At 38.9% G+C, this 144,179-nt stretch overlaps 3 protein-coding genes across 5 annotated transcripts in view; 2 read left to right on the top strand and 1 right to left on the bottom strand.

Moving 5' to 3' along the window:
* Positions 1 to 8,484, top strand: part of CIR1 (corepressor interacting with RBPJ, CIR1) — a 21,313-nt gene extending 12,829 nt beyond the window's left edge. For both annotated transcript variants that reach the window (XM_041403771.1, XM_041403770.1), the window contains 3 exons: positions 3,632 to 3,738; positions 5,175 to 5,260; positions 6,936 to 8,484. In XM_041403771.1, coding sequence (XP_041259705.1) covers positions 3,632 to 3,738; positions 5,175 to 5,260; positions 6,936 to 7,662 — 920 coding nt within the window. In that variant the 3' untranslated portion in view covers positions 7,663 to 8,484. The remainder of the gene's footprint in view (positions 1 to 3,631; positions 3,739 to 5,174; positions 5,261 to 6,935) is intronic.
* Positions 8,485 to 14,314: 5,830 nt separating this feature from the next.
* Positions 14,315 to 16,159, bottom strand: SP9 (Sp9 transcription factor). The gene is given in 3 exon segments (XM_041403596.1): positions 14,315 to 14,557; positions 14,560 to 15,402; positions 16,139 to 16,159. Coding segments are annotated over 3 exon segments (1,107 nt in total).
* A 27,475-nt stretch (positions 16,160 to 43,634) lies between these two features.
* OLA1 (Obg like ATPase 1) lies at positions 43,635 to 135,731 on the top strand. Of its 2 annotated transcripts, XM_041403627.1 has the most exons (11): positions 43,635 to 43,743; positions 43,965 to 44,065; positions 45,742 to 45,885; positions 54,816 to 54,943; positions 85,565 to 85,740; positions 97,956 to 98,036; positions 98,324 to 98,421; positions 128,193 to 128,333; positions 129,024 to 129,120; positions 131,197 to 131,319; positions 135,209 to 135,731. In XM_041403627.1, the coding sequence occupies exons 2-11, from the start codon at positions 43,965 to 43,967 to the stop codon at positions 135,308 to 135,310; spliced, it is 1,191 nt and encodes a 396-aa protein (XP_041259561.1). In that variant the 5' UTR covers positions 43,635 to 43,743; the 3' UTR covers positions 135,311 to 135,731. The 2 variants fall into 2 exon arrangements, with proteins under 2 accessions (XP_041259561.1, XP_041259562.1); XM_041403628.1 differs by lacking the exons at positions 43,635 to 43,743; positions 43,965 to 44,065; positions 45,742 to 45,885 and adding an exon at positions 48,477 to 48,495.
* Positions 135,732 to 144,179: the final 8,448 nt, after the last annotated feature.

Here is a 144,179-nt window from a genome sequence, read left to right as displayed (position 1 = left end):
TGAGTCTTTGCAAGTGATGGGTGCTGTTCAAGAATAATAAGCTATCATCATAGCCAAAGATTTTAGCCAACTGAGAGCCTCTCAGCTCAGCCTTACCATCTGTTTTCCTGTTAATGACTCAGCTGGAGCACAGGGCTGCCAGGTATACCTAGTACTGCTTTCTCTGACAGTCTTGGGGGGTGAAGACACAACTGTGGTCATAAGCCAAAGGCAGGCTGAAAAGATTTACCACTTTGGGTTACCAGGCAACCTGCTGGCCTCAAGGTATAAGCTTTAACTGCTTAATAGGGAAGCCAAGGGCACTTCTGAGAAGTTGCTTTTTTCCAATTCTCTGTTAAGTGAGGTTCAGTTTTTAGGGTTTCTTTTACAGGCTTTGTCTCTCCCATTTACATTAGCCAGGAGAAATCCTCTATTACATTTTATAATGTATAAATGAGAATGTAATTGTTTACTCAAAGATTTAAGCATCTTCTAGAACTCTGTGAAAAAGCATCTCAAAAGAAAGCATGTTACACACCTCACTGCTGTCACATAAAATATCTGTGCCCAGGGATCCTGAGAGATCTTAACCTGTCACTGGTATTTCAAAGAAAATCAAGTCTGCTTATCAACATCATTAAAATATAACTCAAAAGCAGTCTGTTGAGGTGTGGATGGGAGAAGAAAGTCACCAAGCATTTGATTCCTTCAATTCCAAGCAAAGGAGTTTAATTATGAGAATTACCATTTTCTTGATTCTTGATCTGTTGCAGAAAGTAGGTAGTAGTAGAGGTGTGCAGTTAAGCTGTGCAGCCATTGTCAAATATTATGTCTTAATTGAACTTATCAGCCTGAACTTGTAACCTTGAAGAAAACAGTCTCTTTACACTTTCCAGATCAGATATATCCTGTTTTCTCCCTAGTATGTCTCTACAGCTGTCTTGCTGTCATTGGGCAGCAGAACTTCTGAGAAACTCAGTGACATCATTGTTTAAAAAAAAAAGTATAAGCAGTTCATCTGTTTCATCCTCTCAAAAATGTTAATGTTTTTTAAACTGCAAAGATGTGTCTTCCATAATCAACCACTCTGGACAGCTGCCCATGTCATGTCTGGCTGGAGCCTCCACACACAAGAGTTGTCAAATAAGATTGTGTTTTGACTCTACTTCCACTTATTGGGTTGGTTTATGTTCTGAATCTCATTTCTTAATGTTTTCTAAAACCTTTAGTTATAGTAAAAATAGCATACTTAATAAAATTTCTTGGAGATTCTTGCATCTCCTCACAAACTTGGCTGAACCTAAGTGACTGTTACCCTCACAATTGTAGGGGGACCAAAACAGGAATAATTTATTTCATGAACAGCTTTAGTCTCAAGTTTGTGTGGGTGCATTTGATGCAGCTTGTATATGTCCACAAAACAGGAATAACAGTAGTTTGGTAACTGTCCTTATCATGGTAATACTGAGTTGCAACTAAAATACTGTAGGTGGAGCTCTGAAATTCTCTTTGATGTCATAAATATACAAGGAAACAGATGCACAAAAATCAGTAGTGTTGGGCATTCATTACAAGCTTTTTCTTTAAAAATAACAAATTATTTTGCTTGCCTCTTGCCAGTGTTATGCGTAAAGAATGCCAAAAAGGTTTGTTTCTGGAAAATAATTTTGAATTGTGCTTCATGTGTCTCTGGTCTCAATTCTGACCATAGTCCTCATAGGGACCCACAATGTTTAGGCTTTTGTCTTGGTTCTTTAGCAAGTCTGCTGTGTAGATTTGGACAAGTTGCATTTTTCTATTGATCTAATCACACTAATGAGAACAAATAGGTATTGGATACACACCAAAATGAGTACAATGCTGAAACACTGAAGAGGAATACCTAAGAAGTTAGCTAAGTTAGTTCTGTAGGCAGTGGCTCTTTGAATAATAGGGAGGAACTACCTTTGAATAATAGAGGTATTCTAGAATTCTGTTGAATTGGTCAAGTGTTTTGGTTTCTTTGGTGTGGAGAAATCTTCCATGACTCTATGCTTTGTCTCCATTTGGCTTCCTTATACAGGGCTTTTGACTGAACTGTATGGCTGTTTTATATGGATTTTTTCAATTCAAAGCCTCTTCTGGTGCCAAATTCTGTCAGTAGGTGTCTGTCTAATGTTAGTTTCTGTTCCAGCCAGAGTAGGTTTCGGCGAGCACACCAAGGTGTGAAATTTGAAATAGGCCAAAATGTAGACACTGGGGCCTATACACATTCATTAATTGTGAGTTTACAATTACACTATAACACACAAAAAGGAAAAGCACTTGAGGTAGAGTACAGGGGGGATGGGAAATAACCCCCTACTTTAAAAAAAACATAAACTCAAAGGAAGGCTAAAAGGTATCTCATTTGAAATTTCTTTAACGCAGGGCTCCTTAAACCATTTCCAGAGTTTTGTTTTATTTCTTCCTGTTTTACATGTAGACCTGTTTGTTTCTGAACATAATATATTATACAGGAAAACTAAGAAAAAGGTTACTTCTTTTGAGAAAGTGCTATATTACTTTCCATATATTTTCTATAGCAAAAAATCTCACTTTATTTTTCCATATTTGTCTGTGTTAAAAGTCTATGAGTTTTGTCAGTCTTCACAACTAAGAAGGTCTTAAACCACAGAGCACGATCAGTATATTTCATGAGGCTAATTAATCTTATCATTTGCAGTAGTTTACTGAAGTAATAGTGAATGTGTGCTCCATGTCCTGTTTTACATTCCTTTTAATTTATATTTACCTTACACAGTTCATTGACAGTAAGGTTAGTGAAAGAACTGGGAAGGAAATTTACTGAAAGTGACCTCACAAGAGAGTGAATATTTAGGCTGAAAAAAAAAGTACCTAATCAGACAAGTACATGACATTATGGTGGTCACAGGGATTCAATTAAAGCGTAAGAGTGAGTTACAAGGTTTGAAAAATATGCAGTCAAGTCTGAATGATCCATAATACATCCCATATTTTACTCCTTGTTAGATTTTTGCAAAGAAAAAAATCGTGTGCCTAATGCCAGCACCTACTCTAATGAAAAATACAGAATGGTTTTTAAGCTAATAAAACCAGAAATCTCTGAGGAGATAACAGTCTAGAGGCTACATATATTTGGCAATCCCTAGAATAAATAAGGACATAGATACTTTTCATGTGTTTTTATATTCCATATGTATTCTTCTAATGTTACTTTTTACATTGAAGTTCAAAAATTTGTGTCATTATGAAAAATGAGTTATTAGTGACATATTAGAGGCACATTTTCTCATTGTTTTAAAGGAGAGGAGGTACCTGAGTCTTATTTAATATGCTTTATTTAGATCTCCTCTGCTTTTTTACTATAATAAAAATATATTACTAGACTTATCTAATATATTGTTTTCAACATGACAAAGTTACATAAGAGAATCCCCTTGTACTTAAAGAAAAATGCAATTATTTTCCATTCTGAATCTTCAGACTGCTGTTTTAGAAAATCATATCTGATTATTTGCTCAGCAGAAGATTATTGAGTTGATTTAGCTGTGATTTTACTTAACAAAGCTTCAACTGAATTCCTACTGTGGAGTCCAAAAAAGGTAGAGAGATATAAATGATACATTCAAACTGTGATTTTTGTGAACAGGGCCATCAATGCACCCCTCGGAGCTAATAGCGGAGATGAGAAACAGTGGGTTTGCACTGAAACAAAATGTACTGGGGAGAAACTTGACCGCAAATGATCCATCACAGGTAATATCTTTTTACCAGTAAGCTGAAAATGTCTGTAAATCTAAATGTGATTGCTTGTGAATTGTTACTTAATGTTTTCAAATATGCATATCCATAGGAAAGCTGAAGAGCTATACTAGTAGAAAAATGTCAGAAAACTTAGTTTTCCAGCTTTGTTTCATACAGAATGGTGAATCATAAATTACTTCTTTTAAAACCACATGTAATAACTTAAATCCCTCTTTTGGGTGACTAGAAATTGAATTCTTCATAGTGGGGTGGTGAGGGCTTCTGCTGCATCCTTGTAATACAGTGCTACCCTTTGGATGAAGTTTGAGGCAGTATGCACAGATAATTACTGCTAGGAATGCTGAAGGGGTTTTTTTACTTGATTCACTGTTGTTCCGGTTATTTTTTTCTGGGAGTGAAAATGGTTCAATTGCCTTTACTTAGAATGCCCAAAATATATTGCTAATTGAGGTGCTTGAATCAATGTGTAGAATGAAAGATTAATATACACTCCTTGAAGTAACCTTTGTTCATATGGCAGGATAGTCAAACCGCTACTAAAGAGGGGATGACCACAAGCTGGTCTTGAAATCTTCAGTAAATCAGCAGTTCATTGTGTCTCCACAGACAGATGTACCTTTGCCTTTGCAAAAAGCTATCTACCCCCAAAAATGTAGCATATGGGCACTGTTAAATTCATCATATTGATATCAGTATTTTTGCTTTATGTTAGGTGCGCTGGGGTTTGTTTGTAAGAGCTTTTTAATCTTTATTTCTTCTTTCGTCTTCTGAGTATGGCTGAAATTAAAAACATCACTGTGGAGAACTGTGGTGTACCAGATGCACATAATTTGAGGAATTCAGGGCCTTGAAAGTAGTTTTGCTTTGCTGATTGTGTTACTGTATGTAGATTATATGATTACAGTATTTTGCATTGCTAGAAGTCTTTGTGCACATTTAAAAACTAATAACACAACAGTGAAGTGGATGTGTTACCCATTTTCCTAATGACTAAACCGAGACAGAAAAGTAATTTGCTTAAATTACTCTGAGTTTGAGCAGGACTAGTGTCTTACCTATTCATCCAAGCATGATAACAATGGAGTGACTTATCCTGGGAATCGTGGGCTTCAAAATCGGCTCATTTTTATTAACTATTTGAGAAATGTTTCTTTCCCTAGCAGTGATTTTTTCATGTGTTAGTAATAACTTCTGTTGTATAGCCCCCACATTATAACACCTACTCAGCTCGGAGAAAGAATGTTCGGGTTTTTCACTTGGTAGTGGGTATTCTGTTCTAACCAGTGTCTTAGGCTGACTTAGTAATACAAATATATTTGTGTCTGTGCAAAAGTAAGGTATATAGAGGCACCACTTTTAAAACATAAATCTGAATTAATATATTATTTTTATCTATAAGAACCTAATGTCTTACTACATTTTTCTAGGAGTTTGTTACAAGTGAAGGAGATGATGATCCAGAAGTTGAATTTTTAAAATCACTATCAACCAAACAAAAACAGAAACTTCTAAGGTAGGTCTGGTACTTAGTGGAGGGGATATGTATCACCAGTAATTCTGACTACATCCATGATTGCCGCTGTAACTCTTTGCTGTCATTTAGCACCGTCAGTACAGAAGAAAATCAGCTTAATTTAACATACACTTGACCACAAATGGCATTATGTAACATGATTTTTAGTCTACTTGTTTTATTATAATCTAATTTTATGCCTTTGGCTGGGGCTCATTCCCAGTTTAAGTGGGATACTGAAATACTAATTGGCTCACAATAGGTGCTGTGCTGCTATTTTAAAATACTATTCTGCACTCTGTTGTTTACAGTATCTTCTTTGTGATAAAAAAAATTCTGTGCTCTTGTTCACTGGTTTACAACTTGACAAAGTTTATCTTCTCCCTGTGGCTGAACTGAACCCGAGCCTGTACCCCAAGGCCAAGGTTGGCCCAGCTGCACCCTGTGCTCGTGTCAGGGTTTGCAGCTTACTGCTCCCTGTGGATCTGAGTTACTGAGGTTCCTGTGCTTTGCTTTTATCCAACTGATGTTGTGTGCCAGCTGACCAATGGGTTTTTTCTTTCTTAATTTGCAATGTTTTCCTGAAATAATCTCAAAATATTTCAAATCAAAAATACTAACTACTGGCAGGTAGATCCCATAGAGGCATGCAGATAAAACAAGCTTTTAGGATAAAAGATGTCACATATGTGGGCAGTGGAAGGGGAGGGGGGAAGAGGTGAATGGCTAAGCAGGTAGTAGGTAAGTACGTATGGTATTCACATATGTAATAATTCTCTGAAAATAGTTGACATGTTTTATGTTCCTTTTAAGTAAGGAATGTGTATGTAGATGGAGTAATTTAAAATGTTATTTTTGTTTGAACTTCTGCTGGCCCAAGACACTGAAACTTTTATAATCCTTTATATTTTAGAAGTTGAAGTTTAGTAAATACTTGGGTCCTTTAGGCTTTATTAGTCTGAAGGGATTTTTTAATACATTGGAACCAGTTTCACTATTCACTCACTGATTTTCTGAGCATAAATACAGAAAGAAAAATAAAAACTACATGAAAGTAGTTCAATAGTAGTGAATGCATGTGCATGATGGAGTATTGTATATTTACAGGTAGAAAATGTAAGTTTCTAGTTGTGAAAAAAGAGGTTACTGGAAATATCTGTATTATTGCCTAAATATTTGCTGTATTATTTGCCTAAAGAACTCAAAGATGTATGTTTTAGTCTCAGTTTTCATCATTAGTAGAAAGTGAATACTAATTGCATTTTTTTCATTTTCAAAATACCTTTTTAAAATGCACAAACAAAAGCAGCAATGATTTTCTAAAGTCACAAGAGCAGCCTGACATGGGGAAAAAAAGCATACTGAATGTATTTATTCCTAGTTACAAGGCCCAAATTGACATCTCTTACTTATCTTTTTGAAAATTAAAGAATTAAAAAATCATATTCCTGTTTTGAGGGAGCAGCTGTGGGTTATATACTGCTGGTAAAGCAGGTTAGAAGTTTTAAAATGAAACTTTGTTGAAAAAGGAAAAGAATTCAATGTGTTTTTATGAAAATGAATGTATTTACTGTGTAGGTCATCAGAAGTAGTGAACTTTGAAAGACAATGACTTTGCAATCTAGTATATCTTAACACGTCTCAATGTGCCACTCTTTTATTTTGAAAACAAAAGGAAGTTGGATCGTCTAGAGAAGAAAAAGAAGAAGAAAGACAGAAAGAAGAAAAAGCAGCAAAAGAAAAAAAGCAAAAGTAAACACAAGAAACATAAGATGAGATCCTCTTCCTCATCCTCCAGTGAGACTTCAGTAAGCAGCAGTGACAGCGAGACTGACAGCAGAGATAAAGCAGCACAAAAGAAGATGGATTCTAAGAAAAGAAAAAAAGACAAGTTTTCAGAGGCTAGCAGCAGCAGCGATTCAGAAGGAGAGGCAAAAACGAGGAAGGAAAAACTTTATGAAGATCTCTCCAGTAGTCACGGTAACAAGGACAAAGACAGGGAGAAGTACAAGCTTTTAAAGCGAGATAGTTCTGCAGAGAACAACAAATGGAGCTCCTGTGAGGGGGAAAGAAAGTCCACAAGCAGATACCATAGCACGAGCACAAGAGACGCTGAAAGAAAGGAGAGGGATAGTAGAAGCCAAAACATGAATGAAGGGAGCAGGAGAAGCCCGTGCTCAAATCACAGCACTTCCAGGCAAAGGCACATAAGAAGAAGTCCAAGTCAAAGCCCTGGTGAAGAGCGGCACAGAAAAAAGGACACCAGAAGCCCCAGCACAGATGTACACAGAGAGAGGGGAAAATGTAGAGAAGGCTATGGGGACAAGTGCAGTAAAGTGGAACACAGGGAAAGGAGCAGACGCAGTAGAAGCAGAAGCAGAGAGAGGAAAAAAAATAGATAGTATAGGGGACAGGTGCAAACAAGAATTTCTCTGGGTTTTGCTGAATACCTTTTAACAAGGGCTCAGTTACACACTGCTGTTCATTTCCAGCCTCCGGAGCTAGCATTTCCTACGTAAAGCAAGCAGCTTTATGTATGGTTCAGTTATATCGTGTTGGAATATTTGTAAATTAGGTATAAACGTTAAGGTATTTTTTTACTGTCTAAATATGCTTATTGGCAAATACCTCTTCTATACATGCAGTAATTCACAAACTGATTTTAGGATTTTAAAATATTTAAAAGCAGTATGTGATACTCTTGGTTTCATCCATGATTTTTGTTTAGATGCAACTGCGAGGGGGAGCAGAGAAAGCATTTGAGATAGTTCTGGATGAGATTCTGCTTTAGACATCAAAGCATTGTCTTGTAGAGGGTTTTGTTATTTCATACCAAAACATTTTTCCTAAAGTTCCCTGTAAGAGATCAATTTCATGAGTTAAAACAACAGAGACATAGTTCACATAAGTGTATAGCCAACATTTTTTTGGCCTCCTGCAGTGTACAGCTTGGTCAGGGCTATCTAAACATCTTGAACCCCTGTTGGTATGTGTCAGTACAATGTCAAGTTATTGTTCAATAATCTCTCAAGACATGAAAGGAATATTTACTGCCTCAACTGTTTCAGGTATTTCATTGTTTGTGGTAGTAAGTTAGTGTAAATAGTCATCCTTCTGTTTTCGTGAACCTTTTTGTGTTTTTAGTGATTGTCAGTCATTTTCTGCATACGTTGTTATGAAGATGAACTTCCATAATAAAATACCTTATTCTTTAAAACCAGTAATAATTGCCATCTTCTTCAGAGTTCTGAGTCAGTACAAATGCACAAGGCAACACTTCACAAGGTTTTTATTGCAAAGAAAAGGCTTCTCTGCTCTTTCAGCATGGCAGATGGAAGCACATTCATTAGTGGACACGTGAAACAGTCACTGTGCCCAGTATTCCAGCAACTTTCTTACCCTCCTCACTCACAGGACAAATGGGACTATCTTTTATTACCAGCCCACTTCCACTTCACTCAGAAAATTTTCAGCACTGCACAGAGTATAATAATACATGGTGAAAGTGACCTGGCTTATCGTTTAAGTGCATGTGAAGAGTTTGAAAGGGTGAACCATTAAGAGATGTCACCTTTTCAATGTGTCTGCGTTAGGTTGCTCTGGGCATTCTTGCTGAAGTAGCTGGGAGTTAAAGAGCCCCTGCAGTAGAGTCAGCCCCCCTGTATTGATGTGTGGAAGCTCTGATTTAGAAAGAACAGGAGGAGACTGCAAAAATGCTTGTTTTAGCAATCTAAACAAAATCTCTGTGAAAGAGAGGACAGAGTAATGTGATAGGGGAAAAGGCATATTCTGGTATCAACATTTTGTGTTAAGTGCAGCAGGAAAGAGGAATAACTGGAAGGTGCCTCTGTTTCAAAGAAGGGTCTCTCCAGTTTTGTGTTTGGCTCAGGAATCCTGCCAGCTACAATGCAATTGACTCCCACCTGAAAAAGAGCGGACAGCTCGACATCCACAGCTGTATGCTCTTTTGTGGACTCTGCACTTTACTCCTTTCCATGTAGTTAAACAGTGTATCCTGCCTTTTCGCATAGGAAGAGACTGGCAGAAAAGTCACATTTTGGATGTATCTGTCTTAGACTACCAGGGGAAGCTTGATGTGGCTGTGCAGGAGTGTCTCACTCCCGGTACCTTCCCTAGGCCACTTTGTGTCCCCGCACCGGTACGGAAGGGACCCTCGGGGGCCCAGAGGCCGGCTGCGGCAGGGTGGGGCCGCCCTCGCCGCAGGGGTCCCGTCCGGAGCGCTCCGGGAGCGGGCCTGCACGGGGGCCGGGCCCCGCCCCGGCCCGCCGGGCTATGGGGCGCCACCGCCCCGGGCCGCGCGAGGCGCTCGGCAGAGCCGGCGGGGCCCGGCAGGAGGTGCTGTCGCTCCGCGGATGGAGGTAAGAGCAGCTCCAGCGATATCGTTATTCCCTTATTTATTTATTTATTTATTTTCGTAAGAACCGCGGAATAGGGTTAACGTTCTGCGGGGCAGGGCGGCGGGGGCCGCGGCGCCGTGAGGTGGTTCCCTCAGCCTGGCCGGGAGGGCAGGACCCGTGGCAGGGACTCCCCGGCGTCGGAGCGGGGCCCGGCGGCTCTCCTGGGGCTGGTGGGCGGCTCTGCTGGGAGCTCTTCTGCGGCTTGGCCCGAGCGCTTGGGGCTGCGTCGGGACGGGGCGAGCTGGCTCCAGGCCCGCCGGGGCCGTCGGGCGGCTCTGGGCTCCGGCCTGGCGGCGGGGAGCTTCGGGCGAGGGGTCCCGGGCCGCTTTTCGTGTGTGCCGCCTCGCCGGACCCTTGGCTTAGAATTAACGCCGAGCAATAAATTATTGCTACTCTGAAAGTAAATAGACGGGTTACTCCCAGATGGGGCTCCTGCTCGGATCGGTACAATAAATACCCCTGAAGGAAGCTCTCTATTTATGTTGTCATTGATTAATTCTCGCTACCTCATTTGATTTCGATTTAGAACGATTTGATTCTAATTTAATTAGCATGTAATTTGGATGTACATAATTACTGTAATTATGACATTCAGGTGAGGCAGCTTTAGGCTGAAAGGCAATTTCAAATTTTCTAGCAGCCTACTTTGTGCCGGGGAGCGGACAGGGACCCCGCGCCCTGCCAGCCAGGTACCAATTAGCCCATCTCGGGAGCAGCGCTGCCGCTCGTTTGTGGAACAACAGCGGCGCCGAGGCGGCGGCGGCGGCAGAGCCGCGCCCGGGGCCCGCCCGCGGGAGCGCCTCTAGGTGGCGCCCGGCCGCCGCCGTGCGGCCCCGCGCGGGGCAGCGCCGCGGGCGTCCCGGTGTGCGCGCTCGGTCTTGTTCCTGCTCTCCTTTTTGTAATGTGCGAAGGATGTTATTCCTTGAGGAAATTTGTAGCTAAATTATTCTCACTTAAAATAAACACTTAGCACAGCAATTACTCAAAGGGGCGGGCTGTCTGTTAGCTTCCCTTCATCTGCGTTTTGGAAGGGTGGGAGAGGATCCTGGCGAACAGATAATGGCTGCAAATAAATTACAGCTCCCGCAGATAAAGTTTCCATTTGAATTAAAAGACGCAATTAAGAGGCTGTCCAGGCACGAGATCGGGTGTTTATATATTATCTCATTAGAACAAAAACATTAATGTTACCTTTTAAGTGTAAAACGAGCCGTTGGGTCTGTAACTCGCCGCGGGGGGCAAGGGACACGCTTCCTGCGAACGGGGGACCTAGCGATCGAATGTCATTTAGTGGATAATTTTTCCTGACATTTTACCTTCTCCCGTCTGTGGTGGTTGCCGTCGCTGGCTGCTCGTTTGTCGTGTTTTAACGGGGTCTCGGAGCAGGGTTGGAATTGCTGCCCGCGAGGTGTGGAAATGGGCAGCAGTAGCTGGACCGGGATTGTAAATGGGAGCTAGGCTCAGCTCACGGGCAAGCCCGGGGCGAGCGGGGCCAAGGCGGGGAGCCCGGCTTCTCCTGTGCCACCCTTCCCGCCGGGGCCCCAGAGGGCACCCTTCTTGTTCCCGCTGCTCTCCCGCTCTCGGGTTGGCGTCCTCTTACTAAAGAGGCGAACTACGAATTCAGAGACCAAAATCAGATATATTTTTCGGGTTCTCACACCGTTTGTTCTTTAGGGGTTTTTTGGGTTTTTTGGGGTTTTTTTTTGGGGGGGGGGGGTTTGGTTGGGTTTTTTTTGTGGGTTTTTTTTTTTTTTGGGTTTTTTGTTTTGTTTTTTTGTGGGTTTTTTTTTTTTTTGGGTTTTTTGTTTTGTTTTTTTGTGGGTTTTTTTTTTTTTTGGGTTTTTTTTTTTTTTTTTTTTTGGGGTTTTTTTTTTTTTGGTGTAGAAGTTCCCCAGACCATATAATTATCTCCAACATTTACGAATGAATGGTGTCATTTATTTTTTAAAAAGGTGACACGCTTTCTATTTTCTTGGTTAAACGAACCGGCTCTGCGGCCCAGAGCTGCTCCCTTCCTCGTTTCTGGGGAGTCTGTAAGTGATGGACGTTTTCTGACCCGAAGGGGCAAAGGCAATGCAAAAAGGTCCTTGATCACTGAGCTGAGAATTGTAACCCCGGCCTGGCAGAAACTGGACCTGCCTGGTGTCCTTTGATGTGTTTTATTATAAATCGAAAACAAAGCTGACTTCTGCCCAGCAGCCCGCGCGGGTGCATTCCTGCGCAGCCCCCAGGCCGCCCGGCAGGGAGGAGCGCCGGCTCTGTGTGTTACCGCCGCCCGAGCGCGTCCCCCGCGCCCGCTCCCCTCCCCTGCCCTCCGGGAAACCTGCCGGCACCCGGCAGGAAAGACACCTTGCCGGGATGCTTTTGGCCAGGAAAATTCCGGAGCGGCTCTCGGGGAAGGTGCTGTCGGCAGCTGTGATGCGAGGTGCCTCTCCCGGGAGGCTCCTGTCCCCCGGCCCGCGGATCGGCCCGCCGGGCTCCCGCCGCCGCCGCAGGGCACAGGCGGTGTCGGCGCTGCCCGGCCGCTTTTGTGCAACAGTGGCGCGGAGGAGGTGGGACGCGGTTATTAGTATTCACGGCAGATGTATTTTCTTTAACGCAACGTCTTTATTCCAGTTGGTGGCCGACAGCAGAATCCGTTTCTCGATGTTATTTGCATTCCCCGTTTTATGGAGGATTAAAATATTTGTATTCATCCAATCTGTACCGGCCAGAGTAAATTAACTTTTTTTTTTTCCTCACCCTCTTTTTTATTTTTTTTTTAATAACACAATTATCTCATTTAACAATTTGCCTTTAAAAAATACTGTGGCTGTTAGGTTGGTGGTCAGGAGACAAAGGGAGTGAAAATAATTTTCATTTCAATAATTGCCTTCTGGTCAATTTAACTGTGCCTTATTTTGAAAGAGCCTGTCTAAATGAGATTCCTGTCCCAAATGTGTTCCCAGGCCTTAGCCCAGCCTTTAATTATTCCTGAGTTTTTTTTCTTCAGAATAAGACGCTGCACTGAGTAATCACAAAGAAGTCAGAGAGCATCCTTGAACCTTTTCAATAGCAAAGCCACTGATATTCAAATAACATGCAAGGACCATTTGACTGCATGGGGACATAAGCATTTCCAATTCACTATTTGCATAGATCAACTGTCTTTGAAAAGGAAAGGAGCAGTTGTCTTCCATAACATTAAAAAGCCTAGTTATCAAATCAAGTGCTTAGTTTGGGGCTTTTAAAACGTTTACATTTTATCTTAGGTTGCCCTTTACCGTTTGACATGCAAATTTGGTGCAGTTAATTTGGACAATTAAAAGGATCTTCAAGGGAGCTTTGTCACCGAGAATATTCGGAGTTTTCCCCGCGGACCAGCTGAGATAAAGTTGGCCAGAACAAATGATGTCTAGGAGATTAATTAGATATTTGATAAGACATGAATCCCTAATAAGGGAATACAAGGCACAGGGGGCTGCTGTGTGCTCTAAGTCAAAATTAATAACATTTAACAAGATTTTCATTTAGGCATGAAATGTCTTTTCCGGAGTATTGACTCTAGCGATTTATTCCCCCGAGATCACCTCCCAGCCTAGGCAGCCTTGTGGCGCTGAAGGCTTTTAAAATTAAATAAATAGTTCCTCAGCGCAGTTTGCCTTCACTCGATTTTGGGGACGCTTTCACCAAAGCCACTTAGGTCTCAGCATGGTTTCCGGCAATAGCAGGGCTCGGACTCAGTTAAAATTTGTTGGTTTTTTGTTTTGTTTTGGTTTTTTAAAGTAAATCAAAGCAAAGGCGGCTTGAAAAGAGCGAGCGAAGTGGTTCACTGCGCCTGGCTCAGGGGCCGGTCCCATCCCCTCCCAGCTATATCATTGCTGACTGTATTTTTAATCACAGTGACTGTAAGGACGATGGAAAGGGGTGCGAGAGCTCCTACTCAAAAAGTGACCCCTGCGAGGACTGGGCGGGGGGGAAGGAGGGGACACGAAGAAGAACAAACCCGTGAGTATATTGTTCAGAGTCCTTTAATAATACCAAAATGAAAATATGTCAAGATTTTTTTCCATACAGATAAACGCATTTAATTTCTTTAAGAGACCTTAACTTACGTGTATTTGAGTGAAGTGTTAACTCAACATTTTAAATATCTTTTACATATATACTGACTTCCACAAAGTGCATCAGAAATTTATAATTAAAAAAAAAAAATCAAAACCCCAAAACCTCCCTGAATTTCAGGAATTCACCAATTAAAAAAAAAATCCCCAACCCCCCTATCAGATCAACATTTACAAGAAAAATAAGGGAACACGATCTGGTTTTCCTTTTTTTTTTTTTTTTTCTGTTTTTCTTCTTTTTTGAACCCTATTTATACAGATGTTTATGGGATACAGAGGGACCGTCTCAGAGTTGCAGCTGTATTTCTCACCTTAAGCCTCTCTTAGGATGCTTGCCTTCCAAGAGAAAAAGGGAAACGGAAGAAAGTGTCACTCGGTACTTACTGGCCGGGCGGGACGGGGGCCGCGCCCCTCCGGCCCCGCCGTCCACCGGCCCGCCCCCGCTGCGGCCCGGAACGCCGTCGGCGGCGGGGCGGCTCGCGTCCCTCCGGCCGGCGCGGGGCACAGTCCGAGCGGCTCCGGCGGCGCTGCCCCTAGGAGTCGCCGGGCCCCGCGGTAGGTTCCTTGCCCGGTCCGCGGGCGGCGGCGCCCACCCCCTCGTGCAGGATGAGGTCGGGGGACTCGGAGCGCGGCGTTTCCAGGTTGCTGGCGTCCGTGTCGCTGTCGCTGCCCTTTTTGCCCCCGCCGCCCCCGTTGTGCGTTTTGATGTGTTTGCTCAGGTGGTCGCTGCGCATGAAGCGCTTGTTGCAGACGGGACAGGCGAAGCGCTTCTCGCCCAGCGGGCCGAGCCGCCCCCGGCGGCGGCGGCGGCGGCGCCCGAGATCATGGCGCTGGCCGCCGCCACCGCCGCGCTAGAGTCCGTGTAGGAGGGCAGCACGGGCTTGAAGCCCTCCTGGGTGAGCAGGTGCTGGCTGGTGGAGAGCAGGTGCGAGGCGGCCGTGGAGCCCAGGCCGGTGGAGCTGAAGGCGGAGTGGGTGAGGGAGCTGAAGTCGGGGTTGTAGGTGCCCAGTTGGGAGTGCAACGAGGCCTGGGGGGCGCCCGAGTGCAGCGAGCTCTGCAGCCCCCCCGCCGGGTTCTGCACCTCAAGCCAGGAGCCCGGGTTGGTGTGCACATCCCACCAGGAGGAGGCCGCTCCGTTGGCCACCTCGCCCGCCGAGAGCGTGGAGTGGAAGCCTGACTTGTACCAGGACTCGTAGGGGTGCGCCATGCCCACCCGCGGGTAGAGGCTCTCGGCCGCCGAGCTGTGCACTTTGGAGATGAAGGCCGACTGCCCGCCGGGCTCCTGCGGGGACACGCCCGCCGCCGCCGCCGAGTTGGAGAAGAGGCCGCCGTAGTCGCTGCTGAAGGCCGAGGAAGTGGGCGAGGTGGAAGCCAGGCAAAAGGCGCTATTGGCGGTGCCCGTGCCGCTGGCCAGTCCGTTGGAACCCCTGCTCGTGGCCACCGTGAAGCCCGAGAGGCTGGAGCCCAGGTTGCAGCTGGAGGTGGAGCGTTTCCACGGGTGGAAGCCCCCTTTGGCGAAGGCGCTAGACTCGGGCAGGGTGGTCAGGGGACTAGTGTTGCCGATCTTGTTGCAGGTGGCGGCCAGCATGGCCAGGGGAGTCGTTCCAAATCTCGGCTCTTCCTGCGGGAAGAGACAAAGCCGGCCCGTCAGCCTAACCCTTGTCACCTCGCCAGGCTCCCGCGGGGACACGGCAGAGCGGGTAGAACCGCGGCGCAACGAGCGGTACCGCGGAAAAGTTTTCTCTTATTTTAGAGGAAGGCTCCAGCCCTGCCACGCTGGGCGCAACTCGTTTTCCGCCGGGGACCGGTCTCATCGCCCGAAAGATTTACATCGCAAGCGGATCCCGACGGGGACGAGCGACACGCGTGTTCCGAGAGGGCTGCTCGAGCGTACCGCCGTTAAACCAAAAATCCCGTGGGAACGAAATGCGGCGTCTCCTCGAGCAACCGTACAGGAGCGACGGAAAAAAAAAAAAAAAAGAGATGGCAGCAAGGCGAGCAGGGTGCGGAGCCTTCCGACTGTCGCCTCGTGCAACGCCGGGCCGGCGAAAATCTTTGGAAATCGAGCGTAGTTCGAGTTAAAAAACAAACAAACAAACAAACAAAAATCTCAAACCAAATCAAGAACTAGACAAAAGAAAGCAGAAGCAGCACAGCTTCTCTCCGGCCCAGCGAGTTTTCAGGCTAAACTCTTTGGGAACGACCCGATGGGCAGCCCGCAATGAAATCCCCCGAGGCGGGCCGGGATCACCTCCCATCCGCGGGTCCACGCGATTTCGGCAAGGGCCAGCCACAACGCGGCGGCAACGACAGTTTTTCCAGGGAGAAGCCGCGAGGAAGCGCGCGGTGCGACTTACCCCGAGGATAGACGTAGCCATAGCACGTCCGTGGGCTGGGCGGTGGGGCGGAGGGGACGGCGCTCGGTGAGCGCCCCGCGCTGCCCGGCGGCACTAAGGACACTCCGGCGCGGCGGGGCCAAACTCTGCCTAAGTGCGGGCAGCGCCCGCTTTGAAGTACCGCTGGCGGCGGCGCTCGCCCAATGAGGGCGCGGGCGGAGCGGCCCGGAGCGGCCCGGCAGCCAATCAGGCTGCGCGGAGGTGCCGGCGCCGGGGCGCGGGGCGCGTGCCAGTCAGCGCGCGGGGAGAAAACTCCCCGCTCCGGCCCGCGGCGGCCGCGCCGCAATTACCGCCGGCCCCGGCGCCCCGGGCCGCGCCTCCCGCCGGGCCGCGACTCCCGCCGCCCCCGCACCGCCTGCACGCCGCGGGAGCGGGGCGAGCCGCAGAGGGCAGGAGTCGAGAGCGAGGTCAGCGCCGGCGAAGGGCTGGTGTCACGCCTGACGCCGCTCCGCCGTCTCCTGCAAACTGTGCAGGAGGTGTCCGATGCGCTGCTGCTGGTGTAGTCACCTGCCATCCTCGCGGCCCGTAAACCGTACCTGCGTCGCTTTTATTCAACAGGCCCTTTGCCTCCTTTTCAAGCCATTTGGGAGCCATCCGTGTTGGATACAAATAACCTAACAGCGCCTAATGATATTATGTGAAAACGCGTTAATTTTTTTTGTTTTCTTTACTAAATACCAGAAGTGATTTCGTGCATAACGTATTTCTTACTTTTATTGCAAAAAGAACCGAGGAGGCTCTGTGGTTATATAAAGTGCCAAAAAATTCCAAAGGCAGGGAACCACCTGGCATCTCTTTGCTCTTGTACCGGGGCGGGAGAGGGGACGAGGGGCATTTGACATCTTGTCGCTTAAGATAGAGGACGTTATTTTGCAGAGTAATCGCCAGCAAAACACTTTGAAAGTCAAATTCGCAGTCTGCAGCACGTTTTTCAAGCCTCATATACTCCCGTGGAAGCAGTGCTGCTAATGGCAGAAAGCTTGCTCCCTCCTAGCAGTGCTAGGGCGCTGCTGGAATAAGCCGCCCTAGCACTTGCCTGTGGCCTCTGCACTGTGCACACTCCACGCACCCAGTGAGCGACAGAGACTATACCTGCTCTCTGCATGTGCAAAATGTAAGTCCAAACCTCGGCTCCTCAATGTCTTGCAAGCTAGTCCCTTTGATTTGTAATTATTGGAGGCTTCTTAAGTAATTGGCTAGAACTTGCCCGTACTGTGCCCGCGGAAGATCAATAGGCGTGCAACTTTTCATCATCGCGGTCGGCTCTGTGAGAATGGGAATAGGAGCTTTTCCCCTTCCTTTTTGCCGTTCCAGTGCAGCTGAATACAATTCTGAACCAGAAGTATGATGAGTGCATTTAGCAATGCCGGGCCCTTGCTCTGCATTTCAGTCAATATTTCCTTCTCGGTGCCGCCTCAGCCATCCAGTGTAAAACCTTGTAGCAGATGCAAAATAGGCATCGCTTAGGAGCAAGATGGAGAAACCGGGAATTTGAGATTGATTTCGCCTTTCTTCACATATTTATATATATATATATATATATATATATATATATATGTGCGTGTGTGTGTGTGTGTGTGCTTAAATAAGGTGGGCATTGCGGTTTTTTCTACATTGTGTTATACAATCTATAGGACGACTGCCATGGATGTCCCTGGAGATTATCTTTTATTTCAACGTCTAAGGCGATTTTCAACGGGCGCTCGCCTTTTTGCCGGGTATTAAACAGAGTCGGGGCAGTAGGTGAAAAAAATACTGTTCTGCGCTTAATTCTTTCCACACTGACTCGCAGCCGGCGCAGGGGTCCGGGTAGTGCATGGCAAACCCTTCCCTCGAAAGGTCTGCCCGGAGCAGCTCCTGAGCGGCGGCTGTACCCAGGGGGGCTGTAGCGCTCGGCGGGTGGAGGCGGCAGAAAGGCGGTGGCGGGGGGAGCGACATAACCCCCACGGGTGAGGCGAGGAGTCCGACAGGGGCACCCGGCAGCCATCGCCCAACAGGTGACTCCTTCCTTCCCTCCTTCCTTCTTCCTCTCTTCCTTTTCTCCGGGGGAAACCCGCTCCTTCCCTTCCCAGGAGCCTGCCATGGTGGTCGTCAAGTGGCAGCGCAGCGCTTCTGGCCAACCCCAGGGCGGCGGGGGGAGAGGGTCTTTCCTCTCATCCTGGGGAAAGTCATCAATAAAATACGGCTGGAAGGCAGATCGAGAGCGTGACGTTTAAAAATGTTGCCTCTACATCAGCGAGTAAAGGCATCCGCTGCCCGCTTGCGCTCCCACAGCAAAGTAGGGATTCTGCTGTGCCTGAAGACTGGCGGGCGGCTCTGCCTGCCGCACATCCATCTCCTCGCCCCTTTGTAGTCGGAAAAGTAACTAAAACCCGCAGGAACGAGGCAGGCGGTGGAAAGGCTGAGCGAACGGCGGCGGAAGGGGGAACGCTGCTAAAATCTTTAGGGGGTCAAGTATTTTCTGACAGATTTTTTTCATACTCCAAAAATCGAGTTTTTAAACAAAGATCAATGTGTTATGCTAAAGTGTTGAGCTGACTGTTAAAACATTTGGGGGGATAATGACAATGTAACAAAGGCCTGGTTTGGAGTGAATCATCACCCTTTTAAAAGTTAAAGCAATTTTCAGGAGAATAGCTTTCAGCAAATGCTTTACATTATTCAAAACGGCCAAATAATGCTCTATTATAGAGCCTGAATGCTGCCAGTCAGCCCATAAGTGCAATTTGTGCAAAGGCTCGGTGCCTTATCTCCACTTCTTTATAAAGAGGTGAATATAAAACAATTTCTTCCAAACCCAGACAGAGAGCACGAAAATTGCTTCCCTTTCTGCAATCAGGGCAATTTAACTGGAGTGCAATTAGCACTATTAAATGTCGATTCTGCATAAACAAATCTGACTAAGAAGCGAAAGTGGGGTGAGAACCTCATATAAACTGAAACTGATTTTTAAAAATTATGTATCCGGGTCCTTTACAATTGATCCGTGACGTTTTCATCTCAGAATATATTTACATCATAAATACATTACAGTTAAATCAACGTAAATCTAAAAAAAAAATAAAAATCTCAATATGAATACTAATAAGGAATAGCCTAATTAAATGCAACAGTTCACTTTCTTTGAACAATATTGTTTCCCATCTTCTCTCTACGAGTGTCTTTTGATCTGTGCAACTACTAAAGTTGCTGTCTTTAGGAGGTAGAGCTGGGAAACAATTCTTTCATTACAGATGGTTGGGAAGCTCCTGGGTTTATATTCAAGAGCATCAGATGAAATGGCTCGTCTGTTCAAAAAGAGCTCTGGGAAAGAGCTGCCAAATATTTTCCAAATAAATCGATTTAGCAGCAGTTAAATGTAAGGTTGCTGTACAATTTCCCCTGCATTCTAGGAGGGGCACGGAGTTTTACCCGTGGCAGTTATGGGTAGGAAGGGGGCAAACCCTTCCAAGTTTAAGAGAAGCAGGCTAATTTTCTGCCAAACAGAAGGGACATGGGCAGGAAACAGGCAAACTGCTCACTGCCGAGATAAATAATTGCGTCCTGCCAGATTTTTTTTTTTTTTAGCAACAGTTCTTCCGTGCGAAACCCCCTCCCCCCCTCAATTACACTCTTCATTTACGTGATCTAGAAGCCAGCATTGATTATCAGAGCAACTCAGAGGGGTACCTGGTGATAAATTAATAACTTCAGTTAGGAAAAGGCTTCCCTGCTATTCTGCCCAAGACTAGGTACTACAAGGGGGAAGTATAAATAGAGATAGTGTTAAAATACAGACCTTGGTGCCTGTTGAGTCCACTGAATTCTTTCTGCTATGGAGTTTTTCATTTGTGGGTAAAGATGAAGTGCAGCTTTTGATTAGAAGGAAATCTTTTATAGTTAATAAAAAGGGAATGAGCACCGGGATCAAATAGATAATGGAAATTAAATGAAAATTACGGCACTCTCCCACAATTTCTGCTTGCTCTTTCATATGATGTTTGTTACATGGCGCACTCCCCTCTCCTCCTGCCCCCTGCACACTGAGCCCCGAGGTGGAGCGTCAGGCTGGGCTTTCATATTTTCTCGATCTTTAAGGTGACGCTGTTTAGGAGTAGCAGGGAGACCCATATTACCCTGTGTTTAAAAAATCTGCACAATAGTTTCAGAAAGCCTGTCGTTTACGGAACGCACTCAAAAGCGTGGCTTTGGAATTAATTCTCTTCCGCTAAATTTATTTGGACTGTGAATTTTAAAGCTCCCTTGTTCTGTTTATCTCAGCCGGAGACACGTTAACAATTCCAGGGAAGACTAGTGTCAAAGGAAGGAAGGTGACTGCAGACTGGATGATGATTTTAATTACTACAATTATTGGGAGATTATTCAACAGCATCATAGATTTGTTTTCTGCCTTGGTATGAAAGTCTGAAGAACATTGTGCGAGGAGCATTGTACGATTTTACCTCTTGGTTCACATGCTTTCCAGTGCTGTTACGATGTATAGGTTAGGCATGAAAAGCTCGGACTGCAGCAGGTTGGAAATTCAGCCAGTGTTAGCGTTCAGAAAGCTTTCTTAAAACGCAGGTGTTTCTAAATAGAAGGAGTTTAATTAGTAAATGCTTGGACCCAACGTTTATAGAGCGTAAAACCGCCTTTCCACACAAGTCCATTAAAGCAGCTCTGCTGACTCGGTAATGAGGTGAGTGCGGTGAGCAGGGCAGCAGCGGCCGGGACGGCGAGCTCGGCGGTCCCGGGCAGCGCCCGGCCCGCCCCGGCCCGCCCGGCTCCTCCGCCCCGCGGCTCCCCCGGCGGCGCCGGTCGGGGCGCGGGGAAGCGGCAGCACCGGGCGGGCGGGCAGGGGAACGGGCGGGTGCCTCACCGGAGCAGCCTCCCCGCGGAGGAGTCCTGTCCCCACATTGCTCCTAGCATCCCGCTTCCGGTGCCCTCCTCGCTTTTTATACCACGTTTTTAGCCGGGCGTGACTCAGAATGTTGACTGTGATTAAGCAAGCTGTCTATCTAGAGATAGAGATATGTGGCAGCGTAATTGGCAGGGTGATTGACATTACAAAGTTCTCTTCGGTCCACAATGACCAATAAATCCTCCTGCAGCTTTTGCTATTTAATGAATTGCTATTTTGGTAGAGGAAAATATGCCAGACCCCCATTCCTATGTTCTCTTCTTCCCCCTCACCCTGTCCTGGGATTAGGGCAAGGAAAGAAGGGGAGCCATTCATTATGCTCTTTCTGTGTTCTGTAATTACTGGAACTCAGGCTTAAGGTGAATTTCAGCTCAGATCATGAACCATTTCACGTTCAGATGCAAGCTTGCAATACTTTCCTAGTGGCAATTAGGAGCCTATTACAAGCCATTAGATTGATCAATGTACCTTAAACAATGTGAATGATTTATATGGCAAAGAAAAAAACCTTCTTACATCCATTGTACTGTTCCAGCGACCAACCTGGCCCTCTGTCTCCATTCATCACAGCTTTAAATAACAAAAGCAATTTATTTAGTAAAACTTAAATGCAAAGAAACAGGCTCAGTTCTTCCTCATGTAGGGCATCTGAGCTTTATCTCTTTATTGTCAAGAGATGTAGGCTGGAAGAATTTGAGTTGGTGGGGGAGAAAGGGAGGGGTGGATTTGCTGGTTTCCAAATGGATTAATTCACCTTGTACCTGAAAGAAGGAAACAAAGAGGTCCCTGACTGCTTCCTAAAGAGTACACTAATCTGCTGTGCAGATGCAACACAAGGAGGAAAGCAGTGGCTTACACAGGTGTTCAGCGAAGTGTTTGGTTAGATTATTGTAGCCTTTTAATGACAGTCTGGACATAGAACCATAATTCCTGGAAGCCCAAGACAGCCAAGGAGTGGAAAGCAGGCTGCGATGTGCCAGCTGATGGAGGTTCAAGGGTAGGCACAGTCTTGGCCACCATGGGTGGTTATTCTAACCGTTCTACAGCTAAGAAACTACAAAGTATCAGCTGCTATGAAAGCCCGAGCTGCTACCCTGTAGGACTTGGGTCTGTCTCTATTTGCCTCCTTTCACAAGACCCAGGGAACCTCTCACACCTGGAAAATTCCTCCTAGCTCCTGCCGACCCCAAAATGAAGGGTTAGGAGAGACTGGTGACTTTGCACTTGCTACCAATTTATTAGGTAGATAGAGATTCAGTTCAGAAGGAACGGGACCATGATTTACCATTCATTGAACTGATGCCCTCTGTTTCTTGCATTTTTCTTACCTTTTTGCTAACCTTATTTACCTTGATACTTAGCACTCCAAAATTAGTCTTCTCTATACATACAAAGTGACGGAATGAATCTTGGCTTGGTGTTAAACAGTTCTGACATGCTTCAAATGAAAACTACTGAGAAACAAAACCCTACACGTGAACTAACTAAGCCATTCTTTAAAACGTGACTGTAATGGGACCAGTGTAACTGGTGACAGTGTTTGTTAGAAAAAAAGCCAAAACATCTGTAAGTCTTGGTTCGGCTGGAAATTTATTTTGGAATATCATACGAGAGAGAATGTTATTAATGTAAGATTCCAATTACTATTTGTGTTTCAGCAACAATCCGCTCTCTGGAAATTGCTGCAATGCTTGTCAAAAGTCACTGTTTTATCCCATAATTTTCTGCAAGGAGGTAAGCACAGAGCTCCTCAGTATGAGTACAAAGAAAAAAACAAGGAATGAGCGTCAAGTTCTATCAAGAGATACCACCCTTTTGCTACAAAACCTGGATACAGCCATTCCTGATTTTCCAAGTTGTCCATATGGGATTGATACTACTCATTTATTTGGTTATCAGCTGCTTTCTTTCTTGCTAGCAAGGGATTACTAAAACACAATGTCCACTATGTAAAACCAAATGAGAGTTGCAGTAGGAATAAGGGCAGTCCCCCCTTCCCCAGAGGAGATCCCACATAGAGAAGAGTGTTTATGTTGCGAGAAGAGCATTTCTGTTGAGTCTGTCTTACACTAAACCCACTTCTTCCCTTTCTTGCAGACCCTACGCTGTCGAGAGCTTTACCCATAGAATCAGCAGTGTGTCCTGCTTACCTTAAACTTTATCATGGAGGAGTCATCAAAGAAGAATAAAAGATCTGGAGGCCTCTTTCAAAGATTTTGTAGAGATTGTCCATTTAGTCACATTGTGCTTTAAAGTCTTTTTCCTTTTCCAGAGCTTTGTATTTGTCACTTTGCCTGGGAGAGTTGCTGCGCCAATCTCCTCAGGACATGTTCTGGCCTTCCTCTACTTTAAGTATTGCTACAAAAGCAGTCTACTTGAAGGGATTTCTGCAGTCCTTAACTACACATATACAAAAGCAGCCTATGCTTCCTAATATGCTGTTTCAGGCCCTTACATTCCAATCTGGCTTGCATTGCCCTTTAATTATCTGTCTTCTTATTGTGATCAAGTGAATTTTTACTAATCTCCACATTTATTGTTAAGGTAAATAGATGCTGCTTTTAATCAGTATGGAGGGCCAGACCAATGCAGTTTGAAGTAACTTAAGTCAACTATAAAGGGTTCAATGTGTGTATAATTACAGAGGACGTCAGCTATTCACTCCAGCCTAATTCAGTGTCTGTTTAGAGACAGAGCTCTTCCTTTCCCCTGCTCCCTCTCTCACCTGATTTGCTCCCCACTGCTCCGCAAAGCCAGCGAGAAGAGCACAGTGGAGGCCAAGGCAGCAGCAGCCCTCCTGAACCTCAGGCTGGATTAATTTAGTGGATTGGAACTCCTAGGTGAGTATAAGCATACGGGTACAATATAACACCTTCTTCCAACAAAAAAGATTGATTGCATCTTAGCCTCGGTATTAAATGTGCTATTATCAGAAGAAGCTGGAATAATGCATGCAGTCACTTTAAAAGAAAGCAGGTTTCCTTTGCGAGCATACTTATTATTTCAATAGTATTTGAGAACTAATTTAATAGTGGCCACGATGTTGCTTACTAAAATATATTTGAATTGAACATGTATATATCAAGGTATTTTTTCTTAATTTTAGTTTGAATTATTCCTGAAGTTCTCATTAAATTTACCATTTGTAAAGGACAGATTAAATGAAAATGGCTTTTAGAAAATAGAGCTGGAAATTATTTTGACCTTTGTGACCTGGTGGAGGTGATAATTTGCTGCAGCACTAGATGTTGGACGTATCTGACATTTTAGGTATTCCCTCATAGTTTCAGACCTTTGTACAGATGAACTCCACCTGGGACAACTCAGCAGTCAACTTTTTGTTACCTTCATGTAAATGAGAAGACTACAGCTGTCTTTAGCAATCTAGGTGGACATACCAATGGAAAATTAAACTTGGACGAGGGCAATGCTAAGAAAAGAATGTCTATTATCCACAATAATGCTCCTAACATTTTCTAAACAGCTATTACCTGTGTCTGTCCATAATTGTCCTTGTTACAATAACGTTGCAATCTTTCTTTCTGAACAGTTACAGAAATCTCTCCCCACTGACTTTTCCATATGTAAACAACCTATACAGCATTTTGTAATGTAAAACAAATGTGGTAAGTAGGTCCCACATTAAAAAATCATTTTGAGTGGAATGTCTGAAATGCTCAGGGGATTTTGAGGGGGAGGTTAGAAAATACCACCACTTGCACTCAGTTTCCAAATGCATTCCCATATATACAGATGAGTGTCAGTAGGACCTGTGGAGCACGTTGTTGCTGAATTTGGATTGTTGCTGAGAACAAATAACTCACTTTCTCTTTTGCAAAATGATGTAAAATAAGCTGTAGTGGATTTTTGTTATCTGATATTTCTCATGGCTTTTACTGCACATGAACGTAACTAAATTTATTATTGACAATAAAATATTTGTCTATTTAGAAAAAAACAACATGACTGCAAAATTCCCAGTTACAGCAGAACAAATAGAAGCCAAAATCTCTATCATCACACCCCTCTATTTGTAATTTTTTTAGATAAAATGTGCTAGTTACTTTCATTGAAATGTGATTCTCTGTAGGGGCAGACCGTTATACACCTCAGAGGGATTGAAAGCTGGAAAACAAAATGCAAGTTTCACATTTCTAAAATCTCATCTCCATAATTAAGGAATAGGATGGTCACAATTCCCATGCAGTACTTAACACAATGTAACTTGATCCTCCGTGATGTATTTTAGAGGAAATTTAGCAAAGCTCCAAGGTTTGTTCACCTGAGACGTGGAAAAATGTGTCAATGTGTCCTGTTAGTCTGGTTTTTGGTAAATATCCTGGATGAAAGCACAGCTCTAGGAGGAAGAGCAGGCAGTGTCCTCCAGCTCTTTCCTGTTATCACTGTACATACACCAGGATGTGAAATCAAGTATCCAGACCTTTCAGCCAGTACCCAAATTATGCACCAACTTCAAAAGAGACTTTGTCTGAGTAAGAATTACATGCTCCTATTCAAAGTAAGATGTTGAAGTTAGTGCACATAGAAACTTGTGCTTGTTCAGAGGAAATGTCTAAATTTTCTAAAAAGGTATGAAGTGTAAAATACAATTGCAGGCTTTGGAAAGTTAAGTTGTGTAATGCTTTAACTCCACAGACTGTTCTGAAACCCTCCTTTCCCAGCAGTGAGGGGAGTGCTGATTTCCAGAACACAGAGATGCAATACTGCATTTTTCCAGGGAGTAGCTGTGGTACCCACAGATTGACTAGTCACATTCCATGAAGCAACAGGAGCACAGGAACACCTCTTTGTGCCAAAGTACAAACTGGAGATGGTGCAATATGTGGTTTATTGTCATGTGAGGGATGGACTGAGCCCATATAACACCAGACGTTCTAATGGTGTGCAAAAACCCGCAGTATCTGGAATTTTGCAGCTTCAAGACCGAAATTTTACAAACACTAATTATTTGCAGATGGTGCCTTACCTTACTTGCAAGTGTGAGTCTGCACACACACTGCAACTGCGTAAGGGAGAGGGAGGGGATCTCTGTAAATAAACTGCTTAAAAAGAAAACCAAATAGTCAAACTAACAGCTTGGTAGTTTGATATTGAATTGCCCATTGTTACAGTATTTTTCAAATAGCTGTTACCATAACAACATATTTTTTCTTTAAATTTTTTTAGCTGTTTGGAAAAAAAAATTCTTGCCAGAATTCTTCCATAATAGCTTCCATTAATAGCACTGTCTTCTGTTGGGGAGGCCAGTGCTGATGTCTCCTGCTGTCACAAGTCACTCACACATCTAGCAGATGTTTTGTTTGATAAGGCCAATTTGAGCTTTATAGAACACGTTGTGGTTTTTCATCCATCCCCAAAGAGCAAATATCAGTTAGGATGAAACTCCAGACTGATCATTTGCTAGGAGACAAGGAGCGTGATACCTGTCAGCAGAATGTGACCCACCCTGAGAAACTGTCTCAGACAGGACTGTAAAAGATTCTCCTTTAACGCACCAATAGTGTACCAAGCACCAGGAGACAGACCTTGGAGCCATACCTATAACAAAAACAAAAAACTATGACAAGGGAAAGGAGGGAGAAAGGAGGTGAAAATCCTTTAGGAGGCCAGTATTTCTCTCCGATTCTGTAGCACGTATTTTACTAAATTCTTAATGTAAATGCTGTAGATGAAAGTGATTTATCTTTATCAGACAGTTTATTTCAATCAGAATTGGTAAAAGTGAAAGGAAAGGAATCCGCTGCCCCAGCAACACTGGCAATTTTATTTTGAATTCAAGTAATTTGCATGACTAAGAAATAATTGCTTTTCCAGCCCCGACACACACTTGAATGTGGATAACATGTCCAGATTATTATATTTAATAATTTGTCTGTTAATACCATCTTGTTTCTGGAAACAGAGACACAACTATTTATTTTTGCAAGGCTTATTTTATAATCAGGTTTTTCATTTTATAATCACCTAGGACCATATTTTAGTGTAAGTTGTTAGAATTTTTTTTAAGCATTTACTGCAGAATTAGAGAAGGTTCCATGAAATATTTGAATGCTATATAAAACTTCTCAGAGGAGAAGAAAATATTGCTATGTGTTATTTCTGTGTTAATTACCTGGATCAGAATGAGTAGCAGCTAGCCAGCCCACAGGGCATGCTACTTTTCTAGAGAAGGTGTGTAACTGTGTACATCCAGATGTGTGCATATGTGTGTGCCCGTATTTTCTTTGTACTAGCTAAAAATAATATTGAAAAAATCTTAAAACAGTGTTGCTAAACAGTGTACTTTAATTTCCATACTCTTTTATGTAAATCTACATTCGCAAGAGTAGTTTAAATTAATTTCAGAGAGGACATTCCACATTTGTACAAGTGTAAATAACACTGCAAAATAAAGTGGTTATCTGGTTATAAGGCTTCAGTGAGACTACTGCCATAACATCAAATCTTCTGTTTGTTTGTGAAGGTATAAAACATTGGTGTGAACCTGAAGACAGCAGTGTTGAAAACAGCATCACAAATCCTGTTGCTCTGTTTAAAATTCGGGATAGATAGGATGAGGTTCAGACTTTTTTTCAATATGTAGCTGAAAATATTTCTGTAAATTATTTCCCCCCCATATTTCAGTGTATTTAAAAACATACACTCTTGTATGTATTTCGACTTTTAAGAATGCTAGTTCCAGTTTTAAGAATGCAACAAGTCCAGCATTAATCTATCTGCTGGAGTTTCTGGTGTAGGAACACAGCTGAGTCAGGTTTAACTGACGCATTTTGATCGCACATGATTTGACATAAAAAGGTGAAAGTGGTACTACAGATGCCTGCAGTTTGACTGATAATGTTAAGAATGTTCATCCACACACTGTCCATTAGATTTGCTTTGCTGAAATGAGGTTCCTCAACCTGAGATCATTACATACAGGCAACAAATCTGGAGTTTTGAAACCAAGAGTACTGCATGCTCCTCTTTTATGCTCCACATTGGTTGTAAGTGCATGTAACAAGTGTTAATGAGATACAGTAAATTTACTAACAACAAAAATCTCTTGCATTCACACCACTCTGCTGTAACTAGGGTCGAGAAGACAAGCTTTAAACAGAAAGAGCTTTCATGCCCCTCTCTAGGCGTGTGACCAGCCATGGTAGGTTGCTCTTGGACTCATAACTACTGAGAGGTCTTTTGAAATGGGCACTATTTGAACTTTTGAGCGTGGTCTATAATCTTGCTTAATAATTACATCAACTGTGACAGTTTAATTCAGTGTAGGTACCTAAAACTATTCTGAAATTAATAATAGGCATGCTTTATAGCTTATGCATGTCAAAAGTTGTAAGACAAGTCTCATCATGGAATGTAACTATTTTAACATGACTTTTTAAATAGTCCAACCATTTAAAACAATTACATAACATTTTTTCTCCAATTTTTTAAAACAAAAAAAATCTTTCTTTGTATTTATAGGGTTGAATATAGTTAAGTGACCTCTACAAAAACTTCCTCTTTGAAGTATTCTCTGAAGAGATCTTCAAGGCAGCTGAGTACTCAGATTGTGATTTTGTAAGGTTTTGATGGTAGAAAATTGTTTAACAAACAGCTCCAAAATATTGAGATTTTGATTAATAACATACAGTGTCACGGTATTTAAATAATACGAAGTTTGAAATCTAACATGTGGCAGAAGAGTATGTGTTCCACATGGTTAGGGGAATGGGAATGGGGGCATACCAATATCTGAGCAGGAGGAAAATAGTTGTATAAAGCCAATTAAACTATTGTTTAGGAATATATTATATGCTGTCTCTGCTTGTGCCAGAACTATTCCTCTAAATTCGTGGTTGAAGAGGATGATCCTTCAGCAGAATAGGGAGTTTGGGTTGCTGTTGCTTTGTTTTTTAAATGTACATACTTTATGACTCTGCAGAGTCCTGGATTTGGTTAACATTGACTTCTCAGCAGAGAACAGTTTGGGGATATTAGCCTAATTTCTTAATGTAGTAATATGTGAATAATAAAACTCAGGAAATCTAGTTGAGTATGACAGTCTTGAAGAGCAATGCTCATACTGAAATCAGTCTTAGGGCCTCAGAACCTTTCACTGTAGTTAATTTCCGATAGGGTTTCATACTCCTCTCAACGTTGAAACTTTTCTCATAAAAGAGTACTCTGCCAAAAGAAGTTTTTCTCTGTCTAAGGAAGCAAAATACTGCCGTATTTGGAGTCTTTCCCATGACAGGACTTGAACTAATGTTAAGAGATGCTGTACTGGCCTGCACTGAGGGGTTAATTTGAAAATCCCACCTCATTTATAGCCTCATTACCACTAGATTAGGATTGCATCAAATCCCGTAGTAATTACATATTAGTTGTATATATTAGTGCTAGGGTGGGATCTGATGTTTGCATGCAAGTATTTATTTTACTAAGTGAAAAGGAGAAAAGACCTACCCAACTCTGGCATCATACATATATACCCCATTTGCATATATGCCTCTTAAATTCTAAATCAGAAAAAATTTGTAACTTTAATTTCTGTTATGGGGTAAGTTGAAAGGGATTTTTAAAAAGCCAAAAGCATTGATTAAAAAAAAAATTACAGGAGCAAAATGCAAAGTAGTTAACTATTCAGTGTGAATACATTAACATTAGAATATGCAAGCTGCCATGTACCATGCCATTGCAATACTGCAACTGTCCAGACGTAACACTGGTGGAAGATGAAGTGTACCTGTAATTCTGACCAATGCCAACATTTCTTTGTTTTTAATGGTTGGAAGTAATGGGCAGCCATAGAGATGTACAGTGGGAAAGGTTCATAACCTATATCTCTGAGCAGTTTTGCATTTGATCCATCAGTGTGAGGAAAATACTTCCAAATGCAGTTCTCTATTAGTGATGGAAAGTGGTTGCAATATGAATATGCTTTCAGCAGTACACTATGGAAAATGTACAATAAAACTAAAGTTATTCCGTCTTCAGATCAATGTAGGCATGAATCTTAACAATGTGAATAAAAGAGCTCATTCAGCAAGCCCTACTATGTCTAGCCTGCATTTGCAAATTATTTAATTGTGGATTGGTATTACTAAATCTCAAGAATTATTTTGCAGTTTTTGGAATCAACATTAAAAATAGTCTCCATTTAATCTCTTTCAGAAGAGTTGAAGCTAAATGTTACAAAACTAAAATGTAAATAATGAATAAGAGTCTTGTGCCAAATTATTATCTAATGACTGGAATCCTACTTCAGAATCATTACAGAACTTCTTTTTTAGTGTTCATTCACCCCACCATAGACACAATTTCATAAAATTTTTTAAAGAACATTTTAATAATAAGGAATATGACAAGTCTTTGTGGGTTAGGATTTTGAGAGACTAGATTACCATCTTTAATCTCAGCTAAACAGAAGATAGTCTCTCAAAATTCTTAAGCACAAATACATTTTGGTTAGCTGGTTTTTTTTCCCCTAAATAGTTTCTGTGGGTGAATTTCTAACTTATTGATGCACATACCTGCCACAGCTCACAGTCTATTGCAATTTCAAATTTCAAAACTAAGTAGGCTGGTATTTCTTCAGTCAATAATGCTGAAATGTGCATACTGAAAAAGGAGGAAAACTCTAAAACCATTAAAATATCATAAAATATAAAGTATTTTCAAAGTGCTTAACTCACACAGTCTTTGGGAATTACAGAAATTTAAAACTGCACTACATGAAGTTGCTGACAACATGCTTTTCCTTAGTGAGCTCTTTGTCATGGATGGGAAGGCTAATCAAAGGCTGAGGCAGCCTTGGTGTTCCAGTTTCATCTTTCCAGAAAGATTGGTCTCTGGGACACTGAGACATCAGTTTTTCACCTGATGGATTGTTGATGAGGCTTCACAACCAAATCCTCACGGTGTGTGAGTTACAGAGCTGGCTCTAGGCAAGTTCAAGTTAAGCCATTTGTATCCATGTCACTTTGGACGTGTCTCGTTTTGTGAGCAATTAAAAAAATAGGTCATGTGTTGTACTCTGGAGATATTGCTGTTTGTGATTCTCTCAAAATTTAAACATTTTGCATGCCTCAGACCTCTTGCAGGGTAAATGGAGTCCCCTGCTGAGTAGCTAATAGGGGAACTCACACTTTCAAGAAAAGTGTGTCTAATAGCAGGGGATTACTATAAATCTCCAGGTTTGATGTACACCCTCACTTAAATGTTATGGGAGTGGCTTCAGTATCCTGCAGTTTCTGCATCCCACTTGTAGCTGCAGCTAGGCATATTTACAAATTCATTGAAAGCAGAAATTTTTAAAGGGGAGTTATCAGCTCTCCTTGGAGATATCAAAAATCTAAAATTAAGTAATTGCTTTAACTTTCTGCCCTCTTTCAAAATGCTTCATGTGCTTATTATTTTCAAGTTGAAGTCACAACTCTGGGGGATTTTTGAGTTCTGTGATAATTGAATATGGACTGCATATATATTTATTCAATTTTAAGTAGAGAAGGTAAAAGAAGTAAAACACTTTTGAAATTAATTTATAAAATGTGCGCATTGCATATAATACTATGTTGTGTGCTAGATAGTATTGATACAAAACTGACTTCTGAAGTAAGAAAAAAGTCCAACCAGAAAATATTTATTTGGTAAATATAATAATTGCATTTATTCATGTTATACTCTTGGACATAGCATCTCCCAGGCACTGTTTGTGATTCACAGACTGCTGATTATTCTAAAAGAATCTCTGGAAATTTTCTGAAAAATAAGGTTCATCCACAGAACATGACTTGAACAATTAATGGTTTTCACTAATTTTGTCGTTCCCTGGAACACTAGAGAAGCTTACTTAGATTTTCTTTTCTAGGCCAAAGATCTCTTGAGCTTTATCTGTTTCCTGAAAGCCCTTGCTTGGGTGTTTCTAAGACAACTTGATGTTCATCAGCTGGGAAGAAGGCATGCAAGCAGGTGCTAAGTGTAATAAGGCTAGATAAGAGACCAATCCCGTTTTTAATTGCCTTACTCCTCTCCTGGCTTTGGGAAGTGGATGGTGTGTTGTGCTTACTCTGCTGGTCATACTTTCAGGTAAAGACTGGGGAGGTGGCTGGGATTAGTACAACACATACTTTTTAATAAATCTGGCTATTACAGGTAGTTTTGTGGCTAGTACAGCTGCCACTCTGATAGCAGACATAGCTTCAGTTCTGTGGAGGTCATTTACCCCCCGTGTTATCACAGCAGTGAGGTGAATACTCACACTGCTGACCGTCATCTCTTTCTAGACTGAGTGCTGTTCTCAGGCATTTTGTGCTTCACAGTACACCTCTCCAGAGAAGTGGGAATCTTAAGCTTGAAAGACTCCTGAGGCAAATGCTATTTCAGTCTCATTGAAATCCAGCGAGACACCAAGCACTGAACAAAAACCCCACAGAAATTACAGAAGAAATAACAGGAGAGACTTGAAATCACGTGAATCAATAGGAGTTCTTAGCCTGCCCTGCAGACAGGTGAGTTCTCAAGTGTTGCTGCTGCTATTGCTAATTCCCTTGAATACCTGACCCATGAGACTGCAAGTGAGCTGATTGATAGGATGTTTCCTGTGTTGCCACACATAAATAATTCAAAAATATGCAGAAGATATAGGCAAAGTGTGATTACTGTTTTCCTATGGGGAAATGTGAGTTGGTAAGTGTATTGAGGTTTGTGTTGGGTGGACTCTCAGTCACTCAGAATCTTCCTTGATTGTTGAATGCCTTTAAAAGTAGCCCATGTTTCTGCTGGGATCATGCAGAAAACGTTAGCCAACGTGAGAACTGTCACAGATAACTGCAGTGAAAGTGGTTAACTTTATCTCAGATTCATCTGTGAAATCATCTGGAGTTTTATTCAGTGAAACGTGATGAATGTGTGAGCCCCTATTTTTGTTCTGAAGTATATTTTCTTCATTTTTAGCTTATTTTTTACAATGTGAATCTTTCTATTTTTTGTGTATTTTAATTATTCTTTTGCTTTGAAAACACGACATGGTTTGTCTCTTTGCATAGTAAAATTAAGAATGTCATCTTGAGTCTGCTGAATTAGGGAAAACAACTTGGATACACTGAAACATTTTGTAACTTCTGTGTTCTGTAATAGGAGTTAAAGCTGATTGGGACAGTAGTCACTATTTGTGCTAGTACTATTCTGAAACAAAGAATGATGAGGACTGGAATTTGCAGATTCAGAAAGGGCAAGTATGTTTCCAGTGTAAGAGTTAAGAAAAGAGAAGCAATCATTCAAGTTATTATTTAATGATGGACTGAAACTTGCATTTGAGAAATTACTTCAAAACTTATCCCAGATAAAATGAAAAGAGAAGTACCTTTTACCTAGAAGATAAAAAAATGATATTTTTCTCAACCATCTACTTAAGAAAATTGGGTATAAATTGACAGAAATTGGTTATTGAAGCAGAGGTACCACTGAAACTGTGCCTGATTCTATTAAGTCTTCTCCCACTTTGTGCTGCAAAACAATCTCATCTTCTCATTGGAATGGCTGGAGACAGCTCTGTGAGTGACTGTAGATTCCTTTTCCAGAGTCTGTGACTGTTTCAGGTGCATCTGTCAGGCCGTACACCAGTTACGAACATTCTCCAAAAAAAATGACACTTCATTGTTACTGAACTAACATAACACAGCTATTCAGACTTGGCCACCTACCTACACATTCCAATCTGCAAAACACTGTGAGGGAAGAAAATTGAAGTGGGATCATCATTTGGCAGATACATATAATAAATTAGTGATCTTCCCAAGGCTTTTCACTGAACCAGCAGTGCAGCTAGATAGCTGTCACTGAGGCACTGTGCTCATATTGTAAGGGAATGGAGTGAGAAGAAATCATTAATACAAACATTATTAAACAGTCATTGATTCTTTGGAAGATAAACTGAGAGGGACATAAAAGCATTTTCAGCTGTATCAAAGCACCAAGGTAAGGAGTGTCAGTTATTGAAAGCTGCTTGAGTCAGGACCCCGAGTGAAGCATAAGGGGTCACTTATGTCATGACAACCTTTTTCCACCTGATGAGGAGCTTGGCTGCCTGTGTTGCTGGCATCAGGTGCTGTGAGTAGACATGTGGGAGAGTCACTGGGGACTTGTTGTCTGTTGAGAGGTAAGTTTACGCTCGGGTGTGAGATTGTAGGTGTGCTAGCTCCTAGTTCTGTAAAGATCACGTGATCTAATCTCTTTGTCACTTGGCTACCCAGCTTGACCACACACTGTTTTTGTCACTACTGATTTTTCCGGCAGTGAATGATTTTTGGCTAACCTAGGTTGCCATTGTCAAACCTGCTTTGCTCTTTTTGTTCAGGTGTTACGGGGAAGCTGTTCCCACGTCTGTGGGTCTTGCTGTCACCCTTTGTGCCTGGTTGGAGTTCTGTGGGTGGCTCGCCTGCTCCAGGCCACCAGCTGCCCTGGTGAGAAGGGGACAGTGTTTGTGGCCCCTGAGCAGTTAGCTGGAGCCACCAAGAGGGGCCTTTCAAACTTGGCTTCCTTAGAGAACTTCAAGGAATTTCAATACTTGTATTTCAAATGGAAGGAAACAGGACACGTAGGAACCAGGTTTTCTCTAATTATTACCACAAGACCCATTTATTTTGGTGTGAGAGACTGTAGCCAATTGTAAATACCATTATAAATGTTTTTGGAAATGATGATGTGCTTTGGCAAGCCTCTCCAGATCTTTAAGACCTTGAAGCTTTCCATCTGTTATCCAGAATGAAATACTAATGGATATAATTTTACAGGCTATGCTAAAAAAAAAGTAATGCTGAAATCACTGACATATATGGTAAGTGTTTTGTAATTAACATTTTCCCCCCTTTTAAACCATTAAAGCACTTTGTGGACTAAATTACTGTGCTACCACTATCAAATAAGGTAGGAAATATTTTATAATATTTTGATTCCTATTTTTACCTCAGTTTACATTATGGCATATTAAATATTTCTGTTGTTTAAATTGGCAAACTGATGTTTAACTTTAAATGTCTTTACACTTTTGGTTTTCATCATGGATTTGACATAACGCTACTGTAACTAATTAGTACTGAAGTACAACTTTTATCACATTTTTGCAGATATATTTTTAAAACACTTATTCTGATTATTTGTTTATTATGATATGCTGATTCAAATTAAAATGTTGACTTGTTTTAATAAGAATTCTGACATCTGTTCATACATCCTTAATGTAAAATGCCTAACAAGAATTCTGTTAGTCCCATAACATAGTGGTATTGCTATAAATGTTACCAAGGGTTTATGTTATTACTATTTTAAACAAAGATGTTCAATGCTAAGACTTATTCCTCAACTATCTTTTTGAAACCATTATCCTGAGAAGTAAATAGTGTTTGAAAGAAAGCAAATTTTTAATGCAGAGCAGTGTAGTCATCAATAGCCTACAAAATACTCTTTAAAAATCATGCTTTTACAAACATGACACAGACTCTGCTGTAGCACTGTATGCTCTAAAAGCTGCAGATATATTTTAGAAAACACTGATGAAGCCATTACTGCTTCATGCATTTGTTCATAGTATATATCATTATTCAAGAAATTTAAGAACCATAATGATGGAAAATCACACAGAAAGAAAAGGAACGTGGACTTTGTCAGAAACAAGGGCTACATTTTTATTCAAGAGGCCCATAATGATGGAAAATCACAGTGAAAGGCAGAGACGAAACAGGGATCCCATAAAGGACTGACACACCACAGTGGCACAAGTAGTAGAACCGTCATAGCAAGTGGATAAAAATAAAGAAAACAAAATTAACTAGAGAAGAGCTGGATTCAGGGATGAAGCAGAAAACAGAAACAAATCACAGTAAATGCTGAAGATTAATTTCAAAGAATCTGCTGAGAGTGAGTGCAGAGACAAGTTCCATCAATATTAATGAAACTGAAATAGAACTCCAAATGACCATGAGTACAAAATGGCACACAAAGCATTTTCTTTTAAATAGGTTGGAGATTAGATCATAAGACCTTCCCAAAAATGGACAGAATACACACAAGATGTTATTACGGGAAAAACTATAAACAATCACAACATAATTAATATTTCTGTAGTTTTTTTTTAAGATTTATCAGCACGTACATTTATTATAAAAGGATGCTTCATAGAAGAGATATTTAGGAAAATAAGCAGAGAAGAGTATTTTCTCGTGTCCAGTGTTCTACAAATATCTTAAAAGGATCTTGTATAACTTCAAGTAGCAGTCTTTGACTTTTTTTTTTTAAAGTAGTCTGAAAGAGCTAGATACCTCAAATCCTTAATAATATATTCCACTTTAGGTTTATATTATGTGCAAGAAAATATTATTGCCCATCTTGAAATTAAAAAAGACTAACTTATACGTAACTTGACAGTAAAAGCTCTGTGCAGTTAGGAAATAAACTTCCCTTCATAAGTTACTTAAGCTGGCCACTCCTATTAGACAGCCATGAGTACAGGCCATGGATCTTTCAGAGATTCTCACATTCTTGATGCTAAAAATTTTGCCCTACCAGCTGACAACTGTATTCACTTCTCATCAGCTAGCCTATGGTTAGAAACAAAGGGGCACACTTTAAAACCTGATTTTTAACAAAGACCAACACAAACGTGTAATTTCTTGGTTGATGTTGTCAGGAGCCCTGTAAATTGTGACTGGCATGTCAAATATTGCAGAATCCTTAGCGCAAGAGCAGAGCAAGTGAGTACCTTTCTGATAATGATTGCTCTTCCTATGAACATTCATTGTGACAGGCAAAATTTCAGTGTTATAAAGAGAGATACTATCAATCTGTTTCACTCACGTAAAAAATTAAACTATTAAAGGTTTTTTCATCTGTCACAAGAATGGCCAAGTCTTTCTTCTCATAGCAGGTCACTGATGTTATTTCAGTGCCTTCTCACAGTCGATCAGCAGTAGTTCTTCTCCACATTAGGGTTCTCAATGCGCTTCCTGCCAATGCACAGACCTTTCTTTGCATTGTAGTAAAGATGTGATGATCTAAATAAAGCTATTGAGAAGAATAAAAATACTTTGTAAAGCAAAGTTTTGGTTTAAAAGGGAGACTGAGATATAAATATATACATATATACCTTACAAAGTACATAATTCCAGTATAAAAAATACTGGAAGAAGTTTAAAAATAATGTAGATTAGGTTTGGCAGAAAACCAGTTATTTGTGGTAGGCCATACTCCTGTGTTTCTTCATTGGGGCAGAAATTACATAGTGACAACCAGTAGTTAAACTGTGGCTGAAAATCCCTTTCCAGAATTTAATTGGGTTCTGAATCCTTAGTGAAATCTGTGTCCAAGCAGTCATGCTGTTAAGTTAAACTTTGGTTGCACCCACAAAATATTACAATTGTGAGGCAATGGAATTTCTATGATCATGTATTATTTCTTAACATGGTGATAGTAATCTTTACCATTTGATAAGTAATTTCTTAGTGTTTGGTAATAGGATTTTATTGTCTTTCCAGAACTCCTCTGCAGAGGTGTTCTCAAGCTTTGGCTGCTCAGCAGGCACTTCTGGCATGTCCAGTCCTGTCCTGCTGTGTGCATCCTCCAGAGCAGCAACTAGCAGGGCAGGACAGTGATCTCATCCTGACAGGGACATGAATGTAGCTCTCCTTTAGGACAACAGGGCATGGGATGCACTGGGAAGCTAACTGCTGAACAGGTTTTTGTCAGGTGCACTGGCACCTGAACAATTGTTGCCAGATGATGGTGGGTGCAAAGCAACTGTGACAAGGCACCTTTAGAGAGGAGGACTGCCAGGGTCTCTGCAGTTGCTGTGGACTCTTTATGCTGGCACCACCAATAGTGTGCATATACAGGTTGTTTCCTAAATTAAAATGTGGCAAATCCCACATGTACAGATGAGAGTACTGCACAGCTGAGAATAGAAAGTTAGGAACAACTTTTTAAAGTAAATTATGGGGTAAATATTGGTGTTGAGTGAAGCTTTGCTGAGCTTCTACGCTTTTCTGAATAGAGAATTATGAAATTACAAAGTAGCTAAGAGGTCCTCTCCTGAACACACTAGTGAGGCATAATTGCATTGTGACTTTTTCTTATAAACAAGAACACTACCGTGAAATGAAACAAAATGATATATATGTGATCCAAGTTTTAAATAGATTTTATTGGATTTTTGTAATACAGTAGCTGAGTTATGAGGAAGATATTATTGGATTCTTATTATAACCACAAGAATGCAGTATCAGCAGTATGCTATTAATATTTACATGTAAACTGAAGCATTGTGTAGAATAAATCTCCACTGTATTTACGGAGGTCACTGTAATGCTAATGTAGAACAGAAACTGTCGCCCCACCTTCTCTAAGGGTGCAGTGCTACGTGTGACAGTGTTCCTGGATTGGACTGAGGTATACACTCATTTGTTCATGGTGAACAATATAGATTCATGAGGCAAAACTAGCTCACTGCAGTTGTAAACTCATGCAATTTTCCTCTGCAATCCCATCTTGAAGGAGTAGTCTGTGTCCCTGTTACCATCTCTCTAGGGCTGATGTGCTTTGGGGCTTTAATGAATAAGCTCAGAGGAACATGTCCCTTTTTGTTTTTGTGCACCAGGCTCCACATCCAGCCATACATGCAGTTTTTGTGAGCACTCTGGATGACCTGGTAAAGGCTGCAGATTTTCCAGAGCATAAAGAATTCTTTGCTATTTTGCAAATACTGTCCTAACTATTTCCCACAAGTAACTCTTTTTCTAGGCCTCTAGAAATGCAGATGACTATGATTAATCCCTTTTATCTGAATTTATCAGGTTATAAAATACTTTACAATCTGAAGAGGTAGAATAAATATAATATGGAAAAAAATTTAAAGATTTCCAGAATTGCTGCATGATGTATTTCAATATTTTGTTTGGTTTTCATTTTACAGTAATTTTGCAAATATGTAGTGTATAAAATGTATCATTATCACCTAACTAACATACTTTATTAGGTATCTCATTTTGTTCTTCCATCAAAATACAATGCATCTTATGAGGCTAGAATATAACTGCTCAATCTGCATTAGATCCAGAATGAGGTTTGTGGCTTTTTTTCTGAGATCATGTTTTGAAGTTCAGCTATCCAGATCTCTGTCCTTTTTTTTTCCTGTGTTCAGTAAATTAAGTCATTTTATCTGTCCTAAGAAGTTACATAACAAACATTTTTGTGCCCTAGAAGAGAAAGATGAAATGTCTTTGAAAGCTAGCAAGAGTCTACTATTCTTGCATAGACATTTAATTGCACATAGTTAAAAATCTACATTAAATGCCAAAACTTACATTATTTTAGCTTTTGATGTTGTAACTTCAAACTTGTACCCCACACAAAATGTAGAGTTTAGAGACATTTATAGAAAAGGAATTTTGTTTTCCCTAAGGTTTCTCTCTTGCCAGTGTGTCCCAGGCTGCTGAATGTTGCTCAAAAACTGCAAAAAACTGAAGAATAAGTCCTCCTGTGGGCTTATTCCTAGTCAGCATGCGTGCAGGGTGGGCTGATTTTGAATTTTTGTTTGCTTTCTTTTTTTGAAGTATACATATATAGTCCAAATTCAGAGACAAAAGTCTCCCTACTTGTAAATTAGAGGATTTTCTTTCATATTCAATAATACCCTCCAAGGCATGAGAAGTATTTATACTTACGTTCATTTTTCATAGTTCGTTGTTCAACTATCAAGCAACTTGATTAATACACAATTCAGTGCTACCATCTACACTAAATAAAGTGAAATCTACATCTTTTTATTAGACCATTATCATTCATTTTGTTTTAACAGTTCTTTCGTGTCATGTGGTTTATTTGTTGAAAAGGTCAGGCTAGAATGGTCCTAGCCTCTTGGAGGCCTAGAAAAACCCTAGTATTGCTCACCTTATGATCAGTCCCAATTTAATTTTTTTCCTCTGTTTTTATTAGTATTACTCATAAAAAATATTTTTATTTTATAGTAGTACTTTTATTTTGCTAAGGTACTGAAATGTTTAAAGTAGACCTGTCGTTCTTGAACTGAAATTTTATTAATTCACTGGTATTTGTCCTACTATGGAACCTCTCTCTTCTTGTGAGCAAATCTCTTTCACTATTCTCACTGTGAACATCTCAGTATGCATTATACCTGTTAGTGACATTGTCCATGTTAAAGTTATGAAATTCAGCTGATATTTCCAGTCTTATGATCTAGAAATATTAATAATATGAGGCAAATCAGACTGTTCTGCACTAGCACTAGATGCTTCCAGACTGAAAATGTCTGGGATGCCATAGGGGTGAGAGAGATGTTTTATGCCACCACAGCAGCCCTGTCCATCTTTAGAGCTGCACTAACACCATTAACAATGTTACCATTAAAACAAGGACAGTTATGACAATACAAAAGAATAAAAATGCATAAATAAAAAACGCAAAGGGTAGTATGAATATAAGGGTATAAAGAATGGAGTAACTTCAGATTCTCTGTGAGATCAGCCAAATCCACAGCTAGAAGAACAAACACTGTTGAACCTTACCGAATATAACGTTTAAAAATACTGTATTCAAGAACAGTTCAGCTGTGTGATGACTGCCTTTAAACTTCACAGAACTCAATGAACACCATTTAGTTTAGACCATGCCCTTGAGTAGTGTTTCTTTTTAGTACTGAGTGTATTTATTACTGGGAGTCATCTGGCTCCCTTCAAGTGGCAGGGACCTGGGTAATTCCAAGCTGGGGTGTACAAAAGCAGCTGTGTTCTTCTCACCCCCTGGGCTGCACTGAATATTACCTGGTCACAGCAAGGATCAGGGGCTCTGTCTTTATTCTTTCAGTTCTACAAAACCGCTTATTTTTGCAGTTAACGGTGACTTTGCTGTAAATACATGTTCTGGGTAGCAGAAAGCAAAGACTGTTGGTGGCAGAAACAATAAACTGTTTGTTTTATTGCTGTCTCTTAAACATTGCTTTTAATCAGGTAGAGTTGCTCCAGGGCTGTGTGGCTTCTGCACGTGATCCAGCTGTACAATAAGCTGTATTTGTGCAGTACTTCAGTGTTGGAGAGTTGACATTGAGATGATTGCCTTCTGGATGTGAGTGGTTTTTTCCATTAAACTTATAAAACACATTTTTTTATGTAATATGGTCAAGATTATTATGGTTTAAACTACGTATGCCAGCTTAAAATGAGGTTTTCAGCATTATGACAGATTTGGATAGAAAATTCAGCCAAATAAGGCAAACCTTGACTTTAAAAGCAACTTGAAATCAAAAGCATGTAAGATGAAGTGTTACGTGGTTATGAGTCAATTTCTAGCTGAAAGAATCATATGCTTTGAAGTCCTGTATCTGCATTTAGTGAAGTGGCCGTGCTAACAGTAAGTTAGGTATAGGAGCTATGGAGGGGGAGAGGGGGGAGGGAAGAGGAGAAGCAGGCCGTTTTTACAGTACATTAAATGAAGAGCATAAATTAAAAACTTATATTCAAACTTGCACATTTTTGTACACACATCACTGACTTTGGTACCATATGTGGTCACACTGAAGTACAGCAACAAAAGTAGGCAGGATTTTAATTTCTTTTTCTCTTACAGTTCAGCTGTTTTCCCCAACAGCTAAAATCAAAATTATACCTCTAGTAGGCTTTATTTTTTGTGTATACACAAACACACACACATACACTCCTTCATGTATCAATCTGCTTATGCCTTATGCCTGTGTTGTGCTTAAAAACTGGTAAGTTAAGTATATTTATTTTAAGAAGACGTTTGTCTACTGAGAGCTATTGTGCCTAGATTGGACAACAAAATTGTCTGACAAGATGGTTGGATTGTGGGAAAATTTAATAAGCAGAAAAGCTCTCCAAAAGTAGTCTTTCAGAAAGTTTGTGGCCTTATTAATAGAGCTAGGTAAATTCATCCTGTACTGTTGCTGTGAAATAGTCCTGCAAAACGCTGCTTTCAGGACAAGTGAAGTGCCTTGAACTTTGGAAGGATGGAAAACAATGACGTTTTTATTTTGTTCCTGAAAACTACATTTGTTTACTGAAGATTGTAATTTATGGATGTCAAGGGTGCTGGGGCTGTGCTGAGTTTATAATAATTTCTGTTAATTTCAATTTTACTGAATGTTTGGTGTAGTAATGCATTAGCTTTATTCAATAACTAAGTAACTGTATCTGAATCTGAAATAGATATGCTTTTCCCCCCTCTTATGTTTATAGTGATATATTTTAAGACAGTAGAAAGACCACATAAATATATTACCAGCAAGAACTGTTATTATCAGTATACTAATGGGAAAACTCAGCATTCTCTTCCTCAATATTATTGTTGCACAAATCTCATGTCACTGAAATCTAAAAGTTGTAACAGACTTTTTTATGTACAGTTTCAGATTAAGCTTAGTAAAAGTGTCCTTTCTTTAAAAAAAAATCTAAAATATGTTCAACATTATATTCCTTTTACTGTGACTGAGGTGATATATATCTGATGATACTCTCACCTTGACTCCTTCACTCTTGTGTTTTTCAAGTTTTGAGAATTTTGTCTTATGGACTTTAAATAGGGCATGCTATAAGAATAGTTTTTACTGCTTTCTCTCCTTCAATTTTCTTAGCAGGCAACACTTGATGGTGCCTGTCTTTAGTGATTCAGAGAAGCAGAGCCTGAGTTCAAGAAAATGTCTAATTTTTTTGAAGAGTCCTGATCTGACTTCTGTAACATATTCTACAATTAATTTTTCATAGAGTCTAAATGTTTCATCTGTTGTTCATAACTTCTCTATTTTATTCCTAGATTATTTTATTAATTTGCCATGTAAATGCTATAAATCAATCACCATTTATTTACAAGGGTCTCCTCCTGACCATATGCCTTTTATCTAGATAAGCATGCACAAAAATCTAATGATGTGCCTAAGCACCAGCGCGCCTTTGAATCCAAAAATCCTATGGCACTTTTCTGGGCTTGGATATTTTACCTTTCCAGTGCTTCCTGCTCTGTTGCAGGATTGATGGGTTGGCAAACAGAAGACCAGGACCTTAGCCTGGAGAAGAGGAGGCTCAGGGGTCGTGACCTCATCACTCTACAACTCCCTGGAAGGAGGTTGTAGCCAGGTAGGGGTCAGCCTTTTCTCCCAGGCACCCAGTGACAGGATTAGAGGACATGGTCTTCTTCAGCCGTTCCTTGGAAGGTTTAGGCTGGACATGCGGAGAAATTTCTTCACAGAAAGGCTGATTAAACATTGGAATGGGCTGCCCAGGGAGGTGCTGGAGGTGTTTAAGGAAAGACTGAACGTGGCACTCAGTGCCACGGTCTAGTTGACAAGGTGGTGTTTGGGCGCAGGTTGGACTCCATTATCTTAGAGGTCTTTTCCAACCTCATCGACTTGCGCACGCACTTGCGAGCAGCGTTACTGCGGGCGCTCCGCCGTTCGGCGGCAGCCGCTGCTGTTAGCCGGGCTCGGGCCGGGGCCGGGCCGGGCTGTCACTGCGGGCGGGGCGGGCCCGTGCCGGGCTCCCTCCCGCCCGGCGCGACCTTTCCCCCGCGGCTGCGCCGCCCCTTCCGCCGGCGCGTCCGCGTGCGAGGGGCCGCTGACGCTGTTGCTCCGAGGCGGCTCCGCGCCGAGGTGAGCCGGAACCTCGGCTACGGCCGGGACCGCCGCCTGCCCGGCCGCCAGGAGCCCCGCACGGCCCCCGGCCGCCGCCGGCGCCGCGCGGGTGCCTCTCCTCGGCTTCCCGGAGGCGGAGGCCCCGGCTGGGCCGCTGCGCCGTGTGGGGAGGGGACGGGGCGTGGAGGGTGCGCGGAGGTGTCGCGGGGAGCTCAGTGTGCCCTCCTCTGTGCTTGCAGATGCCCCCGAAAAAGGGAGGCGACGGGGTTAAGTCGCACCCGATCATCGGAAGGTTCGGGACGTCCCTGAAGATCGGGATCGTCGGGCTGCCGAACGTGGGGTAGGTGTTCGGGGTGTCGGGCGGGGAGGCTCCTCGCTCTCCCCGCCTGTGCCCCTGCGCTTGGCAGGACCTGAGGCGCCGTGTGGGTGCAGACAGGCGGGCAGGAGCTGAGGGACACAAGTCTGACTGCTCGGTGATGCTCTTCCATCTTTCGCTGGAAGTACTTGCAGGTGGAGCGACGCAAAACTGGCAGCGATAGGCAGGTGTGTACGAGTCTGGACAAGATAATAGGGAAGGGTTCAAAGAAAGGAAAAGTCTTAGTAGTTGCTGAGTTTCATCAAACCCTGTCTTTTGTCTCTCCTATTTTCTTACTTCCACTGTTGTGTATGTGTGTTGCATGTTTTCATGCAAATACTTAGGCAAACGTGCACAACAAATTCCTTTTATATTTTGGGATGTTGTGCACAGGAAAGGGTTAATCATTCCATGTCAGTAGCAGTGAAGAGGACTTTCTTGAAACTTCTTCAGAGAAGAAGACGACTTCTCAGTGAGACAAGCCTGAGTGACAGTTTGGATGAGATGATGGGATGTTAATAATTGATTTCTGTCATGTTTCTCATCTGTAGTTGTTATGGCTCCTCGCAGGAGCTGTGCTTGAAAAGGAAGATGAAGTGATTACCTGGAGGATATATATACAAAACTTTTTGGTAGTAATTTCTGTATCCTGTTTACTAAGAGGACGTCTCAGCATTCTCAGTCTTTAAATTTTTAACAAATTAAATTGCGTGCATGTCTTAAAGCTGGAAGCACTGCTTTCTTATGTTTTTGTTATAGTTTACTTTATTTTTCAGGGTGTAGCTAAGATGTGCTCCATAAAGGAAATAATCAGCTGTAGCATTGTACTGCATGTCAGTGGAGATAAATAGCATTTTCAGTTATGTTATGATGTAACTTTCAAAGTGACTTTTGAGAATGTTGGCTGTATGTAGAGCAGCTCAGATAATCACAACAACCTGAATGTTTATTGTAGAAAATTTGGGAGCTAATAAATCAAGAATTGCTCTTTTGGCTTAATACATGCAAGCTAACAAAGTAATCCGTTGCTTGGTTGAAGGGAAAGTGTTCTCTTTTTTTCCCGGGTAGAGTACTTGTAGGCTTGTTGCCACTGATACTTAACAAGGATGAAAATAGTTTGGTGAGGTATAACTGTATTTTCGTATGCACAAAACATTATTGGTAATTGATTAACTGATGTGGTTTGCCTTTTGTGCCACTTTTTTTCCTGTTCTCATTGTTGACTTTTATTGCTTAGATACTGAAATTGTGTTACAATGTAAATAAATCTTAAGGAACAACATACGTGTGGAAAGGGTGAGTCATGGTAAAACTAGTTTAAAAAAAAGTTTCTAGCATCTTTACGGGTGTCTCACTGTGCTTGAGGAAAATAAGAAATAGCCAGTGTGCATGGCTTTTGACTTAACTTTTTTTGGCTAACGTGTGTGTACGATATCCATACCTAGGGGAATTTTAAAGGGTAGGGAAGAGAAGTAAGCATCACTGGGTTTCCTTGGGGCATTCCAGATGCATGTGTCTTCTGCTAGAATCAGGGGAGTGGTCAGTGCTGTTGAAGTAAATGGGAAACTCCGTATTGCTTTGGGTTAAAATGTGGTTTAATCCAGTACTTTTAAATGCTTCTAAACTGAACTGCTTTACGAGTGTTTGTATGTCATTCATAGGAAATCAACGTTTTTCAATGTGTTAACAAAGAGTCAAGCGGCAGCGGAAAATTTTCCTTTCTGTACTATTGATCCAAATGAGAGTCGAGTACCTGTGCCAGATGACAGATTTGACTTCCTGTGCCAGTATCACAAACCTCCAAGGTAATTCTTAATACTTTTCTGCAGTTAGGCAGCTGAAATAGTATTACTGAACCAAAACTTTTCATAAAAGTTTAATGCAACTATAATATCTGGAAGTTTGTTACTGACGTCTGTTTTAGAATGTGAAATGATGTGTCTACCTGGATTTTACCTTTCCCATGCCCCTGATATGACCTTTGTTTTATAAGACTGGTAAATGTAGGAGCTCTCAGTCATTGCTCAGCACCATTTGGTGCTAGGTGTTCCTGTCTTCGAAGGTGGTTGCTTCCAGGTGCCATGGAGGATCTTCTGAAGAGATTTGGAAAACAAACAGTAGTGGACATACCTAACTTGTCATAAGGTTGCTCATTTGAAAGATTTCCACCCTATACTTTGAAACATTCAGAATATTGTATGTGCTATATGAAGCTAAACAAGTATCTGTCATTATCCCTTCATTCTCAGTTATTTGGCAGTATGTTTGTGGGCAGTCTTTTGTGCCTGATTTTCTCTCCTTTCAATAGACTCTGCTACTTGTACGTCTCTCCTGATTCTCTTATTATTCCAGGAGTGTGTTAATTTTGTCACATCTTTTTTTTTTTGCTATTGACTGTAATCTGCTGTGTATGTTCAATGTGGAAACAGCAAAATATAAGGTGGTTTCAGAAAACCACCTTATGTTCAATGTGGGAACAGCAAAATTACTGTAATCTGCTGTGTATGTTCAATGTGGAAACGGCAAAATATAAGGTGGTTTCAGAAAACAGAAACTTAAATAGGGACTTGTGACTCATTAATTTTAGTTTGCAGTTACTTGCAGAGGTATCTTGAATCAAGTGAGTTTACATAAATCATAGGGCAAACTAGCATGTATGTGTGTGCTTTTTTCCAACTCTCAGGCCTCAGTTTTAGAGCCAGATCTCACCCAGTTAAAAAAGATTAATTAGTCACTAACCAAAAATCCATTTTCTGAATTAATTTTCAGGTCTGAGCAATTTAATTTTCAGTTCTGAGTTTCCATCTGTAACTATTGTGCAGTTTTTTAAATACTGCACTAATATGAAGCTGTTTGTTTAGGTGGATTGTTATAACATGTTATCTTGTTTTTCCTGCTCAAGTCAGTGTTAAGCATGATAGTTACTGCATGGATCTTAAAACTGCTGAATTTGAGACAGAGCTTTCAGGCTGTTGACTGTGCAGAGGTAATGACATAGCTTTTAAATGTTGTTGACAGCTTTCTTCTAACTTGTACTTTTGGTGCTGCTTTGGTCATGTCAGTAATCCCTTTTTATTCTCATTTAGCTGTGAATGGCTACTCCCATATTAACAGTTGAAGTGACAAAGAGATTTTTACCTCTTCCCTCACCCTGCCTTTGGCCATCTATCTTCACAGGGAGTGCTAAGATTGTAAATACTTGTATGTGTGTTCTCTGACTAGCAAATTCTCCTTCCCTCCCTCTCAACTCATCACTCTAAAGTATTAATGAAAATAACATATTTTCTGTCTTTATTCAGTAAATATACTGAGTTTGATAACAAGCTGGATAATCAGCTTTTGTTTGAATGGTCTTTTGACTTTCTCCAGACATGTATGACTTAAAGCATGTGGGCATTAGTGGATAGTTATAGCTCCTGAGTTCACTTATGCTGCTTATATGATTTTTGTATTTCACTGTAAGAGTAATACAGCAGAGATAATTAGTGATCCAGTGGGATACTAGACTGAGGTAACTTAACTGGGCTGTTTGTGCTTGTCTGCCTCAGACTAACTCAGGAAAAGAAGGCTGTAGTCACAAAGATAGGCTACTGAATTGTAATTTAAATGTCTTAATTTCTCTGTATAGTCTTGATTTTGTTCTTCATCTTTATGTAATACATTCTGTGGTAATTTTCTACTTGTTTGGATTAGTAGATGTAATCCATCTGTGAACACAGAATGTTTATAAACAGTGAATTCTCTTTAAATTGGACACTTGTCTAGCCTCAAGATTTTGTCTTTCAAAATCTAAAGCATTCGGGTTTTTATTTCCCATATGTTACACTTAGTTTCACAGACTTGCAGTCATTGTTGGGAGATGGGGAAAAGAAAAAAGGGGTGACTTTGTCTTAACTGAAATAATGTGTGAGAGGACAAAGTGATCTTGCTTTGGTGCCTGCTGGGAGCCAGGAGAGGGGGAGAGGGACAGGGCTGGGCTGGCAGTTGCTGTCTGTGCCACGGAGCTGGGACTGCTCTGCTGCAGTGACACTGGCTGTTGCAGGGGCATTGCTGGTGTGAGTTAGTTCTGCTGTTCTGCCATTGGAGGAAGAGTTGGGATCTTCAGGTACTGTCTGTTGCTTGGAGATCCATTCCTCTCTCCAAAAGAGGAGAGCCTCAGCTTCGTTGGGACTGCTGTGCTGTTCCTTGTTAGCCCATGCTGGAAGCTGACTGGTATTAATTGGAAGTGTAAATGTTTGTAAATGAAATCACATAGGTAAAAATTTAGAGACAATTATCTGCAGGTAAATCTGTACTTAATAGATTAAGGTACACTGGCAGAAGTTGTAACCTATGCTTTTTTTCTTTCTGCAGCAGTGGGATGTATGTGACTGTTGACAATAAATAAGTTGAATGGTATAGACTGTACACAGAAGGTGGGCTCTAAGAACTTACAGTAAAAGCTGCTATGTTGTTGCCAAATGATAGAGATGATTTCTTTGAGCTTTACTGTTACTACTGCATGCTTTTTGGTGTGAATGAAACTGTGGATACTAAAAAACCCAGAAACCTTAATATATTAAACACAATTTTGAATGCTTGTGATTTTAAGGTGTTTGTTTATATTATGTTACTAACTCAATGTATGTATTTAAACTACTTATTTGTTTGTTATAAATTTCTCAATATTCAGTGAAAACTCCTTTGTTACATTGTGCCCATGTGTAGCTTTCTCAGAAAGGAGATGGTTGATTTCTAATTTTGTTGTCCCGCAGTACAGATACTTTCAAGCAAGGTTTTACAGACTAATGATTGGATTAGTTCCAGTTTAGTAACTGGAAAGAGAGTATTTTCTGTAGACTGATTCACTTCAGCAGGAACTAAAGCAGAAAGGTGTATTTCCCCCTACCTATCTATGAATACTAAGTAGGTAGTAGAGGATGAGGTCTGCTAGTTCTAATTTCTAATGGAAAAGAGATGTTTTTCATCTCAACAAGTAGCTCCTGACATGAAAATTGTGACATGGAAGCCAGAAAGAGTTGCTCTGTTAACTGCAGTTAATATTTCATGGGACACTGTGTGTTTAGGAGTGATGGGTATATTGCACAAAAAAACCCCTGTGTGTATAGTGCATCTGAAGAAATTTTAGTAATTTAATAAAAGCTTTAATGAAGCTATTTTCTTGTGTATGTTCTGTTCTAAATTTAATTCAAGTGCTGCTTAATCACCTTAGATTTAGAACTACTTTTTTTTAGTGTAAGTATGTCAAACTCATGTAATTTGAACAGTGATTTTTGTCCTAACTCACGAGTAGCTTGAAAGCCTCTGGGTGTATGTACCCAGCACTCTTAAGCCGTAGGTTCCCCAGCCTGGTGCCATGGTTGTGGTGTGCTGTGCCTGACCAGGAGATGTGCCTCAAGTGACACTGGAGTCCAGCCACAAAATAATTTCCACCGAGGTGGTAGAGGAAATTGCAATTTTCTCTTTATTTCATTTTTTTTTTGTGCCCCAATAATCTCCTCACTGCCATTATTTGCGTTTTTCTACTTCAAGTTACATGACTAACTAAAAGAAGTACTCAGGAAGAAGCACTGTAAACCTCAGGTAATTAACGTACAGCCTAACTGTAATTACACCCAATGACTGCATTGGCTGATAGGAATCAGCCTGTCTGAAAGTCTTAATGAAAAGGTGATTTTAAAGTCATACATTTCTGCTTCCTCCCTTGCTTAAAATCAAGTGATATTATAAGCAGGAGTGAGTGGAGAGAAGGGATGAATCAAACTACTTAAAAAGTTGTCAGCATTTGTTTCATTCCTTGTTTGCACCTGTGAGCTGCCTTGCACATGTGTTCACAAACACAAAGCTTATTGTAACCACAAATGTTTCTCTTCCACCTAGACTATTTCGGATCTGTCTTGGATGTCCTTTTCAAACTTAACCAAAAGTGCCTTAAAATTTATCTCAAAGGAGGATAATATCTAAATTGCAGCTACCCCTCTTCAACTCCAGCACTGCACATTATACTTCAGGATGTCTGTCTTTTTTGTCAGCAGATTGCTTTAATTTGTTCTGTGCGTTGCAGATTGATAAAATTCATTCATTTAGATCTTCACTGCTCAAGTGATGGTTACTGAACTAAATCTGAGTAAATCCCATTACTGTCTAGATCAGGAAAGTCTTCTGCAGTATTAACTGAAAGTTCCCTTGAACTCATTGTAGGATAGCATATTCAGGTACATGATAAAGTTTTAAAGTCAAAATTACTTAATCAGTTGCTGGAAAGCATTTTGTAGAAACCAGATCAGCAGTGGGACTTTCTGAGGGACATCATGGGGGACTTAGGCTATGTTTAAGAAGAGCATTTATCTAAATGGAAACCACCTGTAGTTTCTAAGTGAGAGATCAATAACTTAGCAGACTGGAGCTCTTAACATATCAGCATCTGTAAAAGAAGCCTTTTTTTTTTTTTTTTACTGAAAATTGCTGGAAATTGGTAACTATATCCTGTTGTTAATGTTCTTTTTCCTTAGGTGTTACTGAGTTTGCCTGCTCTTCAGTTAGTTCTGAGCCTGTGAGCTGGGCTGTGATGTGTGTTCTAGATTACTTATTTGTCAGCAGTGAATGAAAAATCTTAGGTAATGGTGACTTGGGCCATCTTTTCTGCCTGATGAGAGAAGGCGAAATGTAATTAGTTATATTTTGTTGGTGTAATAACTTACTGAATAGTTTGAGAATGCAGGTGTTTGGTATGTACAGGACACAGAGCATGTGTTGTAATCCACATTGAGTCTCTTACCTTCTTATAATTCATATAAGCACAATTTAATTAGCAGATTTTTCACTTCTGGTTCATGTGCCATCAGGTTCAAGTCTTGTTTGTCAGTACCATGGGTAAAATGCTATTAATGAAATCATTCTTGCATAGAAATGACCAGGGTTCATCTGCAGTACCTAGTTGTATGGAAACAGATTCCTTTAACTGCCCATGAGGAGTTTTGCTTACATTGGTCAAAACTGCTTGCAAGATTGATTGGGGGAGCTGTAACAGTCTCTTGGAAGCGGGAGTTTCAAACTGTTTTGTTTGGAAATGAGCCAAAAACAGCAGTGAGGACAGACTGAGAGTTGGATGGTTCTCAAAGAGAGTGCCACAATATGCATGTTCTCTTTCTGTGTTGCTGCTTGTACTTCAGGTCATTTGTGAATGGTAACAGATGACACTTACTTAAGTTGTATGAATTTTCAGGAAGGAAGGAAGGATTTCTCTTTTCTACAAAATATGTAACCCTATGGATGCATAAGTGTTTCATTCCTGAAAATGCCCTAACCACCAGACTGCAAAACTGTGCTTTATCTGGCCCAGTGAGTCTTGTGCTCTTTACTGCATGGTTGCTCATACAGTGAAGGTGGTACACTAACACAAACTCAATGCTAATGCTTTTTGAAGTGAGGTAAAAAAATCTCTGCTCAAGGATTAAACCTGTGGTTAAAATATAGAGATACTTCTGGATTTGGTGTTTTGTTTCATATTATAAACCTTTGTGACATGCTTTATGGTAGGTTGGTGTAGCACTGATTTGTACAAATGATCAGTTGGTGCCACCTGTTCCTGATGATCATTTGAGGCTCAGTGACCTTATGCTAATGCTGACTAATGAATCTTAAGAAATGGAAATTAATTTGTTTAGAGGAGGAGAAAAAAAGCAAAATGCAGTTAAGTCTTCAATAAACCATATTTAAGACATACGGTACTTTCCCCTCATTCTGTGCAGTGTTCTCTCGTTACTTAGTTTCATAATGTTGACTCCTTGTCCTTCAGAGTACAGGCAAGTGTGACTAGCTTGTGCCTTTTTCTGTTTTTTGTGTGTTCATCTTTCTACCATGAAACCATGAAACAGATTTAAGCCAGGCAAGGTGTCTGCCAGTGGGAATAGTTTTAATTTGCTTGGAATGTGAGCTCTGTGGTACCCGAAGGTGAGAAAGCGCCCTGGAAACCCACACACTTCAAAGGTCTCTTGCTTGTGTTACTCTACTGTGAAAGAAACGTGTTGGGATTTTCTTTCCATTGTGTAGCAAATGAGGTTGATTCTGGTGATAAGAGTGCTCATCTGCATGTGAAGGTATCTGTCTTGCCCTAATGTGGTGTCTTTGTAGTGAAAGTGTGAATTGTTCTGATGGCTGGCCAGGAGGTTAATCCTACCAGAAAGGTGAGGGGGGAGCACAGAGCATTTCTTACACCACCTTTGTTTTCCTTAAAACACGGTTTAAAATGACAATGGAGAAGTGCTTTAAAGAGTGGTGTTTTTCTGTCTTGCTGCTGGGTAGTTAAATGTCAAAAAGCAAGGACTGGGAAGTTGCCTGCAGTTTCTTCTGAAGTATGTTAGTTTTTGTATCAGGCAAAGGGAGTTACTGGATTAATGCATTCATATTTACTGGCTTCTGTCTTCAGAATGTGAGTTATTCTTCATAGTGTCTTAGATAAGGATTTGTTCTGAGTTTATGTACTGGTAGTTAAAGAAATTCGCAAAATTGGTTTACTTCAGAGTGTACTTACATTCATGTACTTTTGACTGCATTCCACAGCATTAACTTGCAGCACACAATATCTGTCTTCCCAAGGATGTGCCCTTCTTTTCATGGGCCTAGTGAAATTTAAAGTCACTGTTGTGTTACCTGAATGTAAGTAACATTCTGTATTGTGTTACATAATTGTTTCTTTCTAAGTACATCACAAAGATGTTAATTACTTGGAGCATGCCACTAAGTTCCTAATGTATTATACCTGGCAGGTTTAGTGACACTTTGAACTTCACCTTGGTGAACAAAAAGATATTGTTCGGATCTTGTATTGTGAAATTATTTTACTTGAAATAAATAATTTTTCCTTGGAAGTGTTAGAGCAAGGTTGAAAACAAAACCTTTAGGTCACCACTCTTCCAGAAATAATTGATGTTCCGTACTCAAACAGATTCTAGTGAATCATATCTCCCCAAATTAGAGAGTTAATTTGAAGTGAGGAAGCCCATCTGCTGATTTTTTTTTTTTTTTTTTTTTTGCAGTCAAATGAAAGTGGGGTAGTACCAAAGGAAAAAAAAGTTGGAATTGTGTTTTGTTCTACCTAAGTCAGTTGGTCAGAACTGAGACAATGATCCATAGATTTCTGTAACTGCATTTTTTTCTGAGTTGTAGCCGCCATACCAGGCACTGTGATGAGGCAGGTGGTTTTCCTGCTGGTGGAGTTTCCCACTGTTACAGATCTGACAGCAGTCATGTCAAATATTCAGTATTTGAAAACACGCATTTATCAGCAAGTTGTCACACTAATAAAAATAAGCTCAGTTTGGGCTGTGGACAATAAAGATTTCAGAAGTGTAATACTGCCTAGAAGATTACTGGCTAGGTTATCCCTTAGCCCTCATTCCCACCTTTGTGGTGGTTTCTGTCTGTGGACAGCACTGCAAAGGTAGGTCTTTAGAAAAGGCATCTTAAGGTGGACCACAGAATTGATATCTTTGGATTTGAATCTCATGTTGAAGAACACTCACCACAGAACAGGGGGAGTGCTTTCCAGATCAGCTCTTTTTCCCCATGCTGCCTTGGGGTGGTCACACCCATCTCCGTGGGGCTGTGTGGAAGCTGTGGGTTTGGGAGTTTGCTGCTGTACCTACTGCCAGTAAAATGATGAGCTGCTGTATTAGTCCTAGCATAGTGCTTGTGAAATGCGAGGGTGATGGAGTGTTTGATGGGAATGAGCTACTCTTCCACCATTTATTTTGGAGCCATCAAGCTGGAGATCTTGAGCCTGTGGTGTGTAGTTTCTGGTCTTTTCCAAGTCGGGGATTTGCAGCATTTCACTGTGGTTCTGTCTCTGCCACTGTTCTTGATGATGGTGTTAGTTGCATAGAGCATATGAAGGTTCTTTTAGGCAATACCTTATCAGAAAGTTTTGGTGATTTCTTGGGGTTTTTTCCTGATTCAGCTGGATTTTGAGAAGTAATTTGGTTTAGAGTGTACATGAAAAGTTTAATGCCCATTAAGTTATTTGTTCATTTTTTAACAAGTTGAGAATTTGTGGAGGATAGAAGGTTTGCACTTTATAAATAATTTCCCATAATTTAAAAGCTTTTTTTCTGGTTTTTGTCAGCTAATTTGAACTTAATGACTGTTCTGTTGTTGTGTATAAAATGTCATATGAACATGTCTCCTTAACCCTTTGCTGTTCACTATGGTGGAAAACATCACAGCTATTTATATTATAATACCATCTTAACTTATCTGCTTTTTTTTCCCAAATTATTTGCATTACTCTGGTCACTGCTAATTTTAATCAGCACTGTATTTAAAAAAAATTGCTCTTTTGAGAAAGTTGCATAACCTGCTGAACTAAATGGTAACCTTGGAGGTTTGCAATAGCAGAGTGCAATGGCCTTTTGTGTCTTATCCCTTTGGTCCTGTGAAAACTGTGCATTACATATGACATATTTATGCCTCAGCCTTCCAGGCCTGCTTGATTATTGTGTCGTTGTCTGTATGATTCCACACTAGTTGACTTCATTTTACATGAATATTTACAGAGAACTTAGAGAATGGATGTTTTACATGGGATGGGGGGAATTTTGTCTTATGCATTGCACACTGTGATGTTTAACTTGTTCCAGAATAGAAGTGTTGGATTTTCATGTTCTGAATTTATTTCTGTGCCAAAAATGTTGGCTAATATGCTTAAGTAATGAAACTTCTAATTTTTATATTTCAGCAAAATTCCAGCATTTCTGAATGTGGTGGATATTGCTGGCCTTGTGAAAGGAGCCCACACTGGACAAGGATTAGGAAATTCCTTCTTGTCTCACATTAACGCCTGTGATGGGATCTTTCATCTGATGCGTATGTAAACTTATCTGTTTTCTCTAGCTTAAGATCAACATTGTTATAATGTAATTAATAACTGTGGAGCAAATATCTATTACAATTCAACTTCTACCATTCAATTCAAAGCCATCAGGTTTTTCCAGCCAAGACAATCCTCATCCTCTGCTATGTAACAGGTATGCCTTTCTTCATTAGCTTTGTACTGAAGACTTAAAAAGAAACTGGGTTTTTGGAAATCTGCAGTAATGATGTTTCATTTTCTTTTGCTGGCAGTGCGTGGCAGTTTGTCTAATTTCATGAAGAAGGAAAAATGAAATGTGTTAATAAACAACAGAAATGGAAGTAGAAATCTGCTGCTTTTGTAAATCCTTATACTTTTCAGATCCGGAGAGGATGAAATTTCTTTCTTGCCTTTTACCAGGCTTTGGTTCAAGTTCCTGGTGAACTGTGTATCTTTGGGAACCAGTGCCCCGAAACCATCTGCCAGTTTTCGGCCTGATGGGTGGACACTGAACACTGAATCTCTGCAGTCCCAGTAGAAAGTGACTTAAGAAAAACCCAGGCAGGCTGCTTCTGTTCAAGGGTAATAGGCAGGAGACTGGAGGGTGAGACTTGTATGCCAGCAAGCTGGAAAGGAGGTGTTGTTGAAGGTGAAGAGAAGATAAGAATTATAAAATGTTGGTAGGAAGAGCTGTAACAGGAAGTGATCTGGGGATTGTGCGTTTTCAGAGCATGAAAAATTTAGTGTTTGGTTTCACTTTGATTTGATCTGGAACACGTTTTCACCTTTGAGCACTGAAAGTGTTGCTCGCTGTCTTTGTGCTGTTGTGATACACACTACTACTGCCTGTGGTAGTGGGCAGCATGGGAAGCAGAGTCCTTCAGAGAATTGGTCTTTTTCTTTTTGATGGATGCCAGGCAGGTACTCAGAAGCAGGTCACTGGGGGTTTGTGGTGTAGGCTTCAAGCTCTGCATGCCTGAGTATATTGAAGAAAGGCTTGTTAGGCTTTGACTTAGCTTGGTTCAGTTGGTAATTTTGCAGAAAGCAGTTTGAGAATTAACCAAGTTGTATTAATTAAGTTAACAATAGGTAAGAAAGTGGCTTGATAGGAATGGAGTTGGGTATGGTGACACCGACTTTGGGTAGCTCAGCAAAGGTATTTTATAGTTCTAGGCTGAAGGGTTTGATCCTGTTTTCTTTATTTATTGATGTGTTAAACTGCGTTCAGGATGTGTTAAACTGCGTTTTCTTTAGGACAGAAGGTATATTTGTCATTTTTTTAGCTGCCATGACAGAATACACTGTTTTTACCTCTGTGTTCTGAGATGTTTTTTGGAGAAGGCTGTTGCCTGTTTGTTCATCCACCACAAGGTACACACATTAGCTCTTACATGCCATAAAGCTGAGGAGAAATTCTGTTTCCACCTGGTTGATTCTCTACTTTCTTTAACTTCATTTAAAAAGAGACAATACCCACATCTTGAAATGGCTGTGAATTTTCAGTCTTCAAATTTCCATATCCTTGTTAGACTGTTACTTTTCCTGATATATATGGTTTTGATTAAATCAATAAAAACATTGCTTATGTATCTAAGGTATATTGTATATATGCAAGGAAACAGGCAACACAGGGCAGCCACACATGGTTGGGTAACAGGACAAGTAAAAGGAGAGGTAAGTTGGTGTTGAGCACCACTGTATTTTTATGCATGATTAGTGACAGTATGAAGTAGATTATTTTAGCTCAGCAAAAAAGGGAATTAAGTTTTCTCCTGCAGAACAGAGCAATCCATTCTTGGGTTTTGATATTTTCTGTAGATATTTTTTTTTCTGTAAAAATTTGCAAACTGAAAATGCTCATACTTACACTAAACCAGTTGGTCTCCATACACTTAAAAAGAAAAATTTCAGATGTTATCCCAATTTCTTAGGGGTAGGGGTATAATTTATTTTTGGTCACACCCAGTTCTGAAAACCTCAGATATACTTGCTTACTTACTGTCTGAGTGAATGGGGGATTTAATTTTGAAATGGTTGTCTGTCCTGGATAGTGGTGTTTGCAGTCCCACAGTCCCACCTGGCACGTGCTTTAAGGTACAGCTTTGTACATCTTCCAAGTTTCATGGTTTAATTTGGAGCATTTCTGACAGTTCTGTTCTCTGTGTTTCAGGTGTACTGCAGTTTTGACTGAAGCAGCAGTGTTTTGTGTGGTGACAGAAGGCAGGCTGTTTGAAGGTTATCATAGTGTTTCTTCCCCAGTTTAATGGCTTTAACCACCTTTCAACTTTTATGGCAGATCAGTCACAAGTACTTGTAGAAAATTACTTTCTTTGTATGGTGAACTATAAATGGCAATTTTGTTACAAGTGTAAATTTACAAATTACGCTTAAACAATGCTTCAGTGAGGAAAGTGGTAGATACCAGTATTTAGTCACTGCTACATCTCTGTCAAGTTTTTGAACGTACTGGGTGTTAAATAGCCAGAGCTCTTCATGTTTTTGAATTTCTCTTCCCACTGATATTTTGCAGTCCTAGTTTTCTAGAAAATATGTTCCACATTTTTCTCTTACTTTTAGTTTATTTAATGAAATCCAGTCTTTCTCTTCAAAGGTACAGAATGGGAGGAAGCTCGTCTGTAGAAGTACTTTGCTATCAAACGCTCCTTTTCAATTAATAAGAAAACAGAGTTGTATGCCTAATGTTTAAAGTAGGGCAGGCAGCTTTGGGTTGCGTGGAAGAGCCTGAGAGCTCAGCTGTGCCATCCCCTGGTGTGCCAGTCCTGCAGAGGATCCTGCGAGCTGCCTGCGGTGACTCGGTGCTGGGGCACTGAAGGCACGTAGGGCTGGGAAGCTCCTGCTTTGCTCTTCTGGAAGTGCTCGGACTTCGCAGCAGAGGAGCTCCAGCTGCCTTTTAGCAGGATGGGGAGTTTGGTAACTGATAATCCGTGAAATCTTGTTCTTTGTGATAGGAGTGAAAGAGCTGTGAAGCTAGGTAAACATCCCCTGCGGTCTTGCGGAAGTGGCTGGTGTGACCAGTGCCAGCGGGTTCCTAGAAAGCTTTAATTGCTTTTGCTCCAGTTTGATGTTTGTTAAAACTGGAAATGTTTAGTCCACCCCCTGGTTCTGCCTCCTTCAGGGTTTTAGGTAACTCCTAAAGCTATTTGTCATTACTTAAAGCTTTGATAGCTATGAATCATGTCAGTTGAGCGTAGTTTATTCTTTCTTCAAAAAAGCACTAATCAAAACTGAGTTTGACAATATTTTTGCTGATTTTTGCTCAGCATTTAAAATCAAGTTGACTTAACTATTTTTTTACCATTATGAAGGTTAGTGGTAACTTTTAGTACTACTGCCAATGTTTTGATTTGCCCACAAAAATCAGAGTGATGATAAAGTTATTTAACTGAATAAGATATGTCCTCTTTTTTCACTGATTTTTTTGACTTCCAGTAAAAAGTGTGTGTTTTCTATATGAAGATGCTAATCATCCATAGCTTTTATATGCTTGAGGCATGATGCATTTTCCCCCCATGTTCTCTAACAAGAAACCATACCTGCTTATTACTGCTCCTGAAATCTGACTGCTACTGAGAGGAGGCAGTGAGGATATCACTTGGCCACACTCCACTGCGCTAACATTTCATTGAACAAAGTATGACTTGCATCTCATCCTTTCAGCATGCATGTTCTGTGCTTTGGGAATCACAGTGGCTCAGTTTATGCAGCTGTAGCTTGACTCTGTCACTTCTAATATCTGAACAATGTGTCAAAATTCACCTTGAAATGATGTTAATATATCAGTCTTTAAAAACGTGGCGTTGTCTTTGACATATTTTGGTTCAATTTTTTGAAGATGCTTTGGTTTTGTTTTATATTACTAAGTGCAATTGACACCTGTTAAAAAAGTGTTGCCTGTTTACAAATACAAATCGTTCACTGCTAAGCTACCAGTGTTTAAAAATAGTCTGTACATATCAGACTTGTTAGTGTTACACTATCAAGATGTATTGATGTTTGCTATTGAGTAGATGATAGTCCCTATTGAAGTTTTCTCTTCTTATTTATTGTTAGAGCAACTGAATTAAAGTTTAATAAAATATTTGCAATGGCTCATTGTTCAGCGAAACTTTCAGTTGGCTTTCAGTAACTTCTCCATATTAAACCAGAAATGGTGAAAGCTTTCAAATTAAACTGGCAGTTGTGTCTATGTGTTAATCTAGTGCTTGTGGGTTTTTTCTTTGTAGATTTTTTGTTTGGGTTTTTTTCAGTTAAATATTGTACAGTTTCGATTTTGAGAAAAGACTTCACATAGGAGATTTTTTTAATCACAGAGTTATGAAGATGGCATTCCTCTACTCCTTTTAGCAAAATCATCCCTAAAATTGAAATAATTTGTATTTGCAGTTTCAAAATTTCAATACAAGAACAGGGAAAGAGACTTGGGATGAAGGCTGATGATGCTTAAAAGTGGTTGTTTGTAGAAGGATCTGAAGAGCAGAAAAGAGCCTCTTGTGTGTGCTTTGGATACTAGTACGTTATTGTCCAAAATGTTGATAGTGGAATTAAAGGGCCAGGGTGGGATTCTTGTCAATCTTCTCTCATGCAGTTTCAACTACTACTACCTTGAAATCTACACTGGCAGGAGAGAGGGAGACGTTTTGTACACCAGCATCCTCTTTGACAGATCAGTGCCAGTGCAGGATCAATGAGCTTAATTTGGCTGGCTGTGGAAAACTTTTAACTAATCAGACTTTTCACTTAGGCAAGAAGGTAATTAGGAAGGGCAGTAACCTCTTACGCTGAAAAATTGCAGAAGAACATTGCAAGATCTGTTGCCATCCTTGAACATAATGTTAGTGTGTTTGAGATGCAGGAAATCGCACCCTAATCTCCTGTTACATTGCTGGTGTTTCTTTTCTTTCGGTGTGTGTACATGAGCAAAATTTTTGGTTTTGTACCTCAGAGCTGTTCACAGTATTCTGTTTATGGCTTCATCTCCAGCAGAGGAGTGAGTTTGTTTTCCTGGACATGTGGGTGCAGACTGTGGAACAGGTGCTGGAAAATTGTTATCACTGCAGTGAGTTAGCCTTTGTCTTTATTGAACAGTAAATTAGATTGCCAGACTAAATGAAAGTGATACCTGAGCTTGAATCTGTGTTCCTCTAAGGCTACGTGGTTACACTTTAAAGCACAAATAAACTCAGGTAAGTGTTAAAATAGGTTTCATTTAGAAATTTCTCACAAGTAGTTGTTCTGAGAGCTGAACAAGCCTCCCCAAGTATATGGATATTTGGAGCAAAAATTTATATGTATCATGTTAATCCATGATAATTAAATCAGTATCTCTCAAGGATATACTTTACTTCTTCAGATAGAGAGAGCTATAAATGTTCAAACATTGTTATTAATCAAACAGTCCAAAATTTATTTTATGTTGAGGTTGCCTCTTGATGTAACAAATTGAATTTTGATTGTATTGTACCTAGGAGGTTGCAGTCTCAAATATGGTAAAGTCTGTAATTTTATTTAATTACTTATTCTCATTGAGAAGGAAAATTACTGTTCTTGTGTTCTTGTCTAGCCTTTACCATAGCTTGATAATGCTAGATTTGTTAGTATCACGCTGATTGAAGTGACAGTGGATTTTGGAACCCACTTTGTCATTCATCTTTATCATAATATCCTATGCCTCTTTATGCCTCTTTTTTTTTTTATCAGAACAGATGAAAACATAAAATTTCCCATCTAAAGGCCACCACCCTTACTAGAGTAGCAGCATCTAATGCCATTCTATTTATAGATGGAACTTGTTAAGTTTCCTCAGCAGGGACTTAAAGCTATGACCTCGCAGGCCAGAAACAGGAGAGCTACCTACTGAGCTACAAGGGCAATCTCTCAATTCTAAAGAATACATAGAAAATTTCTAATATACTGTACTGTGAGTCATAAAGTACTTGACCAGTAAACCCTCCCTCCCCTGAGAATAAAGACCAGGCAGGCTATCTTTACTGACTCATTGCTATTATTTGACCTACGACTACTTTTATTACAGTTCTGTGTGTGTGATTTGGCAGTGTGTAATTGCTATTTAGGCAATGCAGATGAGTTTTTCTTTGTAATACTTCAAAGAAATTGTCAATGTGTGATAGAGTTGAGGTGCTCAGGTGACTGTGAAATACACATTTACCTGTTTGAGTGGGTGTCTTTGCTGATGGTGTAGAGTATCCGGACTTCTTAAAAACAGTGATAGTTTAATAATTTATTAATTTTTTTTTTTTTTTGCTGTTTATGGACTTTCTTGAAAGCTTGAAGGGAAAAGTACTGCAGATGGATTTTTTTTTTCCTAATGTTTCTAGTGTTTTTGTTTTCTAATATTAAATGTTTGCCTGTTTTCCTTTGGTCAGAGGAAGGCTACTCCAGAAAATGTGAAGTAACAGTTCTTTGCAAAAAGATAAGTGGTTGTTTTTACGTCAATTAGCTGCATGATTGTATCAGAAAGGTGAGTAATCTGTAAACTGAGATTGTAGCATCCCTTTCAGAAAGTTGCTTTTGTGAAAGTGTTGGGTTTTGTAAAAAATGCTTTTGAGAAAGTGTTGTTTATTTAATTTTTATTTTTATGCAGAGTTTTAAGGAAAACTTTCAATTAATTAGGGAGGTTCCTTGAAGCACTTCTGTTTCTCAATTGAATTGTAGGTGGCCATGCTTCCTAGCACAGCTGAGGACATGGGCTGCCCTGCGTTTGTGAACGGCAGTAGGAGTTTGCTCAGGGGCTCTTTATCGTTGTCCCTTGTTGCTTTGGGGTTGAATATGCAAGTGAGTCAATACCAAATTAGCTGAGGTGATAATTTCCTTCAGTATTAAAATAGACAAGGAGCAGTTTACATATCTGATTGCTGTGTACTGAACAGTGGACTAACTACTGTAAATGAAGACCAGGAGGAACCTGGCTTTGGGTTTCTTTTTCTGGCTCTAAGTTAATTATCCTAGACAAACTAATCAAAGCTTCTGGGTTAGTTAAGATACGCTGTTGTAAGATATAATTAATATATATACCTCCTTTTTGTTCTGTGTCAAGCAAATTTGTCCGAGATCCTTGGATTGTCAGTTTAGATTTCCTTTGTCTTTGCTTATGAGAGTTTATGAGACTGTTTAATAAATGGACAGAAAAAGCTCTGGTTCAGTTCCTTTCAGAATTGCTGTTAATGGGAGCTGCCTGGTTTCTACAATAGCCAAAAAGCCACTTTCAGAAAAATAGGTGCTTGTACCTTTCCAAGTCATACATTGTCCCAGACTTGTACACTGGATGGGAAGGTCTGTGAGCTGAAGCGGCTCCGTGCTCCGACACCTTTTCTCATAAATAAGCTGCCACTTGGTTCTGTGCTGTTGGAACTGCTTGTGAAACAAAGTAGTAAAAGGGGGTTTGGGTCTTAAAAATAACCATGTTCTTCTTGCTGGGTTATTTTAAAAATAGGTAATTTCTCTAATCAGATTAAATATGTAATACAGCAAATAGTCATGTTGTTCTAGCTGAGGGAGCTGAGATTGGTGGGATGAAAAATGTTTGTAAAAAGGCAGCCATAGGAAATACGCCAGTTACATCCTTTTTTTTTCCCCCCATTTTCTTTTTTTCTAAGTTTACAAGACTTAGGGATGTTTTCTTTCAAATCTTGCATGTTGTCCACTGGAATTTGAAGAAATCTGACTTTCTTATGACTGTTATTTATGCTGAGATGTTATTGAGATGTAGGGTTTGGTTGCAGATGTGCCTTTGTGCTGTTGTAATGCTGAAGTATTGATGTGGAAATCTGCTGGCTTCTTTTGAGGAGCCTTCAACAAAGATAGTTGGTATGTTTTCAATATGCTTTCCAGACTTTCTCTTCTGTTCTGATGAAGTCCAGCTTCACATTGGGTGAAGATGAAGGTTTGCTTTTCTACTTGGGTTTACAACGAGTTATGTATTAGTTATCAATGGCTTCTCAGCATAAATACTTATGGCCTGTTTTTTTCTCAGTTTGGAATTTGCCACTCTTGTATTTGCTTCATACAGTTTCTCCCAACTATTTTCTAGTGTATTTCAAGATGAATTTTTATTATAGTATCTTCTGTGGAAAGCAGAATTAGCAATGGGCTGGATTTAAATGCTGTATGTTTATCAGCAGTAGTTGCAAGAACTGCTTTGGGAACTGTTGCTTTCAGGTTTGATGCCAGGAAGGTCTTTAGTCTCAAGCAACACCTTGGAGCCTCTGTGTCTGGAGACAATTAACAAAATACCAAGCCAAACATTTATTTGTTTTTGCAAAATACCTCAGAAATGCTACTTTTGGTACTTATTTTAGATTTTGCAGTTAAAGCGAAACTTCATCTGTTGTTGATAAAATGGCAAGAAGATTCTTCAGTGTTTCTCATTAGGTATGTAATTAAATTTCTGCGTATTCAAGTAATACATGATTAATTTGTTTTCTTTAAAGTTAGTTTAAAAGACTTTCTTTACGTATTCAAACAACATCCCTTCTTCTTTCTCTCTGCCTTCTTCATTCCCCCCTCCATCATATTGGTTTTTCTCGTTATATGGATGATGGCAGAAGCTTCTGTACCTCAAACTCGCTTTACTAGTTAAACTTTTAAAATGTATTGGAGCATAGGTTTGCATTTCAGTACTAGCCTAGATAGCTGTTACTGAGGTAACAGTTCCTTAACACTTTACTGCATATTTTTATGCACCCATCTTTGGTAATTTGATGTGAAAATTAATATCTCAAAGCTAAATAGCAGCAGGAATGGGAAGTTGAGTGTGTGAAAGAGTTGCAGACGGGGGAAATGTAAAAGTACAGGAACGTATGCTGTCTGAGAGGGATTGCTTGCTTTCAGACAAAATATGTAAAGAAGCAGAGGGAATCCAAAAGTTGGGCAGTTGAAGACTCTGGGTTGGTTTCTCTGAAGTGTCAAAAAGCAGAAAAATTAATCCCGTGAACATCACCCTAGAAACTGGGTGTGTGTTTAGTGTACAAGATAAGAAATATTGATGTCATATTTTTAAATTGTGAGGGATAGCATGATGAAACTGCCATGCAGAACAAAGAGTTGAATATGTTGTATGTGAGTTTAATCTATCCAAACCAGCAAACTCTAAAATGTTTTAATCATAAGCAAATGATTATTTCATAGCTTAATTACAAGGCAGAATATAATTGTTCTGGTATTCTTACTGCGTTTTTGTCTTCTCAACTTACCTTCCAGTTTTTAAAAAATGTAACAAAATCAGCGAATACCGCTCTAGGTTATTTTATTTTCTCTTTTTTTAATCTGAATTATCTGTGTTTATGGTGTCTTTTATTTTGCTTTGAAGTTCTTTGCACTTAAATGCAAATGTAAATGAAGTATGTTCCAACATTCTGTGCAGCATAGCTGCTTTAATGATTTTTTTAAATAACTCTCTGTGCATAAGGAAGACAAAACTGTTCATTGGACTGTGCAGTATTTAGGAAAAAACCACATTTTTTCTGTAATGCCACTCTTGGCCCAAAACTACATTAAACAACAACTGAAATGCATCACTTTCAGTTGGTTTTAAAACTTGAAAATACACTTCTAGTTGTTTCCTTCAAAGGGCGCCACAACATTCAGCTATTGTTTGAGATAGATATATAAAAGACAGCAAGAAAATATAATTTTTTTGTCTTAAAGTCTTCCAAGGGCGCCACAACATTCAGCTATTGTTTGAGATAGATATATAAAAGACAGTCAGCAAGAAAATATAAATTTTTTGTCTTAAAGTGATTTTAATTTATATCTCTTAAGCTACTGTAAATATTGAGTGCTTTGTGCAATTACAAAACATTGCAAGTGCAGGCAGAGCTCAAGTCAGTGGGATCCAGAACCTTATCTCAGTTTCTGCTTTTAGCAAAATAATGGATCATTTTCCCTGAGCCATGGTTCATCTTTGTAGTTAGTATGTTGAGCTTTAACTTGTAGAGATTGTTTAGTCATTATGATAAAACTTAGTATAAAAATTTTGATAATGAAGAGTTAAAAAGCTCTTAGTGTTTTCTTTTTATAAGCCACCTGTTGCCTTAGATGCGTAAGTATATGAATTCGAACAAAGTGCTCATCACTTGTCAGCCATCAGTGGCAGCATAAAAATTACTTGTGGTGCTTGCTTTGCAAGAAGTTCTTTTGTGTTTGTGACATCAGCTTTGTTTTATACAATTAAAGTATTACACGCTAGAATAATCTAAATTGCAACCACTAAATGGTGATGTAGTTCTTTTTTCATAGAGCTGAATTTGTTTACTGGTTGTATACAGCTATTGACTGCTGTTTAACATGACATGTCCCTTTTGCCTAGAACAATCTTTGGAAAAGGTGTTTTTTTGTGTCCTGTTCTTGTCTCCCACCCCCTCCATTCCTCCTCCCTTCACCATTATGGAGAGCTTTTCTCGTACTTTTTTTAACAAGTAGATAAAAATACATGTTAGGCTTCAGGATTTCTTTTTTTTTCAACTAACAAATTAATGGCACACAATGATATTGGAATAGAGAAACGAGCCTTGCAGTGTAGTGATCTGGACTGCAGGAGATGTTTTGTTCCATATGAGCACGTTCTGATGTGAACAGAATAGTTTTTGTTTGCACGGTTTAAAATAAAACCCACAAGCAAACCACGTTTTTCTGATTCTGACCCTACTGTACTAATGACTGTGCAGATAGCTACTGAATGGCTTTCTGTGTTGGAAATACCTAATCTGTGATGTTCTGTTCCTCTGTTATTGCTGTATTTTTCTTTTATTTACATATCTTCCAATTTCACACTGAATTGGAAGAATTTGCATGTGACTTGGCCATGATTTCTTAAAGTTCTTCTCCTTGTATTAAAACAGATATTCAGTGCTATAGAAATTTGTGAAAAATCTGCTGTCCCCTTCTCAAATGACATTGTATTCAATAAAATGTGGTTTTTGTGGACAATTCAACCAAGAGGGTGAAGTTAGTAGTATTTTGTATGTTGTCTGAATATGCAGTAGGCCCCATAACCCTAGGAAAGGCATAACATCTCTTCAGAATTTCTGTATACTGAAGTCAGGTGAGGCGTAGTTCCCATTTGAAGAAACGAGGCTTTAACTAAGCTACTTTATTGCTGATTTTTGTATTCAATTGCTTTGTTTTTGGAAAGAATATGACTACTGTGTAATTCCATATTTGTGTGCAGGACTTACTGGGTCTACTGAATCTGTGATAAAACCTCCGTGGCTGCATACTAGTCCTGGAGCATTAAAGGCTCCCTTCAGCAGACCCCTTCTCCTGGGGCCTGAAGCCCTGAGACAGGAGCATGTAAATTCAACTTTCCTATTCTTGCTCACTGGTCTAGTAACTTGCCCTTCTGAGGAATAATCCAAGTTAGAGATTTAGATAGAAACAAAGTTATAAAAGTAGCTTACAGTCAGGTAATGACTACAGCACTGTTCCAACAATAATCCTGTGGGGATGGGATATGAAAAGAATGTAAATGCAAGCTAAAGACCAAGCAAAACAGTATTAAAAAATACAGCTCTCATTTAGTCTCTTCCCATACGGTGGCTTTGATAAGAATGATTATTTTTAAACGGATAAGCCATTAGCAACATTCACTTTATTAAGGTACTTCCATTTTATTATTCCAGCATAATTCTAAGCTGCTAACTGGCTAATTATTAATTCATGCTCTCATCCTTCCACATGTTTTCCTGTTGTCATTTTTCCTAAAATGTGTATGTAAGCAAGTAGGGAAAGAGAACAAAAGTGACCTTTTAAAGTATTTCTATATTTTTTCCAAGGGTGTAGTTCTTCTATTTAGTCATACTGTGTGATTCAAGTTCCATGAATTGCAGTCAAGTTCTGCGCAGTGTGAAGAAAGATGGCTTGGTCTGAACCTTAACTAATCAGTATATATTTATAGAAAACAAAAAGAAACATCTTCCTCTCTTCTGTACTGGTTACTTTTACAGACTCACATTAAGGTGACTGTGCATTTAGCATATGAGTTAATATACATTTAGCATATGAGTTAATTGATCATTTACAAATTCACATTCTTCTTGTGAGGATGTAGATTGTTTACTTCTAGTTGATTTGTCCCACACCAAAATAAAATAACAATACTTTTATATTTGTTTAAATTTTATTTTCCCCTTCTCTGTATGGATTCACTGTGAGTGGTTTTGAGTATTAGTGGATGCAATTGCACTCTTCAGGAAATAATTGAGGCGGGGGTCGTTGCATATATATTTTTTCCTTATGGAGAAGTATTGCAGTTTCATTGTTGACTTGCTGTAGCTGTTGTTGGAGCTGGGAAGTGCAGTGTGAATAGGCCTAGCAGAGCAAAAGTACTGCCAGCTCAACTGGCTACTCAGCTCTTCAGTTGTCTTGCTCACTTAACCTCAGCAGGGTTTCAGTTACTAAAAGAAGATGAAACCATTCTGAATTATTTAATAATTTGCTTTTAATGAAGCCCCCTATTTTTTAAAGTGTTAGGTGTTATTAAGTTTTCATTTTCCTCCTATATGGTTAGTGTAATGTTGCCATGCTAAGGAATTTTGACTACCTCATTTGAGCATTGTTGTTGAATAATGTGATGAACTAAACACTTCTAAAGGTAATTTACATCATAATCCTGATTCTCCTAACCAGCCACCATTTAGGGCAAGAATTTTGCAGTTTTTCCTAGTCTTGCTGTTGGTGGCAAGGTGCAGCTTGCTGCTTAGTGAATTAAGGGAACCAGTGGAGTCCAGGAGAGTGGTGTATCCGAGTGGTGCATGGATGTGTCCAGCGTGCTTCCCACACTGGTGCCCCGTGGATGTGTGGATTCCCTGAGCAGGGGGATGAGCTGATGCCTACAGGCTCTTCCTTCCTGTGTGGGCAGGCTGGGCAGCTTCCTTGTTGTCGGCTGTCCTCGTGCTATGAGCACCTGGGATTTGGGAGAGGGGACACGGCATTCTCTGGAAGTGATGCTGGGAAGCAGGGCTGGCAGGCACTGCCTCCTGGAAGGTGCCCTGAGCTGCCACTGTATGGACAGCTTGGAGCAGATCACCAGTGTTTCCAGCTTGTGTGCTGCGGTCATAGGAGGAGTCCCTTCATCTGGTTCCCATAAGCAACATTCAAATTCCCTCCCTGCTGGAGAGAAATGCTGCTTTTGTCAGCTAAAACCAGCAAGTTAAGCTTTTCTCTCATCTCTGTTTGTTGATTTTTTTTTTCCAGAATGCCTCTGCCTGTTTGCTGATTTGAGGTTTTTGTTTCCTTTCCACTTTTGTTTTCTTGCTGTGTAACAGCAGGGTGACATTGGTTAACAGGATTTTGTACACCAGTGGTGCTATTTACTAGAACGTTGTTAATTTGTTGTATTAGATCAGTGAAAATATGAGAAACAATAATTTATTCACAATCTCAGAGAACTGAAAGCTTTTTGACTGGAAAGATATCTCTGGGACCACTGCAGCTATAGGAGAGTTGTTTTAAGTTGAAACCTTAAATTTGCTGAAATTTGATAAGTTAGTACAAAGCAACTTCAAATCTCAGCCATAAAATCACTGTGAAGTTACTTTTTTCTGTTTTAAACTTTGCCTTGGTGAACAAATAATGTTGTTTCAGAGCATCTGTAATTATATGGAAGTGCATTAATTCTGAATTATTCAAGCACTGCATAGAAATACTTCCACAAAACTAGGCTGAAATATTCAGCATTTGTGAGAAGAAAGAACCTTTTGGAAATATTTGGTAACGGAAAATACTACTTGTATTTAAACGTAGTTTGAATTTTTGGTGCAGTTTGAATTCATAAATCAGTATCATATGCCATCAGCTTTCATGTCTTGATGGAGTGTGTAGATGGGTAAGCTGGGCTTCGGGCTGGCCGTGGGGGCGAGAAGGGCAGATGGAGCTGCACCGAGAGCAAGGCTGTGTTCCTATGGAATGCAGACAGGGTCTAACTGCCTCTCCTGCGAGGAAGGGATATTGTAATATTATCAGCAATGTTGTATTGAAAATTGAAAACAAGTAACTGAAAGCAGATTGTAAAGAAACAGATGATTTAAATGATTCGGAGAACATTTCTAATGTTAGTAATCAGCAAACCACAGAGAAATTTGCTTGTGATCAGAGTTCTGATTTTTCACCAAAATGGAAAGTCTAGTCGAGGATAATCCATCTTTTGTTCACTTAACATGTTTTTTCTTAGCTATACTGCCTATCAATTTATTTAAAGAAAAATATTTTATATGCGTATGTACTTTATAGCTTTTTGGAAGTTTCCTTCTTCTGCAGTAGCGTGTCATAATATTTAGAAAACTTTTATAGACAAAAACTGTTTGAAAAATAAGCATTCAGTTAACGTTGGCTAACAAAAACAAAATGCATTCTGTTTTCATAGCATTGCAACAACTCTGCTTTCTTCAAACTTTTTTTTTTTGAGAAAAGTCTCTTGTTGATTTGTTGTGTGTTGCTTCTAAACTTTTTGAAGTTTAAGTGTATTTTTAAAATCTCTGAAGTAAGGTTTTCCTGCTATATCAAAAGGAAATAGTAACGCTTTCATTCTGTGTTATATGATATAGTTGAGTTTTTATTTTAATCCCTGAACTAATTTAGGTTAGAACATTACATTATGCAAAAAGTACATACAGTATTCTGTATTAAGGTTGTTACAAAAAGAAAAATTAAACAGTGAACTGTCTTTTTATAAGAAACTCATTTGGAATAATAAAGTTACTTTAAAATAGGATGTAATCTTAAGGAATCTTCTGTCAGATTCTCCTCCTCAAGCTAGCAGGGTGTGAAGTCCACTAGAACAGTTCTGGCCTCTGGCTTGCTCCTGTCAGCTCTGTCCTGTGGGCAAAGGGCGGGCAGGCTGTAACTCGAGTGAAACTGCATGAAGGGATGGTGGGGCTTGGCTTGCTGGTCTGGGGGGCATCTACAGCAGTAGTGTTACAGGCATTGACGTAAATGTTTCAATATTGCATGTGCCTTTTGCATATCCTTTGAAATTTGGGGAGTTTTGTCATCTTCCATGTATTCTGAAGAAGTTTAAGTATTGTGGCCCAACATCTTCTGAGAGTCTTACTAGTTTTAGGAACCCTAAAATAATTCTGTCTTTTTTTTATAATAATGACAGCCTCTTTAGGATAGATGTGGTCCAAGACAAATGCAACATGATAGCTTTTGGGGAAAAATTGCAAGGAACCTTCCTACAATAATTGGATGAAAGTTTTTTTTATAGATGTAAGGGCATCTGATGGATGACAGCTTGCTTCAGAGACTTCAAAAATTGCCAAAGCATGATAGCCAGTATGATCCTTTTCTTTTGAAGAGTTTCTTTGAGTGTTTTGAGATGGAGAGAATCTTCGTTCTGTCTTAAGAATGATTTTTAGGTTCGTTTTATCAGGAAAATAAGACTAGGGTCAAACCAAACCTTGAACAAATGATGTTTTGTTCTGGAATTAGCAGTCAGCATTGTCTGTTTCAGTGTTTTTTGAAAGTGTGTCACTGCCCGTGAGTTTGACAGTTTGTATCAGAGCCTATTGAAGAAGTTATGGTAGCAGAGATGTTTAAAAAGGCAGGGGTCAAGTGAGGGATAGTAACATTAGTATTTATTTTTCTTTCTAGAATGTTTGAGTTTAAAATACTTTTTTTTATCAGAGAGGAAATGTTTTAAGATACGTTTTCTCATGCTAAAAGGCATTTTGAGGTGGCCTGCTTGATACAGGCTTTCTTTGCTGTGTGATACAAATGTCCATGCTGATATTCACATGTAGAGAATTTGGGTGTACCTTTGTATAAGCACATCTGTTGGATTTCAAAATTTAAAGAAACCCTGCAAGGGTGTGCATAGAATTGCCAGCTTATAGTGCCTAGGAAACAAAAGCAATACTACTGAGAAGGGCAGTCTGCCCTCTGTGTTGGCCATGTTTTCGCCTGTGCACTGCCCTGTGCCTGGATGTGAGCACAAAATTAGCTGTGGTTGTGTGCCAGACTTTATGGAAGGTCTGATTTTGTTTACTACTGACCAGCTATGCTTTTTAGCTGTAATCCTTGTGTTTGCCCATCTAGTCATCGTGAAACTCTGCAGAAAGGTAATACACCTGCATATGCACTGTGTTTGGAAAGCTTAGAAAACATGGCAGGTGACACAAAATAATTTCTGACACTGAAAAATTCTGTTAAGTGATAAAAATATATCAAAACAGATAAGAATGTATGGAAGCTGTTAAATAATGGGAAAAATATAAGAGTACATTTTCATACTAAAGTGTTGTTCTCCACAGAGGCTGCTTGCTAGAGCTGATTGTGCACTCAATTTTTACCTTGTAAGCATTTTAAGGTATTACTTTTAATACAGACAGATATAAAATATAAGATATGATGTAAGAAGTAGAAGGTAGGTTTAAAAATAGCATGTAGTGGTAAAATACTGTCATTGCTTTAAAGTGGTAATTTAATAACAAAGCAGAAAATAACTATCTAGCAAAGTCTGCTGCTGTACTGGCATTGCAAACCAGCGTGTTCAGAAGAGCACAGAGGCTGTCTGGCAGCCATCCCCAAACTCCAGCCCAGGCTGCCTGTCACTGTCACAGTCTGAGATAGCCTTTGCTGCTTGTCCCTAGCTGCAGTTCAGGTGCTGTGGTGATGCCAGAATGCTTCCTATGGCCATGAAAATAGTGACACTGTATTATTTCTTCAACTCTGCATAAATGAGGATAATGTAGAGGTTGGCCATGTTTATGGATGGTGATCTGTCCTTTGGGACACAGCAGTTTAAGGGAATGGTCCTTGCCCTACATGAACCGAGGGTAGTCCCTAAATGGCTTACCTAATCATGCAGAACCTGCATTGACATTTTTAATTCATGAATTAAAAGTAGTTGAACTTCACTTTCCCAAGTTGAAGTTTTCAGCATCTTAAACCAAAAGGTTCGTAACAAATTCTTCCTCATGCTACAGTATTTTATATAATCTTTGTCTTTTTCTAGCATGAAGAAAAGTGTTTCTGTAATGTTAATTAGCTAGTAACTGCTGTTTTCAGTGTGCTTTAATTACTGTATGTTGCTTGATTATATGTTATGAAATAAACTTAAGGTTATTCTAGATTGTTAAACGGTGAGCTAATATATGACTACTGTGCTTAAGATGAGGTTTTTCACATATAGTGGTGGGAATATTGGGAAGAGGAAAAGCTGGAAGTGCAGCTCTCATTCCTAGAGACAGATGAAGACAACTTTAAGAATTGCCTCCTAGATTTTGAAATTAATATTTATGAGAAATATCTGGTAAAATACCATGAAAATACTTCAAAATGTGCATAATCGTAGAATAACTCTAGGATGATTTGCATATGTGTTACTAATAGGTATCCTTTGCTGGCAGTCTAACTGTATGATGCAAGATACTTCTAATTTACTATTACTAAAGAATTTTTAAAAAATGCTTCTGTTTAAATTTCATTTAGCAATAGCTCCACTGCAAAATTACATGTATATAGTTTTGTCTACACACGTAGGTTTTGTTGCCGTGACAGTTGTACTTTTTAATTAATTAGCAATATATTTAATTACCTTGATGGTCATGTACAGTTTTATTTTCAATTTCAGCTGGTCTAAATGCTGAATGAAGGGTTGTACATGGTGGGTATATTATGTTTGGTAAACAGACAAAAAGAAGCAAGCTAAGCATTATAGATGACTTAAAACATCTGATAACAAAGATATTTGATTGCCTTCCACATTGAAATAAAAAAAGTTGGAAATTTTCTTGAGCAAAAATTATGGGTATTGTAAAATGTATTCTGTAACTGCTCTGTCTCTTTAAAAAGATATTTGCAGTAGTAACCGATCTAGCATTGAAAACCACTAAGAATTTTAATATTGTTCATATGTAATTGCTGTAATCTCTGGTCTTTGCAGGAGATGGTACTTAACATACTCAAGGTTTTTTCCCATGGTGTTTCTTTCTCAGATTGCTAGAAAAAGGTCTGTGTTTATTTCAGTCGTTTGTACATAGAAATAAACAGTTTACATTTTTAGTTGATGCATAACATTTTTATTTGCTTTACTCTATCTTAAATTCTAGCTTGATCCTTAGTTAAATTTTGTGGTTATGTTCAGATACTTCCCCTCAGATCTTCAAGCAGTACATGTAAGCAGCTGTGTAGCTCTGATCTTGGGCTACTTTGCAAACAGTGAAAAATATATGAACATAAATCCTCTATTGTGCCAGTTTATTCCCCCAAAGATTTTCATCATCATTTCTTTTACAGTAATTTTTCCAAATTACTTCACCAATATTTTAACTCTCAGTAACCTACCACTCAGTAAATCATATATTTAAGATCTTTTCATTTTATGGGTTATTTTTATAAGTTCCTAATTGTTAAAGAGTTTTTCTTTGAAGTGGTGTAAGAGTATGACTCAGGAGTGCCAATACCTAGGAGAATAAGGTCAGTGAAGGGGGAGGGGGTTGTTCTTTTCTCTGTAGGCTAATAAAATGTGGCATTTTAAGTGCTGTGGAGAGGGTCTCAGTTGTGGCCACTCTCTCCGTTAAGTAACTACTTAGGGACTCTGAATATGCATTTTTTTCATTCAAAGAAGTAAAACAATTAAGTGTTCCTTCCTCTACAAATGTTACAAAATATAACATATATGTTAATTTCCCCTTATTTCACTGTTCTTCATGGATACTGGGGCCTGAGTGCAGGTGGGGGCCTTCTCTTGTTCCTTTTAAGTTTCATGCATTTTACTGCAGTTGTTAAATACCAGCATCTCACTGCCAAGTCACTAAATGGTGATTCTTTGAATTTCTTTTTAAAGTAAACTTACCGCTCATTCTGTAAAAATCTGTTAGTGACATTTTGACATATGAAAAGTTTGAAGTCTTCTGGATTCTTTAGTTGCCAGATAACGATATTAATAACATAGCAGTGTATAGCAGTGCATAGGTGAGATTTTAAAACATTTGAATTCAGCTTGTGTTTAATGTTGATAAATATGAGTGAATCAGCCTGGGGTTTTAGGTGAAAATATTTTTAAATTTAAAGCTCTTGTGCCCCGATGGGATTATTTCAGTTGACTGAAATATTCAGAAGGGAGATGTTTCTTTAATGCCAAACAGACGGAATTGAGCTAGGAATTGGGAACAGAAAAAGGAAAAAAATCCCCAACTTGAAACATCCCTCTGATCAGGATTATCATGAAACTGAGGTTTGCTTCAAGATTTTAGCCAATGCTGTGTTTTCATAATTTAATGGGTATTTATTTTCTGAGTAGTAAGTGATTTGTATTTCTTAGAGGATGCCTGTAACGAACTGGGTCTATCAATAAGTAACTCATTTGCACCATTATTGTACTCAATCATGAGAAGTTTAATTGCAGTTTGCTTCTATCATTTTCCTTGACAGCTGTTGAAAAAAAATAATGTGGTAGATTTGGATTTATACTGACTTCCAAGGAGGAGATATTTGTTCAAAAGCAGTCAGGGAGTGCAAAGATCCATGCCAATATTCAGAATTCGTATTTCCCTTGAATGGAAGGTTGTGATAAAATGGTACATGGTGTGTTTTCATTGCCTGTTGAAAGACTTTCATGCAGTTAAAATAAGCATTTTGATGGTGGTTGAATTAAGAGTTTTTGTCAGTCTCTTCTCATCATGGATGATTAGACTAAAACGTCTGCTTGTCTTGACTTGAGATCACCACAGCTTCAGATAACATGCTTTGTGATTGAAGGTCGAAATATTTTGAATTCTAATAGGCTGCCAGATGAATTGCTTGAAATAGACTGTAAAATTTCAAGGCTTCCTTTTCCATCTGCTGTGAAAAGAACCATTGGGAATGGTTGAGCTTGATGATCATAGAATTACGGGATGGTGATTCTAAAACCCTCAAAGGGAAGTTGCTATGGAGATCTAGTTCCAAACTGTGAAATGATTCACCTCTGAAAGGCTTCAGGGTCTGAGAAGCTGAACACATCATTGTTCAGGTGGTCATTGGTTAGGAAATTGCTGGTGCCTGTGTAATCAGCACTCCTGTGGTAGTTAACGATCTAAAAAGGTTTGTTCTGAATGATGTGGGACAACAGCAATGTGCATAAGATGGCTTCTCTCAATCATAGTTTGCTCAGCCTGGTGCTTGTAAAAATATAGTGAGCTAAATGGCAGTGAGACGAACTGCTTCATTGAGGAGGTCTTTTAAAAACAAAATTCTTTTCTGTGATGGATTTGACATCTAAAGTAAAAGAAGAACAACTGTTTCTGCTTAAAAGGCTGTGGTTAGATGTTGCAAAAATATCATATATTTATTTTGCAGGGAGCAGAACAGCAGGGCTGCATATTTGTATTTGCTGGCAGGCTAAGGGAGTAATACCGTTGGAAATAAAGATTTTCTACCCAGTCACGCCTTGGGAACATAATGAAGTAGGCTTGAGATATTCGTATTACTCCTCTTCCATCCCTCCTCCCAAATATTAGGGCCTGCAAGGCACTCTGCTCTGGCAGTCATGGAAAAAACACCCTGTATATCCAGGATTCAGGTTAATCAAAGCCTATGATTTCTTTCTCAGTTTCTAATTAATTTTTGTGTTTTGAGGATAGGAAAAGGGAATAGCAAGCCAGTTTTTTGCATACATGCATAAAACAATGCATTTTGTCAACTGCTGCTAAAATTTGCCAGCAGATTCTTAGATTGCTTGAGAACTCCAACATACACACAAGTATTCAATGCACTTTTTCAAGGAAGCCAGAAGTCATTTGCACAGTACACAAATAGTTAGTGATTATACCTGCCTACCTAATTCAACATAAAACATTTTCTTGACCATGTGATGTTCAAGAAGTCGGAGTTATTATTCCTTGCATACTCAGTATCACCCTTTCACAATTTCTTAACACAGTCTCTTAATAGTTTCTAGTAAAGAAGATTCCAGTGGCTACTAGGTGGTGCCAGATAGTTACAGAACACGATTGATCTGTTCCACAGTGTAGTTGCCATTTAAGTAAAATGTTGCTAGGGAAAAAAGTAAATGTCTGAGGGCTAGGGATTATGCTACTGAAATAATGTACAAAATGAGTTCTTTACTTCCCATGTGATGGGCCAGCCAATCTATAGCAAGCAATTTATTAATTTTTTGTTGAGTTTTTTTTTTACAGATGTAAAGGAAGAGACTTAATGTCCAAAATAAAATATTAGGATCAAGTTTTGTGTGGTCAGCTGTTACATGAAGATTTGAACATTGAGCAGGAAATGTTGCCAACCCTCTTTATCAAGTTTAGCATCTCAGATAAGATGCAAATTATATACTACCTTGTGTTATTAGTATTTCAGATTCTGATCTAAAAAGATCACTTGATATTTCTTGTAATTGCAAGCCTGTACTGTGATGTGAGGTCCTAAGAACTGTGACGTCTCTTAATTTATAGAGAAATAAACATGTGAAAAATAATAAGCTCTTAACCTAATGATGCAGCTAAAGCTAATGATATATTTAGATAAGGTTATTATTAATTTTTATTACTAGAAACCCATAGGCAGCACTCTTCTAAAATTGGTATTAATTTGCAAAGGATAAATCTGGATTAATAGTATTACTTTTGCATTAAATTTGTTTTACACTATGAATGTGGGTCGGAATGTCCAGAGGGAAGGCTTTATGATGAGGCACATTTTTGTGAGGTAAATTTACTGAGAGACATGTTGCTTTTGTTTTTAAAGCTATTTTATTCACTTAGCAACACTGCACTTCATTATAAACTTATATGGAGCATATGCGTACCTAGTGGCACTGATAAAACAATATTTGCTGTTCTAAATCTTTACCAACTCTCATTTTTGTTATACATCAGCTGGTCTTCCCTTAAGTATGTTTACTCCTCCACACCTCCCTTTTGCAACAAAACAGATCCTCAAAGGTGCAGCATTGAGATAATGAAAAATAAGGTTCTTTGTTAACATGCAATGGACTGAGTTTATGACTCCTTGTAAGTACTCTTCTTTCAAATACTCTCTTGTTGTTCTGGTAAACAATTACTGCTCTGTAAACATAACCTTCTTTTCCCTCACCAGTCAAATTCTATAATCCATTTTTACAGCATCTTTGTAAGGCACTGTAAGGAGTTTTGACAGTTTTGTAGGGCTGTTGTTCTGTCATAGCAAAAACATAATTTTAACTTTTGGAATATTTGGAATCTTCTTGGATAACTAATTTCTTGTGCTGAAAACTTCTTACTGAGTTTTTTTCCCTTGGTATTTATATATCTTAAGTTATTGCTTTAAATGCTTTTGAAGAGCAAGTTGCTGTATTGAAACAATTTTATACTCCTTGCTGCGTGTTTCCGGAGGGTTGTAGTTTTGCATTCTGTGCTGAACCGAACTGCTCATTCTCTGTTCATTATTTTGCAAAGACCAATAACCTTTCAGGCTGTGAAGAATGTGGAACAGGGAGCTGAGCTATCTCTGCACAGGAGTCTGAGTGGGCTCAGCAGTGTTTAGTGGCTTGGACTTTGTTTTAGCATTAGGAATTCAGAGTGTTTCAGTAGGAGTACAGTCCTGGTAACTGCTAGGTAGTGGTATTCCAGACCCAATAAAAACTTCAGAGCTCAAGTGGGTTTTTTATATTACTGCATCTTTGACATAATCAATCTGTGACTCAGATAAATAGTCCATGAATAATTAAGATGTTTCCTATGTGTCTGGTCATTTAAGGCTAGGTAAACTGCCTTGTGTGTTTCTGCCAATGGCTGCTAGTTGCTATTAATGATCTCTGTAGATCTATAGTCTTAAAAACATAGTTACTGGTAGAAGTTATATTTTGTTATGGGGACCCTCAGAGATTGCAGATATGACTGGCACCATATAGCTTGACATTTAATATTTCTAAAGAGAAGACCAGGATGACTGACCTTCAGAAAAAAGGGGCAAAACACAGCGCAGAGATAGGGTGTTTCTGGAAGTAGTATGAATGTACAGCTATACATACGGGCATATTTGTACTTTCCAAATGGTTTCTGCTTAGGAACCATGTTTTTGTACAGTGTAGATTCCATCAGACTGCGAATATATGAATTCCAGTCTACTTTTAGGAGAATAGGAGAATCTGGATGTATGGTACACAGAGACCTGTTAGAAGTTATCCAGTGGGGTTTGTGGCCAGACTTTGCTATATGCTGTATGCTTTATGCAGGCAGTGCTGCTGCAGAACACTCACCAGGGAGGAGAGTTCTGTGGAGAATCCCCCTTGTTCCTGTTTGCTTCTCTTTTAGTGACTTAAACTCACAAAGGGAGGTTTTCAGTCATTAGAACAGAAAATAAAATAAAATAGCATGAGTCTGAGCTCGGGGTGACAAGAACAATTGTCTCTGAAGCAAGCAGATGCATTCTTCAGGTATTTAGGTTTTTGACCAGGCTATTCCTAATTTGCCCCTTCTTCCAGTTAACACAGTTGTGATTTGCAAAAATCTGAACAAAGAGACTAGTTTTTCCTATGGAATTTTAAACAATTTATGTGACATGCTAGCCATCTCAAAAAGTTTTACATTGTGTGCTGCTCTTCTGATAGTAAATCTGTGTGTGTCTTCTGATAGTAAATCTGTGTGAATTACCAGGTAATGCTTTGCAAGAAAGGAAATTAAGGAGTATGGCCCAGTTGTGTCCCAGCTGTTTGGTGGGAAGTGCAGTGATAGTATTTAAAATACATAATCAAGGGCAGTCAGAGCAAGCCCTTGGCAAACAGGGACAAAGGGCTTAAAGATTTATTACTTCAGCTGTCAAATAATGTCCTTTACTCAGTATGACCAACTTGATGGCAAATCTCAGCAGGTAGAAGGTTTTGCCTGTGGCTGAGTGATGACTACAGCCCAGTGGTGCCAGGATGAAAGAGCAGTGGCAAGTAAACACGTTTTACATCTGAAATAAATCACTAATATTTGTCAGACACACTCAGGAGTAGGAGCTCTGGAGCAGGATTTTATAGCAAAGCTCATTGGAGTGACTGTTTTGGTAACAACTTTGCTCTGATAAAACTACCTCCATCAGGAACTGGATTGTGTTCTTTTCTGCCAACTCTCATGTCCAGAAGTGAATTGCTTTGCCTCAGTGTTTCCCGGGGAGATTTTAATTTTTGTCTCTGACCTTGTGCGATACTCGCTTTATGAGTACTTTTATGCAAATGTAAATTCTTTGTATGCTTAAGAAGTTGATACTACAGTCATTTAGAATCCTGTATTGCTGCTCCACGCTCTCATTGTGTGTCTGCTGGTGCAGAAATAGACGTGCCCTTTTTTGTCAAATACTCCCAATAGATTTGATATTGAAAGGGCTGCCATTCAGCTGCTGTTTCAGACTTTTGGGGAGCGGTTTGCTCTCTCCTGACTGGTGTGCTCAGCAGGGTAAATGTAGCTGCTTGGCTTTTATATAGGTAAGTAATGAATTAAGTCCTAATACTGCACCAGTCAAGAAAGCCCAACGCAGCTGCTTTTACCATCCTGTGTCTGTATAGCCATATGGTAGACATAAACTGTAATGTTGTGTTCGAAGTCATTAATGCTGCACCTAATATTCTGAACTGGCTTTTCTTGCTAAAAATCAGCTAAACTTGAGAATAAAAACAAGTGTTTTAAATGGAGATTAAAACAGTTTCTTATATTTTTTACGATGCAGGTAAGACAAAATAATTATTGCCAGAGTGACTGCTTGCATTTGAAATAAATTTATACATATTATTTTAAAAAAATCTAGTTAACTTTAAAATATGTAAGTTTTCTTGTCATTTAGGGTTCTGTGAAGCTGATCATCAAGAGGGTTGCAAATCATTGGCGGTTTCTATTTTCAGAGTTCCACATCCCAGAGTAATTTGCTTTAATTTCACCCAATTTAACCTATACTTCACACCATCACCATTCAGCTTTAATAGCTATGTTCTATGCATAAGAAAAGCAGATAAATGTCCACAATTAGACTGCAAGTGATTACAACTAGTTAGGGCTTTATGAAGACAAAACTTAAGGGGCTGTAGCACAAAACAAAGCCACAAAAGATGTCTAAAAATTCTTTCTTCAGAAGTCAAGGTTTACTACAACGTTTTTTTTTAATGTTTTTTGTACTTGATTTTGCTTATTTTGAAGATGTGGGCAGGTGCATCTTCTTCAACTGAAAATTACTCTGCTTAAAGAATATTAGGTTTGTGTTACAGGTGATTAATTTCACTTGAAATTAGCTTGTAAGGGAAAACATGCTAAACCTACTTTATTTTTGGTTCTTTGTTAACATGTGCTTTGTTTAAGAAGCTGTAAAATGTTGATTCTGGTGGTATTATTTTCTCCTTCTAATAATAAATATGCATAGTAAAATGTGCTATCATCAAAGTTTAGTACATTCTGAAATGTTAAATATACCTGTACCTCAGTCAGAAATAGCAGTATCTTTTACTGTTTAAATCTTTGGAATACTGATGATAGCATGTCAAGCCAGTCTAAGTATAGATATTATTTATAATTTTTTTTTTGACACTTTTAATCTTGTTTTTTTTTGTAGCTACTTCTAGCTTCCCACTCAAGTTAGTGTGTTTTTGTTCTCTCCCCCATTCCCACCAGTAAGTGGCCAGATAGATATCATTGCTCGTTTGTGTCAGGGCTGGTACCAGGGCTGTGCGTACCGTGATGTGACGTGCCCGTCTGTGCCGAGCAGCTCTCTTTGATAGCAGTCATTGAACGTACGTGGGAGAGCAAGTACCAATTATTCTCTGGGTCTGGTTTGTGGTGATGTTATTAAACATTCCCTTATGGTTTATTGACAAAAATGTTGGTCCTTACCCTAAATACCAATGGGAGTTTCAGCTTGCGATGCAGTTCAGATTCTGATCAAATTGTAAATATCCCCCTTAATTGCAGCATAACGTGTACCAATACACTGCTTACCTTTAGTGAATGAATGCAAGATGCCAGAATGCCATTATAGGAAGCTTAGTGTAGCCAAATGTTTGGTTACATTTTACTTTAAGGGTAAGGATAATTAGAGAAATGAAGCGACTGGTATATAAAAGAGAAATTAATCTTGAAGATAATAATTAATTTCCATAATTGCAATTAGGAGCAGAATAAGATAAGTTTAGAAGTAGTATTTTGATTTGGATTTTAGCATCTCAGTGGCAGCTTGGAGCAGCTAGAAACAATAAGGTTTAGGCTATAGGCAGCTTCTTCGTTTTTATGTCGAACTAGTTTTATATGCTATATCATAAAACTTTCAGTCCAATCAGCAACTACATTTAAATACTGCAAATTGTGGCAGCAAAACAATAATTCTGCTGATTAGCCCCTTTCCATTTCTTGTAAGTGAACTGTTTATGCTGTTGAGTACCTTTTGAAAAAAGAAAAAGCCAAAACAGCCTTGATTAGTCAAGGAGTAATTGGATGACTTGATTTTAGCAAGAGAATGAATTGGTTGATGATAGCCTGTAACTAAGTGTAGTGGTTCTGTTCAGATGAATACATAACATACAGTCATCAGATCTTGACAGGTATAACATAAGCAATGCAAAAATTTCTGGAGGCTGAGAGGTAAATTCTGTCAAAGGAATTTTGAAGCTGATTTTTGAAAGAAATGGGAAGAAATGTGCATGCCATTAGATGATACCATTTGAAAGTGACATTCGTTATGGCTGTCCTGTATACATATTTATGTGCTCTTATTTTTGCTTGTCAGGAACAAATCTAGACTCTGTGTCCTGGCTGCCATCAAGACCTTACAAATTGACAGTTCCTGCACTTGCACAGGAAAAAAAACAGAGTCAAGTTGCACATCTTCTACATTCACTTGTTTTGTTTTCTGCATTTATTTAATCTAATAATTTGAAAGAAACATGCAGAACCAGCTATTGCTGCATCATATCTTTAATGCCACTTTAAAAATTATTTTTGGCCCACCACGCTTGGACCCATACAGCCCAGATAAAGTGCTCAGCTAAAGATAAACCCTTCCCCTAAACTGAAGACTATTTCAAGTTCTAACCTAAGGGTGACAGAAGAGGGAGCTGGGTGTGGCAGTGTTAATTTCCAAGCTCCTTACTTCTAGTAAATTCAGTTTATATCATTACTTTGGGGCTGTTAGCTGGCAAAAATGAATCCTGCTCCAGTGTTATGCTTTACCATCTTCCTGTCTAAATACTTGTCTTGTTTTAATAGCAGTATCTGGATACTGCTAAAACATTAAGAGAATTTACTACAACAGATGTTTACTTGCAGAGCTAAAAACATCAGTGAGCCTGATGTTTTTAGCTCTGTAATCTCTGTTGTTGTACACTAAAGGAAGTGACAAGGTTTTTTAAGGGTAGAGTGCAAATCCATCAGGATGTTCTGGGAGATTATTTGAGAAAAGGCTTATATATATATAGGATACTTAAAATAAAAAACATGGCTTCTGATCAACTTTGTTTTTCTGATAAAATTATAGTTTACCTCTGCTAGGATATGTGAGAGAGACACCAGAGATGTTATAATGATTTTTCTAAATAATTAAATTACTAATTAGTGAGTTTCCTGGTTGACCTTCTTGTTACTGCTGTGTGATTAGCTTGGCTGTTGACAAACACATGGTTCCTTGGGGAGATTCCTGAGTAAGTCTGTTTTGTGTATGTATTGCTATTTTTTGGCCCATGTGGCAGATGGATTCCTTTTTCCTCTTACAGTAGAATGCCGTAGTTCCTGCAGTAGAAGGAGGGCTGTTTGGGAGCACAGGCAGTATAACTCAAGGAAGCAGTCAAAAGGAATGTGGTGTGGTTTGGGGTAATGTTTGTGGAATGCCGAGGCTCCTTATATTTTAAAAGCAAATGCTTTGGTGAAGACATGGCAGGTACAATGGATTTACATTCCATTCATTGGAGAAGGTCATTGTCCATGGGTCATACTGTCTTGAGAACACGGTGGTGTGACTAGTTTTGGAGTTGTTAATTGTAAATATGCTTTTAAATTAGTATTATTTTAAAATAAATAAAGTAGTTAGATCAGTTTGTTGTTTGTTGAAATTCCAAGATATCATAACATCTTTTTTAAAGATCAATTTTTTAGCACAACTTTGAAAAACTTAATTTCTTAATGAGAACCTAGAATGCTAGACCGCAGAGCTCAGCTGCCTGTATCCTGCAGGTGTGCATGTACTGCAGAGGATATTGTGTGAAAAGTTGCTAACCTTGTAAACCTCCCTCCTGTTTACAGAAATTGAGGCCTCATTATGTCAGTAAGAAGACAGACATGGTTTGTTTGAGGTTCACCAAATTTAAACACACCTCATCGTCAGTGTGGGCTTTACCTCTGACACAGGGCCATGTTTGCAGTCTCTGCTGTTTTATAAGTATCCCATTCTAGTCCTTTGCTTCCTCACCTGGATGCCCTGTTAGTATAATTTTGGGGAACCTTTGCTCCCTCATTTTTCTACCAAGCTCTCCCAAGCTATATTCAGCTTGAGATCAAAATAAGACTACCAAATGTCTGGTTTTCCTTTTCCCCATTATTTTTCTCATAGATTGTTGTAATGAGAGAGAGCAGTATCAGACAAGCCAATCTGAGGATTTCTTTGTCAGTGTTTGTTTTTCATTTTTCTTCTTCTGTGTCCATAAACTAACTGATTTCCGGGTTTTTTGCCTGATACCCAAGACAGTCTTACCCCTTCCTTCAGAAGAACACGCCAGATGCAGAAGGATGTGAGAATATATTATTTATATGATCATGGAGGCTTTTTTTCTTGATACAAGGAAGAAAGTTAAACATTTAGTGAATGAATGCTGCGTATCTGTTGAGAAGGCTGAGGCAGGTAGACTTTCTGTAGGTCTCTGTGGTGACATTTTCCTCCTTCTACCCTTTTTATTCAATATTTTCCTTGTAAATTAGAACAGAGCAGTTAAACTGTTCTCTAGTATTTGCTCATCTGAACAGCCTGTATCTCCTTCTGTCAGGTGTGCAAGTAAGGATTTATGTAAGACAAGGGCTATGGTATCTCTTCCTTGATTGCCTGGCTCTGGTATAGATTAGTGTGGAGTGTTTCCATTTAACAGAGCAGCCTGTTCTCCCTTCATGGCCAGCATCAGGATCTATTGCTGAGGTAATTCTGCTTGTACCCAGGGAGTTCACTGATCAGCTTGGAGAGAAACAGTTACTGAGAGAGGAGAGGACTTCTGGTAACCACTATTTGAAAGACTATTCATAAGTTCATGTAAAAATGATTTTGATAGTTGACTATGAACATCCTTTTAAACCTCTGTTCCATGTGCATTGATGTTAAGAGCTTTGTTGTTAAAAATCTTGGTTTTCAGTGAGTTAAAACAAAAAATGAAGTTTAAGATGTTCATGATGACAAAGAACCCCCAGAACTTTCTATATATCAGTTAACAAATTGTTTGTTGTTTACCCTGTTTCCTATATTTTTCAGTACAAGAAATGTCTTGGATTTTTTTCCTGTGTAAGAAGTCAGTTGATTTTAATTTTGGTAATGTTCAAGTAACATTCTTTTCATGGTTACTTTCTCATGCGTGTCTTTAATGTTACAGGTTAGGCATGCAGATACTCTGAAAATTGATCCAGGGAGAAGTAATAAACTCTTTTTATCTGTTAATATTTTTATTTTTAAAACATATATTGGTTTTTTGGAGGGAGCAGAATTTTTTTTTAAAATGATGCTGCTTATCTGATAATTTCAATCCTAGTTGAATTATGTTGCCAGATTGTCATCAGAAGGGCATGAAGTCAGCACACATGCGTCAGTAATATCTGGTTGTTTTAACCTTATGTTTCCAGTTGGCAATTCGAAATTATGGCTTCAACTGCACTTTAAATATGTGATAATAGCATGTGTTTCTAATAAGGGCCAGCACCATTTTGTTCAGATACTGTGAATGGTTGTCACTCATATATGACAAATGCACCTTCATCTGCTTGTTTGATGGCCCCCTAAAAACCATACCCTCAAATCAGGCCGATGAAATTAGCTGCTGTGTAAATTGTGTGTCTGAGTGGTTCATTATCTAATCACCGTCAGAACCACAGTGATAAAGTAGATTGAAACAGGGACGAGGTCTGCCAGATGATTTCAGGCCTTTTTTTCTAAGCCCTGTTTCCCTTGGAAACACTAAGAGTCATTCAGAACTTCAGAATTCTTTGTCTATAACTTCTTCATTTCTTAATGCATAAAATTGGGCAGCCAGTGAGGTTTGCCAAGTTGATTTGAAAGGTTTTCTCTCCATCATTCTTGTAATCATTACTGTGCGTATTGAAGTGTTCCACGATGTTCGGTTTAGCTACCATGTTTGCTACTTCTGAGTTAGATGTTGTTAAACACACCAGCTATTTTCAGGAAATTGCTCCAGCCTATTCCTTTGTAGGAGAAACTCTTAAATGCTCCAAGTTCTGTCCTGAAATGGCAAAGTGCTATACTTTGAATATTCAGAGAGGGAGCTTTGGATCATGGAGTTGATATGTAAATTAACATACTAAACCAGTATGATATAAACCATTGCACAGGACGTTTGCACGTGGTGGGACAACCATGTGGCTTTTCAATTTCAAACTTTCTTGTATTAAAGCGTGTTCTAAATATATATTTCTTGTCTTTTTAGCTTAATAGGCAATTTAAATGTTCTTTTGTTTCAGGAGCATTTGAAGATGATGATATCACTCATGTTGAAGGAAGTGTAGATCCTGTCCGCGACATTGAAATTATACATGAAGAACTTAGACTTAAGGATGAGGAGCTGATCATGCAGAGCATAGATAAGCTTGAAAAAGTAGCTGTAAGAGGAGGAGACAAGAAATTAAAACCTGAATATGTAAGTACATTACCTATAAAAGTAAATCATTAATGTCTTCTCAGCATTGAATTGAAATATTTGTATTGTTGGGTTTTCTTATTGATTCTTATTGAGTAATACAAAACACTACTACTACTACTTTTATATGTATTTAAAAGTAATTATTATGAGTTGAAAAAAATACCAGACTGACTGGCTGCGCTGTCACTAAGATTTCATAGATGTAGCTAATTGTAACTTTTGAAATTCAGCTGTTATTTTCTTGCTGACACAGCTTTGTATGAGAATTGCCAATCCTATGTCAAACTTGCATCAATGTCTAAGTTGTAATTCAGAGTTACTTCTGACTTCTTCCTGCTACTTAAGTTCTACTATGATGCTGATATTAGTATTCCTGTAGCCTGCCAGTGAATGTATTTTTTGGTGTGATTGTACTTTGTGTCTTTTAGTGCATGTTAAATGAAGACTGCTAGTTGAAATTAATTTTAGAATGTTGTTGTGGAAAGCTGCTTAAATGAGCTCAATTATCACAGGGTAGTAGTGGTATTTCTTTGTAAATTAGTAATGTATAATAATTATCAACTTCCAAGTATATTTTTTGCACATTGTTGTTTTACTGCCACTTGTTTTTTGAGTCCCCTATACTTTGACAGTAGTCATTCATTTTTCTTTGTCATTAATATTCTATAAATATTTCAGGTGGTATATAAAATGCATTCTCTAATAATTACAGCAGTCTATCAGTGTGGAAATATATTATTTATGTCTAGCAAGTAAGTACTAAATAGATACTGTTTTCTCAGATGGATTTTTTGATAGCAAGTAGTAAGAAAAACATTGTTGTATTGGTGCTGGCAGGTTAATTTGTCAATATTGAAGTGCTGTGAAATTTGTTGATCCTGCCTGGTGTCTGGAAACAGGAGCTGAAAGTGAACATCCCCCTCCAAAATATTCAGCTCCATGATGCAGTGTTTAAAAGCACTTCTGTGGTAGCTTCTGTTGGTGAAGAAGCAGTCTTCATCTGGCATGAAAACTGTTTTATTTCTTGATTCGTCTAGGCCAGAAAAAAATAGCTATTGTTGGAAGATTTAAAGGCTTTATGTAAGCCCAGAGAGAGAGAACCTTCATTTAAGAACCTTCATTTCAGGTCTCATCTGTCATGTGAACCCGGCCCTGAGTACATGTGGGCAGCGATTTTTATCTTTCACAAAAGGTTTCACATGCTTAGACGGACAGTGCAGTTTATGCCTGCAGTTTCAAATAGCGTCCACACAGTATTTCACCTTTTAATTCATGTTGAAGAAAGGGGCAAGCAAAAATCCTGTCCATAGCAAATTCAAAGTTCATCCTAAAGCTAAATTTCACATTATATGACAGAATGAAAATGAGGAGTGCTGTGGTGCTGTTCTGCCCCAGCCTGGAGCTCTTCTCACTCACTTTGTTGTGTGGCTGTCTCTGGAAACAGCTTTGCTCAGCTCCTTGTGATGGAACATTCCTGTCTAGTTTTTGAGTGTACCTTTGTGGATGCTTTGAGGATTTTATATCACAGTGTATGTTCTTCGTGTGTAAAGGAAGAAGTTGGCCCTTTTGTGATTATAAAGAAGCATAACTGAAGTGTGTTTTAAATAGAATTCGTAATAGTGATCGTGTAACTTAATGAGTGGTAGGTACAGTTATGATTGTATGGCAAGAGTTGCTCTTAGTCATTTTTTAACCACAGGAAGTTGGTATGTCTTTGAAAACAGAAAATGTCACATTATTCTCAAATTAAGGGAGACGCTAAATAAAAACCTCAAATTTAGGAATTTCGAATCTTGATTATTAATCTTTCTTTACCCAGCTTCAGTTTCTCATCCATTTCTTTGCCTCTTTCTTCAGTGTCCTTACGATTACTTCATCTGTGGTTCACCTGTCAAAATGACTTTGTCACCTTGTATTTGTAACATACACTTCCTGTCATTTGTTGTGTTTTCTTAATCCTGTTTTTATGAACACATGCACAGAAGAGATCAGGTTCTTGACGTCATGTTGCTCTGCCAGTTCTGTTCCCAATAATAGCTGTTACACATGACCAGTCTCAGCTGAGTTTGTCAACAACAATAGAGGTTTCAAAGGCGTGAAATTTCTTTGTTTCCTGGGAAGGGTTGGCTGAACAGAGTGGGGAGGCACAAGTTAATGCTTCCCTTGAGACAAAGGCTGCACGTAGGAGCTATAGTCACTAGGGAATCTCTTCCAGGAAGTGTGGGGCATAATGCCTGTGAATCTTGCTGATCTTGGACCTTCTTGCCTCTCTTCCCTGTGACTTGTATGATTGAATTGTAATGTATATACACTAGACTTAGTAAAATGGACTTTTTTAATGGAGAAGGCCTGTGAAAGCTCCTTTCTTCTCCTGGTAAATCAATCTTTAGGTCCAGTTATGCAGCTTCTAGAAGCAGGTTTGTGTAGCTGCAAGAGTGTAACAGCGCTCTTGGGCATTTTCGGCCACTGCTGGGCTTTAGATCCTCATCCACACAGCTTCTAGAAGCAGGTTTGTGTAGCTGCAAGAGTGTAACAGCAGCTCTTGGGCATTTTTGGCCACTACTGGGCTTTAGATCCTCATCCACGGGGTTGGGAGGCACTCCTGTACTCCTGCCTTGCCTCTTTTCCTTTCGTGTTTTGTGTTGCACAGAAGGCCTGTGGTTGCATTATATATTATATGCTATAGTACAGTATAGCAGGATTGACTATGCAGTAAATGATTTATAGGTTTAGGAGGGAAACCATGTAGGATTAGTGAAAAAAAACAGTTAAAGATTATTGCTCCATCCTAAAGTGGTAGCCAAATGTTAGGAGTGTATTTTGTCTGTTTGATCAGTCTGCACTTCTCCAATCCATTGCATTCTGCGTTTAGCTTGTCTATCACAGAGAGAGTTCCCTGTCCAGCACAGTTAGTGATGTTTCCATGCAGCTTGCAGCTACTGTTCAAGGCTTGCTTTTTCCAGTGGGGAAAAAAAAAAAACCAAAAAAAACCCCCCAAACTATGAAGAGACAAAAAAAAAAAAAAAAAACCAAAAAAAACCCCCAAACTATGAAGAGACGGTATGGCCTGAAATCAATACTTTTTCCCAAACAGGTTGTCTTCAAAAAAATAGAGGATGGGACAGGACTGGGAGAGAACTTCTCAGGATTTGCCTTTTTTAATTATTTGCCAATATAATGCACAGCCATTGCTAATATTCTGTTCTTAGCAATGTTCTTCTGTAGCAGAGATGTGGAACAAACAGCTCTTGTCTGTGCACCAAGTGTTCCAGTTATTTTTCCTTTCAGGAAAACCAGGAGGTTATGAAAGAAAAAACTTGGTATTCATAGATTGTTTTGGTTTTGTTTTTAAGCACTATGTTAAAATTTTAGTGTCTCTCTTTAATTGTTTTCTTTCCCCCATTCCTTTTGGAACAATTCAAGGTGAAGACGCTTGAGAATGTCTCAAGAATTTCAACTGGCTGAGAGTTATAGAAGTCATTTGTCTCATTTGATAAATATGAATTGTCTGCTTTAGAAAATTTGCTTTATCAATAAGCCACCACAATTGTAACTTGGTAGTCTGAAATCCCCAAAAGGTTTAGGGGGAGAAGAATAATAAAAAATCGACAGTATATATCAGTCAGCAGTACTTAAATCTGAGATTTGAACTTGATTGCCTGCATTTTACATGGTGTTATAACTTGTTAATTATAATTTTTCTTCTGTCTAAGCCCACATTGCCTACAGGTGGTGAATCCACCTTTGTGCATTGACTTGGCTTGGCAGTTGAATAGTGTTAACTGTTTGTCCTGTCTCTCAGAGCATTGATTTCTCAATCCCCTGTCAGCAGAATTAAAATAGCTGGCTGTTGTTAAGGAGCTATCAATGAAATAATTTTCAAGTTCTACTTAAAAATCGGTGGCACAATGTGGTCCAAGATCACCAACATGTAATGTTGACATAAGCTTGGAATAGCTTCCTTTACACATGTATTGTCTGGTTTGCAAGTATTCCCACTGCCTTCTCAGAAATGACTGTCTGCTATTACTAAGGGTACTAGTCTTTCATTCTTGATATACCTTCAGAATAAAAATACTCCTGTTATATGCATGTATTTAAACAGTGCAAATATAATTTCAGAAAGCAATCAGAGTACTTTTGATTTTATATTTTAAATCTGTCTGGTGCTAGTATATACAGAGACATGAGATAGATATTGAGTTAAACTTTATTATTAGCTTATTATTGATCTGTCATTTTGGATAGCAGGGGATTTCAAGGTAAAATTCAAATATGCATGACTTTATAAATCAGGATGCACAAATTATAAAATTAATTTTAAAATATATTTTTAATTGGTAGGATTTTTCAGTCCTGGAGACAAGTCTCTAAGTTAATACCATCTAATACAGTGAAGTGAACATTATTTCAGGATTCTCTTCCAATGTCCTTCCAGCCTGATTCAGTTCTAGTCCTTAGAAATTGATAGCTGTGCAACAGATAATTCCTTGAGCCCTTTGTTGGTGCCCAAAATCTTGAATTCTAGCACAGAAGAATTCTTAAGTTAACAGTATTGAGATCTATGTGTCTGACCACAAGGGTATTGTTTATAGTTGAGTTGATGCAGATTTTTGGTGTTAGTGATATGAAGACACAATCTTTAGGTCAGAATCAATGTGCACAGTATTTGAACTTCCATTTTTCTGTTGAAAGGTGGCTTCTACAGTAGGTCAGGATCAGCGTTCACTGGATTTAAATGTCCAGTGATGGGTTGAATGGGATGCTTTCACAAGTCTCCTTTATAAAGTCTGTCATTTAAAAAATAAGATGAGTTTATCAAATCAAGCACATTTTTTAACAGGAAAAGCAATTGCAGTTATGAAAAGAGCAGTTAGAGACTCCTTTTTAGTGTAACGCTACCAGAACCATCTAGTGCATATTCAGCTTAAAAGAAAGGCATCAGGCTTTGTTTTGTTACTGTGATGGGCAATGACCTAATAATTGTTTGATGGGCAATGACCTAATTGTTACTGTGATGGGCAATGACTCTGCCTATGGTCATTGTATTTGTCAGCATATATGTACTATGAAGAGTAAAGCAAAATATTCCTAATGCTGGTTTAAGTAGCTTTAATCCTTCCATTCTCCTCCCTTACATTTAATGTCTTGATTCTGTCCTGAGAATATAGTAACTGTTTGAAAGATGTTCTTTTGTTCATCATTTGTTGTTAAAATCACCAATATGGTATGGAAGATACTTCACATACAGCAAAGAGCTGGTAGATTCAGTTTGTTCTTATTACCAGTATATACTGGATGAAAATCTTTCCTTCCTGCAATATTCTGATGAATGGGATGTGCCAAGCAGAATTTGCTGACCTCTTGCTGCAAGCACTTGCCAGAGTTCTCACGGATGGATGAACTCTTATTTCCTCTAACTGATGATGTCAGTTGGGAATGTTCACCTTTCTTTCATTCCGAGTTGAAGATAAATACAGCGATGAATTGTATAAATTTTTTTTGCCAGTTTCTTTGGTCTCCTTGTGTGAGGAGAGTTTGAGAGGCCAGTTTGTTCCACAGGAGAGGGAAAGAAAGGAGCAGTGTACACATGCACTGTTGACATACTCTCTGCTGATGGCTTTTACAATTGCTAACTTAAATCATAGGGAATCGAGAAAATATTTATATTCTTAATGCATATAATTATGCCTAAAATCTTGAGTGGACCATTTACTGTGCTTAATGTGGTATTTAGAGGAAATTAAAGTTCATTCTGGAGAACATTTTGAATGTAGCATGGCAGATGTTTGTGAATTGATTGGTAGTAAAGCCTGACTTAAAAATACATAATGTGTAAACACACGTTTGGTTTTTTTTGGTATTATCAGTAGACAAAGAGAAGTCAGTGCTTAAATAGTTTCTGTCAAGGCTGATCTTTACTGTGTAGATTTGACAAGTAGCTTAAAGTAATTAATTTTTTTAAATCATGCCTCTCTTGGTATGTCTAGATCCAAGTCATTTTAAACTGCACGTGCATATGCCAAAATAACACTATATACAAATAACTGTATTCTGAAAAACACACCTTTTTCATTTGGCTCAATTCACACAAATCTACAACAAATGCATTCACACATGGATTTATTTGAAAATTTTTGTGGATTGGCTAATGCAATAAGAAAAGTTTAATGAAATTCTGTGAAAGATATTTCATTTTACTTTTCAGTGCAATTTCCCTGTTCTGAATTTGAAATGCTGGAAATAGTCACTTGTAGATAGACTGCTTTCTTTATTCTTGCTTGCTTTTTTCTTTAAGAAGCGACATGTAACTGAGTTGTTTCATGTAAAATGCTGTGGAGCCCACAACGATGACCCACACAAGAGAATTTAGGGATTATCAACATGAATTACATTGCTTGGAATGCCTGTAGGATGTTTTGAGTGAAAATGCTTGTTGTGGTTCATAAACATTATTGGCATCTAGTTCTAAGTAAATCTTATATCATGTACAGCTTGTACTGGCTCTGTGAGAAGGTATTAAATAGAAGGAAGGATAATACACTTGTCCTAAATCCATTACTTGTCCCATTGTATTTTTATTAAAGTCAGTGAGCAAGGGAATTGTAAGAGATTAGACATTGTTTTGTACCACGGAAGAGCTCATTGTCACTCTGGTTGGTGCACTACCTGGCTTGTTCTCTTTCCTGCACCCAGCTGCTACAGCTTATTTAAGCACTTACCACAATAAAAAAACATGATATTGCCTTTTCTTTAAACTGCAAAATTTGTCTTAATTGTCCATTAAAATACCATTGTTTTTAAACAGTGTTTTTAGAATAAATTCTTACCATGTCACTTCATCCTCCATCTTCTAAATTGTCACAAAACCTCCAGGAAGAGCAGACAGCTGAGGCTGTGCTCAAAGAAGTGAAAAGATTTCCAAGGAAAACCAAGGAAGGACTCTGGGCTCAGTGCACTCCATCCACCTTGTGTGTACTTGGTAAATTGTTCTTGGTGCAGCACAGTTAAACTAGCTATGAGTACCTCAAATAGCATTGTTCTCTATCTGTATCTGCAAAACAATTTTGAAGTTTTGAAGGCCAGATGGAATAATAATTACCCAGTTTGATCCCTTGCATATCCCAACTTAATTCTTACAACTGTGGTTAAAATGGAATGTATGTCTTACAGGAAAAATTAACCTTTATTTAAATATTTTCTGACTAGAGTTAAATTACTTTATCTTGTATTAGCTATGCCAGTAATTAATTATCTTTATTGTTCAGAAATAAGACACAGTTTTAGTCTGTATTTGTCAAGCTTTAGCAGTCATTTGATTTCTCTATGCTAGTGTGAAAAACGCTGTAGATGTGAGATTTTTGGTATATGTATATAAATAATGCAATAAGAATAAAAACATAGAAGTTAAGAGCACCAAATCTTCATGCATAATCACTTTTTCAAAGCCTCTGGGTTTTTTCCCAGTTTTTCATTATTTCAGCAGAGATAAGTTTAAAATTATTCCTGTTGGACACTAGGCTATTTATATACTCCAGGATTGCATTAGTCTTCTGGTTACAGTACACTTCATTTGCTTGTGACCCTCCAGGCTTCTCAGTCACTCTTGCAAGAGGGAAGTGCTGTGTTGGTAAATAGTGTATCCACCCTCCCTTTGCCCCTGCCCAGCAGTGCATGAACTTCAGGGTTTCGTATTCAAAAGCATGATTTGCTTTCACTGGAGCTGTGGGGCAGTTCTGGTCCCTACACAGGTTCCCATTGTTTGTAAGTTACTGTTCTCAGGATGTGTGTGTCATTAACGTGGCCTTTTTGGGCTGTTGCAAGGTGGTAACCAGTGAAAGGTAAAGAGTTTGTTTGGGGTGCCATCAGAAACGCACACCTTGGGGTTTTTATTTACAGTTGTATTCTGAGACCTATTGGGTAGGTGGTGTGTTGACTCCATTTAGTATATGCAGTGATTTGTTAGAGAAATAGCTTCTGCCACTGAGCCAGATTCTTTAGGGAAGTCAGAATATGTTATTTATACGCTACCACGTTCATTACTGATCTACAATGGTGTTGGACTGTGGAATGAAGTGAGAGGAGCTAACTAAGAGCTATAGATAATGTTTAGGTACTCCTTGTAGCTTTTCCTAGCAGCAGAAAAGTGTAAATGATAGAATTTTAGACAATTGAAACATTTTAATAAAAAAGTATTTAAGTGCTTTTGAAGCTTTTACAGGGAGATGGTAAATTTTTGCATCTTGGAAGTTTTGAAGGGAATGAACAAGGTGCTGAAAAACACTCCGTATGTCCCTTGGTGGGGGCAGAAACCTTACTGTACTCACAGTTACTCTGTAGCACTGGAGACTTTTACACTGCCTGCAGGATCATAGGGAATTCACTTGCACTTTGAAGTGTGAAGTGATAATCCTCACAACTGCTTATTTCTTTATTAAATTTGCGGAAGTTAATTACATGCCCTGGTAATTTACAACAAAAAAATCACAATTCTCTGATGCCAAGTAGGCAAGTGAGTTTTCCAAGCTTCAGTTTAGTCCCTCATGCTGTAAGAAGAATTTGGCATTGGCACACATTATTACTATCATTCATCCAGAAAGTCTATTAATGTATGCACATTTTTCTGCACAGTAGTGTTTCATGAGTAGGTCTTGGTAAATCTGCTATATGCAATTTACATGTATTTCATTACTTTATACTGCTGGACTTATTGTTAATATCCTGCTTAGCATTTGTGGGTTGAGTACTCGTGGTCTTTGGAAAATGAGTGCAGGACATAATTAAAATCACTGTATTTCATATGGCTAAATATACTGAGTATTCCTAAGTGCTAAACATATTGCCATGCATATAGTCAGAAATTAACTGACTTTACAAACAGTGATATTTGGTATTCATTAAGTTTGCTGTATTTCATATGCCTTGACAACTGTAAGGGAATTGGAATTTGGAGGGATTTTTGGTGGCTTTCTGAATGGCTCTTGTTATAATGTTGCTAGCTGGAGAACAAGAGTACCGCTCTCATCAGAGAAGGCAAAGTGGATCGTTCTGCTGGTGACAGATTGACCTCAAAGTGTGCAATTGGGGATGCCAGATCTGATAAAACAAAGTGGATCATTGCTCTGTATTCTGTTATTAAGCATTTCAAAGTTCACTTGAAAATGTTAAAGTGTTTAAATGACTAGTACAGTGATAGAGAAGATAAAAAGATCAAGTTTTACTCTTTTACCAGTCCTAAATAGAAGCAAATAATTGAAAATGGTGCTGCATGAGAAATAACCCAAAAATGTGCTATTTGTATGTTTGTTGAGAGTATTGGGGCAGCTGAGTTAAAAAAGAAATACCTGGAAATATGTGCCTTTCTTCATATTGTCATTTGTATTTGACAATTTCTTGCTAAGGAGTTAAGTCCCATTTCATTGGAACTCCACCACTTGATGCAGGGGAATCCAAGTTCGGCTGACCCGTTTTTAAGTTTCTGGGCTGTCTGCTTACATTCTGCTTGGTGTGACTGCTGCCCATGTAGTCCCCTCAGAGAACTTCTTTGTGTCTCTCTGCTTCATCAGCTTCATCCAAAAATGCTGCATTTGCTTACAGGTTTCCATCCTTTTACCTACAGAAAGTTTTCCAATACTTTGCCAGCCTCCCTTTAAAACCAAAATAAAATTGCAAATAGATGGTTGTTAGTTGTCCCCAGCATACTCAGCGGTAGATCTGCCTTACCTGTGGAAATTGTCCATGTAGTCACTCCTTTAGAACAACAGTTGCAAACTGCTTTAAGTCAGGCGCATAAATGGGAAATCAATAAAATTAGATCACTGCCAAAATGGATTTAGGCTGTGTGTCACTGTAAGTAGCAAATGAATGTGGAAGAGAGGTTTTGATTGGCAGTTCTGTGCTTAGACAGGCTTTAGAAAGACCAAACTATATTTGCTGTGTTGATGCTTGAAATTTTGTGGAGGTTCTGTGTAATGTAGCTCCCCTTACAGTGTGATCACAAAATATTTCATTTCTGCTTAAGCAGAAATTTAAAAGTTTGGCTCCAGTGACTTTTGCTGTAGTGGTTTTTTTCCTGTCATGTTTTTATTGACTCCCAATTTATATGTAGCAATGCGTTGCTATTGTGGGAAAAACTGTAATGCTGAAAGTCATGTGATAGGTGCCTACAGAACTAGTTTAAAACCCAAAATAGTGTGTAACCAGAATTCCTTCACTGCTGAACAGGAATCTTGGTGGTTGTGTCGATTTTTATATATATCTATTTAAAGAGAAGCTGAGTATAAATATCTTAAGTGAAAAGTACTTACTGGTAGAATTGCTTCCTTATCTTATTTATACAGATTAATTAAAAAATGAAAAGCACATAGGGTTAAAGATAAGATGGTGCCAGTGTTTTCTTCTTTATGTGTAATCTTGTTGCATGTCTCTACATAAGCTGTTCTGGCCACTCATCATAGTAACCAGCTGGGCCATTTCACCTGCTGGAGCCATTAAAGAGGACTCTCTCCCCCTAGATTAATCCCCTCCGACATTAGTTTTTTGCTCTGACAACTGGAGCAGGCATTCAGAATTTGCAGGTGGCCAGTGTGACGCACATAATTGCCTACAATTTTAGGCAATGAATAAAAATGGTCTACATTACTTGTCAAAGGTTGTATATGCAGTGCCAAGTGAGATCTATGGGAAGCCTTTTAGGGTTTAAAGAACAGTTAATAGCAAAGCTGCACAGTGCTTTTTTAATCATAATGCATTTGTAATATAGCACTTTGATCTTCTCCTTGTAGGAAATGGTGTTATATTAGCCACTTTTAAACATTTATGAGTGAAATTCAGTTATAGGAGAGTAAAAGTGATTATTCTTAGGCAGAACATGTTAGATTTCATTAAAAGTTTTAGCTTGCCCCTTCCTTGTTAAAATCTGTGGGGAGTCCTGTTCCTGGAGGGTTTCAAATCAGGATCTGAAGATTTTAGAAGAGCTTTTTTTTTTTTTTCCCCTCCACTAAAGCTACTGCAAGACTAGAAAAGACGGTAGTAAATACTGATGTTATTTGTGGCTGTTTATAAATGTACTTCAACTGCATAGCATTAAGTGCAAAAAATGTTGTGTGCTCAACAGTTCAGGGAATGTTTCCTTGTATTTTAAAGATCCTAATGCTCAGTTGCATCAATTTCAACTTAAAAAAATGCATTATTTAAAGCATGATCATAAATTATCTACAACAAAAAATAGGCGACTCTAAAATGTACTACTCCTAGAAGAGCAGAGTTTGACCTTTCAGACCCAAGAGCCTTTTATTAACACCTGCCTGTAAGGAAAACCGTGCCACACGCAGCTTTCGGATTCACGACCACAAAACTGATGAGGAAAGGCTTGAAGGGTTCAGTTTGTGTCACTTGCTGTTTGCCGTTTCCATTTCACAGATGATTAATCTTTCTGTGAAGAAAGGCCAGAGAAACAAAGCACATTGGGCTCTTCCTGCAGTTACTCCTTCTGAATGCACACTAGCTTGCTAACTAAAAGGCCTTTAGATTTCCTGCCGAGAGAGATGTTCTGAAAGTGAATGCAGCTGGTTGGAGGTCACCAGTGCAAGGCTCTTGCCATTGTGTAATGGAGGCTTTGGCAGGTTTCATTTTGGGGGGGGGAGGGAGAAGGTGTTGGCGAAAAATTAATGCGGAATAAAAAGGGCTTTGGCCGTTTGAATTAATTTCTCGAGGGTGGATCATCAATAATAGGCTCCATTTCTTTTGCTCACAATTTAAAAAAAAAAAAAAATTTGCTGTGTTTTGTCCCACCCATTCCCTTTTCTTAATGGCATGTTTATATTGTACGTGGTCTCTCCCGCTGGATGCTGAAATGTTGCGTCTTACGGAGTTTGAAAAGCAATCTAAAATGTACTGGTTTTTACATACATTTTATGAGCTCTGCTGATGTTCTTGGTGACAAGAGATTGATACTTGAGTCTTGTGTATTTAACTTTCTAATTGTGGGATTTGGATCACTTTAATAATCCATATTGCTCTTTAGCGACTTTTTTAGCAGCAATTTCTGTTTTTCTGGGAGAGTAAAAATTTGTTTATAAAAGGTATTATCTAAGTTTTCATTTATGTGTATGTTTTGAATCTTAATGGATACACGCCTTGTTTATGGAAGAGAATAGTCTTGATATCCAGCTGAGTTTTTGACTTTGGTTTTTTTTTTTGATCTTGCGTAGGACGTAATGTGCAAAATCAAGACATGGGTAATAGATGAAAAGAAAGCTGTCCGCTTCTATCATGATTGGAATGACAAAGAGGTAGGCTATAAATATTACTCCATGAATTGACTTCTAATTTTGCTACCTGTTACTGGTTCTGTAAAGTTTAAAGTTGTTGGTTTTGGGGCTTGTTTTTTTTTTGTATTTCATGTTCATAGTGTATGGAATGTTGAAATTATTAGCTGAATCTATACTTATCTATGATTTATGTGTTACACTTGAATTCTGTAGCCTTCTCAGACATGCCATGAGGAAAATGATCATAAAATTATTTCAAGTTGATATAAACTGTTTTTAAAATTATCCCCCTCTATTCTCACTTCCAGATTGATGTTTTGAACAAACATTTGTTTTTTACTTCAAAACCGATGATCTACTTGGTTAATCTGTCTGAAAAAGACTACATAAGGAAGAAAAACAAGTGGTGAGTGTGTACAGGTTAAATGTCTAAATTTATATTTCTATTTCACATTTTTCAATGGTCAGTAATTCCTTGCACATTTAAATCACCAAGGATATTAGTTAAAATAGCTATATGAACTAATCTTGCGCTTCTGTTACTTGTTATGTTCCCACTGACATGCTGCTGGAGTACAATGCATATGGTGAAACCTTGACTGAAACTGCAGAAAAGAATACGCTTTCCATCCTTAAGATTTAACATGAAGCCATTGACTTTGAAGAAAATAGATTGGATTTAGAAGTACTAATTTAAATAAGCATGTGGCTTTATCATGTTCTATAATGCTGGTTGTCTGAACAGGGTCTTTTTCATTCCAAAGGAATGAATTGAGTGCCAGAAGACTAAAGCTATGTGAGTTGCACAGAAGTCTTTCAAACAAAATTGCACATTTTAACATTACTCTTCTGTTTGTAGTTGGCTGCCTGGCTTGCTTGCCACTTCTTGTGCCTTGCTTGTGGTTTACAGGCCTCTTTTGGTGGGCTTTAATGCCATTAATAGCTCGGGTTTCAGTCAGGTATTTCTGGCATCAGTGTTGTGACTCAGGTTCATAATGTTTACAAAATCAATCCATCAGACGTTCAGTGAACTGGATGAAGATCCAATCCTAACATGGCAGACATAAGGTGGGAATCCACTGTTGAGAAGTACAGCATTTAGCATGTCATTGGAAGCTCTAGATGGCATAAATATTGCTCTGTGGAGGAGGGGACAGGTTGGGTAGTTAGCATATGATGAAGGAAAATCTATGGGAGTGTGTTTAGTTTAAAAAAACCCAATGAAACAGCAAATACTTTCTTACAATTCAGAATTTTAAACACTGTACTTGTGAGATACTTTGAAGATGTATAAATGTGTGTTTGTGAACAGATATATGCATGTAACTTATCCAAACAAATCAAAAGTATCTAAAGCGGAATATCTGAATTCTCCTAAAGTACACCCTCTGTTTCTCCCTGTACTTCATTAAGTACTTAGATGCACATGGTTTCAATTTTCCATTAAAAATTCTCATTTCCATATGATATCAAAGAGTGAGAAGGCTTTAAACTGAAAAATAAACATTCATAGACTGGAAGCCAAAACAATAATTAATGTCAGATGGTTAACTCCAATAAATCATTAGAATAAATTCTGTGAAATTACTGCAACTAAAACTGTCCTTTTGATACTCCAAGACATTTTGTGTTGGTACTAAAGAACAAAATTTAACGTATTTTAGTAGCAAACCCTCTCAGTCCCAAACACAGGCTTCAGAATAGACTTCACAAGCAATATAATAATGTAAGCTCTTCATATTTGGCCAAATTTTATAATTTTAAATTAATTTTTTCCTCTAAATATTTTTTGGGTATGCCAATTTAAATATAAGAAGTGGTTCTATCCAAGGAAGTATTTAAGATCAGGTAGTTGTATTTTCTCTGTTGTGGTAAGGTGATACTTTTTTCAAAGTAAAAATGCTATGGTTTCTTAAGGCTTGCTGTAACAAGTACAGATGTGGAAGCTTAAGTGAAAATGGATGAGTCAGTTTCCATGTCCCAAAAAGGATCCTCACACCTGTATTTGGATGATTACAGGTAGAGCTCCCTGGCTCTAATTGTACAGTAAATACCATTTCCCAGACCCTAATGGTAGCCAGACTACTTAGGCGACGCCAGTCTGTGATTTAGCTGTCGCCAGCCACCCCATGTTTTTTGTGAGACTACTTGTGATGATGACATAGTTAAACCCAATTGAAAGCAAATCTTTGGATAAATTGCAATTTTTAATTAGTAAAAAATCAGATGTTCATCATATAATGAAACAGTTTAACTGTTTCTGTTACAATTAGTGATTGAGTTTTTAAAAAGTATACCCAGATCTCATGGATGTGAGTGTAATTGTAGCTGAAAGATCAAAGCCTGGGTATCTGAGTGATGTTCCAGAAGAGAATTTACCACATAGCCATTTTCAGTACAGTTTCTGCCTCCTGCTGTTCCTATTTTCCCTCAACCTAGCCATTGACTACCCCCTGTGCATCCCTGCTCGTAAAAAATGATTGAGGAAGTATTTGTCATGTATTTATGAGTGGGAAACATTGTGTGATAGGGAAAGGCATCTACTAGAACCAGAAAGATTGCCGTTTCCTTTCCTTCAGCTACTCTGCCACAGCCTTAAATCCTGTGTTTATGCAACATAGCTTTTATATTTAAGAGCAGAATAAATGTTTTCTATGAAGGATGCTAACGGTAGGCTTCTGTCATTTATGTGGTGCAAGCAGATGTAAATGATTAGAATATATTTTACTGTTAGATGCCACTTTGTGATTTTTGTTATTATTTTGAGGGGTAGGTATTCATATATGAAATACAAACCACATTTAGTTGTAGTCATTCTTCTCAAAAAAGTTTATTTCTGAGCTTAATTCATAATATAACAAAAGTAAGGTTAATGCAGGAAATGCTCAGCCATAAAATGTTTTCATCAGACTTTTGCAACTATAAAAGTGTTTAAAACAGCAAAGGAGAGAAGAGGCTTTTAAATTTTGTGTAGACAGGAAAACTGAAATTGTCTTAGTTTTACTCGGACACTCTTTCAGAATTAATGAACATTTTAATTGCTAGTTAAAACACACGTTTAGGTGCCAATGTGTCATTTTTCAATCCAAGGAAAGAATAAAACACTGTGAAAGATAAGACTATTGTGTGTTTGAGTAGGTGTATTGACCTTTTGAAAGATGTAAAAACTGGAATGGCTCCAAGCAGTTACTTGCTGGTTTTAACAATGTTGAATTAGTCATTCAGTTGATTTATGATTAAGACCTAGCCCCTGAAGAGAAGCTGACATGGCAGCTGTGTTAGTCGCACTCATGTTATGATCAGATGACAGTAATCTTGATGTTTATGGGGGAATCCACTGAAACCATTCCTAATATGTTTTGCTGTGCTCTAAATGAGTATTTTAACTCTTCTTTTAATAATTCCTAATTTTTATTTAATCTGGATCTAGTACCTTAACCATGGTATACTGTATTTGAGTTTAACCATGAAAATATTCAAAATAGTAATAATAATAATTATCAGTTAAAACTGCATTCTGAGTCCCAGGATGTCACATAAATCCAGGATATCTGATTTATCAGCCCTTCATCTAATTTAAGCTTTACATTTTAGTCTTGCTATAGAGCATGCATCTAGTGGCTCATAGAATAGATTCCAATTATGAAATATATTGAGCTAAATAATGAGTGAATGTAGTGGGCCATGCTTAGCATCATGTTTGGTTTGGTATTTTGGACTTACTTGCAGCAAGCACCAGAAATATTTATATGTTTATATGTTAAAGCTGCATAACTGATCTATTAACTCAATTTCTGTGGTCCAATTAAGTGAATTTCATCCTGTGCCTAGACTGGAATTCAAAAAGCCACTTATGCTGCTAAAGATTTTCTAGTATCTCTAGCATTGTAACTAAATTGTCTGAGACTTAATAATGGATTTCTGAACATTGTTTTCTCTAGTATAACTCAGAATTGTTGAATATCCAAATGTATGTTGACATTATTTTAAGGGCTTGTTTCTCAAAATATTGTGGTAGGCATTCTGTTAAAAATGTTGATCAGTGTTAATAGGATAGGGGACTTAGTATTTTGCTCCTGTGTATTTTAAAAAGTGACATATATGTAATAATAAAATTTTGCCCATTAATTTTCATAGCATTTTCAGTGTTCTTAAGCTAGAAGAGATATAATTAGGTCAGATGAAAGGTCCATCTTTTCTGGTATCATGTTTCTGACAGGCCACTAACAGATGTCCAGGGAAGATTATAGGAACAGATTAAGCAAACAGACTATATGCATCCAGCTTCTTGCAATCTGTTATTATAGAGCTGACTAAGCCAGATATTATAAACTAACTGTTGTTAATACTTTTTGACTGATTTTTATTCTATAAATTTACCCAGTCACCTTTTGAACTCAAGTATACTTTTTGGTATCCCAATATCCTGGAGCAGGGACTTCCACAACTTAACTATGTGCTATATGTAGAAGTACTTCCTTATGCTTGTTTTGGATCTGCCACATCATAATTTCATTTGATGCTCCTTAGATCTTGTATTATGAGAGTGAATAATCCTTTTCTATTCATCTTTTTCATATTGCTTCAGATGTTCCAAATATTTTGAAAAAATTGAGGGGGTAGGGAAATCTGACATGAAGAAAGAAATATCCAGGGTCAAGTAAAACGAACACCCCATAGGTTTGAGTATGAATTAATCTGTTTCACTCAGTCTTTCACTTTTAAACTAGTTAGGAAACAAAGTTACAAATGGAATTATTTACTACCAGTTATGGTAATAAATGGAGCCTTGGAGTTCTTGGTTGTATATCTGCAGGTATCGGTGTTGAGGCAGTGACATTTTATTTCTATAAATATATTTGAGAAATCATTTGAAGGAATTTTAAAATCATAACTTGTAATGCCAGGGTGGTCTTGAGATGTTTTCTTGACATTACTGCTTAATGATTTTAAGGTTGTCTTCTATGCTGACAAATCTGGAAAATAATATTTTTTAAAATATATTACAGTTCTTTTTCCTGCCTTACAACTGAAATGCTTTAAAAGAACATTAGGAGATGATTTATGTTATCTGAGTATAAGTAAAATTTTGCACACACAAGTTGAGAAGTCAGATATTCAAAACTAGTCAGATCCAAAAGTTAGGCATCCTGTGCTACATCTTTACTGCCTGACTGAGAGTATCTTACAGCTCAGGCAGTTGAAACTAGGGAATTGTGTATGTTTTTCATGGAGCACCTACCTGGTATAGCAAGGGATAGTGCACATTATTTGCTTAATAAACAGTTATTCTTCATTATTTCTTATACAAATGAATTAATGAATACAAATTAATTAGTCATCCATCAACCAAATGGCAGTCTGTTTTCTTTCCAGCACCATGTCCTGACATTGCCAATTGACTTCTAGTCTTCTCTTTTACTGATTCCAGTGACTTCATTCAGTTATTCTGTTTATCCCATACTTTTTGCCCCACTGTTTTCCTAGCTGATATGGTCTCCATGGGTCTTTGCCAGATTCTCTCTGCTTTGATTTCATCCCATTCTTGCTGGCTTAATTCCAGTCCAGTCTTTTGGCCTGGATGATGTCTTTCACCAGACTTCCTGCTTTGCTTTGCTTTCTTTTGCCTGCCCCTCTGGAGATCCCCTGCCTGTTTGAATGGGAATGCATATTGTTTGGGTAATAGCAGGTGTTGGGAACATGTCTTTAAGCATGGAAAGATGGGTCCCATTCTCAGCTTCACTGTGTAACCTCGCTCCAGATGCGAAAGCACCTTCCTGGAGTCTAACTTCACTCCAGTGTTCACCTTCTGCCCAGATGTGATGATTTATCTCTGATAGCAAGTTTGCTCTGTGCCAAATGTCTTGGTTCCTACATATTAGGACAGTAAAATTTTTTAAATAAGTTGTTTCTGTATGATTTAAAAATGGCCAGTTTTATGGTGATGCTTTTTTCAAAAATTCTGATCCACCTGACTACAACATGGCACTGCTAAATAGCTGAAGTGTAGATTGCAAAGTCAGGAAATAAAACAGTGGTTTACTTAGAATATGTTGACTCTTGAACTAGTAAAGAGAGGAGTGGTCATAGTAGAGGGAAACCTGGATTTTGGGAAGGTCTATCCTGGGCAGATAAAGGTATCATCACACTATGCTTAGAACTCATCAAAGGCTACAGACTGTAGAGAGAATGGTGAGCAGGGAAATGAAGAACAGTCTCTCCAGTGTTCTAAGTGACATGTGACAGCCCAGCACCCCAGAGCACCAAAACCAGCCCAGCCCAGCAGCCATGACTTGTAGGCACACAGTTTGTGGTGATGGGGAGTGGGGCTGTGGCCAAGCCTCATCCCCAGTGGGCTGCAGCTGTGTAGGTCAGGTGAACAGTATTGAAGGCAATGGGACATGGAGTGCCCAGGGGTGCTGACCAGAAGGACACACAGGTGCAATGCATGTAGGTAAGGATATAAAAGGTTGCAGCCTTCTGAAGTGATAGGGTGTTACTCTGTAAGGGCAGACACCTGATGCCTTCTGATGAGGTATGGCATTACTCTGTGGGGCGAATGCTTAAAGCTTTCTGAAATGGTGTGATGATATATGTGTATTGTGGCCATCTCAGCTGCAGCTTATGCTGTGACATTTGCTGTGACAGTGACCCACCAGACTTCTCATAACTTGGAGAGCATTGGTGTCAGCTGCAAGCAGCTTCTCAACTTCATTGCTGTGTGTATGATCTCTGTCCTATCAGCTGCATGTCATCTGGACTTCCCTTCAAACAGTTTGGCATTGCTTCCCATCTTCTATTCCTTTTCTTCTTCCCCGTGCAGATGCTCTTCTCAGTGTTTTTAATATTTTGGTTTGGCCATCATCACTGTAGTTTCTGCTCTGTTTATATCCAGTTCTGTGGGTTCAGTTGTACTATTGAATGACTGCAGCTATGGGTGTTTGAATGCCCTACCAGTTTTATAGTTGGCTTGTGTAGTTTTATGAATTGCTGTCTGCTAACGATGCTTCTTCTAATCTGCCATGGCAGTTGAGGGATCAAGTAATTTGTATGATATTTTATTTAAACTCTTGGACTTTCATAGGCAAAATCTAGTACTAACTTGCAACAACTAAAAACTTAACTGCTTGAAAAGTTTCCAAACCTGTGCAGGGTAAGAAAGGGCTTCTTTATTAGTATATACTGTCTGAACACTTTAGAAGCTTTTTTCCTCCCTGGTCTTCATTGGAATTTTTGTCTCTTTAATAAACACATACTATTTAAGATACAAAATACTAAGGGAGATAATAATGTTGCACTAGATTCCAAATCAAATAATTACACAGCTTGGATTAGTTCAGTTTATAAATAACATGAGCAGCAGAGATAGGGACCTCCACAAAAAAATGTTATGAGGTGACATTCTCAAAGACAGTGATGTAAGTGTTGTTTATTGCAATGCGATGTTTCTGACTCTGGATGCATAACAAGGTATAAAATGCCTTTTGAACTTAGGTCTTGTTTAAACCCAGAGAATGTTTAAATTGCTCAGAAGCAAACCTGAGATGCAGAGATGTCTTTTGAGTATAAATTTTGTTACTGTGTAGTGGATAACTGTTCTTCCTTCTTCCCAGCATGCTGCGTAAAAAGCTTCAGTTTTCTGCTGCTTACTTTCCACTGTAGAGAAACTCGTGCTTCATGCCTCAGTTTTCTTCACTATTTCCGTAAAAGTCCTTGGTGCTGGTAAAATAACAGACATAATTTTTTGGGAAATGTTGTTTACTTTAAAATCAAGTTACTCAATGAAAATACTGATATTCTCTAATAATTGCAGTGTTTTTTTCTGGAATGTTATCAGTGATTTATCTCCTGAACGATGTCTGCAAAGACACTGTGTTCTGTCAGTCCTCTTTTTCAAAGGCCATTCAAATGTGCTCAGTCATTTAAGTGTTTGTTGTAGGTAGCTGTGGTCCCTCACTGAGCAATGCTGTCTCTGTCTTAGCTGGCTAAGCAATGCTTCCCTCATATTTATGATAGGCTGAAGCATAATTAGAAACTGTGTTAAAGCATAGGAGAAACTGTGCTTTAGTCACTTGTCTTTGTTATAGAATGGAAGAAAGCAGGAAGGTAAGCAGCTCAAGAAACCAGCTTTCATATTGAGGACCAGATTCTGTAATTTACAGTATGTTTCCATCCAGGGTTGTTAGTCCTGAGCATCATCAACACAACCTCATCACCTTGGATACGTTTGGAGGCGAATAGGGTGCTAGCCACAATATCAGGGCTGTCATCTCATTGTTGTATCATTATCTCAGATGCAGATTTCAAATCCTACTTTTAGTGCTAAATAGTTCTGTAGTGAATTTCACTCTTTCTTCTTTTAGAATAAAGCAGTTTGACTGTGCATGTAAGCCTTAGATAGTCATGTCAAAATCTCTTTCACATTTGAAGATCCTGATGAGAAACACCATTAGTAATGGAAAAGTAGAGCAGACTTTGTTTCTTTTGGGTTGTTAAATGTTAGAAGCACAGTCACCTTCACTGCACTGTGCACAGGTCTTACCCTAGAAAGCAGGATTTTGGGTTTTTTAATAATGGGCGGTTTGGTCCTGTTCTGCTTTACAAATAAACTAATGAGATTTTTGCAAGAGATTGTTATTCTTGTTAACAGTCGTTTATCCTTAAGTTACTGAATATTAAGTTACTTATTTCTTCTTCATATTAATTTATTAAGCCCTGTGCCTTTCATAATGAATGAACATTGTTAGTCTGTCTTTGTCAACTAGACAACATAGAAGTTGTGCATAGCCCTTAAAGCAAATAAATTTCTCTTTCAAATCAGGGGGAAAATAGATACTATGAGGTTATGTCCCAATCTGTTGTGTCACTGTTCCTGTATCTGACATGGCATTTAAAAACCAGCAGTTGTTTTTGTGAGGGTCTGTTGAGAATCAGAAGATGGAGAGGAGGCTGTTGAATTACTTTGGAGGTGGGTGGCTGTGGTCTCACCTGCTGTGATGGGAGTAGCTCCTCCTAGAGTAGATCCTCCTCTGTGTAAGGATCTGATACCTCCTTGCTGCCTTTAACTGGTGGGTTTTGAGAGGAAACGCTCATGTTAGGTGCATCAACAGCTGTAATAACTGGCAAATGAGCTTTGATTTTAGAAATTTTTTATAACAAGAAGTGCTTTGATAATATTGTCCTTTGTTAAGAAAAAGTGAGACAATACACTAATATTGCTTTGTAATTTGGATTAGGAGGTGCAGTCAGTATTGCTGTAATACCACCTCTTGAACAATGTCCCAGTTGGCAAGTATCTTTCTTTTCATTACTCAGTATTGCAGTGTTTGATTTGCAGACAAGTACCTGTATATCTGTCTAAAATTCTGCTTATTGAATCCATTTTTTGAAACATTTCATGCTATCACTTCCTACAGAATTGTGTTAATATCTTTAAGTTCTCATAGTTCCAGCTAATTTTATTCCACCTACCATTATTTCTCTCATGCATGGTGTTTGAGATACCTGTAGGGTCTGGGAAAAAGACTCATCTTGAAATTGTTCTTTGTGGGTGGTCTGCAACATCTCCTTCTCTGGGGGGAATACGTTCTGTAACGTTCTGTTTTCTATAAATAGGGACTGCATGGAAACATCAGGCAGTCAAGCATTTATTATAAATGGAAAAATAATATTTGAGGATGATTCTTTTATACAATTGGAAATGTAGGTTCTGTGGCTTTGGCACCCTTTTTTAAAGTTTCCTTTTTCTAAGTGACTTCTTTGTTTCACAACTGACAGACATGTTTTTCATTGATGATTATTTTGAAAATCTTAACACATTTTTTAAAAAAGAGTTTTCCTTTTAATTTTATGGTTATTTACAGCTCATTCTTTTGTATTAAGTATATGGAAATATGCTTTCATTTAACTGCTTGTTTTTCCCAATAAACATACCTTACCTTCTAAAGTTTTGGCACAGTATTTTATTTTCACAGCTAGAGTTTCTTCTAATCACTAATATGGATGACTGACGTTCAGATGCTGGTAGTCACTAGTCTTACAGTGGATGGAACCACGTATCCTTGTCTGGAAACAAGGAATAGATGCATTTCGTGTTTAAATTGGAGAGGAAAGTTTGTACATTATATATGTTTAATTGAAGAACTGTCAGATGAGGCATTGAGTATGAGTATCTTCTTATCCTTTATTACCAATGCTTGAGCTTAATTATTGCTAATTTTAAGAGAAGTTGATTAGAATATAAATCTAAATAATGTTTGGAGCTTACTGTGCTCTGGTATTAATTTCTAATGCCTGAAGAAATGTTTGGAAGATAAATATTTGGAAGAGACTTAAGTGTGTGTGCTGGTATTGTACTTCATTGGCTTTAATCAGATTCATGGTATATTGAGTCTTCCTCTTGTTCTCATGCATTGGCACAGTAGTACATTCCTGAAGCAAAAATGTATTTCAATCCAAATGGCTTTTATTAAAGAAAAAAAAGAAAATAAAATCTTACACCTAATACATTGAAAACCTGCACAATATTGCCGATCTAAAACATGTGATGGTACTTCCAGCTCATGTTTTATTTCAGAGGCTCATTAAATGCATACCTGTTTTTTATTTAATAAAATCTTAATGTCCCAGGATATTCAGAATAATGAAGTGTGCATGCATGTGCATGTGTGTTCAGTTTCCCATAGGATTTTTGAAAATTATTTTTAGTAGTATTATTTAAAAATAACTTTATGGAGGGTAAATGTTTGTCTTTGGCTCCCTCTATCTGCCTGTCTCTACTTGTTTTTGTCAACTAACATTTTTGCATAACTTGATGCATCATATAGATTAGAATCAGTAGATAAGAGATCTACAAGTATTTCATATCAGCATTTGGTTAAATAAATAAATAAATAGAATTATGGTAAAGAGACCTGGAGGACTAGTAAGAACTTTAGTTTTCAAGCCTAAAGGCAAGGTTAATGTCTTTGTGCTCAGACAGTGTCTTGTTGAAGTACATTTCCATTCCATTCAGAGCCTAATTTTTGTACTAGGCTTTTCATAAAGACACAGCTATATGATCAAAGTAAATAGAAACGTGGGTTTAGCTGCCTGTCTTGCAGTAGTGTGTAGTGTTTGATAGCCTTTTGTTTCTGGGCTCTAGTTATGTTAGTACCCTGTTGACATGGAAGGTAACTAGATTGTTCTATTACTGATTTCTGACAAACAGAAATTGTTTGATATGCTAAAGCTCTTTCTGACAGAAGATAGAAAGTTTTGACAAACATGCATGGCACAGCAAGTGTCCAATTCTAAAGAGCAAAATAAATGCAAACCACCATTATGGGGAACACAAACAGCCTGAAAGCAAGTTATCAGTAAGCAAATAATTGTTGAACTGTTATGAATGGAATAGGATGTTGAAATAGGGCATGATTGGCTGATGTTACATATGTCCTTGATTACCTTCCTTGTGCTTTTATCCTAATAAGTGACATTCTTTGTATTCCCTTGGATGGCTAGACAGTCTGACACTGAAGAAGAATAAATATTGCATGTGGTACACATTAAGCTGTCATCTAGGACAGCATTTATAAAAAGTAACTAGAAAAATTCATAAGAAATTCTGCAGTGCTACAGTTTCCTGGCTCCAGTCATAATTGTCAAAGTTCTTGACACATTCAGGTCTTCTGAAATGATTTGGGTTTACAGCTACTTGGTGTATGAATAATTATTAAGGATTCTTTTTTTCTGATAATGCAGACTGTTAATGTTCTCAAAATGATGCCTTTTCATTGAAGACCATGGACTAACAAAAAAAACCCCAAACCAGTGTCTCTTGAAGCAGTCAGAACTAAAAGATGTATTCGTATAAAATAAAACTAAATGATAAAATTAAGGAGCTAATTTTCAAATGCTGTCTTTGAATCTTGGTAGAAAATCCATTATGAGCTCATGTATTGTTACAATTATTGTAATTTGGAAATGGACCTTTTTATGTAAAATATCAACCTTTGTTTTTCTTCACTGACTTGAAATTAAGACTCAAAAGCAACATAGCAGGATATCATCATCTCTGCAAGGGCAATGGAGAAAACCCCTTTTGAACTATCTAAGCTGATGAGTTAGTGTTTGAATGGTAATTATTTTACTCTTCAATTTCAAGAAGAGGGAAGTGTGGGAATTCCATTCTTTTTACTCTTAAATCCCTGAATTCCTTGTGATGGCTTGAACATTGACCAAGAAATATTTTATGGCCCGTTTGTACTTCCATGTATTTACGTGTTGCCTAACACAATGCCATGATACTCACTGCAGTTTGACACAAAAATTCATGATAAATATTTTAAAGGCTTGTCACAGTTCTGTCACTGTCCAGGTCATGGGAACTGTACACTGTATTCGTGGTATAACCTGGTTTCGCTTCATATGAAAACGCAGCCTTCTTTCATTTTTGTTTAGTTCATGTGAATAAGGTTTTTTTTATTGTTGCTATTTTTTTACTGCATTAAGCATATCCCATAAGGAAGAAGGGAAAAACCCTGTTACCACCTCATCAGGTTACTTGAGGATTAACATAATTTTGTAGGTGACATTGTGCTTGTTCTCATTCCTCTTCCAAGCAGCCTATAACTTACAAGATCTCATTGTGAGTAGCTTGGAATGGGAAAATAGACCCATTGGCTCTTTCATAAAATTTGCATTTAATGTTAAATGAAAGTCTTAAAAGAGTTCTTAGAAAAGGGTTGGAAAAAAAATCTGTATTCATGTGAAGGGATAAAGCTGAAACACCTGTTTACGTTGAAAAAAGTTTTCTCCAAGTATAACACTACTCAAATGTTACAGGTAACTGTTAACTCTGTGGACCACTACAGAGCACAAAATATTTGCCCACCTGGTAAATTGAACTGTAAGCCCCACTGTGGGAAATTGCTTTGCTGTGCTCCAAACAGCAGTTATCTTAGTAATTGTACCTGAGTTCTTTTGTGTCTAATAGACAGTTGATGTCCTTCTTACCATGACAGAATTAGTTTATTGCAGTATTTTAATTGTAAAAAATTCAGGTAAGATGTGTTCATGTAGTTTGAGAGGGCTAAGTATGATTTTTAATCGGTGCTTTGAGAGCACAGGCATTTGAGTTGAGAATGTGCATAACCCTGCATTTCACATTCTAAACCGGCACTCGCAACAAGGAGCTTATCAGAGCAAATTGTCTAGTCCATCCCCTTCCTCACTCAAAACCTAATGACCCTTTATCATCATGGTTTAGATTGCTGGACACAGATGTGAGAAAATACAAGTAATCTACAGGTAACTACAGTAGCTGCACTGATGTTCTCAGAGAACTGACTGCTGGGAAGATAAAAAGCTTCCCACAGAGCCTGTGACTTTCCAGCAGCAAAGCACATCATGAGCTCATACATGAAGTTTTATTTGCTGAAGATTCACAATAAGATGCATTAGGACATTCAGCAGGGTCCCTTCTTAGATGAGCACAAGAATTCAGTGGGGTTGTTAGTTGATGAACTAGTGCATGGCTTCATACTAAAAAACTAAAACTAGAAAGTGCAACGATACCAATAACGTTTCTTTTTGAGAAAACCACAAACTACTGCTGTAATGTATTAATGTAAACGTAGTTTGTTCCTTGTAGTAAGTCATCTCATGTCATTGGACTTTTCTTGCTATGGAAAGTATTCAGGTGTGAAGCAAATGTTGGGAAACAAAGCTGCTGGCTGTTGTAATACAGTTAGCAGTACATGCGAGATACGAAGAAATAAAGTAGAAGTAAAGTCTTACAGGAAAGATTTATGTGTAATTGCAATCTTTTTTACTCAGCATTTTTTTGTTGTAATCATAAAGTAGATCTAACAGTCTCCGTGTTCAGATATGTTGCCAAGGAATGGGAAGGAAATAAAATATTGTTCAGATAAATTTCACATACCCTAAAGTTAATAAGGTAATGATCTTGTTTACTGTTTTTAATTTTTAAATTTTTTTTTTTGTAATTCAAGAAGCAGATTTTAGTGATTCAGTAAGGTTGAAATGTATCTATTGAACCATATGGGAATGATCAATGTGAATCAGTGTGCCCGCACTTTTTCTCTTCTAAAGTAAATTAAGTATAAGCAAGTTACTTATTTAGGAAAAAATGAATATAAATACTGAAATGCTTTTTCCCCCCCCTCTTTTTTAATCATCTGTAAGTTTAGAGGTTGTGAAGAAAGAGATAACATGGCATGAGAGGTACAGGTCATCCAGAAATAATGATTCACAGAGGGTGGTATTAATTATTAAGCAGGCAGTAAGCATTACAGTGGTCTTTGCAGAGAATGGTAATCCCTCAAAAAGCCTAAAATGCAAGCTTAAGAAAACCTGTGAGCAGCCTCCTCCCACCCAGAAAGAAACAAAATACAAATCTCACAAACACCATATCCCTTCCTCTGGTAGGATGAACAAGACAAACTTATGTCTGTTTTTTAGGTGAAGTCCTTCTGCCCTGTTCAATCACCCTCAAAGCTTCTGTGTTCTTAGGGAGCTGCTTTGTTGACAGTTGCAGCTGTTGGTGCCAAACCTTTGAGCAAGAGGGCTGGCTGCAAGGCTGTGCCTCTCGAGCTGAGCCTGTGGCCAGAACAGCAGTCTCCGTAATTTTCTGTGCTGTTGTTTGATCCTCCATGCAAGTGAACTACAAGACTCTCTGAAAACTATCTAATCTTTACTCCTCATTCTGTTCTACTTCTTTATGCCACATTTCCAGCTTATGCCCACCTAAATGGTAATAAGCAGAACTCCTTATTGCAGAGCCTAACAGACACGCTCTGAGAAATTATTTTCTATGATTACACATATCTTTTGCTTCACAGTAAAGACATGCAGAAATGTTTTTTCTTGTTCAATAGCAAATATGACATACGGGGAAAGAAGTATATATTCCCTTGTTCTATTTTATCTTGGATTGAGGAAGACAAAAGAAGTAAAGGGCTATACGTTCTGGAAGAATTATTCCCCCCCTTTTTCAAGTTTTAAATTATTATGAAATCCATGTACAAATTGCAGCAAACATTTGATATAACCTTTTATGAGATATGCTGTGTTTCATATTCAGTAGTGACTTTAATTCTCAACTACAGTAGACATACAGAAAACCAGAAAAAACGTTGGCTGTTACAAAGTTTTGTTTGAGCTTTTTAAACTGAGTGATTAGCAGAAATAATGACCCTGTCAGCCTTAATCACATTAAAATGTGGTTAACATCATTTAATTTTTTCCACTTAATATGCGAAAATTTCCAGTAGATTTGCAGTGAAGGCCATTGAAATTCCATTAGAACAAGAATAAAAATTTCAGGCGTCATTTATTCAGAGAGGGAATAAAGGTCTCATCTGAAAACTGCTGAATCTTCCTATTAGAGAAACTATGAATCATTGCATTGAGCAGTACCTTTCGCTTCTATAGTACTGAATCTAGGTTGCTTCTGAATGAGTGGAATGCATTTTTAGCGTGGTGCTTTTCTGAAAATTGCAGCATGTAAGTGTTTTTTCGAATTCAGTAAGAGCTTTCTCTATAAAGGATTGTTATGTAATCTGTTTTAACTGCTGTAGGGCTGGGGAAATGCTTCTGGTTTGGGCATCTTATCACTGAAGTTCCATACTTTGTGTTATTTTTATTGCAACATAAAAAAAGATGTCCTCTTTCTGGTCGATTCATAATGTATAGTTGGGCTGGCTTTGTGGTAAAAAGCAAAACTGAGGACGTGCACAGCTTTGACTTGAATATTGTCACATGAAGTCTTTTGCACTCTTGGCATTTCTTATTGCAGGCTCCACAGGTTTGTGCCAGAAGAACATGTACAGTAACGATGAATGTGTTAGAGAAACTATCAGCTGCATATTTTCTGAGAGAAATTTTTGTTTCAAGGAAAGATACAGTGTTTGTTAGTGTTACCATGTTTCAGATTGCTATATTTATATCCCCATTTTTTGTCCTTTTTCTGTGTAAAGACATTTCATCTCATAAGTGGAAACACGAACAGTATGACTATATGCTCTGTGCTTTTCTGGACTTTACTGGAGGACTTGTATCTAATATTTCTTTATAATGGATATTACTGTGTATATCTGGTATATATCTTTATTGTCTCTGGTACTTAAACTGTACAGTGGATTGTTTGTTTATTTTTGTTAATTAAACTGGTATCTTATACCTGAGCCTTGTTTATTGCAGCCTATTACATAATTAATTTGTCCACTTTTTAGTGGGAAAAATCATCAATATGCATTGGATTTGTGCAGAACGAATTTCAAAATGTCAGTATTTGTACAATTTGAAGAAAATGAAGAGTGTTTTAATTTTGAAGTGTGCAAAAATTTTTAATTAAACTTTCCTACTTGGTATCACAAACAGAGATTTAAAAGAGACAATCCAGTCCCTTATCACCAGATCTTCAGGTATATGCCTTTAACATAAGGCCTTCCTTCTACAGTCCCACATTAGCATTGAGTTTTGCTCCAGAAAAAGGGAATCCCATCATCAGGAATCTCCTACCTACCCAATCCTACTGCATCCTCAAGAACTCATGAAGTCTGGTTGTCCAGGAGTTTTGAGTCTTGTTTCCTTACAACAGTGATCCCAGATTTATACTCCTCCTTTAGAAAGCAGTGACAATAGGCACACAGGTAGCTTCAGTCTGACAGTCCTACTGCTGCTGGCCAGCACTAGCAAGTCGAGTATGTTGGGGTTGAGTTGTTTCTGCTGGGAGGTATCCCAGTGAAGGCATTGGTTCTTACAAAAGGTGTAGGAACTTGATTTGTATGAAATTGAGACCTCTTTGTACTCCTGTGCATTTCTGCATAGCGTTTAAGTACTTCTGAATTCACAAAGTGTAGTGCTGCCTTGTAACTATATGGTAATCCCTAAATTACTGTAATCCCTCCTCTGCATTCAGTACAGAACCAGTTATTGTTGGTAGCTACACAGTATAATGACTTCCATAAATTAATTAAGGTGGTGATTTGTTGTGGATTTTTTTTAACAGTGGCTGATTGTTCTGCACTTAGTATTGGGAGGCAGTTCACAGAACCTTGCTGCTGCCTTGGGTTGAAAATGTTCTGCTCATTTCCAGCCCATGTTTTTCCATGGCTTACTTATGTCATTGGTGGTTCAGGCAGCTTTGTCCTGTAGATTAAATAGTATCTTATCTAATTGGTGTTTACCTCCTTATTTGAAGCAGGCATTATCAATTTGCTCTTTGTGTCATTTACATGAGGTTCTCCTCTCTCTGATAATCTTAGACCTGTTCTGAATTTAGCTGACCACAGCTGCACGTAGTGCTCCATACTCTTTCAGGAATACCTTGTGTGCAGATATAATACATCCTGTTAAACAAAGGGAAGCATTTCCAGTAGGATCTGTAGATTATATTTGCCTTTCCCCTGTTGCATTGTCCTGGTGGCTTAGAATTGCTTTGAAGAACACTAACCTAGTGTGATCTCCCTTCTCTGTCACTTTCAGTTGATGATGATGATGACTTTCCTTGAAGAAAATGTCTCCTGCTCCTGTATTGAGCATAAAATTTGTGTGCAACTAATGTTTGTGTCAAGGTCATGAATGTATTTAACATGATCAGTCCTAAGTTTGCTCCTGGTGAAGTTTCATTTAGTACCCTAAAAGATTAATTTGTTCTGTTATATTCAGTGCATTGCTCAGTCCTCAGTCTATACAAATCCACTTTCTCTTCTTCTCCAGCTGAATGAGTAGTTTCACACACACCACACTATCAAAGACTTTATAGATGCATTTCTCCTGCACAGAAAATCATATGTCATATCAATGAGAGAATAAATTTATCAGGACATGCTTTATTTTTTCCTTTAAACCAAATTACTTGTGTTTACCCAAGGTTATTTTCTGTCATCATTTCTTCTTTGGTGGTGTCATTACTCAACCAAACTAAGACTAAAATTGCATTGTGTATGTTGATTAAGTGACTCTTTGGCGGAGAAATGCATAGAATATCATGTCCCAGAATAAGTGCCCAATATGATATTTTAGTGTTTTTCCTTTGGCTAGGTCTACTTTTAACCATCTGTTACTTACTAGGGCTCTTCCCTGTTGAGCAGGTATTTTCCAAACTTAAATTCTGTGCTGCTTCTAAGACAGATGAAAACGTGAGCATTAAAATAGGAGCAGTGCTTTTAATTGAAAACGTCATTGAAATGTTCATTGTTACTGAAACATTTCTCAAACTGTATGTGCTAGAAGAGTGTAGGTGACTGCTTGAAGCAAATGGACAGCATTTCTAATGATAAGAAAGCATCTGGATGGAAGTTGAATAGTTCACAGTGTCAGTAGTGCTTTGGTTGTATGTATTATTTTTGTCATCACTCGCATAATTGCATGAAGTGTTTTCAACTGCTGTTTTGGATAGCAAGAATGAATATACAGAAAGTAGAAATCATTTCATAGAGGCTGTTAGAAATCTATGTACATTTTTTTACTTGGGAGATGATGAATGTTTTACGTTTTTAATGACTGCACATTTATTGTCATAGTTTTTCTTTTCAGCGTAACTGTAGATCAGATCACATTCCTTACAGCATATCCCATGCATGTTTGAACTACTTTGAAAAAGTGAAATGATGTGATGTTTAGCTACAGAGAAACGTCAAAAACAATGCATTTATATGATATGAAAGATTTGCAAGTGCAAGCTAGCAATTGATAGTAATATTATAATTAGCTCTTTATAACAGCCTGTTTTTTATTCATGAACATTTTCATTTATGTTGACAACTATCATGTTTGCCACCACACATGGAGCCTTTTCTTTACTCAGAAGAGACTGAACATGGATTAGTATGTTTTTGGGCTTATGTTCTGAATTTATTGAAAAATGGTTTCTGGGCCAAGCCACAAAAATAAAAGTAGCTTGCTTTTAAGGTTTGGCTTTTTGATCCTATTGTTAGTGCTAGTGTTTGTAAGGGTAAAGCATACCACAGAGCACTGTAACTTCGAGGTGGTTCTTCTCAGTGAAATTGGTTTTTTTTATTGTTGAAATTGCTGAGGGTGTTTGAATGCTTCCTAATCCCATAACTGATACAAAAATTAAGATAGGTAAGCTAGCGGGTTTATAATAAATCAAATTTATGTTTGTACTTGCAAATAAAAGTGTTTTGTGCGTACCCACCCACAGAATAAGATTATTTACTTCTGACAGAAATATACTTTATCATTCCATTTTCAGCCTTAAAAATCTGTGTCTAACGGATCCTTTAGTCTGTCAGATAAATGAAGCGTGACACTGATCCAGATACTTATTCAGGCTTCTGAAAAAAATCAAAGTTACTGCTCCCCTAGGACAAGTACGTTTTAGTAGATGATTCAGACATGGTTAATTTTTTTTTCATTTCACCATAGTTTGGACAGGTAAACAGAGTGTGTCTGTGGAATTGAACATTTCTGTGACAGCTTTTCAAATTAGTGAAGTACATTTCCTACAAGGCATCTCTGCACGCTGTGAAAATCCTGAACTCGTTCAGTGCTTTACTCGGACATGGACAGGTTCATATGACAGTACAGTGTATGCTGTTGGATTTATTAGACAATGTTTTGGGGAAGTTGATCAGCAGGAGGCAAGACCGAGGCCCGTCACAATTTTATGTGTGGCTTAGGCATATAAGGAGAGAGTTAGTTTCTAAAGCAGCCTATGAAAAGAGGAGAGGGGAGATGCTTTAAGAAAATGAGAATGGGAGCCCTAATTTAAGTACTCTGAATTGCCCTCAGAAGAGCCTCCTACTTCATTAACTATATAGGGAGCAGAGCTAGATTAGGTACCTAAATCAGGGGTCTGAAATAAAGCCTTGTATTCTTTGAGTTGCTCTAGGTTGAGTATTAACCATTCAGCTAAACACTTTATTATTATATTGAGAGTTTAGGGGATGCTCTTTCTCTGGATAAATGCCAAAGTTAATTTCTCTTCTATTGAGTAGCATGTTCCAGCCTAATAGCAAGTTTGATCTTTTTTTCATCAAAAACCCCTCAGTTTAGCCCAGTGTCACCAGCTTCTGTGATTCTTTTTACTCATCTCATTGAAACTGTTTCTTGAAACATAGAATTGTAGTGTTGAGTGATCACAAAATGTGAGTAAGTAGTTGTTAATGGCCCAAGGATGCAGGGGGAATAAGCATGGTTTATTATTTTAAATCAAATATTCTTACTGTAGTAATATTTGACTCTCGCAATTTTAATACTTATGGTAATTTTTAGCAACTGATGGAGGAAGAGAACATTCATGTGAATTCTTTGGTCTGGAGAGGCTCTGCAATAAAGATCACACAGGCTAATCCTGGAGGAGTGAGGAAGGCATTTCCCTCTGTCTTTTGTGAGTGGGAGAGGGTATTTCAGTAAGAGAACTAGGGAGGAATATGCTAACCCAGTATATTTTGCTTTCATTAAATTAAAACCATTAAAGTGAAAGCCAAAACTAACAATATCATAGTCTGCATTTGTGTTACCCATTGCAGAATCTTAAATTAACAGTAGAGAAATATGTTGCCAATTAGTCTTTATAGTGCCTTATTTCAAGTATCATTAGTGTATATTTATTTCCTTACATGGGATTTTTATGTAGATTTTTTTTTTCTTGGAGAATGGCTTGGTATTTGCTTGCATGCACATAGTATATAAAATAATTAAAGAATAAAATAAATTATAAAATAATTAATAATAAAATAATGAATAAATTTAAAATTATGTTGTCCATTGTGTGTATCATGTAAACTTTCTCTTGTTAAGGCATCACATCTTCGGGGGGTTTTTTGTCAATACTCTTATTTATGAATGGCTCATAACTTTTTATGAGTTTATATATTTGAGACTTTAATAGCATTGATATGAATTGTCTTGCTGTGTACAGGACTCTCAAGAATAGTTTTCCACGTGATATGAAGAAGTCCTGTCAAGAGACAAAACTTAAAATTATCATGCCATAGCATAAGCCTGACTATGGAATAGGAACTCTTTCTACTTATCTGTAATAGTAGCTCAGTCATCATCACTTTGCATGGAAGTCTTGTGACTGAGATTTGCTTCTTCTGCTATAATTTATGAATGAGTAATCATTTTTGAACAATTGAAATTGAAAAATTATTTTGTAATTGAAAATTATTTCACTGTAGTTTTCAAGATAACCATTCTAAACTATGCATTTTATAAATGATATCAGAAAAACTGACAAGATGTGACTTAAAAGCATCTTTCTGATCCAAAGTATATGTGCTTAAGTAGGGCTTGTTGTGCCCATAACTGGGAATTGTAATGTTATGCACAGTTTGTTGCAGTCTCTGTTGTGTAGGTTCATCAGTAGTTCAGTCTTTATCTTTGGCTGTTCTTTATCCTTGCAACAGCCATCTCTTTTTTTGTCATTTTAGTTCAGACAGAATTAGTGTTCACAATTGGCAGACCAAGGACAAATGGAGACTGTGAGCCTTTCCCATGCCAGCAGGTGCTACAGTGGCAGTGTAGTACCACTTGTTGTTTAAGTCATAATTTGATTTGAACTGGTTGTGATACCAATTTATAACTGGCTTCAATCGCCCTAGTGGGGACCAGAATTTGGGGAGAGATATTACTACAATCTTGAAAATTAAATCAGAAATTAGTGTTTTGAAAATGGATTTTAAGATCTTTATTCTTCATAAATGATGCTTCTAACAAATGTTTGAAATAGGGTTACCTTGACTGAGCTTTTGTTAGATTATATAGGCTGTATAATGTACTGAAAAATCTTTTCTTACTGGGAGCTCTACATATATATATCAGCAGAAAAAGTCATCCAGGATTATTTTACTTCTTTGTCTTTCTGCCATCTTGATGTTTTTTAATTCAAAGTGGTTGTAGTTCATGAACTTTATTTTTCTTATTATGCGTGCTTCTCCTAGATACAGAAAATTTTTATCCATTAACTACTGTCTGTTCTTGATTTACAGGTTCATGTACTCTGGTATTATTTCTTTCACAGCTCCCACATCTTGCAAACCAAAACAGTTTCATGTCAGTTAAGCCAAATCTTTATATGAAATATGTGCAGAAAGTGGTTGATCATACATACAAATTTGTAAGTGAAGTGTTGTGTCCTTAGGTGTTTTTAGCATACCATTAAACTGCCAGTGTCTCTGGGTAGCTCTCTAGACCAGGTAAGCTAAGAAAGCTTTGCTGCTACTGTGTTATGTTAGTTTGTTAACAGAGCTTTATCTTGAGGGCATAAAGTTCTTTGATAGGGATTTTCAGAATATTGCCTTGATTTTTTAAATTCTCTTCTCAACCAGTGTTTTTCTGCCTGGAAGAATCCATTTATAAATGATCTCATATGGGATAATTTTTCCTCAGGAATCCTGCTATTTATAAGCATTCTTCAATAATAAATAACGAAATTCGTAGTTGAACTTGGCTCCATGGTATTGGTGTTTTTTGGGTGGCTGGCTAACTTAAGTGCTTAGTAGTCTTCACCTGTTCCTGCACCACCCTTCAGTTATATTGGCACAGCCAGTTCTAAGGATATGTGGGAAAGTGAACTGATCCATCTTAAAAGGCAATAGCTGGAGAGGAGAGCTATGAAAGAACTAAATTCTCCCTCCAAAAGCTGCTTTTTTACTGGATTATTTTTGTTGGTGAAGAGCTTGAGATTGCCTACAGAGTGTGCTGTAGCTGCCCTGCTCCATGTGCTGCAGCTGGTTGCAGAAAAACAAGTGTAACATCTGGATGGGTAAGGAATGAGATGAGAAGCTCATGTCCAGGTTCTAAAAATGTTTCTTTAAAATCTGGGACGCAACTTGAATAAAATATTAGGTGCAATACTAGTCACCCCATCTAACAAATGATGTTGCAGAATTTTTGGAGATTTAAGATAATGGCCATGATAGAGATCAAGGCTTTGGAAGAACTTGCTTTGAGACACGAGGCAGAGAACCTGGGATTACTTACATTTCAAAGGAGAATGTTAAGGAGTTATAAACCCATCTATAATGTCAAATGACAGTGTTGGTCAGGAACATCTATGATTCTTTTTTTGATACAATGTAAATTGAAATTACAATGGAGTTTAAAAATATGAAATCTGGATCTGGTAGAATGTACCCATTCTGTCATAAGATTCCTGTGATCATGGGATGTGTGGCAAGTCCCTAAAAGATAAAGAATTTTAAGGGCTGTTCTGCTTCTTGTTTCAAGGCTCAAGTCAACCTTTGTTAGGAGATGGCAGTGATATCTAACGTGTGAGATGGGTTCTCCACGCTGGCCTCTTGTAAGGTTCAGGTGGATGCAGTGACTAAATACTGGAGGTGGTATGGACATTGGCCTGTGGGCAGGTATGCAGGAGCTGAAAGCGTTCGGGATATGCAGGATAAATGCAGAGCTGAGTTCCTCAAGCTCTTGTCCTGAGGGGCTGCGAGGAGGTGCTTGGCCAGCGAGCAGCCCAGTGCATGGAGGCAGTGCTTTTGTTCTGAACTGTTACTAGAAAGCATTTGCAGGTGAGGGCTGGGAAAGGGCTTTTTGAAATTGAAGGCTTGCTGTGTTTCATCTGGCCAGCTGGGAGCAGGGAATAAAAAAATAAACTTATAAGCATTCCTGATGATTTAAGATGTGGTTGCTGAGGTCTGTAACCGGTACTCCGAAAATCTATTCTGTAGATTTGTCATCTTCATAAAAACTTATCATGGTGATGAAGAAGAAGGTGCCTTTTTTCTCCTTAATGTTCTCCTGTTTAGTCATTCTTTATGTAATGCAAGAAGAAAGGGATACTCAGAGAAAGGCAGTCAGAGCACAGTGCTCCTGTGCAGCAGAGTGACAGCCACCCGTGTTTTCCCCTTCACTTCTGCGACAGACCATTTCTGTGATACAGAATAATTGTATACATTAGTTATACATTGTATTTGTATATACATTTGTTCTGTTGTTTTTACCATCCCATCCTTCGTTAGTTGTAGAAATTTGGAATGAAAGCTTACTGAAGCTGTGACTGTTTCTGATCTCCATAAGGATACATACACATATTGTCCTCATTTGTGCACAGCACTGAGAACAGTGGGACCTGGTCTCCGTGGAGCCTGTGCACGCTACCAGAACAGAAGGGAAGGACATCACCTAGGCACTGTGTCATGCAGTACTGGTGCTGAGGTAGATAAAGTCTTCCTCCCCCATCCTACCAAATCAACTAAACTTAGTGGTCCTCATGGTTTTGGGAAGTGGCAAAAGAAACAATTCTTGCCTAACTCATCATCATTTTAGATCATTTGTGGTTTCATTTGGAACCTCATAATGGATGAGATTTCAAAAGACAAAAGAAATTCACAAAGAGGAGAGAAGAAACAAGGTATTTTTAAGTCAATGATTTTTCTTTTAATTTCAGGGAAAATGTTGGAACAATTCTACCTTTTAATCCCCTAAAAGCAACCCAGTTGTCTTCACAAATTCATGTTGACAGTTCATTGCTTGTCTGGATTGTCACATGAGTCTTAATATTTTGTTTGTGTTAAATGTAATGGTTTTGCATATAGCAAAAAAATATACTGCATATTGGGATTTTTATTAAGCCTTTAAAGGTTTCGGTGCTTTACAACATTCTCATGAACAAGATAGGAAATACTGGCTAGATGGAAACTGCTGGAAGTTGAATGTGCAAGACTGGTTGGGAGACATGCACAGAGCATGGTTATCAGTGGTACACTTTCCAAACAAAGAGTCTTGCATTGTGAGATCCACAGAAGGAGCTACTGGTTAAATACTGTTATGTATTTCCATTAATGAGCTGGATGATGAGCAGTCTTGTTAAATCTCTGGATGACCCCCATTCTAAGAGATGTCCACATATGTGTAGAACAAAATTAGGACTTAGGAAGCATCTCAAGAAACAAGAAATCATTAGGAAAAAATAGCCACAGTGCAACTCCTGAGAATGATTTTATACAGAAATAATTAACTATGCAAACATAGTATTAAGAATAGCTAGTCAAATGGGGTCATGCAAGAAGTTACAACCTGAGCATGAGATAATGTTGCAGTGCTGTCAGAAAAAAGCAAATGCTAGACTGGGTTTAATAAACAGGAAAATCACCTGAAAAATGAGTTAATCCTCTAGCTATTTTTAATGTTTATAATATATTATTATTGAAAGCTCTGAGAAGTGCATTGGGTACTGTATGCAGTTGAAGAGAGTCCAAACAAAAAGGTTCAAAGTTAGAAGTAATATGGTGCTTACAAGGAAAGCTCAAAATAAAAACTACCTGAAACTTTTAAGATATAAATAGGGAGTGTGTATTCTTGGTCCACAGCCCATAGGCTCAGTTTAACAAAAATAAAGGTGGCTGAGGCTCCACTTGTGGAAAACTTCAACAATAGGGAGCAAGCACTAAACAGATTGAGTTTAGAAGCCTTTATAAATTGGTATTGTGCAGAACTGCCAACAGGAAGAGCCTGTTGGCATTTTTAAGTCCTCTTATTCTCATTCCTATCTGTGGATCTTTTCTTCAGTCTTTTGTAAATTTTGATCATTTAGTTTGATCTTACCTACATTTGTTTCTTTCCTTCTTGTGCTGCCTGATATTTTCTTTTTCCTTGCCGTGCTCTTTTGTTTCTTCCATTTTCCACTCATAGTTCACGTAAAGAACAGAAAAACAATTGTTTCTCTTCCATTAATTACATGGTTTTTTTGGTCCTGCTTGTACAAAAGCATACTCTCACAAATCACCTTTCTTCTCAGGGGTCAGTTTTTCAGATCATCTTGTCTTGCAGGTGTCCACTGAGCTTAAGCTTTCTCTGCAGCTTCTCTCTTCCATCACTACTTCAGATTTCTATCTGAACTCTGTCTCTGTTCCCAGCTGGATCTCTCATGTTAAACTCTCTCAAATATTGATTTGTAGGTAATATACTTTCTGCACCTTTTATACCTTTTTATTTTGGTTGGCTGCAGCTTTTGGTTTTTGCTGCCTCAGGCATCACCATTTTAAAGGAAAGGCATCCCCTTCTGTACAGCTCCTATTGCTGGTGCTCTTTGCTTATTGGCCTTCTCAGTAAGTGCCATCATTTTTAAACCTTTCTCCAAGGTCTCTTGCATCCTGATTTAGTATCAGGAGTTAACTCTGGTAGTTGCTCTGATCCATCTGCACTTGAAGTCACCCAGTGGTTTACTAGATATGCTGATAATGCTGCTGATAGTTCTTATGTCCTTATCAAACAAGAGTCACAGTGTTAGGTGGAAATGAGCATCTGAATTCCTCTTTAGTGTTTTCCCTGATCAGAAATTTGAGTGCTGCCTTCACTTGCAAGTTGATGAGGTCTGGTTTTGCACTTGCCTTGGTTTTGTTCTTGTGTCAGGCTTTTATACAGTCATAATATGCTTTTTTGCTTGCTATCACAGAATGAATGGATGTCTTGCTGTCTCTTGAGTCTGTATTTTTTTTTCCAGAAAAGATATTTTGTCTGTTTTCTGGCGTCAATCAGACTTCAATTGAGGAACCCTCTGTAGTTGCTGTTGGCACGCTCCTCTCCACAGGGAAGGGAGGAACCAAGTTAACCCAGTTGAGAAAGTCTGTGGATGTCGCAGAAATCCCACTCTCTTACACTGTTTTCACTTAGTTTTTGGTTTACTTTGTTAAGAAGGGTTTTCATCTCGAGCAGTTCTTCATTTCTTAAAGTAGTTTCAGCTGTTAATCATGGTCATTGGTGCTGTCAGTTCTGCTTTTTGGTTTTTTACTTTTCATTTTGTTACATTTTAGTGTGCAGTGGGGGTTTTTAAGTATTAAAAGTCTTTAAGCATAAAATCCAATACTTTTCATTATTCATTTTCAAGTATGGCATGAAATAATGGAGAGATATTCCAGGATTTGCTTATCTTAACAAAGGCCCAGAATGAGTGCACTATTGCTGTCCTTTTACAGACATACATAATTTTCTTTGGAAAAATTATGTGCTCAAATAAAACAGACTTTGACATTAATTGTTACCATTTGTTAAGACCATTTTGTTCTGTTTGGCACACTTGGTTATCTGTAACAGGAAGGCAAACATGCGCTATTATTTTACTGATTATTAGTTAAGCATTCCACTTTGGGGAAAACGTAAATTAGAAATACATCAATATTTATATTTGAGTGTTTACCTTTTTGTGTATTTTCTTTATTTTGATCACATTTAGGGGAATTCCTTGGTACTTTCCAGTAATTCCTGTGACACTGAAAGTCACAAAAGTAAAAGACTCGGGCAGAGAACCTAACTGTACAGAGTGGGATGCACTACCTTATTCTTTCAGTGAGGCTGTAGCAGGTCTGATGTCAGTCACTTCAGAGACCTTTAGACCTCAGTGCTCATTTATTGGTAAAATGTACCAGCTTTGCTCCTGCATTATGAAGATCGTCTGTCAACACTTTGAGATATTCTCCTTTGTTATTAAGCTTGTGATGCTCTACACTGTCAGGTTTTTTGCCAATTATAGTTAAGGTACAATGGTGTATTCACTGGATCAAAGTCTCACACTGGCGGTAGAGGAATGATTTGTAAGTCTTTATTCATCTGAATCGTACAATAGAATACCTGAGGAATGCAAATAATCCCTCTAAGGACTCAATAGAAAAGCTGTTAAAATGACAGTCTAAGACTATTATTATTCTGAATTGGTGTTTTAGCCAAAGTAATTATTTCTTATCTTGTTGTTCCACAATAGTTCTTAGTTTATTAGTTACGATGACCATATTTACCAAACAGAGTTTGAATCAAATTTTTGACATTACTTCCATGCTCATTTCACTTTTTCAGGTTTACATGTTTCATTCCCTCTTTCTTTGCTTGGCACATGATTTAATTAGTCTGGAGACCAGTGTTAGATAATTCCTTAAAAAACAATCTATAAAGGATATATGCACATTTGTTGAAGTGCACTTATGGATTGTAGATTCATTTTGAGATATACTTTTCTGTGAAATGTTGGCATTTATAAGCTCTTAACTTCGATACCCAATTTGTTAGCCAAAATAAATTAGTTAACTGCAAATGATAGTTTAAGAAATGCTGTTAAATGTCAGATGTCCCATTGAGAAACATACCTTAATTGTGATTTTGAGTTCAGATGTTTCTGAAGGCAGTAGTGTTTCAGTATCAGTCCTGGATACCAAACTGTGTTTTCATTGGGTAACTGGAGGCAAGAAAAGATTAGTATAATGAGGATTGAAAAACATTGATGGGGTATTTACATAAGTAAATGATAGAAGACCAGCCTTATATAACAAGTGTGTGAAAACTGTTGAGTGAACTTCTATATTCTTCTTTGTACCATCTAAAACCATACTCAGTCGGCCATGCACTTAATCTCATAATAGCTCTGATCCCCTGCTATTTTCTCTGACAAATGTGTGTTGATGAACTTGTGGTTGAGTTCATTTTTTTCTGAAGTGACATTTGCATTGATTATTTAAAGGTTTGCAGGCCACAGTTTCAAAGCACTTTAGTATAATAGCAGCTAAAACCTTAGTCTAAATCTTGCAGATTAGCAGGACTAAGAAAAAGAACTCAGCAAGCATAAAGCCCTGTGCTGTATGGTGGGTGCTTCAGGTCTGAAACATCGCTGGCACCAAAGTGCTGTGTTTTATGATTTGATTATTTGTGTACAGGAAGTATTCCCATGGCTCCTGTGTTTGCTTGCTGAGCATAGAGCTGTTATTCTTACTGTTCACACATGTCTAGAAATAGTGTCCTATTAACAGTAGTGAACTCCTCCCAGGTAATTTATAAATGTCTCCCTTAAACTTACTATAAATACTTGCAGTCATGAATATGATGCTTGTGTTTAAAGATTTTTTAAATACCATCTACTGCTCTGAAGTTTTCACAGAATCACAGAATATTCTGAGTTGGAAGGGACGCGAGAGGATCATTGAGTTCAGTTCCTGACCCTGCACAAAGCATCCCTAGGAGTCACACTATGTGCCTGAGAGTATTGTCCATCTGGGTGAAGAAACTTTTTTGAACACCCAACCTAAACCACCCCTGACACCACTTCAGGCCATTCCCTCAGGTCCTGTCACTGTCACCAAGAGAAGAGATCAGTGCTGCCCCTTCTCTTCCCCTCACAGGAAACTGTAACTGCAGTGAGGTCTCCCCTCAGTCTCCTCCAGGCTGAACAGACCAAGTGACCTCAGCTGCTCCTCACACAGCTCCTCCTCAAGGCCCTTCACCATCTCTGTTGTGCCCCTTTGGACACTCTCTAAGAGCTTTATAGCCTTCTCATATTGTGGCACCCAAAACTTCCCCCAGCACTCGAGGTGAGGCCACCCCAGTGCAGAGCAGAGTGGGACAGTCACATCCCTTGCCTGGCTGATGACGCTGTCCCTGGTGTAGCCCAGGACAGGATGGCCCTCCTGGTTGCCAGGGGGCTGCCAGTTGTAACTTTAGGGTAATTAACATTCAAAAACTAACACCCTAAGTTTTTAGCTCTAAATTTGTTGTTTCATTCAACTCAAAGAAATGATGCTCAGCAAACTACTGTAAATGCTGCCAGTCACTGAAGATGAATATGAATTTTTTTTTTAATTTAAAAATAATCATAGTATAGTAGCCAGAAGCTTTGTCCTGGGACCACAGTAAAATGGTGGTAAAAACCAGTAGAAACATGGAACTGTGTTGATCAGCCATGGCATACTCCAAGATCAATATGCAGAAAAAGCACATGCAGCTTGCTATATAGGAGTGTAGTGTTCTTTCCTATCTTCTAGTATCAGCAGTCTTAGCTACTGAGATGCCTTTTTTTTTTTTTTTTTAATTTAAAAAAAAAAGTCAGGAAAAACTGAAGGCCCCCAGTTTTAACACTTTTAATAAATATAATTCTTGGAAGTACATTTTTCTGTCAGAAAGTTTTATTCACTTTTTAAACTGCAAGTATTTAACCTGTACCAAACACCTAGCTATTGTCCCAAATTATGCCTATTTCTGTAGATTAAATGCCAAACAGAAACCAGGAAACAGTGAAATGTTAATGGAGTACACCTGAAGCAATTGCTGCCGGTTAATGCCTTGACCTTGGAAAGCAATACACAAAAAGATGGCATCATAAATCCGTGCAATTCTTATGAATATGTATGTGCTACTTGATAATAATGAATGTGGTACAGCCATGCATGCACTACAAGATAATGTTGTGCCCTTTGTTGTCTACAGGTTGATAAAAATTAAAGAGTGGGTGGACAAGCACGACCCGGGTGCTTTGGTCATTCCTTTTAGTGGGGCCTTGGAACTCAAGTTGCAAGATATGAGTGCTGAGGAGAAACAGAAGTATCTGGAAGAGAACATGACACAAAGGTTAATTAGCATTCATTTTCCCTACACTTTATTATCAACTATTTCCTTGCAGTAATTTAATTGCTTGCGCTGATAGAATAATAAATGACAGAGTAATTACCATTATAAAGAGCGAATCTTCTCCTTTCTTTACCATGAGACAGAGTGAAAAGATTTATTTTAAATTAAGTTTTTAACTGTCATCTGTCATCTCTGTACAGTGTTTTAATTATAACATAGGTATTAGTTATGTATATTTTTGAGAAGGAATTATCACCAAAACTGTTTCGTCATCTATGGAGAATAAGGACAGTGGAGAAAATTTTGCCATAATTTTCGGAGGAACTGTAATAAATTGTTTCAATATTGAATTTCAGTCAAATAGATACGCTTTCATGACCTGGAGTCCTGAAAATTGCATGAGACAAGAGTGCTGCCTGATAGGGTGATTTATATTTATCCCATGTTTCTGTAGGTTGCCAAATAAACAAATCAAGATACTATCTTTATGATATTGCAGTAAAAAAGTAGTTCTTCTGAAGAGATTTCAAACTAAAAGGCTACTGCAATTATTGCTCTGTTCAAAAGTAGACCTGCTATCTTCAAAATATGTGATGTCTTTCCTCATAAATTGATTACTTGGCACATTTAGCTGTTTTATGTGTATATGCTGAATGAATTGGATTCCTTCCCCCCCTTTTTTTTTTTCAGTGCTTTAGCAAAGATCATTAAGGCTGGATATGCAGCACTCCAACTAGAATACTTTTTCACTGCAGGCCCAGATGAAGTGCGTGCATGGACCATCAGGGTAAGATTCATACTTATTCATCAGCTATATCCAGTTCCACACTATTGAATTCAGATTGATATCACTGACTTTGAAGTTTGTCATGGTGGCGGTTAGCTAGTCATTACAGATGAGGTTTTTGTCCAGGATAACTTTAATTATTTGTGAGCTGCTGAACAGTGAAAGTGGAGCTGCATTGATTGAGGCAGGTAACAATTGATTCTGCCTATTACATAGTCTGAATTTCTTCATCCTGTAGAATCTGTCTACCCTCCTCCTGTGGTCAGAGATAAGACGTACCAGTATTGTGCTTGCTTAATCTGTGTGACTGGGTTTGTCTGCAGTGAAATTGATGTTGCTTTTCATTTTGTATTCACTAAGTTTGTTTGGGTTGCGGATGGTTCATTCCTCCTGTGCTTTGCTGGGATTACATTTTAGCAATAAAAGCAATATAACGTCATTATATTCCTCGAGGATGCACAGTTGGGCTCCAAATCCTAAAATCAGTGTGCAGTAATTCAGGTCTTTTACTGACTTTAGTATTTAGACCTAGTTTATTTTGGTAGTTTTATATGTTTATCTGGGAACTTATGTAATGTCTAAAACAATATTATGTATTTTAAGTATTGATGCAGAATGATTATAGCCATAGACATCAACTGATTTATTCAATTTATTCCCAGAGGACAGTAAGAGCTGAGCTGTAGTGGTTTGCATTTGAATGTAAATATGTTGCAATATAAAGATCAGTGTAGAAAAAATATTTTGGAATGTGTACAGTTGCAAACTCTTACCTTAAAAATTACAACAATGTCAACTTTTTGAGGCACAGTTCAGTCTTTGAGCTTGTATTTTTTGCATCAGTGTATTTAGGGCTGTGCAATGAGTTTCAGTGCTGTATTTAATTTCATTCACTGGAATTAATTTGTTTTCATTAATCAACATAATTTCCTGTAAATTTATATTTTTAATAGTACTGCTACAGATGTTTGTGTATGTGTTTTAGCACATTAAACTTATTTTCTTTAAAGTGCATGTGGGGTTTTTTCAGCTTTGTTTCCTCATCTCTGTTTACATGATAACTGCTTGCTAAAGTCCCTGAGACAGCAACCAAAATAATATAAAAGCAAGATTTTGTTCTGATTCTTGCTGTAGTTTTTAAAAGCACATTATGAATTTCCTCTTTTTTCAATAGAAGTACTTGCTCTTTATTAGAGAATTTGAAAGCTGGTTTATCTTAAGACTGATTGTGAGTATCTTTGATTTAATGTGCAAAGATACTTAGTCAGGTAAGCATCAGTGAGTAGCCATATTAACCCAATACATCTTTTATTGTAAAAACTGTGCTTTACAGTGTCAGACTCCTTAGCACTTTAACATGCTTTATTAAGCAGCCTTTAGGTCACCATTATTGCTCAAATTTCTCTCCATGGTTGTGTGTGCACAGAATGTATGTCCTTGTAATTTGAAGCATGCAGCTATAATGCATTCTCCTCTATTGCATAAACTTAAATTATCGTATAGTTGTCTGTGATTTTTTTATTTTTTAGTGATTCAGTTGTTGATGTTTTGGTAAGAATACTCAGTTTGTTCTATATCAAACTTAATAAAATTATTCTGAAATAAAAATAAGCTAATGTGTACGGCTTGACGTTCATACGTCATTTCTCATTGCAAACATTGTTTGCCATGAATGTTATCTTTAATTGAAATTATTTGGATGTAAGTGAAAGTCTTGAGTAATTCAGATTTTCAAGTTACTTAAAAATCTTTATCTTCCTCACTTTCTGTGTAGAAAGCTAGGGGTCGAAGCGAATCTCACCACAGAACACAGTCATAGGTTCTAAAATCAATAGTGCTGTTGATGCGCATTAGGAGAAACAAAGCTGCTGTTCTTTAATGTCGGTTGGTTTATCTGTGGCGAAGGCACTGTCTGCGTCCCAGTATTGAGGATCGCCCAGCTGCATGTGTGGCATTTTAGCTGATATGAAACAAAGTTTCAGCAGAACCTTAAAGCTTGTAAAAAAGGAGAGACCTCTTTCCTGCAATCAATCTTCTTAAATGCAATTAATTTTCTTCTTGTCTTTCGTTTGACAGAAAGGGACGAAGGCTCCTCAGGCAGCAGGGAAGATTCACACAGATTTTGAAAAGGGATTCATTATGGCTGAAGTAATGAAATATGAAGATTTTAAAGAAGGAGGTTCAGAGGCTGCTGTCAAGGTGAGCTCCCCACTTTTTCTTCTCCCTCCAAATGTGCCATTCTTCCATTTCAATTCTGAATTTTCACTGGAAGAAAGTTCTTAATGCTAACTGAATCTTCAGTCACCTCTAGCAATAGACCAAAATTCATTTTCATCTTTTACTGAAGAAGGAGTTCAAATGTGCCAACTTACTGGACAGGAAGGCAACTATTTCAGTAACCAAGATATAATAGTGCATGGATTACACACCAGCACTAAGACTAAATGTTATGCTAATATATTGGGGTGGTTTTCTCTCTATTTACGTGTTTGTGTTCAGAATTTAATAAGTTTTAAAACTGACTTGTTTTTGAAAAATCAGATTTTTAAGATGCAAGAGATTTTTTTAATCACTTCTAAAAGGAAACATGAAACAGAAAAATCAGTTTTTTCTAAAAGTATGTCATCTTCTTTTGAAGGAAGATATTAAAAATGTCAGATGCAAATGGTTAAGAAAATATTATAATATGAAATTGTACTGGTTTTTTCAGGATTAGTGGGTTCCACTTTTAGGCTCTGATAAGCATAATTAGGATCTTAAAATTTACCATTTCAGTATTTTATTCAATTGCCCTTTGATGTCTTAATCAAAAATGCCATGCCTTACTTTGGTCGTTCAGGGTGGCTACTATGTGCTGAACAGACAGTGAAGATACTTAATGGAAAACTTTTCTCCTTGAGCCTACACTTCTTTGTGGTGACTCTTGTGTTGAGAAGAGTTTCATCTGCTTTCTCAACACTAGAGGGCAGAGACTGCTCAGGTGCCCAAAGTTGTGCCCTTTTAGAGCTGACAAATTATATCTGATTTGACATTATTAAGTATGAAATGAACTTGTACAAAAAATATTGTAACCAAAGCTGTTCTTCTCTGTGTTGCTAATGTGTTATTTCCTTCTTCTTTAAGCGTAAAAACTTACCTTTACTTCATATACATTTGATTTCTCGTTTGGCACTTTTGACATTTTCTTAAGATTTGTATTTTATGAAATTGCAATTACAAAGCACATTAGTTTGATTTACTCAGTCTCAGTATTTGAAGGTTTCTACACGCAATAATGTGTTAAAGAATTCAAAAGGTTCAGCTTTATTGTTTGCTATTTGATAGCTTAAAAGGTATGCAAAACTATGATTTCAAATTCAGCCTATTCTCAGTGGTATCACTAAGGAAGATCATACTGAGCAGCGGGACTTTAATAGGTTTGTTTGAACCCCAGGAAGTGAGGGAAAAAAATCCCATATAATTGGTTCGTTGCGGCATGTGAACTGCTTTGTGAAAAGGGAAGTAGAGTTGTAGTTGTAAAGGGAAGCCACAGCTATAAATAAATCTAATATTCTGCAGTCAGAAACCACTTTACGTAACAGATTCAAATTTTGCCACCATCAGTTTTTGATGCTCAAATATGAATGTTTTCCCTGAGAGGCTGCATCAGTTAACACCTAGCAAATTAATCAGTATTTTGCTTTTATATTTTTATTTGCTTTTCACAATGTGAGATTCTAAAAATGAAACTTCCGTGCTCAAAATCATATTTAATGATTAAATTTTTATTGTTATGACATAGCTGTAAAACAAGCAGATTTGCATTTGTTACTCAGTTTTAAAGTCAAGGTTGGAAAAAAACCTTGTTCTTAGAATAAAGTGTCATATTCCTCTGGTCTTTTCTAATTTGCATTTAATACAATGTTTCATGCCATAGACAATGCTAATTGCTTTTATATTGCTGGTAAATTTCAAAATTAAATTTAGGCGCTTGTAGGAGTCATCTTAAATAACAGTGGTAATGGGAGTTGCTTGCTTTGTATGTTATCAAGTTGATCGATTTTTAAGTTTGATTTTGTGTGTGTTTAACACCAGTACAGCATAACTAATTTAATGCCAGTGCTGTGAACTATACACTGAATAGCTCTGTGTGGGCTTTGTAGTCTACAGGGATATCACATTATTAGCAATCATATCTGCTTAGGCAAAGCTGGCTTCTACAGATGGCTGCTTTCAAGTGCAAATGAACTGGTTAGACGTGTCTTGTTTAATACATACTCAAGATTCACAAATGGGTATTGATTTTTTCAACCAGTGTTTCTGATAGCAATGGAAATGGATTAAATGGTCTCTAGAGAATTTAAAGGAACACTGTCACTTTTAATTAACTGTAAACTGGTAACAAAAATACATAAACTTACATTAATGTATCAAAATGTATTTAATTAATGAAGTCTATGCCACACTGATAGTGTGCACTACTGTGCTAAAAAAAATGTTGTGTTACTTTGTGGAGGACAGTTTTTTCTACATATATTTGTGAGTAATAAATGTATTCAACTATAAAATGTTTCTGTACCTGTGCCTACAGCTTATGTTTTCTGATGATCTTTACTGCACTGTTTTATTGGTATTTATACCATCAATCTGTCTAATTACTCTTAACTTTAAGCATTATTAGGATCTTCAAAAGAAAGAACTTGAAGCCTTTTACAGTCTAAACAGATTTCCAGGGGAAAGAAATAGGAAAACATTTGCAAAGTACTATTTTGTATGTATCAATAATGTTATGTGGGGTAAGGTCAATTACTATTTCAGTGTGTATTTATTGTCAGGGCTATCTTGGCTGCAGTTTTCCATAGCCTAGCATTACTGGGAACCACATTTAAATAAGGTATGGCAGCAACAAGGTTATCGAGCCTCTAAATTTCCAGGCAGCAATATGGGGAAATGGGCTGCTTTACAGAGCAGGTTTTGTGAAAGAAAGGTGTCTGAGTTAACTGTGTACCATTAATCTGATCTGTTCTACAGCAACTAAGGTCATTAGTTAACAGCTTTCCTGTAATGGGATCTTAGCATGCCACCACTGTGATAGTGTCATTGAGAATAATGGCACAGTGAGGTCTTGCATGGAAGCACTTTCTCCTGCAAGAGAAAACTTCAAAACAGGAATGGTTATTGAACTAAAGCAGAAGCTCTCAACTTTTCCATATTGTAGACACTTTTCAAGATAAATGCTTCTGCGGACCACCTCCCGCCCAGCCTGTCAGGCCTAATGCCACAGCCTCTGTAATACTGGGTTTAATTACGATGAGATAACAGTAGAAAAATAGAATAATAAATTGTAATGCAGAAAGTACTGATATTTAATAGATTCCTTGCCTATTTTCTGCTCTCCTCAAGTACAGCATTTTAATAACGAATTTTCTTTTCATGTCTTTGGTCCATATGCCTTTTCCTGTATCCTGGTTTCACAGCCTATCTGCTCTGCTGTCTGTCCTTCTGAAGCAAATGCCTTCTAAAGGAAATTCCTTACAGAAGAGCTGAGCCTGCATTTCGTGCTCCTGAGCCCTTCATTATGTGGGCACAAGCCAGCAAGAGAGCCCCACTCGCAGGCAGGCGCAGCTGTGGCTTTTGCAGGGTGTCCCCGTGGCCAGTGGGGACAGCGCCCTCGTGTCCCGGCTCGGGAAGCCGGGAGCCGTGGCACGGACAATGCTGGCTGCCCTTTCCAGCAGCGCTGCTTTCCATTCCTGCCGCCGCTGTTTGCCATCTGCAGGGCTTTCAGATGAAGGAAAAGAATGCCAAATTGAAAAAAGAAACAAAAAAAAAAAAATTGAACTGTTTTAGTGTCCTTTATCTTGCCAGGTTCTACCACTATGTAATGCAGGTGCATTTTAAGCACTACAGATCCAGTGGAGGCGAAATTACTTTTATATATATTTTTTATATATGTCAAACCAAGTGATGTCAAGCTGAGGAGTATTGTGACTGTCAAACTCTGAAGTATTACCATCTCTTAACCAAAATGTATTTAAATAATTGCCATTTGAAAATACTATAAAATGTCTAATGAAGTAACCGATTTTTCTTTTGTCTGTTCCATTTACAGGCTGCTGGAAAATACAGACAACAAGGCAGAAATTACGTAGTGGAGGATGGAGATATTATCTTCTTTAAATTTAATACACCTCAACAACCCAAGAAGAAATGAATACCAGATTTGTTCACTCAGAAATGAACTGTGCTGCTTCAAAAAGCATATGAATTTTTATTCAGAATTGGAATATCTGGAAACAAAAAGCATACAGTTTCTACCTAGGGAACCTCCCTTCCCCCCCAGTGAAATTATTCTTGTTTGTTTTGAATTAAAATATGGCACCTCCAGCAAACATGCAAGTTCACTAAATGTGAACAGCTTTGCATTTCAAACGATTAAGACCCTACTCCAAATTGTAGAAGCTTTTCGGGAACCATATTACTCTCATGATACTTCATTAATCTCCATCATGTATGCCAAGCCTGACACGTTTGACAGTGAGGACAATGTGGCTTGCTCCTTTTTGAATCTACAGATAATGCATGTTTTACAGTACTCCAGATGTCTACACTCAATAAAACATTTGACAAAACCAGCCTTGGTGTGTTTGGGGATGTCTGTATTGACTGGCTGTGGTGTGCTGAATGCGATACGGCACCTGGTGGATGCTGATTACAGAATTTTAAGACGTGTATGATACAGTAACTGGCAGTGTGGGGCAGCTGCAATTGTGTCTTGAAAGTGAGTCTTTCATGGGAATCAGAAGATTAGGATGCCAATGATTTGTCTCAAAAAAGTTAATGAATTTGTAGATGGACATTCACTGGAAGATGATACTAAGGATAATAATGATGGCAGCATAAATTATTTTTACTAGAGAGAGGAAATATATGTAGAAAAATCATGTTATCTATGAGACTCAAGCTTTTACATTCAAATAATTTTGAAAAAGTATTTCACTCTTGCCTTCAAATTAATAAATCAGGCTGGAGCTGTAGTACCTGATGTTGTGCATTGTCTCTCAGGTCTGGTTTTGAGGCCAGTCGAGAGTGACACAGATAGTGCTGTGAAGGAAGGGGTCACACTGTGCTGGACAGGTAAGTTGTTCTGAAATGAGGTTGCAGCTGGGAGTACTTTTTTACCTCTTTACTTTTTAACCATGAAGGAGAGCTGGTCACTCTGGGTAACAGAAAAATAAGGTGTTGGCAACATAAAACCAAGTTTGTGTTTTCAGTGTGAGGTGTAGAGCTGCCCTTTCTCTCAGTATGTTTAGTGTTTTTAAAACAGCCTGGCTTTGTCTGAGTGCCCGTGTGCGGGGGGGTTTTGGCCACAGGTTCAGTGGGGTCGAGGCTGGGAGAGATGCTGTTGTTACCTGTGTCTTGTTGCTGGGCCAGGCCTCTTGTGTCCTGGTGATAAATTCCCTAGCTGGGAACTTTGAAAAGGCAGCTTGCCACCAGCTCACCCCCCCGCTGTGCGTAGGGCACTGGGAGTGCTGGCTGAGACATTCCCTGGACATGCCACCTTTGAGCCTCACTGCTCCTTTCTGGGAGAGTGAGACGTGCTTCAGCCAGAGCCATGAGCCTCCTTGTTGGCATCATGCCCTTAATTGCACCAAAGAGAAGGAGGGGGGACAGATGACTTCAACACATCGTTGTTGATTTTGTTTTAAAGAGCATTTCCTGTTTTCATGGCAGGAGCAGGGAGAGTATTGTAGAGGAGAGAAATTAGGGCTTCAGATGTTTTGGAATCCTTGAAATTCTCTTTTGTATCATCTCCCTGGTATGGCTAATATTTGTTCCTGGTGTTATTTTGATGTTACATAATTGAGAAAAGATTAGGAGCATCAAATCTTGTGTTAAAAGTCAAATCCAAAAGAAAACAGAGTCTACCTGTTTCTCTTGGAAGTCAGCAAGGTGCTAGTACCAGAGAAGGGCTCATGCTGGGTTTTAGACACAATGAAAGGTGAGAAGTGGAGTATGTGTGCTGCTGAAAGAGAAGTAACCTCTTTACTGCACTAATACCCACTGAAACGTGTTCTCTTGTCCTGGCTGAAATTTGTTCTGGTTTCCAAAATACTCCCATGGACCTGAATTGTTTCAATTTCATTGTGTCTAGTTCATGATACCTCCCTGTTCTAAAAATAAAAATAATTTAAAATCAAACTAAGTTGTTTGTGGTAGACAGGGTTCTTTCAGGTTACTACAATATCCTGAATATAGAAAATGAATTTAAAATGTTTACCACAATTTAAAAAATATGTATTCTATAATGTTTTATGTTTCAGTTTATTAATTTGCCTGAACAGTTATCTCTTCAGCTGTTTAACTGGGTTCTTTCAACTACTGAAGCTAATAAATTATTCCAGAATAATCACAAATTTTATTAAAACAATAATCTGATAAGCTGTTATTTCTATCACCAGTGACTTGTGACAACTGCCATGTTAAATATGTGCAGCCCATGTTTCTCCTTAGTGGGTTTATGCATTCAAGATGTACAACTCCTTAAAACTTGTAGATATATGTAGCAAATGTAAAGCACTCTGTTTTAAATAGAGTTGTGATTTAACTTAAGCTAAGCACTAATTATTTTGCATTTCAGCCTGCACAGGCTACTCCAGGTGCAATGTATCCATCCTACTCACTTTTGCTATTTAAGAAAAAACCCATGAAATCTGTCTGCACGCTTTTCACTGCCACTGGCTTGGCGATGGTGGATAGGAGACATGTTGTTTTTCTAGCTGGAGGATGGAAAAACATTGTAGGCACTGTCTTCCAAAATACAGAAAGTAGGGAGTTTTGCAAGGGAGGAGGAGTACTAACCCCTTCTCTTGACTTGGCGTTCCTCAGTGACATTAATGGCATGTTTCTGGGATTAAACAAACACTAGTGGAACAGGGAAAAGGCTGCTACCAGCCTCCAAACTTCCAAAAGAGAGTGCCCCAAAATGGAGTGGAGATGGCAGTGAAAGGGGCTGGGGCTGCACTGCCCCTCAGGTTTACTCTGTAGGAGCAGATCTGGAGAGTGAAGCAGTTGGCTGGGGGGCCTGATGCTCCCTGGTATTTGAGGGGCTGCTTGGGCTGGTGGCAGGCTGCTCTCGTGAGGAGTTACAAGGGCAGTTTCCACTTCAGGTTCAAGGGAAACAGTTTGCTCTAAGATACCCAAGGGGTAGCCAGTTTGCCTGTTGTGAGAGGCCTGTGCTGTGCAGAGCAGGCAGGGAGTGTGTGTGTGTGTGAAGAAGTGTCATAAGGAGGTTCACTTTTAAAGGTATGTTCCTGGTCACATAAAAGCAATGCTGTAGACAAGGACTTACGGCTGTTGGCTTTTGCAGAATCAATAGCAATATCAAGGTGATGTGCTTGGGGACCTTTCAAACCATTAAGCAGCATAAAAAACACAGAAATTTAACTTTTGAAGACTATTTGTACCCACAGATACTTCAGGTATAAGATACAGTTTTCTGTCCTAATAGCCATTTCCTAATAACATATGGGAAGTGGGTTTGGCCTTTCTGTGTGGATTAATGTATCAGATAAAATATAGAAGTACTGTCTTAACTTCATGTCTATTTGTTCCTTAATTGCCTATGTCCAGCCCTGTAGAGATTGGTAGAATTGCCACAGTTGTTTTAAAGTATTTCATTTTCCTGAAGGATCCTTGCTTACCTGCTGCAGTTTTCCATCTGCCTTTTTCTCAGCCAAGTTCACCCTCTTCACCATCTCTTCCCAGCCCACAGGGTCTGTCAAGGACTATGTATGGCAGAGTGCTGTAAGTTGTATTTTCCTTCCCTCCTTTCCCACGCAGCAAGCTTGCAGCTGGAGTGCAGCACTGCAGCTGGGCTCGCTTTGCTGAGCACCTGGCACTTTGTAGGTGCTGTTGCCCCGTGGTGCTGGCTGTGGGCAGGGACAGCCCTGCTCAGGCCGTGTGTCCCCAGGCTTCCTGCCCAGTGACTGTGCCCCCTCCCTGCTCTGCTCCAGCAAGCTGAGAAATCACCCTCGGAGCTTCGCAAACATCAGGGAGGTGCATTCCTGGGGCAGTGTTTCATGTTCTTGTGGATGCCAGGCTTGTTCAAACTGCCCTTGCACAGCTGTGTTGGTCCTTACTGGGGTAGGGATGCTGCATGCCCCATTCCAGTGGGTGGTTTAAACACCATTTATTCTACCAGCTGTGGGATAGGGCCATAACGTTGCTTTTTGAAAAATCAGTGTGTCTGGTGAAGTTTTCAGTTTGAATAATATTAACTAAGTTTTACCATTTCTGTCCACTCACAGACTCAACTCATGGAGGATGTAGCAGAGAAAGTCATTAAAAATTTGTAATTGTTTAAAACTAATAATCACTTCTTTTAGCTTTTACTCCCTCCATACTAATTCCAAGTGTTTGATTACACTATTCCACAATTTCACTTCAATTAAAACAGGAAAACCACTGGAGGCTTTAAAAAGAAATCCAAGTAATGGTGTTCATCACAGTATCTCTGTGGATTGAAATAGCGGTGTGCAGGTTGGGCTTAGAAAGGTGTAAAGTAAATTTTGCGTTTCAGGGCTGTCTTTGGAGCAGTTATCTCTTGGCTTCTCTGCATGGGTAGTGCCCATTGCAGGTCCATAGGGACAGACACATGTGGCAGCGTGTTGCATGTTGAGGAAAGTTCCATGTGTGTGCTTGCTCTCAGGAGCGGGGCCGGGTCCGTGCTGCCATCAGAGCTCATCGTGGCTTTGTGCAGGTAATGCCTGCAGCGTTTTGTTTTCTACATGCAAAATGTGTGTGCTCAGCAGAGAAACTGATAAACCACACAGCAAATCAAATCTGCAGCTGTTGCAAGAGGGTGTGGGACGTGTAAGTTAACAAAACGCACGCGCTGAGTCTCGGAAAGGCAGTGCCTGGCAGCTGGGGGCTGCTGAGCAGCAGCACGGGGGTTTCCTGCCCTTGGCAGCTCTGCTGCTGCTGCTGCTGCTCTGGGAGGGGAAGGCTTTGGCTTTGGCACTGCTGGGCCCTGAGGGGCAGGCTCTGCACAACAGCGGAATTGAAAAGGCTTCAGTTGGGTATGGGGATTTCTCCAAACACAGCTAAATAACATACCAAGGGCTCTTTTGGTGAGAGAGGGGGTGGAAGACGACTGCTCTGTGTTGACCATGTTTTCATCCCCAGTGACCCAGCCCGGCACAGAGCCCCACCACAGCCACAGCAGAGACCCTCCAGCCCTCCCAGGTAGCGCCACCACGCCTCAAGGTACTTGAACCTGGAATCAAAAGAGCTGAGGCAAATTATTTTTTAGAAGGGCATGTAGGGACATAACAAGGGATAATGGCTTTAAACTGGAGAGTTTGTGGTTAGATATTGGGGAAAATTGTTCACTCTGAGGGTGGTGAGGCACCGGAAGCTGTGGATGCCTGATCCCCGGAAGTGCTGAAGGCTGGGCTGGTGGGGCCTTGAGCAGCCTGGTGTAATGGAAGGTGTCCCTGCCCAAGGCTGGGGGTCGGATCCCATCTCTGAGGCCTCTGCCACCCCAACCCATTCTGTGATTCCGTGAAATCCCTGCACTGCTTGTGCCTCTGATACCAAGTTCACTTGCTGCATTTTGGTGTAATGATCACAGCAGCACACGAGGGAGGGGAGGAGGGTTTATGAGGGTGATTTGGGAAACCCCCTTGAGAGGACCTTGAGAGGCACCCCATGGCCGTGCCTCAGAGGAGCTGCCTGCCCCCGAAGCACAGCACGAGGTGAACGCGTCCAGCCCCAGTTTGGTACCTGACAGCAGAGGGAGTTACCCTGGGCAAAGGGGCTCACAGGGCTTGATTTATTGTAAACATCTAACAGTTTAAAGGCTAATAAAGCTCTTGCTCAGTAATGAGGAAGGCTGTTGCCCACACCAAAGGTTTCCCAGGAGCAAGCCAGGCTCTGAGGGAAGAGCGGGCAGACCAGCCTGTGAACACTGGGGGCTTTGACCTGACCAGGGCACTGCAGATGGCCCCAGGCAGGGGCAGGGGCCATGGGCTGGGGCTGCTGCCCAGGCCCAGGCCTCGCTCCCTTCTCTTGTCCTGTGCTGGCAGCATTAGCCCATGAAGGGACACCTTGCCAAATATGTCAGCAAAGATTCTTTCAAAAGTGCATGCAAAACCCTCTGGCTGCTGAAGAGTTAAACTTCCCTGTAATATGAATCATGTGCAAAGTATCCAAATTTGGTTATAAATCCTGTTTAAGTTTCAAAGCACAAGTGTTATTGGAGGTAGCAATACTAACATCAAACAGCCTTGATAAGATCAACAAATTACTAAGTATAATTGTTTGTGCTGGGGTGTGTGCAAAGAGATAAATAACTCATAAATTAAACACCAGTGCCTGAGGGTGAGTCATTCATGGATTCAGAGCTGTCCTGACACTCACAAGCAAAAAGTAATTTTCTCTTAGTTCAGTAATTATGCATTTCAAGATATAAGATCAGCAATCAATGCTAGGTGTGCTTGCAAAGGTGGAAGGATACTTCAGCTATTGAAGTTTCCCATACAGAGATTAACAAGAAAAGTCTGTTTCTTTTCTCTGTAGTGGGGAGTATTCAGACTGAGGTACACTTTTTCAAAAAGATAATGACTAATAAAGGGATTAAGAATAGATTACAGCTCAGATTTTGCTGTTATAAATTGACAGCATTCTCCTGGCTACTAGTTCATATTAGCAGAAAATATGTCCCAAATTGTTAAAGAAAATCAACAACCCCCCTGTGATAAGTGCTGTTAGTCATCCAGGCTAGTGCCTGCTTCTGAGAGGCACCTGGCACCTCGCTGGCTGCGCTGCAGCTCACGCGCTCTCACGCGGGGTCATTAGAGCCCCTTCCTGACTTATTCATAAGACCCCATGAGGATCTTGGTCTAATCAGGGTTTTCCTAAGGACAGGGAATAGTAATGTAATCTGTTATTGTAACAACATCATCTTGATCTGCTTTTATTTACTAATGTTTTGCCAGCCATTAAATATTTTTCTGTTGAATTCAGACAGAGATCACACTGAGAAATCATATTTTTGGAAATGTGGTGTAAATCTCACAGCTGCTCAACAATAGTTGCTGCTGGGATAAACTCCCAGCCTGCAGGAGACAATTGATGTGTAACCTACACCCTCCTGACCAATCGGATCTCAAATAGCCTTGTCCTCATCAGTCTGGGGAGTTTTCTGATGGGAGAAGTATGGTGGGAATCCTTCTGGAGAAGGACAAGAAGTCTGTGACAGTTTTTGATGGGTTCTCTCAGTCCTCAACAATACTAATAGTGCATCAGTTTTCATCCACAGATATACAGGAGGGATGGAAACACAGCTGGTTTACAGTTTAGTGTGTGACGCACGTCATCTCCATGAAGTGATGCCATCTTCTTGTGACACCTCCATCCTGTGCACACAGCCTGGCCTCTGAAGGCTGCCTGAGTTTTCTGTGGTTCCTCCCAGGCCAGCAGTGCAGTCACATGGTGCTCAGGAACCTGTCACAGGTAATAAAGGACGATTCTGCTATTACAAGCCACCTTTTACGTGCTGTGTTGTGGGAAACCCCTCACCTGGAGGAGGTTTGTGTCCCACACCAGGTGCTGGTTTAGGATGTGCTTCTGGAAAGTGTTAGAGGTCATCACTGGCTTCACTGGCAGATCCATTCTGGGAAAGAAAGAGAACTGTTTAATTTATATTTACTATTTGGGAAAAAAGCTGCAAGCACACCCTTTTCTCCCAAAATAAAAATGAGCTAATGACTGGAGTGTTTAGCCCATTGGGGATGTCATTGTTTTCAATTACGTGCCATTCTGATGGGAGAGCACAGATTCTTAGGCTGAATGGAGATTTGTGCTCCAGCTATTTGTGCCTTTTAAAACATTTTCTTTACTACTTTAAGAGAAAACTGTAAAATGACAATAATGACATATTATTACAAGTAAATTACACTGCAAAATAGCATTAATATTGCAGTTGAAACCTAGAATTTGAAATAAGATGGAAATATTCGTTTGCACACAGCTTTTGTTCTTATCAAAGGCAATTTGGATTAGGAATGAGATTTACTTAGCGCCTGCACTCTCAGGCGAGCTAATGCTCAGTCACCTGGACTGAGCAGGCTGTCAAGCTCATCTGTCACCAGCCGCCACAGGAGCCTCCGGCAAAGCCCGGCGCTCCCGGAGAGCCACAACGGGAGCAGAGGTGCTGAAACAGCTCGGGAAGGCCTGGCCTGGGCTGCCCGGGGAGAGGGTCGGCCTCTGGTTTGTCTCCACAGCAGAGGCGGTTCTGTACCACAGAACGTGAAACCCACTCTTCTCCCGCCTAATGGAGAAAGACTAATAGGAATTAGAAATTGATAAACACAAAGAGGGTGCAGGGTAGTAATCGGGGACCTTGTGCTTAGGGACAATGCTGAGGAATTTAACACTCCATTTCATGAAAATTGTCCCCTGAATTTGACAGCCCGGTTCTTTAGAGGTCAAGGGAGTTTGGCTGTATTTTTCCTCTCCTCCATTCACAAAGAGGAAACCATCAAACCCTAGAAGGGCCACTTCGTACAGAGCAATTTTGAAGTGGTGAGGACTGCGGGAGAGCCCCTTTATAGGGGAACGTAGAAGGGATGGGGTGTCAAACTGCATTTAATTGCTCTTTTTTTGGGCTGTGTTGGCATTGAAGTTGGTTGGCCTTTCAAGTAGGACATGCTATTGTACATTTAATTAGGATGACCAGCAAGGCCCCATGAGCACCCCATGGCAGTGGGTCTTAAATCTTCCCCTCTCTCCTTGCTTCATCCCCAGACAGAATGGACCTCCCCTTCACACCTTGGGCAAGGGCAGCTGGCTCTCCAAGAGATCAGCCCACTGTTTGATGGCCACAGGATGAACGGAGGAACCCCAGGAATCCAATCACTTTCTTTTGGTCATAGCTTTCATTAATTTGTATTTGCATTTTCAGCACAAAAAAGAGTAATAAATCTAGAACATATCTTTCAGGCAGCTTCTGCCTGACATTACCCTTTCAGCCCTTGTTCTCTCTGCCCATCTAAATAACACAAGGCAGGCACAAAATT

Source organism: Onychostruthus taczanowskii, unplaced genomic scaffold, assembly GCF_017590055.1.
Source record: "Onychostruthus taczanowskii isolate IOZ18803 unplaced genomic scaffold, ASM1759005v1 scaffold20, whole genome shotgun sequence".
NCBI lineage: Eukaryota > Metazoa > Chordata > Aves > Passeriformes > Passeridae > Onychostruthus > Onychostruthus taczanowskii.
Note: the sequence above shows the minus strand (reverse complement) of the source record. Positions and strands in the feature narration are given on the sequence as shown.

Excerpts from the sequence above, each read along its gene's own strand:
- OLA1 (XM_041403627.1), top strand. The coding sequence starts at position 43,965 with ATGCCCCCGAAAAAGGGAGGCGACGGGGTTAAGTCGCACCCGATCATC. Across the intron at positions 54,944-85,564 it reads TGGGATCTTTCATCTGATGC|GAGCATTTGAAGATGATGAT; the intron begins GTATGTAAACTT and ends CTTTTGTTTCAG. Across the intron at positions 98,422-128,192 it reads ATAAGGAAGAAAAACAAGTG|GTTGATAAAAATTAAAGAGT; the intron begins GTGAGTGTGTAC and ends TGTTGTCTACAG.